Source organism: Diprion similis, chromosome 1 (assembly GCF_021155765.1).
Source record: "Diprion similis isolate iyDipSimi1 chromosome 1, iyDipSimi1.1, whole genome shotgun sequence".
Lineage (NCBI taxonomy): Eukaryota > Metazoa > Arthropoda > Insecta > Hymenoptera > Diprionidae > Diprion > Diprion similis.
The window spans coordinates 2,263-137,692 of record NC_060105.1 but is presented as its reverse complement, the minus strand read 5'-3'; the positions used below and the strand labels follow the sequence as shown (position 1 = coordinate 137,692).

At 43.0% G+C, this 135,430-nt stretch overlaps 4 protein-coding genes across 9 annotated transcripts; 3 read left to right on the top strand and 1 right to left on the bottom strand.

Annotated features, from left to right (window-relative positions):
- Positions 1-25,726: 25,726 nt before the first annotated feature.
- Positions 25,727-71,024, top strand: LOC124410039 (ankyrin-3-like). 4 transcript variants are annotated; one of them, XM_046888154.1, is made up of 29 exons: positions 25,727-25,883; positions 26,040-26,092; positions 28,894-28,995; positions 30,129-30,261; positions 30,448-30,611; positions 30,730-30,885; positions 32,205-32,333; positions 34,136-34,333; positions 34,662-34,958; positions 36,577-36,774; positions 37,474-37,620; positions 40,383-40,532; positions 41,147-41,287; positions 42,097-42,252; positions 42,361-42,657; positions 43,332-43,515; positions 43,849-43,968; positions 44,026-44,113; positions 44,247-44,264; positions 45,728-45,952; positions 47,189-47,334; positions 48,516-48,724; positions 51,811-52,015; positions 52,599-52,788; positions 54,095-54,233; positions 54,911-55,199; positions 55,929-56,087; positions 59,731-67,950; positions 70,817-71,024. In XM_046888154.1, exons 2-28 carry the CDS (start codon positions 26,042-26,044, stop codon positions 67,917-67,919), a joined length of 12,480 nt encoding a protein of 4,159 aa, XP_046744110.1. In that variant the 5' UTR covers positions 25,727-25,883; positions 26,040-26,041; the 3' UTR covers positions 67,920-67,950; positions 70,817-71,024. The 4 variants fall into 4 exon arrangements, 3 of the variants coding, with proteins under 3 accessions (XP_046744110.1, XP_046744127.1, XP_046744118.1); XM_046888162.1 differs by lacking the exons at positions 25,727-25,883; positions 26,040-26,092 and adding an exon at positions 27,812-28,117; XR_006929564.1 differs by lacking the exons at positions 52,599-52,788; positions 54,095-54,233; positions 54,911-55,199; ... (1 more) ...; positions 59,731-67,950; positions 70,817-71,024 and adding an exon at positions 48,787-48,951 and having other exon boundaries at positions 51,811-51,929.
- On the top strand, positions 57,219-59,031 carry LOC124410064. Its single transcript, XM_046888182.1, has one exon. It carries the CDS (start codon positions 57,315-57,317, stop codon positions 58,446-58,448), a length of 1,134 nt encoding a protein of 377 aa, XP_046744138.1. The 5' UTR covers positions 57,219-57,314; the 3' UTR covers positions 58,449-59,031.
- A 3,451-nt stretch (positions 71,025-74,475) lies between the features above and the next one.
- On the top strand, positions 74,476-87,440 carry LOC124413295. The gene is given in 27 exon segments (XM_046893836.1): positions 74,476-74,611; positions 74,727-74,848; positions 75,029-75,160; positions 75,449-75,580; positions 75,668-75,781; positions 75,859-76,043; positions 77,463-77,589; positions 77,812-77,933; positions 78,331-78,463; positions 78,553-78,738; positions 79,724-79,815; positions 79,992-80,067; positions 80,245-80,366; positions 81,262-81,380; positions 81,504-81,671; positions 81,827-81,927; positions 82,016-82,753; positions 83,374-83,780; positions 83,875-84,009; positions 84,101-84,254; positions 84,571-85,256; positions 85,625-85,702; positions 85,790-85,911; positions 86,239-86,343; positions 86,401-86,451; positions 86,757-86,960; positions 86,963-87,440. Coding segments are annotated over 27 exon segments (4,779 nt in total). The 5' UTR covers positions 74,476-74,598; the 3' UTR covers positions 87,118-87,440.
- A 119-nt stretch (positions 87,441-87,559) lies between these two features.
- On the bottom strand, positions 87,560-90,723 carry LOC124413126 (lysine-specific demethylase 8). Of its 3 annotated transcripts, none has more exons than XM_046893711.1 (7): positions 90,481-90,723; positions 90,230-90,377; positions 90,050-90,152; positions 89,553-89,723; positions 89,252-89,472; positions 88,313-88,468; positions 87,560-88,114 (listed from the first exon to the last, which is right to left on the bottom strand). In XM_046893711.1, exons 1-7 carry the CDS (start codon positions 90,621-90,623, stop codon positions 87,857-87,859), a joined length of 1,200 nt encoding a protein of 399 aa, XP_046749667.1. In that variant the 5' UTR covers positions 90,624-90,723; the 3' UTR covers positions 87,560-87,856. The 3 variants fall into 3 exon arrangements, with proteins under 3 accessions (XP_046749667.1, XP_046749496.1, XP_046749584.1); XM_046893540.1 differs by having other exon boundaries at positions 89,969-90,152; positions 90,481-90,719; XM_046893628.1 differs by having other exon boundaries at positions 89,969-90,152; positions 90,437-90,645.
- Positions 90,724-135,430: the final 44,707 nt, after the last annotated feature.

The following is a 135,430-nucleotide window of genomic DNA, read 5'->3' as shown; positions in this document are numbered from 1 at the left end:
CGGATCAAAAGTTACAGCCGAAAAACTGAAGATTTTCATCGTCATTTCTCTGCTGTTGATCCTACGCTTTTTTTAATGTGTTTTTTGAGTTCCTGGGGTTCCGATTAGCCACGAAACGGTCATACAATTCAATTCGAGAACCAGAGATTTTCGGCTTCAAAAATCGCAAAAAAAGTCAGGCTAACCCCTTTGGATTTTTGGCGACAATTTCGACGACTCTGAAAAGTGTTGCAATTAATTCTTTAGGGCACTATTCCGACGTAATTTTGCGAGAGAAATCGATTGAGCGCAGTCCCAATACGCTGCGAGCAACGGATCAAAAGTTACAGCCAAAAAACTGAAGATTTTCATCGTCATTTCTGTGCTGTTGGTCCTACGCTTTTTTAAATGTGTTTTTCGAGTTCCTGGGGTTCCAATTAGCCACGAAACGGTCATACAAATCAATTCGAGAACCAGAAATTTTTGGCTCCAAAAATCGCAAAAAAAGTAAGGCTAACCCCTTTGGATTTTCGGCGAAAATTTCGACGACTCTGAGAAGTGTTGCAATTAATTCTTTAGGTTACTATTCCGACGTAATTTTGCGAGAGAAATCGATTGAGCGCAGTCCCAATACGCTGCGAGCAACGGATCAAAAGTTACAGCCAAAAAACTGAAGATTTCCATCGACATTTCTCTGCTGTTGGTCCTACGCTTTTTTTAATGTGTTTTTTCAGTTTCTGAGGTTCCAATTAGCCAAGAAACGGTCATACAAATCAATTCGAGAACCAGAAATTTTCGGCTCCAAAAATCGCAAAAAAAGTAAGGCTAACCCCTTTGGATTTTTGGCGAAAATTTCGACGACTCTGAAAAGTGCTGCAATTATTTCTTTGGGGCATCATTCCGACGTAACTTTGCGAGAGAAATCGATTGAGCGCAGTCCCCATACGCTGCGAGCAACGGATCGAAAGTTACAGCCAAAAAACTGAAGATTTTCATCGTCATTTCTCTGCTGTTGGTCCTACGCTTTTTTTAATGTGGTTTTTGAGTTCCTGGGGTTCCAAAAAGCCTAGAAACGGTCAGACAAATCAACTCGAGAACCAGAAATTTCGGGCTCTAAAAATCGCAAAAAAAGTAAGGCTAACCCCTTTGGATTTTTGGCGAAAATTTCGACGACTCTGCAAAAGTGTAGCAATTATTTCTTCAGGGCACTATTCCGACGTAATTTTGCGAGAGAAAACGATTGAGGGCAGTCCCAATACGCTGCGAGCAACGGATCAAAAGTTACAGCCAAAAAACTGAAGATTTTCATCGTCATTTCTCTGCTGCTGGTCCTACGCTTTTTTTAATGTGTTTTTTGAGTTCCTGGGGTTCCAATTGGCCAAGAAACGGTCATACAAATCAATTCGAGAACCAGAAATTTCCGGCCCCAAAAATCGCAAAAAAAGTAAGGCTAACCCCTTTGGATTTTTGGCGAAAATTTCGACGACTCTGAAAAGTGTTGCAATTGATTCTTGAGGGCACTATTCCGACGTAATTTCGCGAAAGAAATCGATTGAGCGCAGTCCCAATACGCTGCGAGCAACGGATCAGAAGTTACAGCCAAAAAACTGAAGATTTTCATCGTCATTTCTGTGCTGTTGGTCCTACGCTTTTTTTAATGTGTTTTTTGAGTTCCTGGGGTTCCAATTAGCCAAGAAACGGTCATACAAATCAATTCGAGAACCAGAAATTTTCGGCCCCAAAAATCGCAAAAAAAGTAAGGCTAACCCCTTTGGATTTTCGGCGAAAATTTCGACGACTCTGAAAAGTGTTGCAATTGATTCTTGAGGGCACTATTCCGACGTAATTTTGCGAAAGAAATCGATTGAGCGCAGTCCCAATACGCTGCGAGCAACGGATCAGAAGTTACAGCCAAAAAACTGAAGATTTTCATCGTCATTTCTGTGCTGTTGGTCCTACGCTTTTTTTAATGTGTTTTTCGAGTTCCTGAGGTTCGAATTAGCCACGAAACGGTCATACAAATCAACTCGAGAACCAGGAATTTTCGGCTCCAAAAATCGCAAAAAAAGTAAGGCTAACCCCTTTGGATTTTTGGCAAAAATTTCGACGACTCTGAAAAGTGTTGCAATTAATTCTTAAGGGCACTATTCCGACGTAATTTTGCGAGAGAAATCGATTGAGCGCAGTCCCAATACGCTGCGAGCAACGGATCAAAAGTTACAGCCAAAAAACTGAAGATTTTCATCATTTCTCTGCTGTTGGTCCTACGCTTTTTTTAATGTGTTTTTTGAGTTCCTCGGGTTCCAATTAGCCTAGAAACGGTCATACAAATCAATTCGAGAACCAGAAATTTTCGGCTCCAAAAATCGCGAAAAAAGTAAGGCTAACCCCTTTGGATTTTTAGCGAAAATTTCGACGACTCTGAAAAGTGCTGCAATTAATTCTTTGGGGAATCATTCCGAGGCAATTTTGCGAGAGGAATCGATTGAGCGCAGTCCCAATACGCTGCGAGCAACGGATCGAAAGTTACAGCCAAAAAACTGAAGATTTTCATCGTCATTTCTGTGCTGTTGGTCCTACGCTTTTTCAAATGTGTTTTTCGGGTTCCTGGGGTTCCAATTAGCCACGAAACGGTCATACAAAATGATTCGAGAACCAGAAATTTTCGGCTCCAAAAATCGCAAAAAAAGTAAGGCTAACCCCGTTGGATTTTTGGCGAAAATTCCGACGACTCTGAGAAGTGTTGCAAATAACTCTTGAGGGCACTATTCCGACGTAATTTTGCGAGAGAAATCGATTGAGCGCAGTCCCGATACGCTGCGATCAACGGATCAAAAGTTACAGCCAAAAAACTGAAGATTTTCATCGTCATTTCTCTGCTGTTGATCCCACGCTTTTTTTAATGTGTTTTTTGAGTTCCTGGGGTTCCAATTAGCCACGAAACGGTCATACAATTCAATTCGAGAACCAGAAATTTTCGGCTCCAACAATCGCAAAAAAAGTAAGGCTAACCCCTTTGGATTTTTGGCGAAAATTTCGACGACTCTGAAAAGTGTTGCAATTAATTCTTTAGGGCACTATTCCGACGTAATTTTGCGAGAGAAATCGATTAAGCGCAGTCCCAATACGCTGCGAGCAACGGATCAAAAGTTACAGTCAAAAAACTGAAGATTTTCATCGTCATTTCTCTGCTGTTGGTCCTACGCTTTTTTCAATGTGTTTTTTGAGTTCCTGAGGTTCGAATTAGCCACGAAACGGTCATACAAATCAACTCGAGAACCAGGAATTTTCGGCTCCAAAAATCGCAAAAAAAGTAAGGCTAACCCCTTTGGATTTTTGGCGAAAATTTCGACGACTCTGAGAAGTGTTGCAATTGATTCTTGAGGGCACCATTCCGACGTAATTTTGCGAGAGAAATCGATTGAGCGCAGTCCCAATACGCTGCGAGCAACGGTTCAAGAGTTACAGCCAAAAAACCGAAGATTTTCATCGACATTTCTCTGCTGTTGGTCCTACGCTTTTTTTAATGTGTTTTTCGAGTTCCTGAGGTTCGAATTAGCCACGAAACGGTCATACAAATCAACTCGAGAACCAGGAATTTTCGGCTCCAAAAATCGCAAAAAAAGTAAGGCTAACCCCTTTGGATTTTTGGCGAAAATTTCGACGACTCTGAAAAGTGTTGCAATTAATTCTTAAGGGCACTATTCCGACGTAATTTTGCGAGAGAAATCGATTGAGCGCAGTCCCAATACGCTGCGAGCAACGGATCAAAAGTTACAGCCAAAAAACTGAAGATTTTCATCATTTCTCTGCTGTTGGTCCTACGCTTTTTTTAATGTGTTTTTTGAGTTTCTGGGGTTCCAATTAGCCAAGATACGGTCATACAAATCAATTCGAGAACCAGAAATTTTCGGCTCCAAAAATCGCAAAAAAAGTAAGGCTAACCCCTTTGGATTTTTGGCGAAAATTTCGACGACTCTGAAAAGTGTTGCAATTAATTCTTTAGGGCACTATTCCGACGTAATTTTGCGAGAGAAATCGATTGAGCGCAGTCCCAATACGCTGCGAGCAACGGATCAAAAGTTACAGCCAAAAAACAGAAGATTTCCGTCGTCATTTCTCTGCTGTTGGTCCTACGCTTTTTTTAATGTGTTTTTTGAGTTCCTGGGGTTCCAATTAGCCACGAAACGGTCATACAAATCAATTCGAGGACCAGAACTTTTCGGCTCCAAAAATCGCAAAAAAAGTAAGGCTAACCCCTTTGGATTTTCGGCGAAAATTTCGACGACTCTGAAAAGTGCTGCAATTAATTCTTTGGGGCATCATTCCGACGTAACTTTGCGAGAGAAATCGATTGAGCGCAGTCCCAATACGCTGCGAGCAACGGATCGAAAGTTGCAGCCAAAAAACTGAAGATTTTCATCGTCATTTCTCTGCTGTTGGTCCTACGCTTTTTTTAATGTGGTTTTTGAGTTCCTGGGGTTCCAATAAGCCTAGAAACGGTCAGACAAATCAACTCGAGAACCAGAAATTTCGGGCTCTAAAAATCGCAAAAAAAGTAAGGCTAACCCCTTTGGATTTTTGGCGAAAATTTCGACGACTCTGCAAAAGTGTTGCAATTATTTCTTCAGGGCACTATTCCGACGTAATTTTGCGAGAGAAAACGATTGAGGGCAGTCCCAATACGCTGCGAGCAACGGATCAAAAGTTACAGCCAAAAAACTGAAGATTTTCATCGTCATTTCTCTGCTGCTGGTCCTACGCTTTTTTTAATGTGTTTTTTGAGTTCCTGGGGTTCCAATTGGCCAAGAAACGGTCATACAAATCAATTCGAGAACCAGAAATTTTCGGCCCCAAAAATCGCAAAAAAAGTAAGGCTAACCCCTTTGGATTTTTGGCGAAAATTTCGACGACTCTGAAAAGTGTTGCAATTGATTCTTGAGGGCACTATTCCGACGTAATTTCGCGAAAGAAATCGATTGAGCGCAGTCCCAATACGCTGCGAGCAACGGATCAGAAGTTACAGCCAAAAAACTGAAGATTTTCATCGTCATTTCTGTGCTGTTGGTCCTACGCTTTTTTTAATGTGTTTTTTGAGTTCCTGGGGTTCCAATTAGCCAAGAAACGGTCATACAAATCAATTCGAGAACCAGAAATTTTCGGCCCCAAAAATCGCAAAAAAAGTAAGGCTAACCCCTTTGGATTTTCGGCGAAAATTTCGACGACTCTGAAAAGTGTTGCAATTGATTCTTGAGGGCACTATTCCGACGTAATTTTGCGAAAGAAATCGATTGAGCGCAGTCCCAATACGCTGCGAGCAACGGATCAGAAGTTACAGCCAAAAAACTGAAGATTTTCATCGTCATTTCTGTGCTGTTGGTCCTACGCTTTTTTTAATGTGTTTTTCGAGTTCCTGAGGTTCGAATTAGCCACGAAACGGTCATACAAATCAACTCGAGAACCAGGAATTTTCGGCTCCAAAAATCGCAAAAAAAGTAAGGCTAACCCCTTTGGATTTTTGGCAAAAATTTCGACGACTCTGAAAAGTGTTGCAATTAATTCTTAAGGGCACTATTCCGACGTAATTTTGCGAGAGAAATCGATTGAGCGCAGTCCCAATACGCTGCGAGCAACGGATCAAAAGTTACAGCCAAAAAACTGAAGATTTTCATCATTTCTCTGCTGTTGGTCCTACGCTTTTTTTAATGTGTTTTTTGAGTTCCTGGGGTTCCAATTAGCCTAGAAACGGTCATACAAATCAATTCGAGAACCAGAAATTTTCGGCTCCAAAAATCGCGAAAAAAGTAAGGCTAACCCCTTTGGATTTTTGTCGAAAATTTCGACGACTCTGAAAAGTGCTGCAATTAATTCTTTGGGGAATCATTCCGAGGCAATTTTGCGAGAGGAATCGATTGAGCGCAGTCCCAATACGCTGCGAGCAACGGATCGAAAGTTACAGCCAAAAAACTGAAGATTTTCATCGTCATTTCTGTGCTGTTGGTCCTACGCTTTTTTAAATGTGTTTTTCGAGTTTTTGGGGTTCCAATTAGCCACGAAACGGTCATACAAAATGATTCGAGAACCAGAAATTCTCGGCTCCAACAATCGCAAAAAAAGTAAGGCTAACCCCGTTGGATTTTTGGCGAAAATTCCGACGACTCTAGAAAGTGTTGCAAATAACTCTTGAGGGCACTATTCCGACGTAATTTTGCGAGAGAAATCGATTGAGCGCAGTCCCGATACGCTGCGATCAACGGATCAAAAGTTACAGCCAAAAAACTGAAGATTTTCATCGTCATTTCTCTGCTGTTGATCCTACGCTTTTTTTAATGTGTTTTTTGAGTTCCTGGGGTTCCAATTAGCCACGAAACGGTCATACAATTCAATTCGAGAACCAGAAATTTTCGGCTCCAAAAATCGCAAAAAAAGTAAGGCTAACCCCTTTGGATTTTTGGCGAAAATTTCGACGACTCTGAAAAGTGTTGCAATTAATTCTTCAGGGCACTATTCCGACGTAATTTTGCGAGAGAAATCGATTAAGCGCAGTCCCAATACGCTGCGAGCAACGGATCAAAAGTTACAGTCAAAAAACTGAAGATTTTCATCGTCATTTCTCTGCTGTTGGTCCTACGCTTTTTTCAATGTGTTTTTTGAGTTCCTGAGGTTCGAATTAGCCACGAAACGGTCATACAAATCAACTCGAGAACCAGGAATTTTCGGCTCCAAAAATCGCAAAAAAAGTAAGGCTAACCCCTTTGGATTTTTGGCGAAAATTTCGACGACTCTGAGAAGTGTTGCAATTGATTCTTGAGGGCACCATTCCGACGTAATTTTGCGAGAGAAATCGATTGAGCGCAGTCCCAATACGCTGCGAGCAACGGTTCAAGAGTTACAGCCAAAAAACCGAAGATTTTCATCGACATTTCTCTGCTGTTGGTCCTACGCTTTTTTTAATGTGTTTTTCGAGTTCCTGAGGTTCGAATTAGCCACGAAACGGTCATACAAATCAACTCGAGAACCAGGAATTTTCGGCTCCAAAAATCGCAAAAAAAGTAAGGCTAACCCCTTTGGATTTTTGGCGAAAATTTCGACGACTCTGAAAAGTGTTGCAATTAATTCTTAAGGGCACTATTCCGACGTAATTTTGCGAGAGAAATCGATTGAGCGCAGTCCCAATACGCTGCGAGCAACGGATCAAAAGTTACAGCCAAAAAACTGAAGATTTTCATCATTTCTCTGCTGTTGGTCCTACGCTTTTTTTAATGTGTTTTTTGAGTTTCTGGGGTTCCAATTAGCCAAGATACGGTCATACAAATCAATTCGAGAACCAGAAATTTTCGGCTCCAAAAATCGCAAAAAAAGTAAGGCTAACCCCTTTGGATTTTTGGCGAAAATTTCGACGACTCTGAAAAGTGTTGCAATTAATTCTTTCGGGCACTATTCCGACGTAATTTTGCGAGAGAAATCGATTGAGCGCAGTCCCAATACGCTGCGAGCAACGGATCGAAAGTTACAGCCAAAAAACAGAAGATTTCCGTCGTCATTTCTCTGCTGTTGGTCCTACGCTTTTTTTAATGTGTTTTTTGAGTTCCTGGGGTTCCAATTAGCCACGAAACGGTCATACAAATCAATTCGAGGACCAGAACTTTTCGGCTCCAAAAATCGCAAAAAAAGTAAGGCTAACCCCTTTGGATTTTCGGCGAAAATTTCGACGACTCTGAAAAGTGCTGCAATTAATTCTTTGGGGCATCATTCCGACGTAACTTTGCGAGAGAAATCGATTGAGCGCAGTCCCAATACGCTGCGAGCAACGGATCGAAAGTTACAGCCAAAAAACTGAAGATTTTCATCGTCATTTCTCTGCTGTTGGTCCTACGCTTTTTTTAATGTGGTTTTTGAGTTCCTGGGGTTCCAATAAGCCTAGAAACGGTCAGACAAATCAACTCGAGAACCAGAAATTTCGGGCTCTAAAAATCGCAAAAAAAGTAAGGCTAACCCCTTTGGATTTTTGGCGAAAATTTCGACGACTCTGCAAAAGTGTTGCAATTATTTCTTCAGGGCACTATTCCGACGTAATTTTGCGAGAGAAAACGATTGAGGGCAGTCCCAATACGCTGCGAGCAACGGATCAAAAGTTACAGCCAAAAAACTGAAGATTTTCATCGTCATTTCTCTGCTGCTGGTCCTACGCTTTTTTTGATGTGTTTTTTGAGTTCCTGGGGTTCCAATTGGCCAAGAAACGGTCATACAAATCAATTCGAGAACCAGAAATTTTCGGCCCCAAAAATCGCAAAAAAAGTAAGGCTAACCCCTTTGGATTTTTGGCGAAAATTTCGACGACTCTGAAAAGTGTTGCAATTGATTCTTGAGGGCACTATTCCGACGTAATTTCGCGAAAGAAATCGATTGAGCGCAGTCCCAATACGCTGCGAGCAACGGATCAGAAGTTACAGCCAAAAAACTGAAGATTTTCATCGTCATTTCTGTGCTGTTGGTCCTACGCTTTTTTTAATGTGTTTTTTGAGTTCCTGGGGTTCCAATTAGCCAAGAAACGGTCATACAAATCAATTCGAGAACCAGAAATTTTCGGCCCCAAAAATCGCAAAAAAAGTAAGGCTAACCCCTTTGGATTTTCGGCGAAAATTTCGACGACTCTGAAAAGTGTTGCAATTGATTCTTGAGGGCACTATTCCGACGTAATTTTGCGAAAGAAATCGATTGAGCGCAGTCCCAATACGCTGCGAGCAACGGATCAGAAGTTACAGCCAAAAAACTGAAGATTTTCATCGTCATTTCTGTGCTGTTGGTCCTACGCTTTTTTTAATGTGTTTTTCGAGTTCCTGAGGTTCGAATTAGCCACGAAACGGTCATACAAATCAACTCGAGAACCAGGAATTTTCGGCTCCAAAAATCGCAAAAAAAGTAAGGCTAACCCCTTTGGATTTTTGGCAAAAATTTCGACGACTCTGAAAAGTGTTGCAATTAATTCTTAAGGGCACTATTCCGACGTAATTTTGCGAGAGAAATCGATTGAGCGCAGTCCCAATACGCTGCGAGCAACGGATCAAAAGTTACAGCCAAAAAACTGAAGATTTTCATCATTTCTCTGCTGTTGGTCCTACGCTTTTTTTAATGTGTTTTTTGAGTTCCTGGGGTTCCAATTAGCCTAGAAACGGTCATACAAATCAATTCGAGAACCAGAAATTTTCGGCTCCAAAAATCGCGAAAAAAGTAAGGCTAACCCCTTTGGATTTTTGTCGAAAATTTCGACGACTCTGAAAAGTGCTGCAATTAATTCTTTGGGGAATCATTCCGAGGCAATTTTGCGAGAGGAATCGATTGAGCGCAGTCCCAATACGCTGCGAGCAACGGATCGAAAGTTACAGCCAAAAAACTGAAGATTTTCATCGTCATTTCTGTGCTGTTGGTCCTACGCTTTTTTAAATGTGTTTTTCGAGTTTTTGGGGTTCCAATTAGCCACGAAACGGTCATACAAAATGATTCGAGAACCAGAAATTTTCGGCTCCAACAATCGCAAAAAAAGTAAGGCTAACCCCGTTGGATTTTTGGCGAAAATTCCGACGACTCTAGAAAGTGTTGCAAATAACTCTTGAGGGCACTATTCCGACGTAATTTTGCGAGAGAAATCGATTGAGCGCAGTCCCGATACGCTGCGATCAACGGATCAAAAGTTACAGCCAAAAAACTGAAGATTTTCATCGTCATTTCTCTGCTGTTGATCCTACGCTTTTTTTAATGTGTTTTTTGAGTTCCTGGGGTTCCAATTAGCCACGAAACGGTCATACAATTCAATTCGAGAACCAGAAATTTTCGGCTCCAAAAATCGCAAAAAAAGTAAGGCTAACCCCTTTGGATTTTTGGCGAAAATTTCGACGACTCTGAAAAGTGTTGCAATTAATTCTTTAGGGCACTATTCCGACGTAATTTTGCGAGAGAAATCGATTAAGCGCAGTCCCAATACGCTGCGAGCAACGGATCAAAAGTTACAGTCAAAAAACTGAAGATTTTCATCGTCATTTCTCTGCTGTTGGTCCTACGCTTTTTTCAATGTGTTTTTTGAGTTCCTGAGGTTCGAATTAGCCACGAAACGGTCATACAAATCAACTCGAGAACCAGGAATTTTCGGCTCCAAAAATCGCAAAAAAAGTAAGGCTAACCCCTTTGGATTTTTGGCGAAAATTTCGACGACTCTGAGAAGTGTTGCAATTGATTCTTGAGGGCACTATTCCGACGTAATTTCGCGAAAGAAATCGATTGAGCGCAGTCCCAATACGCTGCGAGCAACGGATCAGAAGTTACAGCCAAAAAACTGAAGATTTTCATCGTCATTTCTGTGCTGTTGGTCCTACGCTTTTTTTAATGTGTTTTTTGAGTTCCTGGGGTTCCAATTAGCCAAGAAACGGTCATACAAATCAATTCGAGAACCAGAAATTTTCGGCCCCAAAAATCGCAAAAAAAGTAAGGCTAACCCCTTTGGATTTTTGGCGAAAATTTCGACGACTCTGAAAAGTGTTGCAATTGATTCTTGAGGGCACTATTCCGACGTAATTTTGCGAAAGAAATCGATTGAGCGCAGTCCCAATACGCTGCGAGCAACGGATCAGAAGTTACAGCCAAAAAACTGAAGATTTTCATCGTCATTTCTGTGCTGTTGGTCCTACGCTTTTTTGAATGTGTTTTTTGAGTTCCTGGGGTTCCAATTAGCCACGAAACGGTTATACAAATCAATTCGAGAACCAGAAATTTTCGGCTCCAAAAATCGCAAAAAAAGTAAGGCTAACCCCTTTGGATTTTTGGCGAAAATTCCGACGACTCTGAAAAGTGTTGCAATTAATTCTTCAGGGCACTATTCCGACGTAATTTTGCGAGAGAAATCGATTGAGCGCAGTCCCAATACGCTGCGATCAACGGATCAAAAGTTACAGCCAAAAAACTGAAGATTTTCATCGTCATTTCTGTGCTGTCGGTCCTACCCTTTTTTTAATGTGTTTTTCGAGTTCCTGGGGTTCCAATTAGCCACGAAACGGTCATACAAATCAATTCGAGAACCAGAAATTTTCGGCTCCAAAAATCGCAAAAAAAGTAAGGCTAACCCCTTTGGATTTTTGGCGAAAATTCCGACGACTCTGAAAAGTGTTGCAAATAATTCTAAAGGGCACTATTCCGACGTAATTTCGCGAGAGAAATCGATTGAGCGCAGTCCCAATACGCTGCGATCAACGGATCAAAAGTTACAGCCAAAAAACTGAAAATTTTCATCGTCATTTCTCTGCTGTTGGTCCTACGCTTTTTTGAATGTGTTTTTTGAGTTCCTGGAGTTCCAATTAGCCACGAAACGGTCATACATTTCAATTCGAGAACCAGAAATTTTCGGCTCCAAAAATCGCAAAAAAAGTAAGGCTAACCCCTTTGGATTTTTGGCGAAAATTTCGACGACTCTGAAAAGTGTTGCAATTAATTCTTTAGGGCACTATTCTGACGTAATTTTGCGAGAGAAATCGATTGAGCGCAGTCCCAATACGCTGCGAGCAACGGATCGAAAGTTACAGCCAAAAAACTGAAGATTTTCATCGTCATTTCTGTGCTGTTGGTCCTACGCTTTTTTTAATGTGTTTTTCGAGTTCCTGGGGTTCCAATTAGCCACGAAACGGTCATACAAATCAATTCGAGAACCAGAAATTTTCGGCTCCAAAAATCGCAAAAAAAGTAAGGCTAACCCCTTTGGATTTTTGGCGAAAATTCCGACGACTCTGAAAAGTGTTGCAGATAATTCTCAAGGGCACTATTCCGACGTAATTTTGCGAGAGAAATCGATTGAGCGCAGTCCCAATACGCTGCGATCAACGGATCAAAAGTTACAGCCAAAAAACTGAAAATTTTCATCGTCATTTCTCTGCTGTTGGTCCTACGCTTTTTTGAATGTGTTTTTTGAGTTCCTGGAGTTCCAATTAGCCACGAAACGGTCATACATTTCAATTCGAGAACCAGAAATTTTCGGCTCCAAAAATCGCAAAAAAAGTAAGGCTAACCCCTTTGGATTTTTGGCGAAAATTTTCGCGACACTGAAAAGTGTTGCAATTAACTCTTTAGGGCACTATTCCGACGTAATTTTGCTAGAGAAATCGATTGAGCGCAGTCCTAATACGCTGCGAGCAACGGATCAAAAGTTCCAGCCAAAAAACTGAAGATTTTCATCGTCATTTCTCTGCTGTTGGTCCTACGCTTTTTTTAATGTGTTTTTTGAGTTCCTGGGGTACCAATTAGCCACGAAACGGTCATACAATTCAATTCGAGAACCAGAAATTTTCGGCTCCAAAAATCGCAAAAAAAGTAAGGCTAACCCCTTTGGATTTTTGGCGAAAATTCCGACGACTCTGAAAAGTGTTGCAAATAATTCTCAAGGGCACTATTCCGACGTAATTTTGCGAGAAAAATCGATTGAGCGCAGTCCCAATACGCTGCGATCAACGGATCAAAAGTTACAGCCAAAAAACTGAAAATTTTCATCGTCATTTCTCTGCTGTTGGTCCTACGCTTTTTTGAATGTGTTTTTTGAGTTCCTGGAGTTCCAATTAGCCACGAAACGGTCATACATTTCAATTCGAGAACCAGAAATTTTCGGCTCCAAAAATCGCAAAAAAAGTAAGGCTAACCCCTTTGGATTTTTGGCGAAAATTTTGACGACACTGAAAAGTGTTGCAATTAATTCTTTAGGGCACTATTCCGACGTAATTTTGCGAAAGAAATCGATTGAGCGCAGTCCCAATACGCTGCGAGCAACGGATCAGAAGTTACAGCCAAAAAACTGAAGATTTTCATCGTCATTTCTGTGCTGTTGGTCCTACGCTTTTTTGAATGTGTTTTTTGAGTTCCTGGGGTTCCAATTAGCCACGAAACGGTCATACAAATCAATTCGAGAACCAGAAATTTTCGGCTCCAAAAATCGCAAAAAAAGTAAGGCCAACCCCTTTGGATTTTTGGCGAAAATTCCGACGACTCTGAAAAGTGTTGCAATTAATTCTTCAGGGCACTATTGCGACGTAATTTTTCGAGAGAAATCGATTGAGCGCAGTCCCAATACGCTGCGATCAACGGATCAAAAGTTACAGCCAAAAAACTGAAGATTTTCATCGTCATTTCTGTGCTGTCGGTCCTACCCTTTTTTTAATGTGTTTTTCGAGTTCCTGGGGTTCCAATGAGCCACGAAACGGTCATACAAATCAATTCGAGAACCAGAAATTTTCAGCTCCAAAAATCGCAAAAAAAGTAAGGCTAACCCCTTTGGATTTTTGGCGAAAATTCCGACGACTCTGAAAAGTGTTGCAAATAATTCTCAAGGGCACTATTCCGACGTAATTTTGCGAGAGAAATCGATTGAGCGCAGTCCCAATACGCTGCGATCAACGGATCAAAAGTTACAGCCAAAAAACTGAAAATTTTCATCGTCATTTCTCTGCTGTTGGTCCTACGCTTTTTTGAATGTGTTTTTTGAGTTCCTGGAGTTCCAATTAGCCACGGAACGGTCATACATTTCAATTCGAGAACCAGAAATTTTCGGCTCCAAAAATCGCAAAAAAAGTAAGGCTAACCCCTTTGGATTTTTGGCGAAAATTTTGACGACACTGGAAAGTGTTGCAATTAACTCTTTAGGGCACTATTCCGACGTAATTTTGCTAGAGAAATCGATTGAGCGCAGTCCTCATACGCTGCGAGCAACGGATCAAAAGTTACAGCCAAAAAACTGAAGATTTTCATCGTCATTTCTCTGCTGTTGGTCCTACGCTTTTTTTAATGTGTTTTTTGAGTTCCTGGGGTTCCAATTAGCCACGAAACGGTCATACAATTCAATTCGAGAACCAGAAATTTTCGGCTCCAAAAATCGCAAAAAAAGTAAGGCTAACCCCTTTGGATTTTTGGCGAAAATTTTGACGACTCTGAAAAGTGTTGCAATTAATTCTTAAGAGCACTATTCCGACGTAATTTTGCGAGAGAAATCGATTGAGCGCAGTCCCAATACGCTGCGATCAACGGATCAAAAGTTACAGCCAAAAAACTGAAGATTTTCATCGTCATTTCTCTGCTGTTGGTCCTACGCTTTTTTTAATGTGTTTTTTGAGTTCCTGGGGTTCCAATTAGCCACGAAACGGTCATACAATTCAATTCGAGAACCAGAAATTTTCGGCTCCAAAAATCGCAAAAAAAGTAAGGCTGACCCCTTTGGATTTTTGGCGAAAATTTTGACGACTCTGAAAAGTGTTGCAATTAATTCTTTAGGGCACTCTTCCGACGTAATTTTGCGAAAGAAATCGATTGAGCGCAGTCCCAATACGCTGCGAGCAACGGATCAGAAGTTACAGCCAAAAAACTGAAGATTTTCATCGTCATTTCTGTGCTGTTGGTCCTACGCTTTTTTGAATGTGTTTTTTGAGTTCCTGGGGTTCCAATTAGCCACGAAACGGTCATACAAATCAATTCGAGTAGCAGAAATTTTCGGCTCCAAAAATCGCAAAAAAAGTAAGGCTAACCCCTTTGGATTTTTGGCGAAAATTCCGACGACTCTGAAAAGTGTTGCAATTAATTCTTAAGGGCACTATTCCGACGTAATTTTGCGAGAGAAATCGATTGAGCGCAGTCCCAATACGCTGCGAGCAACGGATCAAAAGTTACAGCCAAAAAACTGAAGATTTCCATCGTCATTTCTCTGCTGTTGGTCCTACGTTTTTTTTAATGTGTTTTTTCAGTTCCTGAGGTTCCAATTAGCTAAGAAACGGTAATACAAATCAATTCGAGAACCAGAAACTTTCGGCTCCAAAAATCGCAAAAAAAGTAAGGCTAACCCCTTTGGATTTTTGGCGAAAATTTCGACGACTCTGAAAAGTGCTGCAATTAATTCTTTGGGGCATCATTCCGACGTAATTTTGCGAGAGAAATCGATTGGGCGCAGTCCCAATACGCGGCGAGCAACGGATCGAAAGTTACAGCCAAAAAACTGAAGATTTTCATCGTCATTTCTCTGCTGTTGGTCCTACGCTTTTTTTAATGTGTTTTTCGAGTTCCTGGGGTTCCAGGTAGCCACAAAACGGTCATACAATTCAATTCGAGAACCAGAAATTTTCGGCTCCAACAATCGCAAAAAAAGTAAGGCTAACCCCTTTGGATTTTTGGCGAAAATTTCGACGACTCTGAAAAGTGTTGCAATTAATTCTTCAGGGCACTATTCCGACGTAATTTTGCGAGAGAAATCGATTGAGCGCAGTCCCAATACGCTGCGAGCAACGGATCAGAAGTTACAGCCAAAAAACTGAAGATTTTCATCGTCATTTCTGTGCTGTTGGTCCTACGCTTTTTTGAATGTGTTTTTTGAGTTCCTGGGGTTCCAATTAGCCACGAAACGGTTATACAAATCAATTCGAGAACCAGAAATTTTCGGCTCCAAAAATCGCAAAAAAAGTAAGGCTAACCCCTTTGGATTTTTGGCGAAAATTCCGACGACTCTGAAAAGTGTTGCAATTGATTCTTCAGGGCACTATTCCGACGAAATTTTGCGAGAGAAATCGATTGAGCGCAGTCCCAATACGCTGCGATCAACGGATCAAAAGTTACAGCCAAAAAACTGAAGATTTTCATCGTCATTTCTGTGCTGTCGGTCCTACCCTTTTTTTAATGTGTTTTTCGAGTTCCTGGGGTTCCAATTAGCTACGAAACGGTCATACAAATCAATTCGAGAACCAGAAATTTTCGGCTCCAAAAATCGCAAAAAAAGTAAGGCTAACCCCTTTGGATTTTTGGCGAAAATTCCGACGACTCTGAAAAGTGTTGCAAATAATTCTCAAGGGCACTATTCCGACGTAATTTCGCGAGAGAAATCGATTGAGCGCAGTCCCAATACGCTGCGATCAACGGATCAAAAGTTACAGCCAAAAAACTGAAAATTTTCATCGTCATTTCTCTGCTGTTGGTCCTACGCTTTTTTGAATGTGTTTTTTGAGTTCCTGGAGTTCCAATTAGCCACGAAACGGTCATACATTTCAATTCGAGAACCAGAAATTTTCGGCTCCAAAAATCGCAAAAAAAGTAAGGCTAACCCCTTTGGATTTTTGGCGAAAATTTCGACGACTCTGAAAAGTGTTGCAATTAATTCTTTAGGGCACTATTCTGACGTAATTTTGCGACAGAAATCGATTGAGCGCAGTCCCAATACGCTGCGAGCAACGGATCGAAAGTTACAGCCAAAAAACTGAAGATTTTCATCGTCATTTCTGTGCTGTTGGTCCTACGCTTTTTTTAATGTGTTTTTCGAGTTCCTGGGGTTCCAATTAGCCACGAAACGGTCATACAAATCAATTCGAGAACCAGAAATTTTCGGCTCCAAAAATCGCAAAAAAAGTAAGGCTAACCCCTTTGGATTTTTGGCGAAAATTCCGACGACTCTGAAAAGTGTTGCAAATAATTCTCAAGGGCACTATTCCGACGTAATTTTGCGAGAGAAATCGATTGAGCGCAGTCCCAATACGCTGCGATCAACGGATCAAAAGTTACAGCCAAAAAACTGAAAATTTTCATCGTCATTTCTCTGCTGTTGGTATTACGCTTATTTGAATGTGTTTTTTGAGTTCCTGGAGTTCCAATTGGCCACGAAACGGTCATACATTTCAATTCGAGAACCAGAAATTTTCGGCTCCAAAAATCGCAAAAAAAGTAAGGCTAACCCCTTTGGATTTTTGGCGAAAATTTTGACGACTCTGAAAAGTGTTGCAATTAACTCTTTAGGGCACTATTCCGACGTAATTTTGCTAGAGAAATCGATTGAGCGCAGTCCTAATACGCTGCGAGCAACGGATCAAAAGTTACAGCCAAAAAACTGAAGATTTTCATCGTCATTTCTCTGCTGTTGGTCCTACGCTTTTTTTAATGTGTTTTTTGAGTTCCTGGAGTTCCAATTAGCCACGAAACGGTCATACATTTCAATTCGAGAACCAGAAATTTTCGGCTCGAAAATCGCAAAAAAAGTAAGGCTAACCCCTTTGGATTTTTGGCGAAAATTTTGACGACACTGAAAAGTGTTGCAATTAATTCTTTAGGGCACTATTCCGACGTAATTTTGCGAAAGAAATCGATTGAGCGCAGTCCCAATACGCTGCGAGCAACGGATCAGAAGTTACAGCCAAAAAACTGAAGATTTTCATCGTCATTTCTGTGCTGTTGGTCCTACGCTTTTTTGAATGTGTTTTTTGAGTTCCTGGGGTTCCAATTAGCCACGAAACGGTCATACAAATCAATTCGAGAACCAGAAATTTTCGGCTCCAAAAATCGCAAAAAAAGTAAGGCTAACCCCTTTGGATTTTTGGCGAAAATTCCGACGACTCTGAAAAGTGTTGCAATTAATTCTTCAGGGCACTATTCCGACGTAATTTTGCGAGAGAAATCGATTGAGCGCAGTCCCAATACGCTGCGATCAACGGATCAAAAGTTACAGCCAAAAAACTGAAGATTTTCATCGTCATTTCTGTGCTGTCGGTCCTACCCTTTTTTTAATGTGTTTTTCGAGTTCCTGGGGTTCCAATGAGCCACGAAACGGTCATACAAATCAATTCGAGAACCAGAAACTTTCAGCTCCAAAAATCGCAAAAAAAGTAAGGCTAACCCCTTTGGATTTTTGGCGAAAATTCCGACGACTCTGAAAAGTGTTGCAAATAATTCTCAAGGGCACTATTCCGACGTAATTTTGCGAGAGAAATCGATTGAGCGCAGTCCCAATACGCTGCGATCAACGGATCAAAAGTTACAGCCAAAAAACTGAAAATTTTCATCGTCATTTCTCTGCTGTTGGTCCTACGCTTTTTTGAATGTGTTTTTTGAGTTCCTGGAGTTCCAATTAGCCACGAAACGGTCATACATTTCAATTCGAAAACCAGAAATTTTCGGCTCCAAAAATCGCAAAAAAAGTAAGGCTAACCCCTTTGGATTTTTGGCGAAAATTTTGACGACACTGAAAAGTGTTGCAATTAACTCTTTAGGGCACTATTCCGACGTAATTTTGCTAGAGAAATCGATTGAGCGCAGTCCTAATACGCTGCGAGCAACGGATCAAAAGTTACAGCCAAAAAACTGAAGATTTTCATCGTCATTTCTCTGCTGTTGGTCCTACGCTTTTTTTAATGTGTTTTTTGAGTTCCTGGGGTTCCAATTAGCCACGAAACGGTCATACAATTCAATTCGAGAACCAGAAATTTTCGGCTCCAAAAATCGCAAAAAAAGTAAGGCTAACCCCTTTGGATTTTTGGCGAAAATTTTGACGACTCTGAAAAGTGTTGCAATTAATTCTTAAGAGCACTATTCCGACGTAATTTTGCGAGAGAAATCGATTGAGCGCAGTCCCAATACGCTGCGATCAACGGATCAAAAGTTACAGCCAAAAAACTGAAGATTTTCATCGTCATTTCTCTGCTGTTGGTCCTACGCTTTTTTTAATGTGTTTTTTGAGTTCCTGGGGTTCCAATTAGCCACGAAACGGTCATACAATTCAATTCGAGAACCAGAAATTTTCGGCTCCAAAAATCGCAAAAAAAGTAAGGCTGACCCCTTTGGATTTTTGGCGAAAATTTTGACGACTCTGAAAAGTGTTGCAATTAATTCTTTAGGGCACTCTTCCGACGTAATTTTGCGAAAGAAATCGATTGAGCGCAGTCCCAATACGCTGCGAGCAACGGATCAGAAGTTACAGCCAAAAAACTGAAGATTTTCATCGTCATTTCTGTGCTGTTGGTCCTACGCTTTTTTGAATGTGTTTTTTGAGTTCCTGGAGTTCCAATTAGCCACGAAACGGTCATACAAATCAATTCGAGTACCAGAAATTTTTGGCTCCAAAAATCGCAAAAAAAGTAAGGCTAACCCCTTTGGATTTTTGGCGAAAATTCCGACGACTCTGAAAAGTGTTGCAATTAATTCTTAAGGGCACTATTTCGACGTAATTTTGCGAGAGAAATCAATTGAGCGCAGTCCCAATACGCTGCGATCAACGGATCAAAAGTTACAGCCAAAAAACTGAAGATTTTCATCGTCATTTCTCTGCTGTTGGTCCTACGCTTTTTCTGATGTGTTTTTTGAGTTCCTGGGGTTCCAATTAGTCACGAAACGGTCATACAATTCAATTCGAGAACCAGAAATTTTCGGCTCCAAAAATCGCAAAAAAAGTAAGGCTAACCCCTTTGGATTTTTGGTGAAAATTTTGACGACTCTGAAAAGTGTTGCAATTAATACTTTAGGGCACTATTCCGACGTAATTTTGCGAGAGAAATCGATTGAGCGCAGTCCCGATACGCTGCGATCAACGGATCAAAAGTTACAGCCGAAAAACTGAAGATTTTCATCGTCATTTCTCTGCTGTTGATCCTACGCTTTTTTTAATGTGTTTTTTGAGTTCCTGGGGTTCCGATTAGCCACGAAACGGTCATACAAATCAATTCGAGAACCAGAGATTTTCGGCTCCAAAAATCGCAAAAAAAGTAAGGCTAACCCCTTTGGATTTTTGGCGAAAATTTCGACGACTCTGAAAAGTGTTGCAATTAATTCTTTAGGGCACTATTTCGACGTAATTCTGCGAGAGAAATCGATTGAGCGCAGTCCCAATACGCTGCGAGCAACGGATCAAAAGTTACAGCCAAAAAACTGAAGATTTCCATCGTCATTTCTCTGCTGTTGGTCCTACGCTTTTTTTAATGTGTTTTTTGAGTTCCTGGGGTTCCAATTAGCCACAAAACGGTCATACAAATCAATTCGAGAACCAGAAATTTTCGGCTCCAAAAATCGCAAAAAAAGTAAGGCTAACCCCTTTGGATTTTTGGCGAAAATTCCGACGACTCTGAAAAGTGTTGCAATTAATTCTTAAGGGCACTATTCCGACGTAATTTTGCGAGAGAAATCGATTGAGCGCAGTCCCAATACGCTGCGATCAACGGATCAAAAGTTACAGCCAAAAAACTAAAGATTTTCATCGTCATTTCTCTGCTGTTGGTCCTACGCTTTTTTTGATGTGTTTTTTGAGTTCCTGGGGTTCCAATTAGCCACGAAACGGTCATACAATTCAATTCGAGAACCAGAAATTTTCGGCTCCAAAAATCGCAAAAAAAGTAAGGCTAACCCCTTTGGATTTTTGGCGAAAATTTTGACGACTCTGAAAAGTGTTGCAATTAATTCTTTAGGGCACTATTCCGACGTAATTTTGCGAGAGAAATCGATTGAGCGCAGTCCCAATACGCTACGAGCAACGGATCAGAAGTTACAGCCAAAAAACTGAAGATTTTCATCGTCATTTCTGTGCTGTTGGTCCTACGCTTTTTTGAATGTGTTTTTTGAGTTCCTGGGGTTCCAATTAGCCACAAAACGGTCATACAAATCAATTCGAGAACCAGAAATTTTCGGCTCCAAAAATCGCAAAAAAAGTAAGGCTAACCCCTTCGGATTTTTGGCGAAAATTCCGACGACTCTGAAAAGTGTTGCAATTAATTCTTTAGGGCACTATTCCGACGTAATTTTGCTAGAGAAATCGATTGAGCGCAGTCCTAATACGCTGCGAGCAACGGATCAAAAGTTACAGCCAAAAAACTGAAGATTTTCTAGGTCATTTCTCTGCTGTCGGTCCTACTCTTTTTTTAATGTGTTTTTTCAGTTCCTGGGGTTCCAATTAGCCAAGAAACGGTCATACAAATCAATTCGAGAACCAGAAATTTTCGGCTCCAAAAATCGCAAAAAAAAGTAAGGCTAACCCCTTTGGATTTTTGGCGAAAATTTTAACGATTCTGAAAAGTGCTGCGATTAATTCTCCGAGGCTCTATTCCGACGTCATTTTGCAAGAGGAATCAATTGAGCGCAGTCACAATACGCTGCGAGCAACGCATCAGAAGTTACAGCCAAAAAACTGAAGATTTTCATCGTCGTTTCTCTGCTATTGGTCCGACGCTCTTTTCCATGAGTTTTTTGAGTTCCTGGGGGTCGAATGACTCTAGAGATGATCGTACGAATCGATTTCAAGACAAAAAATTTTCGGCTTCGAAAATGAGCAAAAAAGTAAGGCTTACCCCTTTGGATTTTTGGCGAAAATTTCGACGATTCTGAAAAGTGCTGCGATTAATTCTTTGAGGCACTATCCCGACGTAATTTTGCGAGAGGAATCGATTGAGCGCAGTCCCAATACTCTGCGAGCAACGCATCAAAAGTTACAGCCGAACAACTAAAGATTTTCATGGTCATTTCTCTGCTATTGGTCCGACGCTCTTTTCCATGAGTTTTTTGAGTTCCTGGGGGTCGAATTACTCTAGAGATGGTCGTACGAATCGATTTCGAGGCAAAAAATTTTCGGCTTCGAAAATGAACAAAAATGTAAGGCTTACCCCTTTGGATTTTTGGCGAAAATTTCGACGATTCTAAAAAGTGCTGCGATTAATTCTTTGAGGCACTATCCCGACGTAATTTTGCGAGAGGAATCGATTGAGCGCAGTCCCAATACTCTGCGAGCAACGCATCAAAAGTTACAGCGGAAAAACTGAAGATTTCCATCGTCATTTCTCTGCTGTTGGTCCGACGCTCTTTTCCATGTGTTTTTTGAGTTTCTGGGGGTCAAATTACTCCAGACATGGTCGTACGAATCGATTCCGGGACGAGAAATTCTTGGCTCCGAAAATGAGCAAAAAAGTAAGGCTTACCCCTTTGGATTTTTGGCGAAAATTTCAACGATTCTGAAAAGTGCTGCGATCAATTCTTCGAGGCACTATTCCGACGTAATTTTGCGCAAGGAATCGATTGAGCGCAGTTACAATACGCTGCGAGCAACGCAGCAAAAGTTACAGCCGAAAAACTGAAGATTTTCATCGTCATTTCTTTGCTGTAGGTCCGACGCTCTTTTTCATGTGTTTTTTGAGTTCCTGGGGGTCGAATTACTCTAGAGATGGTCGTACGAATCGATTTCGAGGCAAAAAATTTTCGGCTTCGAAAATGAACAAAAATGTAAGGCTTACCCCTTTGGATTTGAGGAGAAAATTTCGACGATTCTAAAAAGTGCTGCGATTAATTCTTTGAGGCACTATCCCGACGTAATTCTGCGAGAGGAATCGATTGAGCGCAGCCCCAATACTCTGCGAGCAACGCATTAAAAGTTACAGCGGAAAAACTGAAGATTTCCATCGTCATTTCTCTGCTTTTGGTCCGACGCTCTTTTCCATGTGTTTTTTGAGTTTCTGGGGGTCAAATTACTCCAGACATGGTCGTACGAATCGATTCCGGGACGAGAAATTCTTGGCTCCGAAAATGAGCAAAAAAGTAAGGCTTACCCCTTTGGATTTTTGGCGAAAATTTCGACGATTCTGAAAAGTGCTGCGAATAATTTTTTAAGGTACTATTTCGACGTAATTCTGCGAGAGGAATCGATTGAGGGCAGTCCCAATACGCTGCGAGCAACGCATTAAAAGTTGCAGCCAAAAAACTGAAGATTTTCATCGTCATTTCTCTGCTATTGGTCCGACGCTCTTTTTCATGTGATTTTCGAGTTTCTCAGGGTCGAATTACTTTAGAGATGGTCGTACGAATCGATTCCGAGACGAGAAATCTTCGGCTCAAAAATGAGCAAAAAAGTAACGCTTACCCCTTCGGATTTTTGGCGAAAATTTTGACTATTCTGAAAAGTGCTGCGAATAATCCTTCGAGGCACTATTCCGACCTAATTTTGCGAGAGGAATCGATTGAGGGCAGTCCCAATACGCTGCGAGCAACGCATCGAAAGTTACAGCCGAAAAACTAAAAAATTTTATCGTCATTTCTTTGCTGTAGGTCCGACGCTCTTTTCCATGTGTTTTTTGAGTTCCTGGGTGTCGAATTACTCTAGAGATGGTCGTACGAATCGATTCCGAGAAGAGAAATATTCGTTTTTGAAAATGAGCAAAAAAGTAAGGCTTACCCCTTTGAATTTCTGGTGAACATTTCGACGATTCTGAAAAGTGCTGCGATTAATTCTTTGAGGCACTATCCCGACGTAATTTTGCGAGAGGAATCGATGGAGCGCAGTCTTAAGGTGCCGCTGATGTGACTTGAAAATATCAAATCGTGACGTCATAAATACGTGCAGCGCCTCTGCACGTTGAACGGTGAACTAAGGACGCTGATTCCATTGGCTTGTTCTGTTAGATCGAACCAATGATGTCAGTTACAGATCGGAACATACTTCTTGTGGACCATAAACGGGCTGTTGTCACATGAAAAACGCGTATACGAATCGAGCTATGTTTACAAAGAAATATCTGATAGTATAAATTTTCCCGGATAACGTGTATGCTTTTGTCCGTGTGAATCTCCCTGGCGAGGGTGAAAGAAATTGTGGAACAGTGCAATCAGTGAATATTCAATATGCGGTAGCTCCGATCGGCCATGTTTGTTGTCGCGTGATTTTATTCACTTCATCATTCTTTATTATAAACATTATCAGCGATTTGCCTGAGCAGTGACTGAGATTCACACGTACACTATTATTCAAGCTACGATTTAAAATATTTTCGAGTAAGATTCATACTCTCGTTATCGCAGGATTCGTATAGGCGTTTTTACCCAATTTCCCCGCTTCTGACGTCACGAAATATATATATGACATGCCAGGTCAGCGGGGCCTTAATACGCTACGAGCAACGCGTTACAAGTTACATTCATGAAACGGAACATTTTCCTCATATTTTTCTGCTGTGGTTTTTTCTATGTCATCACACTGCTTCTGGGCCTCACGCTTGTGTTGTCGCGGACCTTGAATTTGCTGGGGTCTAATTAGTTCAGGAAGCGTCCCAAAATCGATCGTGAGGTTAAATATTCCTGACCTTTAAAAAAGTAAGGCCAATTTACTCTGATCTTTGGCAAAACTTTTGCTGATTGGAAAAATGTAGCGATCAATTCTTCGACACACATCATCCAAGTTTTCTTGCTAACGGATTGTACTGCGCAGTGAACTTACTGCGAACGATAGATTGACGGAAATGGCTGAAAAACAGTAAATTTGCACCAAATTGTTTTGGAGGTGGGGAAGGGAAATAATGAATTCATAACCAGAAAGTTTTGTTTCAGTACAGTTTCAGTATATTTATTACGCCTCAATCCCAGTACAAGTGTTCGCATGTCAGTGTATAATACATGTGTTCACCAATAACAAAGTCCATAACAAACAATAAAAAATGTTCGAACATTATACAATGAAGCCGACTATTATCTCAGGATGCAGGAGCACTATGCATGTTATCTTAAGCAACATACGAAAAGTAGTATGTGAGATAGCAATTGATGAAGTTTGCCATTATATACTAGGTTCAGCACTGTGTACAGGTGCAACGCACTACTGCAGGATACTATATGTATACCACTGTATTATCACATGAAACACAAATTAGAATAAATAAATAACTTTCCGTGTATTTTCTTTTTATTTTTTGAAAGGTTGGTCCGTCGCTATTATTATGTATTTTCTGCTCTGCTTATGGTCCGATCTGTCAAGAAAGAGTCATACAAAATCGATTTCGAGACAAAATATTCATCGTTCAAATTTGAATCGATGTTGAAAATTTTCACGATTTCACAAATGCTTGGATTTATTTTCTAACGCACTATGTCGACGTAATTTTGCGAGCGAAACCGATTGTACGCAATCGAATTTCACTCCGAGCAACGGGTCTTGAGATGCAACAGAAAAACGAAACATTTCCTTTACAATTAACATTACTGAATGGGGCTGAAGAATATATTGCCCTAAATGAATTATTTCACTGCATTATTAACCTGCGTACATGTGATGGTGTCATCAAATCTCGTCATCTTTACATACCGATCGTTTACCGATTTGAGTTGAGCGACACGCATGGTGCATCTTGACGATGAATTCATCTCGTTCATTTCCGGTTACGGAGAGCTCTATGAGGCTAGCAGTCCTCAAACATATTTAGCCCTCTCTAGACTTATTGGGCCCCGAACAATCAGGATGCCAAAAACGACATCTAGAACGTCGTAGGACGAATAGAATCATTTTCACATAATTCATCACGAACAAATTCGTTTCAAGCATGAACGTCATGGATCGGATAAACTATGAACACGCACATCGATGTGTTGTTTTTTTTATTACGTACAAGTTAATTCATATTCAATTCAATCGGGTAATAATTATTTTATTTCATATTGCGTGTATAAAGGTTTTCGCTTATGTTACTTAAATGTACACTGAAATCCAGTTTTCGCAACGCCTTATTGCGATAAAATGAATGTCGGACTTCGATGCTGGTTGCGTGTCAGCAGGCGATAAGGAGGGGAAAGAGCACGGAACGAGTCTCAAATGTGGTGTAATTTGTTTGCCTGACTGCCCGCAGTCAGGCGCTCACTTTTGTACAGCGCTGGTTGAAACTTACCATTGCAAATAAATTCAGGCGCATAAAGATTTGCGAGGTATTGAATACAAAACCTGTGAAATCCAGTAAATAGGTGTTCGCACTTACAGCAGCAGCAGCAGCAAATCACTGTTTGTTGGATGCACGATATTGTCCCTAATATTTATATATATTATACATTATATGTACAAAAAGAGTCACGAATAACTTTAAATCCGTTGCACCGTTAGCCGTATAATTTCCGTCAAAGAAAGAATCTGTTGTTCAGAAACATGGATCGTGTTTCGTCGTCATTTTGTCCGTCCGTTAAATCATCGTCGTGGCAATCATCAGAATTCGAGCGCAGAATAAGTTGACCGACGGTTCACAAGTCTATAAATAAGCAATGTTAGATGTGCAATCGCCTCTACCACGGCCGCACTGGCGTCGTCGCGACACGGAGCTCACGACTCGTATAAACTACTTCACGCTGTTGCTTAGGTAAGCGGTCGAATATTAAGAAAAATAAAAAATAATAAGTATTGATGTATAATGCAATACATGCTGTACATTCTTATGATATTATAGTAGTATTCAATTATTTGTAACACTGGCCAGGTGTAATCTGATTGTGAGTGCAGTTTAATTATTATTTAGAAATGACGAGAGAGCTGCACATGATTCCGCGCATCCCGATGAAGCTACAAGAGGTAAGATGATATTACGTAGTCACTGAGCTGCCAAAGTGATAGTAAACATACGCGTTGTATAAACATAAAAATATAAATTGCAAAGCCATACCCCGTATAAATTTCTGTTATTTTTATGAACGTGCACCGCTTCGTCAGAAAGGAGGCAACCAATAGCTAGTTCCTTGGATCCCTTCCAGCTAACCGAGTTGAGTGTCTATTCTCAGATAAGACTATATATTATACTTTAACGAGCTGTTGTACTTCTTGAAGTTATGCCGATGTCCCTATTCTTCGAAAACTAAATATTACGTACCGGACAATGATGTCGATAATTTGTCACATTTGACACACGGTTACTTTGACAAGAATAAAATATTTTTTATTTCCGACTCACTCGTAATTGCCACTTTATTGACCTGAAAATTGGGACAAAGGTATCATATAATTGCCTCATATTTTTATCATTTACGGGTAAATACGATTACGGTTCTTATTTCCCGCAAAGTTAGAATTCTCCGCTTTTGAACATGGGACCCACTTGTGAAGTCAATAAAGTCGCTACGTTACAGTTAAGTCGGGAATAAAGGTCTGCGTGTAACATGTTGGGAATAAAAGCCGATTATTCCCTCGGATGATTGCTGCCCCCGCTTCGATCATCCAGTAAACTCACCCCCGAGAATAATCTTCTACTTTATTCCCTTGTCACATGATGTACTACATTTTGCCACAATTGAAACTTCTGCGTAGAGTGATGCAGTTTGGATGAAACAGAAAGAAATTTATTCGCACTGATGAAAGTTTTATCTGATTCTACGCAATTTCGTAAGATAATGAGGGAAATACACTAAAGCTAAGTACAAAATGAAAAGCCAAAGCGTAACGGCACAAGTATTATGTCAATATTCCTCGGACTCCTTTGGCAATACAAATCGAGAATTATTATCATCACTTTGTTTATTACGATAATGATATTATCCACAATTATATTGTCACTGCTTACACCGATCAGTGCAAAGGTAATTCTAGGCTGAAAGTCAATCGTATAATATTTAATTTTCGGCAGCGTAATTGGAGTTGTGGTGAACTTGCCGATGAGTAAAGTTCTCTGGACCTGGTGTAATTAGTTATAGGGTGGGCACGAGACGAACTGCTACGGAAGAAGTGATCATCTCGAATACGATGATTAAAGCGAATCGTCTTGTTGGCTGGAAGACATACCTATAATTCAAGCGATAGTGACGAATTTCAACAACATCAGGGGGTATATAGGTATGTAACGGTATAAAGCTTATACCGGCACGGTGCGGCGCGGCGCGGCGCAGCGCGGCACGTACCTACCTTGTCTTTGCCAGCTGCGCAACTGTTATTGATCGCCAGAGTCAACGCATTTTAACGATGCCTTACGTATACGACGGGTTCCATATGTATACTTACAAAACGCACAAAAATAGATATATACTTCACATTGGTGCATCGCACTATGACGGGATTTTCGCCGACATTGCCGTCACTCTTAGTCGTTTTGCCGTAATTGTTGCATGTGCGTAACTGCATTCACTGTACGAATATTCTGTATTCTCGAACCTGCATCAAGAACCCCTGTAAAAAAGAACATGTATGCTTTGCGCGGTAACTGGCTAGTAGGTAACAGCCGCATTACGACTGGAATGCTTATACTGTATTCTGCAGGCTGTACGAGCCGGAGTGCAGTGCATTGACGCCAGTAAGGGATAAAATTTCGTTCGTGACACTGCAGCTTCCAACCATGTAGCTTCATTCAAAAGAACCCTGTACGTACGGTTATCATCCCCTAGGTTTGCGCTTAATCGTTGAGGGACGCGTCTGCGCTGTTCTTCGATCCGTCGAGGCGGGTGGACGGGCGGCCCCACCTATTCTCATCGAGTATATCACTTGCAGAGTGTATTGCGCTAGTACCGTAAAATTTCTCGGATAATAGTGTAGGAAGAGGAAAGGCGGGACATCCGTCGATCTGCGAGCAGACACACCGGAGCCGAGATCATGGTCACGGATAACACGAATCAGGTGATTCAGCGGTTCGGTACATTAATACTATAGGTGTACTTGATTTCTTACCGGGATGGGAATGGAGAATACCTACAAGGGTGTTGGCAGAATCGAATAGTCGTCGATCGTATCAAAATCAAATTCATCCTTAACTCTATTCTTTCTTTGTAAAACTGGTGCACCGCGCAATATGTGTAGGTATACATATGATGATTCGCAGAACTAAGCATGGCACGGCTGTAACAATATATTGAAATTTTCGATTCTGACACTCCCTCCATTGTATATCTACAGTCGCAAATATACCTACCTATGATATTATTATTCCTTTGGTAGTATAATTTTTGAATTCATTATCACACTTACTAATTGCTTTTTATTTACTCATCACCTTTAATTGTATTTCGGCACAGATCGGTTTTTTTTCTGCATATATTGCGAGTGAAAGCGATTGCTTTTCACAATTTCTCTACTACTCCCATTCCGCAACGCGAATACGTCCCTGGGGTAGCGCAATACGCCAGATGCGTGTGCAGTGTAATACATACTTTGTCGAGCTAGTTTGATCCAACCATGCAACAACGATTTCTTCCATGCATACGGGGCGATGCATGAGAAAACATGTCAGGTGTCAGTGACAGCATCAAACCCGATGGGTGTACCCTGCATGTACACATGATGCAGGCACGTACGGCGAGTCTTCTTCGAGGATATTTCTAAACAGTATAACTACCCATAGATCTGTACTGATTCTCTTAATAACAACTACACATAATCTTTGATATATCTTTCAGGCTGATGATACGACGGCGCTCCTGCGGGCAGCTCGATCTGGCAATCTGGAAAAAGTAGTCGAATATCTGGATGGAGATTTGGACATCAACACAGCTAATTCGGTAACATGCGCCGATTATCCGCTAACGTCCCTTCCCCCATCATCCATCGTTTTCCTATCGTTGTATAACGTATAGTAGTTAATATGTGCAGGATACAAACATCAAGGATAAGACTAATTACTCATAAGCTTAGAATTTTTAACTCCCAGAATGGATTTCGAATATACATATAATAGAGATTGATCGGACATTGTTCGTAGATAAAACATACCTTCCAGTGAAACGGTGAAGTTGTTTTTTCTTAACCCTGTGATTACTAAAGCTGAAATTAAGCTTTAACAGCTGGTTACAATTTATCTTCTCTTTGAAGCACATACATTTAAACCTCCTCTTTTGTACTGGAAGCGCATAGCGTGGTTGAACCTCAATCGCAATATTTTCTAAATTTTGTCAATAAGATGGACCTCACGTCGAGTGATAGCCACTGAAAGGTTATAGATTGGGATAAAATGCGGGATAGAATAAAATAGAATGTGATCAAGATGTATACAGTGTATCAAGTACCAAGTAGTTCAAGGGTACAAAGCTGACAATGCTAGTATACTAAAAGTGAATTGTGACGTTCAAATGCAGGCACGTCGGCTGTCACAAGTATGTGTAAATATTAAACAAGTTAAGAGAAGATGCGTAATGCGCTGTTGAGAATGTACGGGAAATACGGTGTAGGTCGACTTTAAGGAGAGAGACGTTATATAATGGGATTTACGGAGGGCCAACTTCCCGGGGACTTGATCTAAAAGCTGCATGTGTCTGGGATAACTGCGAAGTAGAACTTTTAGGTACCTATAATGGGTGTATAAGCATTCTGAGTACAGCTTGACGATTCTCGACATTTCGGGCTTTAATCAGCTGTCGGAAAAAGAAGTGGCGTACGTTGTGTATGGATAGAACGAAATTGACGCGCGTGCGGTAAAATGATATTGTGATGAACTGGTAAAGCCGGCCCTCGACGATAACCGTGAGGTCAAACTATAATATACATGCGTCAGGTAGCACAGGGCATATATAGGGCATTCCATATTTTTTTTAAAACCTGCCCTGTATAAATATACATACCTATATACCTGGTATGTATACCTATCAGTATGTAAAGTATGTACTATATACTATGGAAAATATTAATGGTTTCACAGAACGGATTGAATGCATTGCACTTGGCATCAAAGGATGGGCACGTGGAGATTGTGACAGAACTTCTGAAGCGTGGTGCTCGTGTCGATGCTGCAACAAAGAAAGGAAACACTGCTCTTCACATAGCTTCGTTAGGTAAAGTGATTCGTTACGTATATACGTACGATACTTGAATATTTTTCAATGCGACATCCAAGGAACGAGTCGTCTGAATACGGAGAGTGGTGACTCTCTCTACTCTGCGCTACATAGGTTATACTGTATGTTATTTATTGCCAGTCGGTTGTTATTACGTAATTTTTACTTGTCATATCGTTATAGCCGGTCAAGTGGAAATAGTGAATATCCTTCTACAGCACGGGTCGACCGTAAACATACAGTCTCAAAATGGCTTCACACCGCTTTACATGGCAGCCCAAGAAAACCACGATCAAGTTGTCAAGATACTACTTTGTAACGGGGCCAATCAAAGCTTAGCGACTGAGGTACGAGAATTTGATTGTATAAAGAAAAAAAATTTGATTATTATAGACAACGCATACCCATGTATGTTTGTATGTACTTAATTATAACAGATTAGTATATCACACTTATGTACAATAGGATGGATTCACACCACTTGCCGTGGCGATGCAGCAGGGTCACGATAAGGTTGTCAGCGTATTACTGGAGAACGATTCTAAGGGTAAAGTTCGACTACCCGCGCTTCATATAGCGGCTAAAAAGGATGATTGCAAGGCTGCAGATTTGTTATTACAGGTAAGTCATGGATGTTATATTACGAGGATCCAGGGAGATACTCTATGCGTGCCCTATTATAATATCATTGGCCTGCACAAGGGCGGGCCGCATCACCGAAACCTCATTCTCGTGGTATAAAATTTATACCGTTGACTAAAGGGATAAAAAAAAAGAAGAAGCAAGAAAGTGCAACAGCCCAATTGCCGAGGCATTTGGTCTGTTAACCATTGTCACCGCGACATGTTATTTGTTTTTGGGCAGTCGGGATTCACTCAACTGTTGCGATTATAGTCATTCCTAGCCAGGTGTAGGGCGTTGGTCAATAACACAGGCACATAAAAAACGTGTTTCTATGCCTGTGCATTTTCGTGCATGCTGAATCCAAATTCGGGATCAGGCTTGCTCCATTACTTCCATATTTTGTGTAGTCCTATCTGAAACATTCATTCGCTTGCGTCGCGTAGTGCAAAATTTTCCGATGCGCAAGCAGAGTGGAATACCCCACATATAACTCGAAGTATAATACATATATGTATATGTATATTGGGGTGTGCGACACAATTTTTTTTTTTGTGCTCCATCGATGGAAACGTATATTTGGATAAAAAAAAAATCCCTCAAAATTTTAGCTTGATATAAAAATATTTACTACCGACTCAATCGATATGTAGGTAGATTTTTTTTTATTCCATTATCGTAAAACATTACTTTCAATAGAAAAAAACAGTCCCTCAAAATTTTAGCTCGATATGAAAATATTCAGAATTGTCTCAATCGATATAGGTAAAGGTCGGTATTCCCGATCTGCTTATTATATTAACGAATATTATACACCTCTAGATGAGGCATTACGACAATGACTGGCAAAAGGTGGTAATATAAAAAATAAAGAGTGTGTGGGTTTGTAATTCAAATTTCGAACTATAATATATATGTGTGTGTGTGTGTGTGTACATACCACCGTACATATACATATAGCGTATATATATATATAACGCCGGATTCAGATTCAGCGTGTCTAACAATAAAAGCATATAACTGTGGTGGCTCAGTCCGCCGGAGACGACATTTTTTTTTTGGTGCCTGTATAATTGACAAAAAAGAAACTCTATGTAATAAATTCTTGGTAACTTTTCTGGATTCAGCAACATCAGTTTACTTTCTGCTCTCAATATTTTTTCTCATTTTTCAAGAAAACTCAACCCCACTTCTCTGTAATCACAGCTTCGCATATCTGTAACGGTACGAAATCAGCAAAGTATTTCACAGGGTCAACTAAATAATTAATTTTTGTTTACTCTAACTCAACATTAATGTATTCACATAAATACCCGCAGAACGATCACAAACCAGACGTCACTTCAAAGAGTGGGTTCACACCTTTGCACATTGCAGCGCATTACAGTAACGAAGAAATCGCAGGTCTATTAATAAAAAGAGGAGCAGATGTGAATTACTTAGCGAAGGTAATACAATTATACTTCTGAATATACTTGTAGACCTGTACTACATTATACACGTAGGGACAAATCTTTAGTAGCACATCTGTTACGGGAAATAATAATGAAATTATTCTCAGTAAGATATGTGTATGTAACAATGCACATGTAACATACACCTTATGATATTGAATACATATACCTGGTATAGTGGGTTAGGTTGTGATCATGGGTGAGCCATAGGTACTCTATGCGTACAAGCAGGTCGGATATACTAATTGTGCCACCCCCTCCGTTTTTGGGCGAAAAAATGTTCAACTTTGAAACGCTGTGACTATGCATCAATTGCAAGTAGAACGTTGATTCAAAAATCATTTTAAAGCTGAAAATCTTGGCGTCAAGCTTTATTCGCCAGATTTAGATTATACACATTATTTCTCGAGTAATCCTATCTTTAATTCACTCGTGTAGAATTTGTAAAGTGAAAATTCGAATTTGCGTACTCACATACAATGAATAGTTTTTTTTTAGGGTTTCAAAGTAACTAATTTATGGCTTAGATTTTTCCGTTCGAAATGCTTTTTTAAAAATTCTGTTTGCGTTTTTTTCCCATCAATTATCCAACGTTAAGGGAGAAAAAAAAATCATGTCCGAAAAACTTTGATCTTAAGTAACAAATGAAAAAATTCTCTTTGTCTCGAGTTTATCTTTGGTATTAAAGGATATAGGAAAAATTTAAAAGAGGATTTCACAGGGAAATCTGTATTCTTCAAGACGATAACACCGCAAAACATGATCGTCATTTTTACAGAATCTGTATTGCGGTAAAGTTTAAATTTCAATCACCGAATTCTAAGGTAAATTTTTGGAAAGTTGTCCGATGTATCAGTCACGTCGCGCCTAATTTTGTATTAAAGATTCAGAATGGCGCTGGAGTGTATGAGCGTGTAAAAATAAATGAGTGTGAGTGCCATTTAGATGTTCAATCTCCTTTATTTTAAATATCTAAACGATTATTTTTTCATTTGTTACATAGGATAAAAGTTTTTCGGACACGGTTTCTTCTGAAATTGAATAACCTCACGAAAAAATCGCAGACAAAATTGAAAAAAGCATTTCGAAGGGGAAAGTCCAAGCTACAAAATGGTTATTTTGAAAATCCGAAACAAAACAACTGTTCATCGCGTATCATCACGCAAAGTTGAAGATTCACTTTACAAATTTGACATTAGTGGTTGAAAGATAGAATTAGTAGAGTCAAAATGCGTATAGATTAAATCTAGAGAATGGAGCTTAATACATATAAGGACGTAGAGGCTTGTAGGTCGAAATAATGGTAGGTCGATGAAAATTGTACAGATTATTCTCACTTTTATTTTAAACACCGTTGTAATATTTGGAAACGATTGTCTGACCCATACCAAAGTTATTGTGTTTCTAATTTTTCGTGAGTTTACATTGATTCTTGTGGGAAACTGCCAGACCCAATATAAAATCACGAAATATGAAAAGTAAAGTAAGTCCGGTATCATTAGGTCGATCGCTTTCTTCACTCTACACACGTGATTAAAATCAAAGTAGAATCATGTAGTAATTTTCATTAGCCTGGCACGATTTGGGACTACACACCTGTAGATCCTTAAGGCTAAGATTTTAGGCTTTCAAATCTTCTTATCTTCAATGTTCAACTTGCAATTTATGCAAAGTTACAGCGTCTCAAAGTTGAACTTTTTTCGGCCAAAAACGCGTGGGTTCGTTTAATTTTTCCACGAGTGTATTATTAATATGCAACAACAAGTATACAACGTCAATGATGTATTTGTCTACAGCACAACATCAGTCCGCTTCACGTCGCTGCCAAATGGGGAAAGATCAATATGGTGAAATTATTGTTGGAAAACGCAGCTACGATAGACGCCAAGACACGAGATGGCTTGACGCCGTTACACTGTGCAGCAAGATCGGGGCACGATCAAGTCGTTGCAGTTCTTCTTGAAAATTCAGCACCGATCAGTGCACGAACCAAGGTGATTGGGACGCTCCGATACTGTGTTTGATTCAAGGATTGTACGCCTTTAACCAGCCTGCATTCCATTATACGAGTATTCGTATACCTATTAAAAATGGGATCTCCGCGTGAATTACTATGAAGACACGCGTTTTCACCTGACAATAATAAGAACCCAAGCAGGTCTGCCTGACAAATGCCTTTACCGTCTTGTTGAGGATTCAAAAAATTTTCCACTCGATACTTAATCGTTAATGTGGCGACCTAACATCAAACTCCCGCTCTTATAAGTATCACATGTGGATATAAGTTGTTGACGTTATACTATAGGTAATATGTATTACTAGAATGGTTTGGCGCCCCTACACATGGCTTCGCAAGGGGATCACGTGGACGCCGCGAGGGTCCTCCTGTATCACCGGGCACCGGTGGACGAGGTTACCATAGATTATTTGACGTCTTTGCACGTAGCGGCCCACTGTGGCCACGTGCGGGTCGCTAAGCTCCTCCTAGACCGCAGGGCTGATCCGAACGCTCGGGCTTTGAATGGGTTCACTCCCCTTCATATCGCCTGCAAGAAGAACCGTATAAAAGTGGTTGAGCTCCTCATCAAGCACGGGGCCTCCATCGAATCTACTACCGAGGTAAACAACTTCTAGTTATACTGTACTATACATATATACTGTAGTATATGTGCATCGATACCGCGTGAAAAGTAATTTCCGGGAGCATATTATACATACCTATTGCGATGCGCGTTAAACGAAATATTGCGGATGCTGCCGCCAAGGACCGGTGATTCAATGTTATACAACGGCGTCACTCATCCGAAGGCCTGTCTGCAAAATGAGGATAGTAAAGTACAAGTGAAATTTCTTTATCACGCATATTTGACAGAGGTATTAATGGGATAACGGTAATTATTTTCCCATTTGATATATTTGCATACATTTTTCCTTACCTCCAATTGGTCCTAAATCTGAAAATCTTCGATTTTTTAGGACACTCGTGACGAATTTGAACTCGAAAGTTTCAGAGTTCAGAATCGCGGATCCAATACTTATAGTGGTCGAAAATTTAAGAAATTTCTTGATTCGGCTGTAGATCGGTACGCAAGGGTCTGTGAGAAACTGGATTGCCTGTCTAAATCCGAAATTCAAAAATTCGGAATAGTGGATTCGAAGAGTTGGTTATTCCGAATTTTTAAATATGGATTTCAGAATTGTCATCAGTAATTTCAGAAAACCCCTGGTAACAGTTTCATTGAAATAAAATAACTTCTTGCATTTCCGTCCAGTGGATTGGTGCTGCGATTTTGAATTCCCAAATTTAGAATTCATATTCGGAATTGGCGACGTCAAAATCCCCCTAGCTTCTGTGTTTTTAGTCACACGGAGGTGGGGATCAATATATGATAATAAAATAAATATTACGCCTTTGTTGCATCATAGCTTGGTCAATATAGTGTATGCGCGCTATAGCAATTATACTTTACTGTCCTTATTTTTCATGCACAACACCGCTATGAAGTTACTACATCTCGTCGTCTAGCACTACCAACAGCCGAACTGATTACGTCAGGTACAGTGAATTTCCCACTCACCTAGATGGTTCTGCGAACAGCATGTACGACGTACTTTTGGTGCCTCGATCACTTACGCTAAATTTAGTCGATTTTCGTATTACAAAATGACAGCTCCCTACGGGGGCTTTGCACGAAATGAGGGAGTTCGCAGAAAGCCGTGAAATTTCCACCCAATTAGTACTGGCAACAGCTACGGCTCTTGGTGCTTAAATTGCTCCCGTTACAGTCAGAGACGAGGTTATTGCACAAAATTACCCGCTACTGCTTGTCCAGAGCATTGCTAATAAGTACGATTAATATGCCAATCAGTAATCAGACATATAATGATTTCCAGTGTAAGAGGTACACCCAAGTAAGGTCAAATCTGACCACCCTCGTTTCAATCGGTCACAAACGAGGTTGGCAACGTCAGCCTCTAACCAGTGCTGTGGCGACACGTGGAGTCTCATCGTGTGGTAAACGTCGACTTATTACTGTCCTGCTAAAATTATGAAGGTCAGATTCGACGTTATTCGGTTGTACAACTTATAACTATTATAAATACTATGGGATCTGATCACATCGATTTCGCTATAACATACCATTGTAACGAATCATAATATCGTGCAGAGAAAGCCACGTGGGCACAGCTACCTATATGCCATCATTCAATTTCTTACAATTTTTCTGTTTTCCAGTCCGGATTGACGCCTTTGCACGTGGCCAGTTTTATGGGGTGTATGAATATCGTCATATTCCTACTGCAGCACGAAGCGAATCCTGATGTCCCAACAGTGCGAGGCGAAACACCGTTACATCTTGCGGCTAGAGCTAACCAGACTGACATTATACGAATTTTGCTAAGAAATGGCGCCAAAGTTGACGCCCGCGCCAGGGTAAGATATGTTATATTATAGAGAGGCTCGTTTCGATCTCCTCGGACTAGTATTGGCAAATTGTATACCTAATTACATCCAGTCTCAAGGGCAAGTGGTAGAAAAGTAACGTGCACTTGACCCGTTACAATGGAAACGAACCAATTTCGGCACTTATTACAGCTGATGCAGATTTCTTTTTATTCCGATGCCTTTTTTTCATTCAACCATCCCCGCCAGTGGTGATCAACGGTAAGCTGGTCGTACCTAATTTTCATGTAGGCAGGTCCTGTTACAGGTACGATTATTGGATACACCGTTACTTCAATTAATTACAAGATCGGGAGTGGAGTATCGAATTGAAACTAATTGCTCTCGGCGTTGTGTTTGCCCTCTTACTCTGTGTAAAAAAAAATGCTTAGCTCCAAAGTCATTTCTTCGGAAAATAATCGGTTAGTGAGACTGAATGCGTTCATTGGCGAGTAGAAAAAAATACTTAAAAATCATCTTATTTTTATAAACATCGCGTGCGTATTGGGACTTTTGAGGTGCTGATTGGAAAGAAATGAAGTATACCACGCGCGATAGTAAATTGCAGTATACATATTACGTTGGTTCCACATTATTTGAAGTGCATATTCATTTGTCGGCGTAGATACAGGCTTGGATTATTATAGAATTAGGCGAATTATATACGGGTGTCTCCCGATGTTGATACAGGAGCAACAAACGCCGTTGCATGTGGCGTCTCGACTTGGGAACGTGGACATCGTCATGCTTCTCCTGCAGCACGGGGCCGCCGTGGATACAGCGACCAAGGACATGTACACAGCATTGCATATCGCGGCTAAGGAGGGACAGGAGGAGGTAACGTACAAGGAGATTTCCAAATTAGCCGACTATATCAACGCACATAATAATACCTATCTCTTCTGGACACGGCACCAAGAATATTTAATTTAATTTCATTTCATTTCGTTTCGTTTATATCAGAATTCGTCTCGTCCGCCGCAGACGATATGAGCTTATAGTTTTAATTTTATATATGTATATATACATACCTATTTATCCCTCATATAATCGGCATGTACGGACCCCACCCTACCCCATAATGCACACATTTACGCACTCTATTTCTCTCTTTCGTTCTCATATATCATATTTCCATCTTCGTATATTTTGTCGTTGATAGTTGAATAAATATATGATTTGTTTGTGTATTCGCAACTCTTTATTTGCTACCCTTTTCAATATTGAGATGGACTAGAACCGCAGAGCCTTGAGGGAGAAGCGTAATCTTTAGTTAAAGAAATGGTTTTCAACGCTACTAGATTGGCGTGCAGCCAATATGCACTGTATCGCTGTACCCGGATTCCGATCGAGACGGCAATGCGTTGCTCAGAAGTAGGTATACAGGTGTACGAAAAGAAAAAAAGTTATTGAATCAACCGAGCCAGTTATTTGAACCATGCGGTTGATTTTATTGAAAATTTATTAGTTCCAAACAATATTTAGTTGTGTCAAGTCAACGATTCGTTTGAAGAACGGGATACCTGCGGATAAATGCGTGCAATCGCGTCAATGAAATATTTTTTTTCGTCAAAGCATGCGTATTCAGCGGAATCAAAGAGCCTGCCCAAAAATTGCCCCATCTTGGGTCCCGCGCCGATTTTTTCAAAACAAGGGCCTCTGGACCCGATACGCATGATTGGTCCGAATGATATACTGAATAGATATATACCAAATTTCAGCTGAAAATATTAAAAATGGTCAAAATTATTCACTTTCAAAGAAAGAAATTACTCAAAAATAATTAGTTATAAGCTAAGTATGCGAGGAAATCGTAACAAAATTCATTTTTGCTTCTTATTGATAGCGAACAGTGGCAATATGGCTGAGGAAAATTACATTCCACCTATGCTCAAATGCGTAAAAATTTTGCTGCGCCCGACGGGTCGGCTCTCTTAATCGTTGTTTCCGACTTTTGTTCACCCTATTTTTGGCAATTGAATAATGTCCAGAATATCCGAAAATTAGAAACCGATAGAGAGAATATATAATGTGTACGTCCAGGTTGGATTCTCTGATGTAACGAAGGAGAAAAATATTATATACGCCGGAATTGATACGTTGCCAGACTTGACTTTCGTAAGTTCATTCTGTACATCGTATTTCAGGTTATTTCGTGCAAAAGCCCGATAGACACTTATATGGTAGGTTCTCAGAGAAAGAATGAGCCGCAAAATCGTGACTGTTTGAATATGTAGTTAAGCGGCAAATTTATAGTGCCCGTGATTTTCGGTTGGGCTGCTTACCGTGACAGACAACTATAGTATAATAGTCCTCTATGGGTCCTTTGCACGAGATGACCTGCAAATAATTTTTCCTTTCGTCTCAGACGGTGGTTATCTCTTGCGGTTACGAAATCTGAAGTAAAATCGGCACCTGTAATTCGATTATTTCCTTACCACGATTACCAATTTTTACCATCAATCACAATCGTCAATTGATTATGTTCAGTTCTATCGTGTTATATACAATAGTTGGTCACGATATTGTAACTTTCGGGAAAGTTACGGAATAAAAAGGCGGGCTCGTGAACGATAAAGAACGGACCCAAAAGGCACGGCAAAATAAAGCTATAGGGAAAAGGCTTTTATCCAGCTATACGTGCTTTAGAAACAATATTTTTTTCTACAATAATGTTGATTGGCGCAGCAACCTTATTCATTTTATGACATAAGAAGTCTTACATGTCTTTTGTCTGTGATGACTACCGGATCATTTGAAAGGGAGGTAAAACGGGTGATTTGATGTTTCACCATTTGTAACAGTATGAAAATATCTGTCGTGAAAATGGGTTCTCTGAATAAGTACCAAAGGGGACGCATATACCGAATGCCGATCAGGGGTGGGAAAGGATTGAGTGGTCGAATCGAAGCAAGACCGAAGGATTCCTAAATTGAGCTGGTTATTTTCACAAATTGATTCTAATGGAATAGTAATGCATGAAAAATTCCTCATTATAAGGCACTGCCGCTTCGAAATGAATCCAGCCTTGATTGTCTCCAACCTGAAATTAAACAATATTTATACAGCGTGTCTGGCGAACAAACGATAGTTTGTTAATCCTACGACAAAGTAAAGTTGAATTAACCGAACCGACGTCATGCCTATGCCCGGGCCGTGCAAAGAGGGCCTTAATATCACACAGTTTGGAATCTCTTTCTAACTCGTTGTCATTATTTGACAATTTTTACGAAACGGCTATTTTCTATTCAAACTCCTACTTTGCGGTATCCGCTAACCACAGTAATAATACAGAAGTCTACTGTAATTATTGAAAATGGAATGTTTCATATCGTGGGTAAAGTTAATACATGCATGTAGCATTTGATGGTAGACATAGTAGTCATAGGCATAGTGAATAGATACACAGGTGCTATAGTTTGTGTGTGATAAATACATATATGCCTGATACAGTGCAAACGGGCGTTGCACCGTCTGTAGTAATAATATTTATCGCATACACTGTGTTACATGTAGGTACAACTATGACACTCTTGGGATGGGCGCCTTATTATCCTGTATTCAGCAGTTCGCATTACTTACTGTACCTACGTTTACAGGTTGCGGCAATACTTGTAGAAAACAATGCATCGATAAAGGCTACTACAAAAAACGGCTTTACTCCTCTGCATATCGCCGCAAAGTACGGAAACATGAGCGTGGCGAAAATTCTCCTGCAAAAGGGGAACGTGTTAGATGCAAGAGGAAAGGTGAGTCATTGAATTATTCAGCTAGGTATACTGCACGGTGCTTACTGAACTTTAAGAAATCGCAATTGCGGTTGACTGTGGTTTCCTTCTTTTATGCGAACAATTTTATGCAATAAAATGGCTAATGGAAGTTCCTTCCTATCATTATATGTACATATATGTAGTTACATTATAGCGTGTCTATAAATGGCATAAGGTCGTAATCGCCGAAATTGCAATTTTAATGGCAAAGGAGCAGATGATTGTTTTTTTTTTCACCGTCGCTTTGAAAACGATCAAAATGTATTATTCAATCGAAAAATAATGTGTTTGAAAATATACTACAGGCAAAATTTATATATTTCATAATAGTTACGTGACCTAGCTGTATATACAGACGTAGAATTTTGAATTAAAATTGAACAATGCAAGTCACACTTTGGTCTCTTTTGATCCACGTCCTTAGTATACTTACATCTTCGCAAATCTGTACGTACAATCCACACTACAAGACACGCATGTATACAAAATACGGTTTATTATACATACATCTGTAGATATAAGCATATACCAATAATGATGCCTGTGCCTTGTATGTAACTTACATATAATAAGGTATGACGATGCATTGTTAGAATGAGATAACGGCTCTGCATATGGCCTGCCACTACGATCATCCTGGCGTGGCAGGCCTTCTACTGGAGAAGGGAGCCTCGCCCTGTGTCACATCTCAGAACGGTCATACACCCTTACACGTTGCAGCTCGTAAGAATCAGGTGAGTGCCGTGTCATTAGGCATCACATGGATAAGAAATATGGGCATTTTTCCTTAAGTGAATGAATAAGATCTCTGATATTTTTCTAAGTTCGCACCTTGACGGTCCACTGAAATTTGCAGGACTTTTTTGCCAAACGTTAACGCGAATCGTTCAATTTTTGTTGAAATACTTGCAGTCCACACTTCCGACGTGCCGTCTGCAATAATTGATCGCCACTTCGTTGGTATTGCAGGTGCTAGCTGGCCAACATCTTGTTTTTTGGCCTATTGTAGAAAAAAAATCTGTAGCGCTTCGAAAATTTTGATTCGGATATCTTCTATTAATCTAACGTATTATAAGGTGCAAATACCGTGTGATTACCAAGCTTCTATATACCTCCTATGATTCAAGTGAAAAATATTGATCAATTTTTCCACATTAAACAGATTGATTTTCACATTCGAATTTTCTTTTTTTCTTTCACATTTACATTGAGGAATGATCGGGAAGTGAAGAAGAAGGGTTCGAATAACGCTGAGTATAATTGACAAAACATAATATTGAAATTAGTGACAAAGCGTATGGTTGGAAAGAGCGAAGAAGTGTAGGTATAGTTCGGTAGGCAAGTGAGAAGTGGCTTGAAATGATCACGGCGAAACTTTCGGCTTATCGTAGCGGTCCAATACAAATTAACAATTGTTTGAGACTTAATTATTCTCAATTATTTATAGTTTGAAAATTTGAACGATAACATCCAAACATAACGTAACCATTATCAGACCTAGGCCAAACTGTTCGTTGCTGTGATAAGAAATTTACAACCACAGATGGAGATTGCCTCGGCTCTGCTTGAACGAGGAGCAGACCCGAATGCGGAGTCTAAAGCTGGATTCACACCGCTGCATATGAGTGCACAGAAGGGACATCACGACATCACTAACTTACTTATCGAACACGGAGCCGATCCGAATCACAAGGCTAAGGTAAGAGGGTACTGCCGTTACTTTTCGCACCCTTCGCTGCGTATGCGCATACGATTAATGCTTATGCTTGTGCGATCGTGAAGAGGGTATAAAAAATTGTGTTGACAGAATGGCCTGACTGCTCTGCATCTGTGCGCCCAGGAAGATTTTGTTAGAGTAGCGTCGACACTTTCGAAGAATGGAGCAAGCGTCGAAAGTCGAACGGAGACAGGGTACCGGCCTATACACGTGGCTGCGCATTTTGGAAACTCATCAATGGTGCGATTTCTTTTGAAGCAAAACGCAGAGGTCGACGTTAAAACTAATCAGGATTACACGCCGCTGCACCAAGCTGCCCAGCAGGGGCACGCTCACGTAGCCTCGGCTCTTCTCGACGGAAACGCATCGCATAATGCTCGCACAAAAGTAAGTGCAGTCACTGTTAAGGCGCTATAGAGCTGACGGGATCCTTTGCAAATTTTAGATTTTATCATTGCCTACCGGAATGCTGTGTACAGTAAAAAGTGAGATCGTAAATTAGGTCCGACAACTAGTACACATCGAATCTCGGCACGGTGCGGTGGCATCGTTTTAACAATAATGTTCGTTTATTCTCCGGGTGTGGAAGCCAGGTCAAAATTATACTTATGATTTTTATCACGAAACGTCACAATTCTATCTCACTAGCAAGAACGCGCGGAATTCTCATTGTTCATTTTTTATTTTCACTCAAAAGCCACTGCATATCCAACATCCAAGTTTGAAATGCATTAAATTTTATCGATTTTATTAATCTATTCTCGGCATCCAAAAATTGATTTTCACTGTTGTTTTCATATCCAATTTCACGTGATCACATGCGAAAATCTAGCCAATCACATCCGCGGAAAAGTGGCTTCGCGCCCGTGATGTTTCAATATTCGATATAATGCATCTTTTTATGCACGAAATATATGACAAACTGGAATAACATACGAACAGCACCGACAGTTGCAATATGGCTTGTTCGAGATAATCGACCCCTTCCGTAATGTCAAATTATTAGCGCCAGTATAACTGACCCTGAAATTTTTCAATTACCACTAAATCTCATTTCCAAGGATGGCTTAACGGCGCTCAACATTGCTCAAAAACTGGGATACATATCCGTCATGGAGGTGCTGAAGGGCTTGACGTACGACAATTTGGCCCCTTGTAATAAAAATTGGGAAGACAAGTACAAGGTTGTGGCGCCGGAAAGCTTGCAGGAAGCTAGTTTCATGTCCGACTCGGATGACGAAGGAGGTCTGTACACCTACCCTCCGTATTTAGTACAATCGCCTACATTACACGCCGATCTTTTATCATAATAATCCGCACGATCTGCCGCCAATTGAACACTATATGTACAGCACGGTTCAAAAGGGCCTCTGCAACAATTTTGATTTAATATCATGTATGGATTATACATATTCTATACTATACCTATACGAAAAATGGTCTTCTCATGAAGATATACTTGTTAAATCCATCCCCGACCCAGCACGTGCACCTCTGCATCATACCATACATTATACACCAATAAAACATAGGTGCCCTCGGACGCGTGTATGCTTTAAACGATTGCTTCATCGTCAGGTTCCGACACCTTAATCAGCGAGCAGCCATACCGATATTTAACAGCAGATCTAATGAAAAGCCTCCGGGATGACTCGTTGCCTATCGACGTTACGAGAGACGATCCCATTCACAGACAAGGTAATATAAAATCGTCGAGCTGATTCGCATGTGAAATGACACAGGATTATGTTATAGTTTCGAAAGAAGACAGGCAAGACTTTGTACAGAGTAACAACTATTGCTCGGCTGAAAACTTTGAGATGCAGGATAGCACGACTCTGGGGTATGTGTTACTTACGTATACTCAGACTTTTTACAAGATCTCTTAATCCAAGTGCACCGTATCAGATATATACATCCTATTGTATAAAATTAATGTATTTCTTTTCCTCCGTTTCTTGCCATTTTCCCTCTAGAAGGATGAATCCAAGATCGTGAGTAATACTTGATAGTACATCATCAAAATTCTACCTTTATTCATCAACTAGCTTTTCTATCTATCACTTTGGTTTATACCTGATATTGTAAATTCGATGAGAGTGCGGGAGGGCGACGCAAACACTAATTGAAAATAAGCCAGGGACGTATTATTGAGGTGCAAATATTACGCGCTGTATCGTTCTAATAGACATGAACCAGCTTGGTCCGTCATATCTTATAATACCGTATAATGATGCCGTGTACGGTGAAACAATATTTTACGCCAAGGCTTTTCAATGAGTTTACCAATCCTGAACTAGGTAAAAATTGCTTCAGAAATCCTCTCCTATTCGGACTCTTACTGACGTCTGGTCAATTTCACCGGTTAATTCGGAGTTCAACTTGCCAATAGGAATTAGGAGGTTTGAACTGTCTCTTGTTTCATTGGGAGATGAATATCAAACACGAATTCCTCTGACCTGAAAAATTAGGTCAAACTGACTCACACCACTTGCACTCTCCAACATCTCATATACCGGTGCGTGATTACCCAATTTTCTAGTTTCACCGGCGCTTATTTCTTGCCCCAGGTTCATCAACGCCCATTGTTTGGCAGCAAGCATTACAATTACTTTTTCTAGAAAAATATGGCCAAAATCCGTATATGAAACATTTATGACCAAAAACTGACTGAAGCTCCGACGTATTTGATTTCACAAGACGCTTCGTGTTTTAATTTCATACCGAACAATGAGTCTTTGCTAAAGGCTATAAAAACAAGCAGGCATTCCAATTAACTATACAAATAGCTTGCCGCAGAAAGAAATTCTGGTACCATCAACAGAAAAAACGCACCATTTGTTAATGCACATATAAGTTAGGGGGCGTCCATTAATTACGTGAGGTATTTTTGAGAATTTTGTTACCCCCCCTCCCCCCGTGGTAAGATGTTGTAAGATTTTTCTCGACCCCCTCCCTCCTTCCCCAATCTCACGTGAGATTTTTCAAAATTTGTATTTTGGGTATAAAAGCGTTGAATTTATAAAAAAAAAACACACACAATTTGCTTAATTATTCTTATTTAAGACTAGCAAAGACTAGTATTTGAGAATATTGCTGTAATCTTAAATCACAGTGATAAAATTAGCTTTTAATTTAACTTATATTTCACGCAGTTTCACACCGTTTTCTGCTAAAAAAAAATTACGTGATATTTGCCAAGACCCCCCCCCCCCCCTCTCCCCCAAGTGAGATTCAGTATGATTCGGCTCGACCCCCCCCTCCCCCCCCCCCTCCCCTGAACACCTCACGTAATTAGTGTACGCTCCCTTGCTATACGTGTTATACGAATAGCTATTCCTTTCTTGTTTATTATTTTTTTTCCATAATACCAAATATTTTGGTATTTTTAGATTATGATTATCCCCTATAAATAGCCCCTCGTACCCACGAAGGCAACGGTGAACAATAATTCCAGATTCTTGGTGAGTTTCCTGGTCGATGCGAGGGGTGGGACGATGCGAGGGTGCAGGCACAGCGGTGTACGTATCGTTGTACCGCCAAGGAGAGCAACGATGCCCATAAGAGTGACGTGTAGATTGGTCAAGGTCACCAAAACAACGAGCCCTCCACCGCTTATGGAAGGCGAGGCGCTGGCTACGCGCATAGTTGAGATGGGACCGGTCGGTGCGACATTTCTGGGGTATGTAAATGTACATACTAGAGTGGTCCTTATTTGGGGTGTTTTCGAATTTTACTGCAGACAAGGCGGAAAAAGTTTGCAAATAAATCAATAAAAAAGTACGCGACACCAGGAGCCTGTAGGCCAACCCTAAGTACTCCCGCCAAGGCCATGAATTTTCCCATGTTATTTCAATGGGAATTTGGACTTGCTGCACTATTTTTTTCGCCCCCGCCTAAATGGTATTTTGAAAAATCTGAAACTTGGCATATGTCTTTCCTACATTCATAGATATTCTACAAAAAATTGGGCGATTTACAACGATGAAATTAACAAAGTACCAGCGCATCAAAGTTGTGTCTTAAAGTGAAAAATCACCATTTAACGAAATAAATCGATCAATAAATAATATTAAACAATTAGATATATACTTACATGAGTTTTCACGAATCGTTTGAACTATAGAATTGTTATATTAAACATTTCGTTAAAGTAATTATCACGAGACGCATCATTTTTTTCGAACTTACAATTGTATTTTTATTTACAAAGCTTGGATCAAACAACTATGGTACATTGTACCATATAACAATTCTATAGTTCAAACGATTCGTGAAAACTCATGTAAGTATATATCTAATTGTTTAATATTATTTATTGATCCATTTATTTCGTTAAATGGTGATTTTTCACTTTAAGACACAACTTTGATGCGCTGGTACTTTGTTAATTTCATCGTTGTAAATCGCCCAATTTTTTGTAGAATATCTATGAATGTAGGATTAAGACATATGCCAAGTTTCAGATTTTTCAAAATACCATTTAGGCCGGGGCGAAAAAAATAGTGCAGTAAGTCCAAATTCCCATAGAAATAACATGGGAAAATTCATGGCCTTGGCGGGAGTACTTAGGGTTGGCCTACAGGCTCCCGGTTTCGCGTACTTTTTTATTGATTTATTTGGAAACCTTTTCCGCCTTGTCCGCAGGAAAATTCGAAAACACCCCAAATAAGGACCACCCTAGTACATACATTATGCGGATTGTGATACATGTAAACTCGTTCTACCTGCGAGTCACAGAGTATTACAGGGGAGAGAGGTCTTTCGTTTTTGAAATTGTTCCAATTGTTTTCGCCGACTGAAAGCGTTGCAATTGAGTGTCTGCTTTCTTGTATATGATCCGGCATCTCCAATGATGACTGCCAATTAGGAACTCACAGGGAAAACAGATAAAAATTAATGTGATCGTCCGTTCCAGGCCTGTATTGATCGACGTCCCTCATTTTGCCTCAGTACGAGGTAAGGACCGAGAGATAATAATTCTACGGAGCGAAAACGGGGAAACTTGGAAGGAGCACGACAATGCTTTGGATAACGACGACACCCTAGCTGGTACACCCCACGGTAATATTTTGTACCCAAATGATACACCTAATAGTCTACACTTGGTATACATACATTTACGGACCTATAAGGATCCACTCTTCGCGCGGGACTTTATTCAATAAATGAGGTGTGTTCGGCAAGAGAATTGGCTGCTCAACGAGGTCAGCGATCAAGTCTAGAATCAGTACTTTTTGAGGACTTGTCTTATTCATATATTCGGAGTGTGTCCCACCGGCTTTGGATGCATTTTTATTTGTAATTGTGTTGGATTTTTGGGGTGCCAATTGCAGATAGCGATAAATGAGTGTGCAGGAAAGCAAATTATTCGGGGATCAACAATTCATAACTATCTCAAGATTATGTGACTTGGTTCATTTAAAATGGATATAAAGTATGCAGACAGTTGAATTGTCCAAAACTTTAACGTTCATGGATTATTGGAGCCTCCGACTCGTGTTATTGTCGGTAATATATTGTCACAACGCTCGTCTTTTCTCAGAATCTTTTTTCCAACCTGAACAAATTTTTCAGGGGGTGCCACGCTGGAAAATCACTATTTATTAATTTCTGAAAATGTGACTCGAATCTTAATTCTGGTATTTAAAACATTCGCCGAGTTTCGAGAGCGTGTATCTCAGCAGCAAATAAAGATTTTTCAGATTTTCAAACGCCTCATGAAAGATTCATTCTCCTAGTTTCAAGAAACGTAAAGTTTTCGGAAATCGGTCAACGCGTTCGGATTTTATTCACGTTTCGAATCGGTCCCATTTTTCGGCCCACTGTGTATATTGCAATACATCTGTATTTGCTCGCATCTCCAGTACCGAAAATCATGAAAATGGATCTAAACAGAAGATGATATCTTCAGTTACAAACTTACAAGTATAATTTTGATTGAAGATATACATACGAGGCGTATGAACTATATAGTGAATGCATTCAAGTCTTAAATCGGAAGACTGAAACTTTTTATCCATTACTACAACTAAGGTAAAAATCATCCACTGCAGTGTGAGAAAACGAAATAATTACAGGTTCATGGTGGGTGACATCACCCCTTGAGCTAGAGTACCGAATACAGTTGATCGGTTGTCAATGAAATAATGTCGATTTTCTCTCGCTACAGCATACATGGTTTTACAGATTCGTTACAATTGCTATCCTACTCGGAATAACAATAACATACATGTATACCCTAGATCCCCAGATGAGCGGTTCATATTCGGGACGAATAACTCGGATTATAACAACAGACTTCCCGCAGTACTTTGCCATAATTACGCGGATAAAGCAGGAAGTACATGGAATCGGTTCTGAGGGTGGAATACTTATATCGAGCGTTGTGAACCACGTACAAGCAGTCTTCCCGCCTGGTGCATTGACAAAGAAAATCAAAGTTGGCTTGCAGGTGAGGATCCAGTTATGCTGCACAAGGTTATTTAATACATTTTTGGCCTCAATGAAAATCAGGGTGACCTGAACTGCATCTCGGTTTACAATCAGAGCATACCCATATCAGCGAGCATCGCTTATAACAAGCAGGCTTGAGCTGCATCGATTTATGCACTTCCACCTAACGATATTTCTATTCGTTCAGCCTTGTAAAAAAGCACTGCTAGTATAATATATGCTATTTTAGGTATTATCTGCGTCACTCTGACAAAACAAAACGAAATACATCAACGTTTCGGTTTGGCGAGAGTTTCGCGATAGTTAGGGCCTTCTTTAACGAGGCCAAAGTCTGTATAACTTGTCTATATTCGATATTAGTGTAGCGTACAAGATGACCACGTCATTGGCTACGTTTCTCCTGTTGGGCCGTCATTTCGGTTTATGACAATACTTGCAGCTTTAAATTTATATGTGATACCAGGAGTCAGCCTCTGTGGTGTAGGTATAACTCTTATAACTCTGCGGCAGTCAAAGTTGACGAATTGAACATTTCAATTAAACTATCGCAATCTTATTCTTCTCCCTCGTCGACACTTCTTATCCAACTGAATACCTATCCAATAGTTGTGATTCATAACTCGACTCGAATCCCAAACTGTTATATACTGAATGCATTTTGTGCTACTCAATTTGCGAACCATAGCTACAAAGTAATTTTTACCTATAATCGTGAGTATTCGAGGAAATGAAAGATTTCGAGGCTAGGCACGGGCGCGCTCTCTCATCGAACCTACCCGAATACACTGCTGGCCTCGGACTGTTTTATTTCTTCAAATACTCACGGTATATATGGGGCATTCCATACCAAAACGATCAAGATTCTACGGTGAGGTCTCAGATTTTTGAGATTATTTTTTGTATGAAAGTACATGACAAAAAACTCATTCGGTAATTTTTTCAGAATTTTTTGACCCAGCGTATCTGAGTTATGATTTAAAAACTCGAAAAAAAGACCCCACTTTCTAAAATCTGAAAAAATTCTGAAAAATCTTATAAGACATAACAACATTTTTGACGCTTATTAGAAGAAGCATCGTTGCTAGGCAAATTCGTTGACACTTTCAGAACTCAGAACAATACGCATCAATTAAAAAAAAACAAATTCGTTAACAATCTAACGGTTTCGCAAATACAATATAATCCTCTTTCGCTCGTATACAATATCTCGGCACGGTCGCCTGTCGCTGCTTGACGGCGGTAGTTACGCTCGGCAACAACGGCACGGGCGCACACACTCACTCACAGATTCTCTCTCTCTCTTCCACACTCACGATTTTTCAAAATTCTTTTCTCATATCCGCATTATATTTTTGGCATTCTCTTCCTTCTAAAGTTACATCCTCGCCATCGCTTGAGTCATTTAAGAGTCGGCTTTTCAGTCACCTTTTCACGCTAGAAGCGTCAGTCTCAGCTAGTTTTAAGTAATGATTAAGACTGCTATGTTATTCTACTTTACTCTATAATACTCAGTAAAAACTAGTTTTGAGAATACTTTGTAAAATTAATAATATTACTGCCTGTATCCACATTTGCCTCAAGGAAATATCCAAGGCATAAATAAATTTATCAATTCAATTCAATTCACGTACTTTGTACGCTGCCGGGAAGCGGCACGGTACTCGATCTTTTACAAATTGTACGTTACAATAAACGGCAGAAAATCACCGAATGAACAACCAGAGCATCTAATAGTAATTATAAAATAAGAATAGCCAATAAGATCAACAATATAATCAAATAGAAAAGCTTAGCTACCACGAGGCTCGCGGGCTTTCACACAAAATGGCCGACCAAAGCCGGCCGGCAACCTGTCGCAAACGGAAAAATGGCCTGAGGCCGTTGAGAATCTATAGCCAGCGAGATTCGGGGTAACGGCAGCCTACCTTTTTACGGCAAACAGCTCCGGCTCCACAACAATGACGGCACAGATCTTTCCGCAAATCGAGACGCGAACAATCAGTAAAGAAGTAACACAGAATAAAGCCAAATAAGCCAAGAAAACTCAAGACAGCGTGAAAATCAGATACGGAGCAAACTGGTTCACAGCGCAAGGGAGAGTTATTATCTATGACTAGCTACACGCGTAGTGCAAGAGAGAGTGAGGTGGCCGCCAGCCCTCGACGATCGCGATCCCGCGGAGGCGCTACGTTTGGGGGGGGGGGGGGGGGGGGGGGGGGTGATAGGCAGATTTTGGCGAGAGACCGGCGGGAGCCTAGGCAGCCGGTCTGTTCGCCGCGCTGTGCTGCGGGTTGCGAGGGTGGTCAGCTCGACGGCGGAAGCGTCCTTTCGGCAGCGGAGGGCCCAGGGGGAGGCTGAGTCCGGTTGTTTTGGGGTGCCGGGTGGCAAGGCCGGGCTTAGCAGGGACTCAGGTGGAGGCAACTCGACCCCTGGGCGGCAGCAGCATGTCTCTGGCGGCATCGATGTTCTGGCAAGCAACAGCGCGACTACTGGGTCCGGGGCTTCGAACTCCGCGCCGGTCGTCGAGTGGTCCCTCCGATTTCCCGCGACGGCGGCGGCAGTGGCGGCGGCCGTGGCGGTCACCTCAGAGAATTTGACGGGGGAATAACAAAAGCATTTGCAATAATACATAAATCTTAAAGCTAACTCTGGTTGTTCATTGGCGGCACGGTAGGACTCTCCCCTGCTCTCTAAGAGCGATTTACGCGGCCGCCTGGGAGTAGAGGTGCGGGTCGGTGACGGGCTGGTAGACTCGCCACGTCACAATATATATATATATACTAACTCAAAAACTGTTGCTTTAAAAAAAATTGTCGAGAAAAATTTAAGTCTTATTTTTTCACAAGGAATCCGTCAGTGCCCGGTGGTCCCCGAGTACTGAATCACCCTGTATCTATATATATATAGATTTTACAAATGTAAGCCTAAATCACAAATCGTATGCCGCTCGACTACTTGCTGCAGCACTTTAATTTATTGCGTGTAGGACATTACACGGGTATGGGTATACTTGAGCACGATGTATTAGGATCGAGTGCGGGGGATCGAGATGGGGGATAATTGATGCTCTTTCTGGTTTTGCAGGCCCATATCATACCATACGAGCTGACCGCTAAACTTTTGGGAAACTGCGTCGCGGTTTCTCCAGTAATCACGATCGAGCCGAGGAGACGGAAGTTTCACAAACCGATAACTCTCACCATTCCGACCCCTCAGGCCGCCAATAAGGGAATGATTAATCAATATGGCGGAGGAACCCCCACATTGCGCCTGCTTTGCAGCATCGCAGGTATAATGTGCGCGACTAATTGTAATTATTGTCGAATGAATCGACGGAGAATGCATGCGTACTTGAAACGAAATATTTGCATTGTGTGTTGATGTTTTGGCGATATTTTTACGCTTACATATGTACATGGTAACATGCACAGAGATGTGGCTCTACCCGAGTACTTTGAAAACATAGAAAAGTCAAGTTATTGTGTCGAATTTCTGAATAAATTGACAACTGAAAACTTCTATATATTTCCAAGTAATACAGTTCGAGAAAACGGCCTACTTACGCGGGTCTCAGGTTTCAATTCAGAACTCGGATATGAGTGAGGTACATAAAGCAATTGAAATAAATGGGGTATAATTTGTAGAGCAACAATACAACTCTTTGGTTCAACGTTTTTTTTTTTTTTTTTTGCTCTTACTAAAGGTATCCGCAAAATAACAGTTTCGGATTTGGAAAACTTAGGAATGTCAAAAAATTTCACAAACCAAAATTATTGACAGCCCAGCTGCTGCAACAATTGACAATACTCTGATGATTGAAAAGATAACGGTATATTACACGTCTACTACATACATATAAATATAACTTTAAGGTGGGACCAGCGATGCTCAGTGGGAGGATGTGACAGGGTCGACACCGTTGACCTTCATGAACGATCGAGTGTCATTTACAACTACAGTCTCCGCGAGGTTTTGGCTCATGGATTGTAGGAACATCGGAGAGGTGCCGAAAATGGCGACAGAACTCTACAGAGAGTCGTTGTTTGTTCCCTTCGTCACGAAGTAAGAATCCACACGGACTGGAATTATAACCGATGTCATTATACATATACGTACACCCAAGCCAAATTGGTTACTTTCGAATCCTGACCATCATTCCTTCAATTTTTTCCGGTAATCTTCGAATTGCTGTTCGTTCATGTTTCAGCTGGAAGACTTGCACTTCCTTTCGACCGTACTTAAGCCTAGGACCCTACACGTGGGTACCCCTAATCCCGCATAATTTCTACGGCCTGCCAAAATCACTTTTGTTGCTTTGATCAATCAAATTTTTCACGGTGCAAAATGCATATTAGGTTTTTCTTACATATACAATTCTATTCTTTACTCTTACAGCTTTCGAATAAAAAAAAAACCATCTGCGACAAGTAGTCTATTAGCAGCGTTGATTTGAAGTTCTGGGGTTCACGTAACCCCTGTGTAGGTCATTTGTTTCGTACAAATAGTGTAGGGCCCTAGGGCTGAAACTTTCAAGAGTATTATAGGTGCAATTAGACAGCGGTAATTTTAATCAGGTAGACAGGGGTGAAATAAATTTTTTTTCGTCATTTTAAATGACGTTCAAAAACTTGATATTTCGTGTGCCAAACGTGTGGTATTTGTAACGTGGCATTTATCGAGCTAGTCGAGTAACGGTCTGCAAGGGGTTTCGGCAGCCAAATATATTATATATATAATATATATTTTTTTCTCTTAAAAAAATCAAAACATTTGCACCTCAACTTTTTCAGCTAATCCAATTCATGCATCATAAGGATTTGAGAGGAACAAGTGAAATAATTTGAGTTGTTTTAGATTTGAGTCGATAGCACTAAAACAGATTACAGATCAGATTCGAGATGGCGGTAGGGCTTACAATTGGTACTGGTCGAGTTTGCACAGAAAGCCAGTGATCTGGAAGCGCACTTAGCTTAAATACACCTCGAGTATTTGGCTCTGGGTGCGTTGAGGCCGCCCGCCGTGCTGATTAGGCATTAGCTTCATCAAATACTAACGGCACAGATCTTATACCTATACCTAGACACCTATCGCCCATCGGAAAATGGATTTAGATAATTCATTCGGAAGCATTGACAGCACAAGTAATAATAAAAACGAAATACGAGCAATGTCATATACAAGCTTGCGGTCGATTATGACTTATTTATTTTCAATTTTCTCAAGTGCCATTCTTGTCCAAAGTATAATTTTTGCCGCCATCGCTCCAGTCCTTTAGCACTCGGCAAGTTTTCAAATTATACCGTATGTACCGATATACATGCGCAATTCAACTTGCGAAATTGACTAATTATGACGTATTTATGTCTAGCTTCGTCATTTATTCGAAACGAATGGATCTGCTTGAGGCTACGTTGAGAATATTGTGTATGACCGATGGCAAAGAAGGACTGCATACCTTGGAGAGACAGGAGGAATTTCTTGAGATTGTAAAAAGCCGAGACGTAGAGGTAATTGATCACAAGTTTTTTTTCAAATTCGGTGTACACGGTACGATTATAAATCATCAAGCTTATAATCGGGTAAATGAGTTGTGTAGAAAAATGCTTGAGATGAAAAGCTTAGGATTTCGAGGTTGATATGACATGATACACTGTCAAAAATTTTCGCAATTGGCCTCGAATCAAAACGAACGAGAAAATGGAATTGCGTACAGAAATTTTGCCAAAGATTCGAAGATCTCAGAATTTGTCGCACCTTGTTCACTTGTTGTAGGGGAAGTCGGGGGGCGTATAAGTGGACTACTTATTTTTGCACCGAATAATATTAAATCTTGACTTTCTTGACTGAACTGCCTTTAAAAGGCTAAAATTTAAAATAATCAACAGTCAGAGCCGAGTAGCAGTCATTTGAAATTAAATAAAATTAACCGGTTCTTCAACGAAGCGTTGTTTGGTTTTGCCACGATTGTCAAAAGCCCGCTTCACCAAGGCAAATTCAGAATAGCTTTGCCAACTTGTTTTGATCCTGCATGGAAGTAGATTATAACTTTATAAGAGAACCGGGGGGGCTAGCGGTACTGGAATGTGCACAGTGAATGCAGGATTTAAATGCTAAATAATGAATGCTAAGCGTCGTGTAATGTTTATTCATCTGCAACAGGAATGATAAGACGTTAACGTTCCAGGCGCTCGACGGCAAAGATTTTTACATAGAGTTCAGCGGTAACCTAACACCGGTAACGAAATCTGGGGTGCAACTACGGTTCACGTTCAGGGCTTTCCGTCAAAACAGACTATCCTTTCACGCGAAGGTCAAGGATCCGCTGCTAGATCCGGTTGCAAGGATGTTGTTCATGCGTGAGCCTAAGGTTGCCAAAGGCGAGCCGTCGCAGCAGCCTATTTGTATATTAAATATCGTACTACCGGAACTACTTGGAAAGAAAAAGGTTGAACTCAGGTTTGACAAGGAAAGTGGTGAGTTGAACACTTTTAGCCTAGCTATAATTTTTCGCTACTGGTTGCCAGTATTGGTGTAGGTTATACCGCTGATAGGAGCCCACATGGCGCGGTAGCGGTAATGGGAGAGGGATGGAGGCACTGGCGATAAATGTAGCTATAAGAATGAATGCTATTTCATGTTTTGAAGGACTACTGTATTGTGGAATCCCAATGCTTCAAAATTTCATGGGGTTGGATTTCATAACTTGAGCTCAAATGGAGATCTCTTAAATCTAAACGGAGGTATTTTTCTGAGTGAAGACCTTATGCGACACAGCACCACTCGATACGGCATTGTTCGCCTCAGGCCTTATTAAAAATGGCGGTAACCTGCACGATTATTATCCGACACAGAGTTATTCAACAGTTGATATAATGCTGTGGCGATTGAACTCCGTGTCGAATCACATTCTTGTGCAATAAGTCCATCTCGAATAATACCCCCGTAGCACACTAAAAGTACGTAGCATACTAAAATACATACTGTATGTTTTTCGAAACATTTAACAGCATCTGGAAAAAAAGCCAATTTTCTCAGACGCTCTTTACAGCTACTTTTATCGGTTTGTCAGTCCTCGTACGTAATGCTTGCACGAAGCCCGTCGCGTGACCGTGTATGATGGCAATGAAATATAATATCGATATATAATAAACAATGGGTGATAGTACTGATACCAAATGGAAGATTATGAAAAATTGTTGTAGATATCGAGGACTCAAACATCATTTGTCAGAAAATTGACTCCTACGCGTCTGAATACGAAGCAGAAGGCAAAGAAAAATCCGACTATCCGAAGGCCGTAGTCGCATCTCCTTTGCACGAAGTGAAATCGGTCCGCGGCAAGCATGACGATGATCAAAGAGGTATGTCTGTAAAATAATCGTTTAATAACACGCCTTTGTGTATTATATGTTGTATAAGGTATGCTAACAGGCCTTTGTATATTTACGTTTACGGCGCCTGATACCGTAATTGTACTGACTGCGGTACTGTGCGCAGCTGTACACCCGGCTATCAATCATGTGAGCTAAATTTTGGCGTTCCTTGACTTCTCAATTTAAGATCACACCACGTCCATCCAATTGTTTGTTTTCCGCCGAAGGATGTTACATCATTTAGAGAAAACCCGTTATCCCGCGTCCATAGAAATGTATATGTATAGGTATACCTGCGGAGGTGGATTTTACAAATAGCTACCACGAAGTGAGTAAGAGTAACGACGCGAATAATCTGGAAGATTGAGAACGTAAATATCATCTACTATACGGATGTATTACTTGGCACATACCTATGCAGTATAATGACATTAGCTAATCCGGAGGCCCCAGCTGTAAGTTTAGCTTTATGATAATTCGCTTTATGTATTCTACAGGCGACAATTCATGGAAAATTTTATTGTCAATGTACAGTATGTCTAAAGAATAACAATAATTAATTCAAACTTTTCGTATATCCGTTCGTATATATCTATGTTCATAAATAAAGTTGTGGTTTAGTGTCGTGTGCCGGTTGTTTCAGCGGCCAATAGTTTAATATGTATATGTATACTTTCGATAGAGACTGGATGAACGAAAAATATAAGGAATATCGTATTCTATGACCGCACTAATGAAGTTATCGGTATTTGCATTATTTGACCGTGAATGAGATAATTGAGTTACAGCCCGAGTATAATCTATGGCTTCTATAATCTAATTAAAACTTAACAGAATGAGACTAGATCATGGCAGTATCATGCATATAACTTCAGTACGGCAAGAGCCGTCATTTGAATGCGACATCGCGTGTGCCCCAGTAGGCAAAATTGATATTCAACACCAGGAACGTACACCCATACGACAGCTTAGTGCTCAACGTATTGACGTGCATCGTCAAATGATTGAACGCGTGTACATAGTACTGAATATTGGCATTGTTTAAACAAACGTTTATACAATATACGTGCAATACTGCAATAATATAAGATAGATAGCATCATCGCACTTGGATAACTTGTAAGGTCGCTGAGGAAGCGCTGTGGATACTGAAAAAAAAGTCTTGGAACTGAGGACACGCTCTACGATCGCGCATACACGTAGACACCTAGTACAATGGATGGCTTCACGAAGGCACCCTCGGCTCGTCAAGAGGCCGAAGCATGTGAATCGAAAATTTGCGGGATCACGGTAAGTCCTGCATGTATTTCGACGAACACAAAGAGCGACAATTTTGCTACGGAGACCGCGGATTTATTCAACGCAAAAAATACTGGGGATATGTCGTATCTCCTGCCCGCGAAACCAAAGCTGAAGAAATCGACGGGCGGCCCGGCGGGAAAACCGAAACGCAAGTCACGAACAGCCCGCAGGCGATTAAACGCTCTGACGAACAATTCCTCGCTACACTTCTCTGATACAGACTCCGAAGGTGAGTTGATATTGTTGAATCCACGTTCCGTTATCGTCGTACCGGCGACAGATCTGCAGGAAATGTGCACCCACATCGACATGCCAAATCCGACCATTTCCGTAACGACGGATGAAATCGATTGTCATAAGACAAACACCCGGGATATTGATTTACGTGAACTTAAACTATCGACCCCCAACCAAAGCAGAAGGCAGAGTTTTGTGGAGATTTTGACCGACTGCGATGACATATACAGCAGTGAACCTGAGCTGTCGCAAAATGATGAAGACACCGTGGACGCCAATAAAGATATACTGAAGGTAATCAACAGCTCTGGACACCTACGTGAAACTGATTGTGAGGATTTATCGGACGACGGTGACGACTGCGAGGAGGATTTCTCTGGACGGCCGATTTACGTGCCGATTAGAACCGACATATTCGCTGACTTGAACGGCGAGAGGATAACAACCAAGGAGGGTGACGGCCCATTTTCAATTGAAGTCAGGAACCAGTTGTCTGTTGACGAGAGCGCCACCGAACCTATCACTGATGGTGACCGCGACTACGGAGATGACTTTAAACCTCCGCCGGTGATTACGGCTACGGGTACAGATAGCGAAGACATGGACGCATCCGATGAAGAGGACGCGGTTATCGGTACTCGTCAGACATTCGACGAAATATTCCAAGATATCGATATTGCGACAACGTCGCAGATTGTTGTTAGGAGCTTGAACATGATTGACGAAGCTCGTCAACGTCTGGGCGTCAACAAGCCTGCGATTTACGACGGTGCCACCGATGGGCATACTGACGTCGAGGATATTGAGTGATGTATAGCGCTCCATGGCGCGCGTAAAGCTGCAGAACATGATATTCACTTAGGGAACAAGTCGACTGTAATTATTGGGCTAAACGAGATCGTAAATTATGCCAATGAGTAGTGTACCTTCACATTATGTTACATTATATTATTATATACCGACAATTTTTCTTGGAAGGACCTGCTGAACAATAATTGCTACTCGTATAATTTATAAGTGTAGCCAATTTCGTAAAGTCTTGTCGGTCTTGTTGTGACATTTTGTCAAGCGGTCGATTCTAAGGAATTTGTTCTTGACAGTTGTCAATGAAGGCTTATGCTTCAGGCTGTAAGCACAGATGTCAGCCAATCACAATTAAGCAAGTTGATCGCACGCGCTACGAGCAGGTTCTTCCAAGAAAAATCTCTGGGTATGTATGTGCATTAACAATTTATGTTGTATGGTACGCAAAGTATCCGTCTGGCAATATATGAGAGATCCAACGGACAAGAGTATATCTAACATAAATACATACATACAGTAGCGCTCAAAACTATTTTGATAAATATAGTAATTAGGTTAGTTATAAAAAAATATGAAGTGTAAAATTAAATAATATCTTTTATTGAAAGAAATTCGATGTTCTGCAAAATTGCAGAAAATTAACGCTCGTTCGCTACCGAAAAAAGTTGTAACGAAGAAAAATAAGGAAAATAATGCATGAAAATAATAACGAATTTTCTATTGTCAAAATACTTTTGAGCGCCACTGTATATGTAGGTGTATATGTATATACATATATATATATATGGTAAAATGGCGAAGGATGACAATAGGTGCGGTATACATTGCCGAAATCATCTTCAGTTCAGAAACAACTATGCAAGTCTCCATCTTTATGCTGTGTATGTAAAGCGGCGCGTTCCTATATTTTGACCCCATTCACATGTAAAATAATACCTGCACGTGCATGTCAAGAAAAGTATTGAATCCAGGTATAATATAGACGCAGACTTGCAATGTATAATATAAAATTATCCGGCGTATGCGTAGATATAGTATTATTATAGACGGTCGACATACGTTGGAATGGTGTACCTTTAACCTTTACATGCATATAAGTATACTCCAATCTTGAAAGGTTTATCATTACACTTGCCAAGCCCCATTATCACATGTTTGGTTGCCAACATCATTTTATTGATTAATGTTACAGTCTAATATATATATACAGGGGTATACATTTTGTATAACTCTGTATGGGTTGGTAATTAAAAAAAAGTAATACGAGGATATTTCTTGGTTGTTCTAGATGCCGTCAATATCACAGAATTCTTTGCTCAAAATGCGGCTTGCCCCCTAGAAACCGTAGATGCTAGTTACCTTAATAAAGTAGACGCCGGTAAAAGAAGCGATGATGCCCCGTCCGATGTTGAAAAACAAACTTACTCCGAGAAGCTGAAGTTCTGGGAGGAGATTGGTAAGCAGAGAAGCATCAGCAGCATGGACCTATCGGACTTGGAAGTTCCACAAAATAACGTGGACTTAGCAACAGAAGACATTAGTGGTCAGCTTACGAAGAGTGGCTCTTTGTTGATACAAGAGAAAGAAGAATTAATTGAGGAGATAGTGGAGGGTGATGGGATGGAGGGCGAAGAACGGAAAAATTCCATTGATATACCGGATATTTCCGAGTGTTCCGTAGCTGAAAAGGCCCATTACTTCGAAGAGCAGATTCAGAGGGAATTAATGACACCCGCGAAGACTACATTGTGTTCAAAGGCACAGGTTGATCTTGACGCGATAAACAAAGCAAGGGCGGCAAAAAGGGAGAAACAGCAGTTGGACGTCAAGATTTCTCACAAAGGCTTAATCGGTGTACGTCAGGGAGACGAGGAACACGCCAGCGTAGTGCCAAGTAAGACTGATAACATTATAATAAACGTTGCCAATAACATGTGTAACGCGGCAAAAGAATGTAGTGAATCAGCGGTGGTGGATCTGCATGGCGTTCAAAGCTTGGAACCCGTAAACTCAAAAACAACACCATTTACCTCGTCGAACGATGAACAGATGCAGCGCGGAAAGCCGATAAAAACGTTACGTGAAGACGTCAATTCAAAATTAGATTACGGAGCTGATGACGGACGAGTAGAACAAATTCTTGCAAGTGATGACGTTGTAAAAGAATTATTGTCCAGTAGCAGATGTAACAATTTAGTATCATTAAATGACATATCGCACGTATCACCACGTATGGCCAATACATCACCCACCTCAGTGATTACAATCTGTCAGGAGTTTCTCGTGGGTGAGAGACAACACGCGTCACGTCAACTGTGGAAAGACATCGATGAGGCTGTCGGCAAGGCTGATTCAGTCGCGGACCAGATACAGTTGAAATTGGTAGAACGCAGTGAGGCGGATGCAAATCATTTGAATCTCGAGCACCGCGATGTCGTTGAGAGATCACTGGGTGATGAAACCATCCCCGAGCAGTACGCCGACAAAGAAGCGTCTAGCACACACATTGAAAATATTGAGCACAGAACGGCAGAGATTGCATTAGAAACTGGTTCAGATGTAAGTATGCAACCATCGGAGGAACAAGACACGAAATCTATTCGGATCAACAAGGAATGCCAACCTGCATTACCGGCAAATGATCGTGATAAAGGAAAACAAATTGAGAGAATTTGTGTATCTATTCTGGACGTCGGTGCCGACGAAGCGTCGAATCAGCTGAAGTTGACTGACGAATTTCAATCGGAAGAAGCCAATAGATCGGTAATCACAGAAACGAGTAGACAGTCCGAAGGACTGGCACGGCAATGTGAAACGAAGGCATGTCACGAATTTTCAGATAGTGAAATCACCAGTGAAGATGTGCCAGCGATATCTGGGGATCAAAGGAATTCGGTTAAAATTAACACGACGAAGAAGGAATGTGACTCACGAATCCCGAAACACGTTGGTTTGACGAAGATGGAACATGAGACACAACCAGTGAAACGCAAAGACAATGCGGGAAGTCGAATTCCCGTTGCCAGCGATCAACAAATCACATCAGTGCTACAACCGGAGCTCAAGGCAGGGCCGAGGACCTCTCACCGTAAAGTTATCGCGGGTATCGCCAATGGAAAAGAATCGGAATCGCGTATACCAAGACGCACTGCTGAAGCATCAAAGACAGAAACAGATGAAAGATTCGTACATCGATACAGGACCGAGTATGAGGCTCACACCGAGGCCATAGAAAGTCCTAAAGAAAGTTTCCCAGCAGCTGCATTGAATATGACCGATTCATCCAAGATAGTAACGACGAAGGATACTCAGGCAAGCCAGGTGTCTCACAGAGTCGTCGAGTCGCTCAGGGCCGAGGAAACGATGCGTCTTTCTGTCAGCAAGTCTACTGACGAAATTTCCCTGACGGACGTTACGATTGAGTCGAAGAAGTTTAAGGACCATACTTTCGGAGCCGATTCGACGAAGGCGTCTTACTTGAGTGAAAACATATCTGATAATGTCATGGCAGAATTTACGTCGATAAAGTCAACTGCCGATCATAGGACGTCAGCAACATCGCGAGAGAAAGGAACCATCTCTCCGGAAATGTCTGCTATCACGGCAATGGCACTTATTACTGCCACACAGGAGGAATTAGTAGAAGAAAAGACAAACGGAAGAATGAAGTCAACATTGGCAAAAAAGACGCCGACGCAAAGTGTGGAAGAAATCTATCGCAATAACGAAGAATTGGAGATGACATTGAAACGGGAAATGTCTGTGAAACTGCTTGACAATGGTAAGTCATTTATAGCTGAAGGGTCAGCCAGCACGACAATCTCTGACAGTATGCAACAAGAGAAAGTCAAATTACTTGAGGATGAACATGGTTTTCTTATAGACGCAACAAACATCAGCAGTTTCGGGGAAACTACGGCTCACGCAAGTGTCAGAATATGCACAGATTTTTCAGCTGTGAAGGTGGAGCAAAAGTCAGAACGTACTGCCACGACTTTTGATGCAGACAATTCATTTGCGCAAGGAGCGTTGTCAAGTCGTACTGCAGTAATCGATAACGTAGCCAGTAGAGAATCAGAAAAAATTGGAATCGATGTTGATGATGAAGTAATAGTACTAGCCAAATCTCGTGATTGCGAAACAATCAATGAACCGACAGCGGAGGTGGAAACCTTTCATAACGACGATGGTATCTTAACGAAGGAATCCGAAGTTCGAAGAATCGCCGAAACGATAATTCGATCTATAGAAACGGAAATAGAAAGCACGTCAATTCTTGCAGAGAACATAGTGTTTCAAAGCGTTGGAGAAGTGGAAGACTATTCATCTCAGGAACAACTGACCAACGCGAAATTAAATCACTACAAACTTGGCAGGGAATCGAAACAGGAGAGCATTAGTATAACCGAGGAACTGACGAGAGACGAGGAGTCTTCGCCGGGATCTCGTAATAGAGAAGGGAGCCTCCCTTCTGAAACCTCGGGGGGGAGGTGGTTTCATGAACAAGATATGACGATAAGTCCTAGCACCGCGTCAGATCACACGGAGGCGGAAGACTCTATAGAGATCGATTCGAATGGGTTGGGAAATAGACGAAAACTAGGTTTACCTGAGTGTCATTTGGAAGAAATGCAGCAGCAAGCAGTGGCAAATATTCTCGATCAGGACGGTCGAGCCATAGCCTTTTCGCGGAAAGAATCATTCGACGATCTGGCGACGTGGGACACGGCAACCTTGAGAATGTCGGGCGCTCGGGTATTGGAGATAATGGAACCTACAGATGTAGAAGTAAATGTTACGGGAGAATCGATTTTGTGGAAAACAAACGAGGCCGCCCACGAGCGTTGCGTGGCTAGCCACAGTCCCACAACAGTGCAGGATGATTCAGGGGCTAGTACTCTCGCAAGTACTTCACGTGGCAAGCTTTGCGGCGAACGAGCTGGAACTATCGGTTCAAATACACTTTTTAAGCAGTCAAACTTGACCGATGATCCGATCGTTGACGACTACGTGAGAAACAACTACGGGATGGGGTTTGATCCCAAGATCAATGACGCTGAAGCTCGTAGTCAGACCTCGATATTGCCAAAACTGCGAATACAAAATCTGGATATAAAACCTGTAAATTGGATGATTGGAGATGAGAAAATTGAAATATCCGAGTCGTTGCAGCCTTCTGAGGCATTCAACCAGGAGCTGGAAGAGTACGAGTCAGTGGTGAAGCAGTTCAGCCTTGAAGGGATGAAGAACGAAAATGTGATACTACCAATTGATCAGAATCAAGAACGCCCCTTCGCGTGCGAGGATGTGAACATGAATGATGGGACCCCAATAAAGCTAGGTCAAAAGGAAACTCCAAAGACCAAGTTTACAGTTATCCCAGTAAGCGATAAGCAATTGGAGAGTGAACTCGTTGAAAATAATTTGGATATTAGTTGTCAAGAGCTGATGGAAACATTGCAAAAAGAATTTGACGCCAAGACTCCCACGGAACACTTTGCCATGGAAACGTCCAAAGTCGAATCACCGACTGACAAAGAAGTAGGATATAACCCGGTGAAACTGGTGAATGACGATTACAGTACCCAAAAACATACCTTGAAAAAATCAGGCAAGCAGACTAGTCCGGTGACAGGCACAGGTGCGAATGAAACAGGTTACTTTGAGATGACGAAATTTCAATCACCGATGCAACTGGCCGAAGAAAGAAAGGAGGAAACAGTTGGGATGAAAGGAGAAATCGACGGTAAATACGAATATGATACTGCCTTAGGGTGGTGTGGAACTGACAATAGGACAGAGAAAACTTTAACGGGGGACGCGTCGGGAAGTACCGAAAAAAGCATGGAATCAGTTGAGTGTACAGTGTCCTCGGGCAATGAGAGAATTCAACATGTCCTGGGCTTGCCCCAAGATGATGACGTCACCACGGTAGGTGGCGGCATATTCGACAGTCAACCAACGCTCGATCACCGCACAACGGCTGACCACGACGCCGGTACCATAACAAAAACGAGAAGGGACTTACAAGTGACGAATATTAATCTGAGTGCAAGGTATGCCATCACGGTGTTGGATCAGGTAGTGAAAAAAGAAATTGCAGAAGTCAAAGAATCTTTGGAAGCAGCAAAACAGGATTTAATTGACGAATTGAGCGAGAATAGCAAAATGGTTTTTCACATAAAAGACTCGCCTTCGGAGTTTCAATTCAAACTTGAGTCGGAATCGATACCGAATGAATTACCTTTCCTGTACAAAGCACCGTCCGCAAACGATCAGCCAAACAAACACGATGGTACAGAAAACACGGGGGCAGCTTCACCAGTCGCAAAGTTACGAAGCACTGGTGCTGATGTGAAGGTAGATGTTGACAAGAAACTTGAATTAGTTAGCAGGGAGCTACGAAAAGACAGTGGTGCAATCACAAAGGAGACAGATGAAGGTGATTTTAAATCAGAGTCCAAGAAAGAGATCGAGATCCTGAAACGCGAGACTGTTATCGATGCAAAAGTTGAGAAACCACCCACCACTGATTTAAGTGGAAATGGTAACTGCTCGGTTCCGATCCCCATCGATACATCTGTACCCGCCACCGCTGCAGACCCCGGCCCCGTCTCCGTCCCCGTCCCCGTCACAGCTCCTGTACCAGCCAGCAGATCGAGTTCAGACGTAGAGACCATAGACAACAGCTTCTTGATGTGCCCCCCTCAGCCAGCACCAAGGAGAAGACATAAACCGGAGAGAGCACTGAAAAAGATCAGATCAGACAGTGAAACCGACATCGGTTCCAGTTCTGGTGAGAGTAACTATCACTCATGTGACTATGAAATAGGAAGTGGCAGCAGGCCAAGTTCCTCGGACATTGAGGCAATGCAATCGGGAATACTCTCGGGAACCGCATCGGAATACGAGACAGCCTTGATGTCGGTTGAAAATTCATCGGCGTCAAAACCCACCTCACAAGATTACCACACCGCAATCAGCTCATTGAGTTCGAGGGAATCCATAAAATCTCTTTATTCGGAGAGTTCTGGACATTTGGCGAGTATCGAAAGTTCTAGCGAGCTTTCGGAAACACTAGTGCCTTCGGAGAGCGACTTGGACCGAGACGATTTCGACGAAAGCGTTGATCATGTTCTTGAAACCGACGGAGTTAGCGTTGGTGCAACAATCGTGTTGAAAGCTTCTCACGCGCCTGACAACGATAATGTATTACCAGCGCCAAGTGATGCCGCCTGCAATATCGTGGAAACGAACGTGTCAGCTGTCGCGACATCCCGTATGAAAAGATCCTCCGAAATGATATTTCACCAAGACGACGAGTCTTGTGAGAAGATCGGCTCAGTCGTGATGGATACTTGTGAACATCAATATTCCAATAGCAAAAATGTATTACATAATAAATCCATCGACAACGCAACGTCCACGACATTGATTGTTGAGAGTGAATTTGTTGGAGATGGCGATATGCAATCTGTCGACATTACGACGTCTCGCGTAGACGAAGATGGCATCCAAAGTGTCTGTACTCAGGTTACCTCCCGGGATAAGGGGGTGTCAGCCAATAATACATCCAGCCGTTTGGCAGAGTCAGAGTCTGTTATCGTCGAGAATTGGATGGCAACGAACGCCGGCGGTTCCAGCAGTATCGTTCAGTCAAACACAATGGACGTTAGAGCAGAGGAAGGAGCTACGGTAACCGATGCCGAAATCGAATTCACGGGATTCGAGCAGAGGCCGGACTTGTCATTGATACAACAGGCCAGTGTGTCCACATCCACAGCATCTGGAATATCATTAGAAACGGTCATCGACAATACAGAGAAACAAGAGCGCCGTTCCCCCGATAGCGATTCGTTCGAGTTAGTCGACAAGCCAGACATTATCGATGACTTTGTCGTTATAGAAGAGGTGGGCCGAGAAGCGGAGGAATTCGACGCCGAGGGAAAAAGTATCCACATAAGTAGTATGAGTATAGTGTCCGCAAATGTCAAAACTTACGACAGGGAGGTAGAGAACTTGATTACGAACACCAAGCGCGAAGATCACTCGCAACCGACGAGCCAGCTGCAAGTTAGAAATAACGAATTGTTTGACTTCGAATCAGAGGACAGCCCGCCCCAGGTATCAAACGAGGAGCATTTATACTCCCAATCGTATTCGGATGACGAGCAGTACGAAGGCGGAAAGAAATGGGTGGAGATGCAGTTTCAGACAGATGCCCGTGGTTACGAGATCGACTACGATCGTGGCCCGCTGGAGGACATAAAAGAGGAGGAGATAACCGACTTCGAGGCGGGTAGCAGCCGTTTTGGAAGCTTGGGAAGTCACAAGGAATCGGTTGGAAGCATCGGTAGCGCACGTGGGAGTCTGGGAAGCACGCCTGAGTATGATGTACTAGCGGGAAGAAAATACTTTACCAAGCCGTCCGAGCATGATAATTTATCACTGAGCTCCTTGCAAGAATTCGAGAGCCTCGAGAATGCCGTGGCAATGGAAAATTCGAAAAAGTTCCATTGCGGCTCTCAGGATTCAATAAACAATGGTAGTCTACCCAGGCGTTATCTCGCCGGTCGGTCAGGTCACGGTGATGATGTATCACTGTCCTCGTTGAAGGATTTCGAAGGATTGGAGACAGCCTGCCGTGAGGCCCACATGATTGAGCTGCGAGCCAGGGAGGAAGAGGATCTTCTTGACCATGAAAGTCCCGAAAATCGATATAAGCTGGAAGGTCTAGCAAGAGCGAAGGCAGAATCGAGTACCCCGGCATCTTTTAATCCCAGCACGTCGGGTTCCGACGATTACGAGAAGCGTATCAGAGAGATCGACGAGATTATTCGGATTGCACAATCGAACGTGGAGAAATTTGACCGTCAAGATGACACGGCGGAAGATATTTCACAGATTGATATCACCGAGACAGACTCTAGGGGCCCCGGTGTTAACATAGGCCCAGGACAAAGCAAGCTAATCGAAGCGGCCGATAATTTTTGTGCGATCGGGCTAAACGAAGGCCAGTCCCGTGTGGTGCAGGTACAACCGAAAGATCAAGACATTATGGAAACTAGTACGGATTCGTTGGAATGTGATGATAACGCCGTTGACAAGAGATGCGATCCTCTTTGTAGGAGTTCGGATTCCTTGGAAATGAAAACAAACTTGGACTTACCGTCTCTGAGCTCGGATTCCCTCAACAACACCCGTGACCCGCGAGAATTGCAGCCGCCGAGTTGTACCTTTGATCAATTTGATAATTCCTGCAGGCGGATATCCTCCGACTCATTGGAAATACCTTCCTCGGAACATCAGGAGGGTAATATTGTGCAGGATAAGAGCCACGAAGCGAGCTGCGATAACCGAAATTATTCCGAAAGAAGTGATACTGACAATTCCTCTGTCAGGCGCGTTGCCTCGACCGAAGCGGCAAGCTTAGCGAATACGAGCTTGAAATGTGATCTGCCCAACGACGGGACATAAAAGATGATGTCGGGTGTATAAATATTGATAGGTACGTAAGCTGATTCAAATTTTGTTTATCCGTAACAGTCACAACTGTATCACAACACAGTAACAACACAACAAGTCGGAAGCTTGTCGACGTCCCTCGTTCCCCGTGCACTTGTCGAGTGATAGAATTCACGAATTCGATTGGTTCGCTTTAAAAAAAATCTTGATAAATCGTAATTACAAACGTAAAATACCAGGGTACATACTGAGCGTGATCGTTGTCTCTCAGAATAGTTTTCTATGCAAGTTATTCAAAATGGTGTATAAGGTATGGTTAAGGCGAAATTCACCCTTTAAGTCAATCAAAGAAGTTATGGAACCCCTCCAAACAAATACCACTCTGACGTACTTACCGTAATTGTAAACACGAATACAACGCTGTGAATTATTGTATCATTCTATGCGTAACTTAGCGTACGCTAAGCTTTTCCCATTCTCGACACACGAGGCAACTCTGTCTGTACATACATATTTCCATACATGTTTATTAATCCCGACCAGACCTGCATTTGGTATATAACGACGTGTAGGGACGTGGTCTGAAAACCTGTGATGTATATCGTTTTTCGCCGTGAGGTAATTATTTCCTACAGGATATTCACGTACACCTATTACAACTATGTGCAACGTTTATTAACCAAGAGAGAATTGAAAGTACAAACTTGAAACGTGGCTCAGAGTTTGCGTGGGACTCACCGCATTCGCGATTAGTTATAATATGTGAAATAATCAAAAGCAGTATCAGTGTGCACCTTTCTGTAAGATAACAAAACTAGTTTCACATCCAGTGTTTTAACGGCTCGTTCAAACTCCCACTATAGTCAGAGTAACCAATCCAACTGACAAACAAATATGTGCACTGACGTTTTTAGTGTGCTTACATTAGCTTCTGGGTGACCCATTCGTTGAATAATTGCCCCAAAATGTGTATAATACCCGTGTATCGCGTGTACTGAGTATATAGAACATCTTTTTTTTATGCAGTGGGCGGAAAATACCTATTTCACGCCGTCTTTTGTAGGTGTATAATGCCGGTTTCATGCCTTGCCGGAGGGGGGGGGGGGAGGGGGGGGGGTACAATGAAAATATCCGGAAATCATCCTTATTAAGTAAAATACGCAACTTAAGGGTAATACTATGCAAAACTACGCTTCGCATTGTGTATCCCGCCACTCTTGCACAAGCGAAAGATCAAGATTGTGTCCTTTTTCGTTGCACATATCAACGCTCGAGCGAGCGCTCCTAAGCATCAACGAAAAAACACCATGGCGGTCGCGCGCTTTTGCACCCCCGCCAGGGGCTCTGCCCCTAGACTCCCTCCTGTCCCTCAGCCTCACTCCGAGCCAATGCCTTCCTCCAGTATCGTTACTGTGTTATTTGGTTTTATGAAATTGCGTTTATTTTTTTAAACCAATCCATGCAATTTTGTGAGGCATTTGCCACCCACTACATCAAAAACTAATTTTTCCAACTCGAGCGTTGGATCGACGCACTTGTTACAAAATGTACTATTAACACAAGCCACTCCAATTGACTCATAAACATAGATTGCGAAGTTGCAGATGTATGATAAGATAAGATTGATTATTATAATTCCTTTTTCGACTGTAGAAAACAATTGGAAGACATGAGCCCTGAAATTCTGTTCAATAATCAGTCTGTATTCATGAGGGAAACAGTACAATAAAAAATATCATGTTGCCTGGCGAAGTTTATTTCATGTGATTCTTCTTGCTTACGATTTTGCTTAAGAAGGGCTACTGTCCAAAAGCGTGTTCATACTTATACAATTTTGTCCAAATGCAGTATCATTACAGCTTTATTGTTCAACTCTTTGAAGTACACTGACCAGTGATCAAGAAGATACTCAAGATTTACCTCACAAATTTTCGTCATTTTGTGATGTGTTATAGTATATAGTTAATGATGAATCCTTATAGGATCCTTATAGGATTCATCATTAGACATGTGGAAATGTATTGTTTTCCATGCTAATTCGGCCGTTCAAGGGGTACAAGTCATCCCCCAAGTTGAACTCCCAAAAATTAGTACCTTACAGGATTCATCGGTAATGAAATAAAAGTTTTAGATAAAACCGCTCAAACATTATTTATTGTTAAAAGACGTTAATATGCGCAGAATTTTTATCTTCAGTGGTTGAACCCCTTGTATTTTCTGGGGCCAACTTCATGAGAGATTTCGACCCCTGAAATAGTCAGATTAGCACGTGAAAAAAGTAATCAACGTTTCCGATATACTACGACGTATTACAAAAGGAAGGGAATCGGCGTTATACACTTTGGGTACTTTTCTCGCGAGAAAAAAAAAAATTCTTGATTCCACGAAATGTTGTTTTTTGCGGGTGAGAAAAAATATACGGTGTTGATGTGAATAATTTTTTGTTTAGGCAAAGAAAGATCTGATGGGATAAAATCGACAGTATAAACAAACCAGTTTTGCCGCCATCCGCAAACAAATTTATTCGTTTGGTCCAAACCATTCTTTTTCTCAACAAACCAAGTAAAAGACCGAACCTCGAAAATATCACTAGCTACCATTAAAAGATGTATTCAAATTAGTATTGACTGTTGCCCAGATTATAAATCAAGATGTGCAAATCAGAGCAATAGTCCAAGAATTTTAAAAACTCAACTTTGTCATTTTTAACGAATGATTAATATCGGAAAATTTTTACTTTTTTGTACGAGTAATTATACGGGTATACACATAATGGGGAATTTTTCAACGCATACTTAAATCACAACCGTCACGTCTATAAATTGAGGCCCCATTGTACCTATGTACCTTATACATATGTTGCTTGATCTAATAATCCTTAAGAAGCTTTACAAATACTTTCCTTTCAGGTAATGGACTAAATGAAAACGTATTGCTCAGGATTCATCGTTACCATGCGAACTAATAATAAGCGAAGAGTTGAGAAAAGATCTACGTTTGATCATTTTTGCTTTTAGTTCACCCAGCATATATGATCGAAAAATAAACGTCAAAGATAACTTATGTGCATAGTTATGCTTATGCCCTTTATCATACTTTCAGGTAAACACACGTGAACTCGGGACACGTCCGTACAGAAAACAAAATATTATTTTGTAAAAAACATCTGCTTAGGTGTTTTGATATCACATCTATTCAATTTATCATATTGTGCTAGAACATTTCTTTACTATCACTCTTCTTTCTTTATTATCACTCAAGTGTATTTATTTGACATGATAGACGTAGTATACATATAGGGGTGAATGGGGCACGACGGACCCCCCAACGAAAGTTCCATAAAAAGAATTTTTTTTTTTTAAGTTTTTTGACAAATAAAATTTTAGATCAAAGTCATTTGTTCCGGAACATAAATTTTTTTGTCACACATATTGATAGATAATCAGTGATGTATTTAATAAAAGTAGAATTAAAGGATGGAAAGTTGATCAAAAAAATAAATTTGAACATTTTTGAAGGGGGACCGTCGTGCCCTGGCTCCCCTATATGTGCGTGCGTGCGTGTACGTGTGTGTGTGTGTGCGCGCGCGCGCATACGTGCACACATACAACCCCCCCCCCCCCCCCCCCCCCGCACACGCACGCATGCGGAACACATAAACGTACATATATACATACATATATATATATATATATATATATATATATATATATATATATATATATGCATAAGAATATATATCGTGCATGTATGAGCTGTAATCAGTGTAAGGATTGCGTACGTACTCTTATGTATAAATAATTAGTAATTATGTTCGCAAAATGTACATCTTTGGTTGCATTTTCATGTTTGTATTAAAGTCGTATTCACACGTTTTTCAACTTGTAATATATTCTCAACGGTTTATTAAAATTATACCATGTTTTTTAAACTTTAAAATTCTGTAACCAACATCTGAGTAAGAATTGAAATATTTTTCCATTTCGCTGTCTATCCTTCTAACCCTTGTTAATTATACTTACGTGGTGGGATCACACTAATTCAGGTACATAATATTTTTTCGCATCGTAATTTATGGATTAAACTGAGTGAATAGAGATCAATTATCTTTCGAATGTATCATCAAAACGCGTTGTTCGTAGTGTAGGAAGTACATATATGCTGTTTATAAATATGTTCAACGAGAGCATTATGTGTCGTATTTGATGATTCGTTGCTGGTAAAATCAGAAATAATATTACTTAAATACTGAACTCCTATTACTATATCTTGTTGTTCATCGTACGAGATGATGAATTTACCAAATAATTGCTTACTATCTGTAAAAACGAAAAAATCGAAGGACCTCAGAAATTTTATACTAATATTGGCGTGTCCTATATAGTATATTTTGTGACGTCAGATTATCATGAAGAAGTGGGGAGTACTCATCAGGCGGGTAAAGCAATAAGGCAAGCGTGGAGGTATACTTAATTGTAATACAAGCTACATATTTTCCCCGTCAAGTCACCGATTACAGTGAGAGGTTGGTCGCCCGCTGCTGTTTTCTCTTTCTAATGAGGGCTTCAGCTTGGTGTACGAATCGCGCAGTCTGTCTCTATGAGTATGTTTCAGAAACGGAGAAATTTCCTCGTCGAACTGTGCGAGAATGGAGGTATAAAATACCTGACAAGGAAAATTTTTAAATCGTAGCTTAAATAAAACTGTACGTTCCTATCTCAGTTATTGCTAACGCAGATCGCTGATAATGTTTATTATGAATAATGACAAAATAAATAAAGTCACGTCACATCCAACATGGCTAATCTGAACTACCGACTTGTTGAATATTCACCGCTTCTACGATTTCAGAACGTTCAGGACTTATGTTACTTACGACAGGGAGATAGAGACGTATAATAGCGCACACGTAATCCGGGAAGACATATTCCATCGGTTAGTTTTCCGTAAATATAGCACGATTCGATGAGGAAATTTTTTGGTGACACAAGCCCGTTTGTGACGTTGAACGGCACTCCACGAAAATTTTCGAATGCTAGACAATAGAAACAATCGCGAAGACACAGTTGGACGCAGATTAGTTTGTGTCGCTAATTACCGATTAAGTATTAAAATCCACTGGACAATTTGATTCAATCGCTTGTTCAGATAAAACGGGTCAGATTTTTGTGATAGTTTAATAGTTACGGATACTTAACTTTTGAAACGTTGGACTCTGCTGTAGGGATCTGCACTGTAGAGAGGTTGCTTCGTCGGGGTGTGGCTTCATTACAATAAAGACACGAAAAGGAGTAGAAGTTTTTATACTCTTAGTTTTACTAAAAATCAAAGAGCCATTGTTTTTCAGTCCCCACGATTTTTCTCTAGCCGCACAGCTGTAACATCCGACCGGAACGTCCGTATGTTTTATTCATGAAGCATGAAGTAAGAGGGAACTATAAAGGCCAGGGACTGCGATACCTCCAAAAACGTAAATACAAATTATCCGACATGAATTATAGAATCCCTTCCAAAACGCCGTATTGTAGGCAACGCCCCCAAGTTTGGAGGTAACGTAGACCTCTATTGCAGAACCAGGTGCATTTTAATGCTTGATCGGTAATTGGCGACCCGAACTACAGATGTGCGTCGTGTGCGTCTAATTGTATTTTCACGACAGTTTCTAGAGTCTAACAGTCGGAAATCCTCGTGGGCACGGACTTATTAACTCGAGAGTTGACTCGAGAGATTTTGTGTACGCCGCAACGTGAGTCAACTCGGTGTTTCTGAGTGCCGCGAGTTGCTAAGACTTTAGTCGACTGTAGTTAAGGCCCCGCTGACCTGGCATGTCATATATATATTTCGTGACGTCAGAAGCGGGGAAATTGGGTGAAAACGCCTATACGAATCCTGCGATAACGAGAGTATGAATCTTACTCGGAAATATTTTAAATCGTAGCTTGAATAATAGTGTACGTGTGAATCTCAGTCACTGCTCAGGCAAATCGCTGATAATGTTTATAATAAAGAATGATGAAGTGAATAAAATCACGCGACAACAAACATGGCCGATCGGAGCTACCGCATGTTGAATATTCACTGATTGCACTGTTCCACAATTTCTTTCACCCTCGCCAGGGAGATTCACACGTACAAAAGCACACACGTTATCCGGGAAAACTTGTACTATCAGTTATTTTTTTGTAAACATGGCTTGATTCGTATAGGCGTTTTTTATGTGACAGCAGCCCGTTTATGGTCCACAAGAAGTATGTTCCGATCTGTAACTGCCATCATTGGTTGGATCTAACAGAACAAGCCAATGAAATCAGCGGCCTTAGTTCACCGTTCAACGTTCAGAGGCGCTGCACGTATTTATGACGTCACGATTTGATATTTTCAAGTCACTTCAGCGGCACCTTAAATCGAGTAAACTTTCAGAACGCACGCCAGGGTAATGATCTAACTTTACAATTTGCCCGCAAACATTTTCATTGACGTCATAGTGTTTTGGAACACAAAATTTCGGGGAAATGTCAAATCTTTGTGTAAAAGACCAGATCGCATGTATCGGCAGCCACGATCGCAGAGGATTCGCCTAAGTTTGATCCGTACGGGGTGTGTCGATAGTTTTTCTGATGGACTACGTATATTTATTGATAAAACGTTCGACACTCCCGCATAGACATATAATATAAATATTGGCACGAGCATGAATTGCAAAGGTTAGTCACGTCAATAATTTGGTTAGACAAGCTCGGCTTTCTTCGTTTTGTGTAGTTTCAAGTAGTCTGTTTAGCTATCTATGTACGGTAAAGTTAAGCACATTTTCTGCAACAGGATTGAATATTGTTGGACAGCACCCCGTAAGCAAGGGAAAAGCCTACAGTGAGATTGCAAAGCTGCTAGAATCTGGTGCAAAATATGATTGTGATGATTTCGTACAATTTGAAGCGGACCAAGTAAGTGCCGATCAACATTTTTTTCTCCACTTTCTGGCCTCGCAAGATTCTCAATGAGCATGTCGGCAAAATACAATCCATTGGGAACTTCCGGTTTTATTCGATTGCTTGGCTCTTGAGTACATTCATTCACCTTTCATTGATTTATCCTCACCATCTAAAGTATGTTTACACTTTCAGTTTATTTCCGACCAATTCTGTATGACTTGTCCGAAAAAGAAACGAGTCAAAGAGACAATCAAAGGACTTGCCGAATCAGTAGCTTTCCAAGAGCAGGTGGGATTTGAATTCTGCTTTCCTCCTCACTTGACAGTCAAGCGAATTTTCACACATTTCTTTCTACCGAAGTGTTCCAATAAAATTTTTTCCTTCCTATCGTTTCCTTTGCTGGATATTTGCCAGGAATTTACAAGTCAGGTTATGCTGTTCTTAGTCGTACACGTACAAATTTCTCGACATCGCATGTGTTCTGTCCAATCTTTTTGGATAATCTGCTATTTATTATGTGCATGGATACTATAATTAAACTGACCATTTGGACATAAAACTATCCCGAATTTGATCAACATTCATGCGTCATGATTTCTCAATTTCTCTTAGGGTCATCATTATTACAAACAAAACTTTGGCACAATGGAAGATGCCAATCATAAAATATCGAACATATTACAGGACACAATGGCAAAACAATCAAGCATTGGCATAGCTAATTTCTTAAAAGTCGAGCCAGAGGTGATTTTGAATACGGGTATTCCTTTGCTCATTTAACCAACGCAGATGTTCTTAGTTATTTAATATTATGATTTATAATACTGTCAGGAAATCGACTCTCTATTGTACCAAGGTTATGAAGCTTACCGCCTTGGGAATTACGGATTAGCATCTACTAAGTATAGAACAGCCTGGGAGATTATCAACCATGCCAACGTAAAGGTAATTTGCATTTCACCATCCTAATCATGAGCTAGTATACTGTAATTCATTCAACTTTTTATATTCCACATACCAAGGTGCGAACCAGATGCATCAATGAGGACATCATTTGTTATATGTTGTGCGTGACTCTGCTGGAAACAGACCAACTCAACAACCTGTCAGAAGCTGTGGAATTGCTAATTTCTCTTGAGAAACGTAGCTCACATGTGCTACCAGCTGTGTATTTTGCTCTAAGTAAGGCTCACCATAAAAATTACAGGTATTGATTGCTTGGTATTCACTTTTTTTCCTGAGGTATACAACACGAGGATTTATCATTTGTAATTTTTAGTTTTTCATAATTTACCAACTGGCTTTATGCTTTGGTTTAGCAGTTCATAATTTATCTTTCTTATTCCCTGCTCAGTTGATACTTTTGGTCAACTTTTGCTCAATCCCTTTACCAATCACCTTGTTGAATTAATGCTTCTCTATTTTTGGATATACTTTTTGTAAACTAACAATTGCTTGTCTTTTGTCTATAAAGTAGGTAGCAGATATACCTCCTGAGGTGAATTCTGATCGTTTCAAGGCTGCCAGTTTCGTCTGCTGCCATAGCAGATGTGCCTTGAATCGGTCAGAATCTATCTTGAGAAGTATATACTTGAGCCTATTTGACTCAATTCTCTCACAGTTAAATATATGGCTCTTTATTTCCCACTACATTTCGCTTTTGAATCAGTTATCTAAACGAATTCTACATACTACCTTCGCACATTCACCAAGTGCAACCATTGCAAAATGACGTTACTTTATCTATTTTTCCAAGAGACACTGTCTTGCCACGTACTTATTAAATGTTTGCTTTGTTCAATCTCTCTTGGAACTGTGCTTTTTGGTGCATGTAAAAAAACAGGATCTTGCAAAGTGCACACTAAAATGCCAATTTCTTATACTCGTTTCACGTGCACGATAGGTGAAGTTTCAATGGTACTAGGATAAAAAAAAATCGTGCTCTTGCACAATGCTGATGAAAGGCAATTTCACTCGTGTGATCAGCTACTTCTTGCTCTTGATACACAATGCACTCCTCTATTCCTCTATTTTGCTGAAAAACGTGGTAAATAATACAAACTATCATTGGTACTCACTGTTAACCCTTTCGTCACGGGTGCCGACTATAGTCGGTGTCTGCGAGACGACCTGTGTGTACGGGTACCGACTATAGTTTGCGTTTGCAAAACGACATATGTGTACGGGTGCAGACTATAATAGGCATTCGTGTGACGCGTGTGTAAGGGTGTAGACTATAATAGGTGCTCGCGAGACATACAAAACAATCAAAAAGTGGCATTGAAAGACGTAAGTCCAAACATTGAAGGCTACCGACGTGCAAAAGCCACACTTCGCGACACGGTGGCCTGTTCAGTGGCGTCACTCCAGCGGAGCGAGCTGCCGTAAGGAAAGGGTTAATACGCACTGAATCGAATAAAAATCTGGGATCAAATAACATTATTCGTTAATATTCCAAATCACCAAAATTCAAATGATTGCTCTAATTTGACCTACATATGTCTCAAATGCAAATAAGATTTGAAATCAGGTGAACAGGTGGTGGTCATATCCTAGATATCTTTCATGCTCAAAAGCATTAATAAATCAAAAAACTTTTGATAATTATTTACTAATCTGTCACCAGGTTTGCCTTGGCGCTGAAAACAATTGAAGAAGGGTTTGCTTTCCTCCGCAGTGGCGTTAAATTGCCATTACACACAATACCAGGATCAAATATTGTTCTCCAGGAATCTACTAGAGACGGGCTATCGGTATGCTACATTTAAGATTTCTCTATCTGGTGCTATTCATACAGTATTCCAAGATTTTTCATAAACTTGAAACTTGACGGAAGTACCTCTAATTACGACTCGACATTTTTACTTCTGCTGCACTACTGAAAAATGCTGATTCAGCAACAGGCGAGTGGATAGAAAGCTAAATCTGAAACGCTCACTCACTTGTTAAAACATTGTTTGGACGTTGTAACATAGGTTTCTCTGGCTGAAATGAAAGAGGAATGTTCAAAGTGGCATCCTCCAGACGCAGTGTGCTGTCTGGGTGAATGTGTTTCCAGTTCACCATTCTACAGCCCTAATCGAAATATATATTTCAGGTAACGATCATTATTTATCTGTCATCGTCATAACAAGAGTGTACGGGGTTCGCCAAATGGAATCGACTGGCTGATTTCCCTTACATCCCTCGATTTTTCTGCTATTTTATATGATTCAATGCATATGAGTGAGCCATCTTCGTTTCTCCATAACTACATATGCACAAGAGAGACAAATACGGCTCCCCGATCTTTCTCATCTCTATATTCATTCGATGCTTTCGGCGCTGCCTCACCTCCTCTATCTTAATATCTCTATGGGAAAGCGCCATATATATTGAACATATCTATTTTTACGCCCTGATTTGTTTTAAATTGAAATTCAAACAGACTCTGGAGACATATTTGGTTTGTGTCCTCTGTAAACCATCACTTTCCAATAATTTTTCCTCTTCAGTGATCCTGCATTCAATGGAATGGTTGTTGTAACATGCAGCAATAACAGAAACCCTTGTACAATCAAGTTTCATCAAGCCTGTTGGAAGTTAAAAAAAGATCAACTATCTGCTGTAGAAAAATTATCTGACAAGGTAGTACTAACCGTTTATAATTTGGTACAGTAGCAGTATTTCCGTACTGAGTATTTACCAGTGTACTGAGCTGTATTAAAATTACACAGGACATCATTGGCTACGAATGTTTCACACCAAACTGCGAGTATGGTCAAGGTGAGCACAGCTTGATAACCAAGATAGAGGTTTACGGAGAAAACGGTAAATTGAAAACGTGTATCGAGCCACCTGCAAATCCTGTAGTCTGGGTGAAGCGACGCTATCCGTCCAAAGGCGCTGTACCTAGACAGTTGGTAAGTTTTGGTACATAAGTGTTTGTATAATGTGAGTGTGTTTTTCATGTACAAAGTACCTGTTTCTATGAGGGTAAAGCGAGTTTGCGAATGCGCATTCGCCGAGTACTGAAAAGAACACTCATAAGTCGTAGGAGTTAAAAATGGTCCCTTCCGCAGTGCGCATATGCGTTTTCGCGTAGAAATTTGATATTACGCTAGCCGAACCTCAACTTCGTGCTCCGTGAAAAGATATGTAAGATACTCTTGTTATATAAAGAATCGTGTGCACATGGAGGCAACGGTCTTTTCGCTTCGCGTATTTGTAACATTCGCCTTTGGCTCGTATGCGTGATCATTTACAACTCATAATTCAAACTTACCCTTAGCCCGAAAAGACCAGGTTTGCCTCCCTGTTACTCAATATACTATTGTTGCTAATTTGCGGCTATGAAAATACAATATGGTAGATACAGTACAAGTATAAGGATCAAGTTTGTCGATACATCTAAATCAGTCTAGCTTTTGACAAATACTACTAGTTGGCCAAATTCCCCCAATCTTCATGTGGCCTCTACCGAACATATGTCACCAACACCTGCCAAATGTTAACGAGCAACCGTTACCTGTAACTTCCAAACAAAGTGTATCGTACAGTTTTTCCACACTTTTTTCTACTATAACTTGTAACTAAGTAAGGATCAACTGTTCAATCGATTAGTGTGGCCATGTTCGATGTTCAATAAGATTTACCCAGAATGAATTCCTGATGTTGTGCATTCTGACACCTTTTCAAACGGTTGATACAAGGTCAAGTCAGGCAGAATTCGACTTTACAGTTGTCCATCCAATAGTTTTTGTGCTATCAGACTACATGATATGTTAACTTAATATTCACGATTCCACATTTGTGTCAGGTGTTGCGACTGAAGTTATATAAGGTTAGCTGGTATATTCTTACTAATTGAACATGTATCACTTGCAATGTTTTCATCTGATAATCTAGGATAAACCAAAGCGATACACAGAGAAGATACGGCGGCCTGGTACAATCACGGTACCCCGACCCATCTCTAAAGAAGCGACTGGTGAAGATTGGTAAGGCTTGTTCTAAAATTTGAAATTACTGCAATTAAGTGTAGCTATACATGGTATTTGAAACAACCGATATGATATTTGCTCAATTTTACTTTTTCAATAACCATTCTCATCGTGATTCGTTGTTATGTAGTACAAATCAGCGATATTGACAGTGAAGTTATCATTCCTTTCAGTGATAAGAAAGCATGGAGATTGGTTCAATTATCAAAGTTGAGAAGGAATAATTTTGGAATAGAAAGAGACTGTGAAGTAAGTATGAAACTTGGATCTTGGAACGTAAAAATTGTTATATAAAAAACTATCATTTTCTGTGTATCATTTTACAATCTATTGTTGCGGCAGCTAGAATTTATTGTACAGGTTTGTAATCTTTTTTAGACGAGTTTGGAATTAGTATTGATGTTACAAAAATAACGTGTGTTACAGTGGCGACCAGATGCGGCAATGTACGGAAATCCTCAGATGGCGGAAATTGGCGATTTTTTGGGAGGTCCAATTTTTGAAAATGACTGCTCGGAAATAGCTACTGTTAAGACGTTCATATTCACGTGAGTAAGAGATAATATCGTTCATCGACCAAATATGGTCTCACCCAAACACAAATGTCATTTCCGAATTGAAATTTATCCACAAATAAATGAACAGTTTGGAAATAGAAGTAAGGGAAAAAAACCCGCAAGAACTCATATTCTTTCTAACTAGAATTCTACTGAATTTTCACCAGAGGCCATGAAACGCCTTGAAAAGTTGATGGCGCCCCAGTGTGTGCAGATTTTCTCAGTGAAGAGTGAATCGATGAGACCGACACACAAAACTGACAAATGACAAAATCAACACACAGTAGTTCCCTGAAAGCGAGCGCATACGTTCTGCTTAAATTCGATTTGATATACGAGGTGCCTCAGAAGTTCCTTTTGCCGGGTGTACCGCGACTGCCACACCCATTTTTTTTTTTTTTTTTTTTTTTTTCTTCTTCTAATGTTCCGCATAAGGGTGTTGCAATCAACATCATTACCGGATATTTGATGACTTTCCTGAGCTACTTGTCAATTTTCATAGTGAGATCACCGCCAGCTCACACTGGGGTATTAGAATTATCATTGTCTAAAAAAATATCAATGTATTTATAATTGTATTGGATTGACCATTACTTCAATAGCATAGTTAGACCTGTAAAATATCGCCGAATCGGACGTTCCTTTCATACCGTTTAATGTTGCCTCTGTATCATTGATATAAATATTATCTGCCTTCAAAACATCTCCAGGTTATCAAACCAAAGTTCCACCTACCACGTCTGTCTTGGTGTTGCAAAAGCAATTGGGTTTTAATGGTCATCACATTCACGGCTGTTGGCAATCCATAGCCCTTGCTGTTATACCTTGTACCTATAAATTAATTTCAACGAAACTCGTACTATAATATTTTCGATTAACTTTTCAGATATTTTTACGAGTTCATCAAAGAAAACGGTTGTGTTAAGAAGCGAGAGGTTTCACGGAAATGGGAAGAGGATAAATTCGTATTCGATAATTACAGCAACTTGTTGAATAACGATACAGGTGAACAGATTAGTTTTCTATGTCATGTAGCGATATTCGCGCAGACGTAATACATTGGTCTACTATGTAGATTGGTTTTTTTCACCTCGATTCACTTACCATTGATTATTCTTATATTTGCAGATATTAACGACTTTCTACTACAATCGTACAAGCTTGTCTCCCTGGGAGACTACATTGGTATTGCCGAAAATTTACCGGAATTATTCGCAGTAGTTCAGAGTGAAGTTTGCGACTGCCTTAAATTTCTGCTAGCCGACCAGCCCCGCTCCCGAACAGCAACAATACAAGGTTCGAGACTCTTATTGTACATGTATCGGAGTCATTGCAAAGCCTGTGCAAAGTGATGATTTCAAGCAACGATACTTATCACGAAATTATCGAGCCAGATCTCACTTTGGCTCTATGGTTTTAACAATCGATAATGTTATTTTCATGATTATCAGATGACGTCTTTAATTTGATAATCAGTGGTTACGAGGAGAAGCAGAACAGAGCCCAGACAATTTCCCAAGGTTCTGATACAAATACAGATACGGATAAAACGGCCAGTGTAAATGCAATTTGCTATATAACAATGATTATATCGAAACTTGTTCGTATCCGCCTCAATTTGCAATGGTGCATATTTTCAGGTGATTGAGACATCTGCTTCTGCGGTTATCGCCGATTCCCACAAGATTCCCGAGACTACGTGCGAAGACCATACCGTATATGAGACTTCTTTTGATTTTCGAGAGGCAGATAAAAGTATAGAAGTTCATAATTGTCAACAATCACGAGATGATGACACTCCTCGGATGTTAACATTTCCCGAAATCTCATCACCTACCAATTCGACATGTTCAAATGATGTTGCGAATGTGGTCATCAATACCAATACCAATAGCATTGAGAGCAATCACAGGTCTATAACTGAGAACTCTGCAGACCTGGGATCAGTCCTTGGTATGGATCATTGTCGTGAAATGGTGCCAAACATGAATCTTGGTGATAAGATTGAAAACGAGCTGAATAGCGTCCCAAAAGATTGCGAGTCAGCATTGAATAATTGTCCAGATGACGCAGTCAGGCTAATCAATAACTCCGTTAAGGATACATCGCATGACATTTGTAATCCCTCTGAAGAACCTCAATCAATTTATTCTGTAAACAGAGATTCCACAGTAGATCCCGTCGTTTGCAAAATAACCCTTGGACAGGACACGCTTGAGAGCTCCGCATTTTCCGATTTTGACACGAACTATTCCCATCGGGAAATGGAAGTTCCATTTGACGGTACATCTTGCAAATTGACACATATTCACAATGGCTGCAGTTTTCATTTGGATAAGGCCATACATAAAGGCGCCTGTACGGATGGAACCAATACGGTAGGTGCAGAATTTGCTTATAAACTTTTTGAAGATCGGCTAGACATATCAGCAGCCGTGATGATTAATTATAGAAATTAAAAAAGTTAACACCCTTGGCATCCAATGTAAACTCACTTTGTGCTTCATTCATTGTGAATTTTATTACTAATCATATCGATTACATATGCCGTTAAAATCAATTAGGCAACATGTGTTAAAATTATTAATATCAGGAAGGAATGTAAACTAAGAGACAGCCCCAACTATGATGTTGAAATAGGCAGCATTGCTATGTAAAATGAGACTTTGAAACATTTCGCCTCGCTCAAATAAGGTGTGGAAATAATTAGTTACGTACACTTATTTCAAATGATAGTATTTTCAAAATTAGTAAGAGATAGGAGCTAGCAACAAGACGTGTAGCCTTGAACTTGTTTATTGTTGTAAGAGTGTACCGAACTGGTACTTGAAATTATCACAAAAGCTGAGATGCCCCTTGTTCGAATGAAGTTTGGTAAAAATCATCTTGAATCAATTTTTGATTAATCTTGTCAATAACGCCAAATTTTAACACTGCCAGCATATATTGTATCTCATTTTGTATACACCCTAATCTGCATTGATTTACGTTCGCCCAGAGAGTTGAGAATCTGGAAAGAGAACTGACCGAATACAAAATGATATCTCATGCGAGTATGTCTGAGCTTATAAAGGATTCACACAGACTCGAGGCCCAATGCTCAAAGCTTGAATCAGAAAAGTCACAAATTATGGAGAAGGTCCGAGAATGTCAGCTTGGTTTACAGCGTTGCAGCGAAGATAATGTAACTTTGAAGCTGAAGAATACCGAGTTGATGCACAAGTATGACAAATTATTTGAAGAAAAAACCGAGATCGAACACAACTTTAACGTGCTTCTCAGAGAAAAATCTGCCATTGAAAATCGCTTGGAGGCGCTTGAAAGGGAGAAGAACAAGGCGGACAAGAAGTTCCTAAAGTACGATTTACATCAGACAGATAATACCAAGGCGGATCTTAATCCAATGTAAGCATTACAATATTTGAATGCATTCTCAAAAATATTGCAATGCAAACCATTCTATTGCTTCATATTTACACGACTCGATCAAATATTTCAGGGACAACCGCCTCAAAATACAAACTCATTTGGAACAACAACAGATTTTGGAAGCTCTGAAGCGATCCAACCAACTAAAATCAAGACTCAGTTCTTTGGACAACGAATTCTTGATGAACAATTTTATACTTGAGAAGTGGGTTGGAGATATTCTGAGTAATACTTGTCTGTTCCAAGTACTTTCACACTCTCGATGATTCGTACTCAATCATTTATTCGCATTTCAGAGCGGTCGAGAAATGTAACGATCATATACACATGCTGAAGGAGGTGGGTAAATTTTTTGAAATGCTAATCAAACAGCAATTCCCAATGACAGAGGCTCAAGAGGCATGGTACAAAATGCATAGCTATCTTCAGCATACAGCGTTGGCTCACAAGGTCAGGTTGGAACCGATTCTTTACCTTGATGTCATTACTTTGAATTCATTATTGTTGTTGCGGTGCCAAGTGCGAGTTTCGCTTTGCTCAACATTCTCTATGCATGCGTCAATTTGCAAGTCTACTCTTGTATAGCATTTATTCTGAATTACGATTTTCCGTAATTGCAATCGCGTCATGAATATTCTTATGAACCGTGTGTTACACTCGCGGTATGTTTCACCAGACTATTATAGATGTGGCCTATAGGTTTAGTCACATGGCAGAACCAACAATTTCATTCAAGAAGCATAAGAATTATGTAACATTTTTACAGGAAAAATACTTGGAGGTAAAAGAATTACTGGAATCAGACAAACCGATCGAAAACTTGGAAGATACCAAACTATCTCTGAATATTGTATTCCCACAACCGCTCAATCTGGCAGAGGTATACTACAAGAATCAAGCTAAGTTCAGGCATTATCCAATGTCCTTCGTGCAAAGTCAGTGGACCATGCCAGGTGCCCGTTACGAGGACCCCGGTTACTTTCGCCCACCTCCAAGGGCACCTTACCAGGGTGCGTACACACAAGTAAGAGGAAACGGAGTGCATGGGAATATGCTTTACAAACCCGTGGCGATGGACAATCAGGGTCCACAAATACAAAGTAATTTCTCAAGCCTGACAACTTATGGCGCCACTGAAAAAAAGTTGCATTTGGAACCACGCTTCTTCTCTACAAATGAGAATGACCAGTTAGGTCAGAGAAGTGTAAGCAATGAATTCCACAGTGCCGAATTTCAAAGGCAACGAGATATTAAAGAATGTCAAACATCGTTACCTATAGGCCGTACCGAACCAACTGCATCTCTAAAGCCTTCAAACAATGAAACTAAATGTGAAGATTTTACGTTCCACAGTGCTAGAAAACAAAATTATATAGATTCGAGCGAGGGTCGTTCTACGAAGGCGAACAGTATGAAATCACCAGGGAACCCGTTACAGACCTTGGGCAACAGGTAGGTCTGACTAATAATCCGTACTGTACAGGAAATCTCTGGTGAAAGGGCAACACCCAAGCCACGCGTGCACCTTTAATGCCAACACACACACAACCTTGGCATGAACCGAGCGTGGAGGACGAATCCTGCGAACAAAAACTAGTTCATTTGTCCACGCTGGCAGTGTGCGCGTGGCTTGGAGATTGCCCTCGCACCAGAGATTCCTTACAGATAATTTGCAATTGTACAGGAAAATTACTTGCTGACCTCGAAAAATTACAGGCTGTCGCTACGGCCTATTCAAAATATTCCGGTAGAGCGATACTGCAAGTTAATATTTTCACAACAAATTCTAATACCGGAAATTTTTCCAATACTTTTTCTAGACAATCGATCGCACCGAAAAAAATTGGAATGGATCTGCTGGTCCACGAACTGGAAAGAAAATTTGTAGGAGTCCCAGAGTATGTTACAACTTAGATATTTATTATTTTTATTAGTTTTCATTGTTAGACGTTCATTGTTACTCATTTTATCAATCTTTCATCCAGATTTGATTTACTGGAAAGCTTACAAGATTTGCGCAGATCACACAGTGACACACTATCCGGAATGCGCATAGATGACATTTTACGAGAATCGGAACAATTTGTTATGCAACGCCAGGAGAAACGTAAGTATGAATTTATGAACACGCCAAAAGATTATGTTTCAAGAATTTGCTCGGGTTTGAGGTACTTAATAAAATGGCGACCATACCTTTGTTAATTGGGATGACAAGACTTGATGTATTTTATACCTCAGACACGTCAATACCTCAAGGTAATCTTTGTGGTTCGAATTTGATATCCTTCTAGTTGCTTTGTCCAACAATATATCGCAAAATAAGACACAGGTCGGAACGAGTAGTGCGTAAATTCTGTGGTACTCCACAGCTCCTTTTTGCTTATGATAGTATTGTTATATGTTATAAGTAGATATGCAATTCTAACAATTCTAGATGTGGTTCTATATTCGCAATCCAAGCAAACCTTGTCGTCGGAACGACCTATTCTATCCTCAAATAAATCTAACCAGTGGAAGGTCCCGTCGTCGACACCCTTAGGTAAAATTTCAATCCATACATGTGAAACAATTCATATATCATGAATATATGTTTTAGGAAAGCAAAAAAAAATTGAAAGCATTAAGCGGGGGCAAGCCAATGAACTGGGTAAAATATTTTTATTTCTCTATACTTTCTGCTAGTTTGATGTCAAAAATGACCAAATCACGCTGTTAACGTAAACAGTATGAGTTTGTTAACAGCGTCTAGAGCGAACCCGAGTATGCTATGAACGCTAGTTGTAATTTAGAACGTTCGACGGACCTGGCGCTTGACGATTCACATCTCAGGATACACAAGCCACGCACAAACTGCTGACTGTGAAAAAAGTAGTGTTGCAACAGTTAAACAGTGTCATAGCTGCTCACGTTGGTCTACTTCAGTCTCACCTTTGTCTATCATTTGAATTCCAGTTAATTATACGGCCAAGGTAATAACATCGACGGAAAAACCAAGCTGGAAAACCATACCATCGGAATTTCCTGTTTGGAAAAAAGATCATGAAGATTCCGAATGTGTGATATGTTTTGATCTCATAAATTCAAGTGACAAGGAAGCCCCTGTGTACAACTTGCCTTGTCAGCATTCCTTCCATAGTAACGTGAGTTTCGGTTTGTTTTCATCACAAGGTTACAAAAGTGTAGCTTATCCGCATGTAGCTCTGTACGATTTTTGTTACAGTGCATACGGAAATGGTTGTGCATTAAGAGCGTATGCCCTATATGTCAGAAACACTGCACTATGGACGAAGAATATCCCCCACTGCCTTCATAAAGTTTTAAATCCACGAACAATATACAGGTATAATTGTTTGACAGGTATTAATCCATAAGTTATAATAAAACAGGTATATCTCACATACTAGCCAACAATTGTAACATTCCAAACATGAAACGTGTTCCATAAACAAAACTCAAACTGCTAACTTGTGTGACTCGTATTACGTGAGGGATGACCCATCAATTATACCTCATATCATTCTACTTTGACCTTGGAATTCGATAGTTCTTTGCCCAATGTTGACAATTCTCTAATTCTTCAAGTTGCGGTATACAAATTAATGGTGAGGTCCGCACCCGGATATTAATGCGTGCAAAGTTGTGTCGATTTATGGTTTCTGAAATGACTCGACAATGACATTTAGATTAGGATCAAATCTTGGAATAACGAACTGTCGCAAAGAAAAATATCTGCTTTAATATACTAATTCTTTCTATAAAAATACTGTATTCAATCACTGAGAATATTCTTAGTCAGCAGACTGCTGTGACGATCACTTGGGACACTGAACTCAATTGTCCGTAGTAATAAATACCACTGTTACAAACGAATATATCGAATGATATTCCTTGGTTTACATTGGGAGAGATTTGTAGGATCTTTATTATAATTAAAACAATGCATTCAACAATTCGTCTTTTGTCCCCTGATTGGAAGAAATTTTATATACATGGCTAGGATCCAGTTATTGAAAATTTAAAACTGAACAACGCATCTATACAATCGTTATATGTCAATCCCACCAGAAACTTACGGAGAAACTTTGGGACAATGCAGTGACGTAATGCCACCACCCTGGTGGAATAAACAACATCTCACCGGGTCCCAAAGCGCACGTTATGCCGTTAGCCTTCTCGAATTTGGGCCACTTTTTAAAGTCCGGTCTTGTAGGGTCCACACAAGCTGTATTGGTCAGGAGTTTAGTTTCATAGGGATATAAATTGGGAGTTTCCCTAGGGTGGAACAGTATGACTTCTTTATGCCCAAATACCTTACAGAGAAACAAAGCAAGATTAGGTGAATCCATAATATATACAAACCTCTGTATTTTCAATTAGCATAACGGCAATGAAGCGACGAGTGTAGCGAACAAGTCATTTTGACAGCAATCCCTAACGAAACTAAGTACTAGTTTCAAGTTCATTCGTGGGGTATGAAAATGAATAAAGTGACGAATTTCGAAACGTACCTGACAAAGGAGATTATTTTTCGGGTCAAAGTGCAATGGCGAGATTGTGCCTTTTGGCCCTAGCCATGCGTTAATATCCGGTGGTGTAGCATCGCCCCCACTATCAGTGAAGTTACAGTAGTCCGGTACAGCGATGTCGTCCATCAACTCTGGTATCTGAAATTTTGAATCTTGCATAGATTTGAGTTTAAATTTTTAGACTCTTACTGAAAAAATCACAGGCTTGTATGTGGACTAGGGTGATTTTTTTTGAACGACTAAGACAGATCGTTCAATTCTGCGTAAATTGCGAATAAGACCAATGTGATATCATAAAATTCTGCTGAGTTGGAGAGATTTGAAAAAAAAAACGCTTCAATTCACGTGTATTTTATGTGGGGAATCTTCTCACGCCCTGGGCGAGCACTCGACATTAAGGGCTATAACTTTTAGGGAATTTTTTGTTCGACATATCGAACAAAATTTTTGATGGGACTGAAAAAAAAAAAATGTCGTTCAAAAACAATCATCCCAATGTGGGTGGACATTGTCTTTAAATAAAGCTTTGGTGAAGATACATTTAGAAGCTGAGTACATAATATCCAGTTACCATTCATTGGCTAAAATTTTTTAGGCCATCATTATTCTCTGAATTAGACCTATCACGATCATAAAATTTTGGTAAAAACAAACTGTGATGCAACGCTTACATTTAGTGTGTCCATTAATCAGGTATGAGCATGGAAAGTAATCGACTGTAATTAGGCTAAACAGTACAGCGAACGATAGCAAATTTCCAAACAATCTCAGAAACAAATGGTACTACATCAATCTCATTACTTAATCAGTGTGCTTAGGTTCAATCGATCCGGTAAGAAATATGTATCGTTGTTCCGATAGGATTCGATAGCTGTCACATTGTCAAGTAAACAAATAGATAAACACGTATATTTTACAAACTTGATTGAATAATTCGTGCTGTGCTAGGTATCCCAGTTTTTGCGATGTATCAGGTGTTACATATGATTCAATGAATTCTGAGAAAGTGAGCAAACACTGAGTCCAATCTTCTGCAGTGTAATGAGAACCGATTTCAATTGGTACAGTTCTTACTCCGGCAACTTTTAGTAAATATTTAGGATCTCTCCAAAGTTCCATGGCTTTCCAGTGTTCCATGCACCCTAATGAAGCATATATGGCTGTCAGTACAGTGCGAGTTTGACGCCTATGTGAATTGATATCAGAAGAAAGAAAAATGTACCTTCCAAAACAGCGGGTATCTTCGGTTGAAAAATATCCCTATAAAAAGCCTCCATAGACGGCTGATGGTAATGAACAACAGGAGCAAGCCCTGGAAGCTCACTCCTTGGAAGAGAACTGCAGCCGAATGTCATCAGATTTTCAACCTTCAAACACTTCTTGTCTTTTAGCTCTGAAATCAATTCATGTTCACCAGATGAACCCAAAAAGGGTGAACTGGGATTGTTGTACATAATTATTTTTTATATCTGTTAACTCTTTGGTTCTCCAACTTTGTTGGTAACTAAGAAACTTAGAGTTCCCTTTTATTCTACTTTACTAGCAAAGGGATAAAACTTTGTCGGGACACTTTTATACAGATTACGTAAGTGACATCATCGTAACATATAGTGACTAAGGCCAACATCCCTGTCGTACCATTTATCAGCGAGTTCAGTTTGCAAGCAACGGTGGTGAGTAACTCTGGATCAGATACAGTCGGAGCTCCTAGTAGTATACCTTTATCAATTTGCAGTATGATGTCTTCCAATACTTTCAGTTGCGTGATTTGTGACTTTATCGGCGTATCCTTGCACTTGTGTTGCATTAACAATAACACCGACTAAATGAGAGATAAATATATGATATCAAATAAATGAATTAGGAAAAGAATCTCCAACACAAATCAGTCATTCGTACCTTGACAATAGTACAAAACGTGTAACAATATTTGTAATGGATCGATACTTCCTTCCAGTAACCAGAGTTGAGCGATTCCCAAGTGCGATCGAGACAAGCTTCCAGGGTCACTATTGCATCTTGTAACCATTTGTATGTTAGAATAATCCTTGAGGTGAGAAGGAACAGAAGTCTGGTATTAGGAAATGACGCAAGTACAGGATGAAACTGAAGATGCATTGAAATTGATGGTAAGTATCCATTATATTTACTTGGTACAACTCATAGAAGCCCATAGTTTTCCACAGATCGGTGTCAAGTGTACCCTGATTTCAAGTGGGCTATTGCTTTCAATATCAATCAAAAGAGCCTCAGATAATAGGAAATCCTTTGCAAACAGCCAAGTAATATCCATAGTGAACTATTCTTACGGATAAAGATTAGGAGATATTAAAACAATACAATAGTCGTTAAATGAGAAAGCTATATTTAATTATTGGTAAATGTTTCAAGGATACAAATAGTAGTTCAAGTACTTTCACCTTAGTATAACAAAGCTGGCCAAATAATACATGTCTTTGCAGTCAATGGCAACGTTTGACTCGATAGAAACCGTTAACAAATATTCCTCGTACTTTTGTAAGAAACATTAATTTGTAGAAAAAAAAAAACTACAATGCACAGTGGTACACAAGTTTCCGTTCCGTTGCAAAAAATTAAATCAGGTCTTTAGAGCCCATCCAAGGGGATAGAAGGGCAGGGGAAAGGTGGCAAGTGTCGTCGTCGTAACAGTATAATAGCTAAGTAGGATTGGTAAACCTTCCGGTTACAGCAAATATCAAATAATTAATAATCTATCGCGCCTCCTTCCAAATTCCTAGCTTTGAATCACTGATCGTGTCTGTATCACGGTCTTATACCTACAGTTGTGGAAACGAAGCCTCACTTCAATGAGGCCGTGTGTTTCCGCTAAATGCGAGCTCCATATACGTTTAGCCCCTCATTAACATTAGAATGATATGATTTTTCTTTATAAACAATTGTTGGTCGTTTGACGGTGTTTGAAAGTGACGTCCCGACACTGATCCCTTTCTGGACGTTTTGTCCATGCGTTTGACAGACAGTATTAGTCAGTCCATGGTGTAAGGAACGGCACTCCACGAGAATTTTCGCATATTAGACACTGGAAACTGTTGTGACGTCGGAGCGGCACTCCACGAAAATTCCCCAAAGCTGCCACTAGAGATGATCGCGGATGTTTAGCTAGACTTCACATCAGTAGTTGTGGCTCGCCAATATCGATTAATCACTGAAGTGAAATAGACAACTTGATCGAATTCGCGTAATTCGGTATTGAGGCGCCGTTGAACTGACTTGAAAATATCAAATCGTGACGTCATAAGTACGTGCAGCGCGTCTGAATATTAAACGTGAAATAACACCGCTGATTTCATTGGCTTGTTCTGTTAGATCCAACCAATGATATCAGTTACAGATCGAGACATACTTCTTGTGGGCCGTAAACGGGCTGCTGTCACATGAAAATCGCCGTTACGAATCGTGCCATATTTACAGAAAAATAACTAATAGTATAAGTTTTCCCGAAAAAAGTGAGTGCTTTTGTACGTGGCTAACTGTCAGGCGAGAGTTAAAGAAATTGTGAAACAGTGCAATCAGTGAATATTCAACATGCGGTAGCTCCGATCGGCCATGTTTGTTGTGGGGTGATTTTATTCACTTCATTATTCTTTATTATGAACATTATCAGCGATTTGCATGACCAGTGACTCAGCTAGCCACGTACACTTTTATTCAAGCTTCAATTTGAAAATTTTACGAGTAAGATTCGTGCTTCCGTTCTCGCAGGATTCGTAATGGCGTTTCACCCAATTACCCCGCTTCTGACGGCACGAAATATATATATGACATACCAGGTCAGCGGGGCCTTAACGAGAAACTATTACACAAAGCATACATGTGTGATCCCACCATTCTCTAGACTGTCTCCTGTTCGGTGCCTACCGGATCAGGCACCTACATGAGTACTTGTCACCAACCTACGGTTGAGCGGTTTTTTTTTTTTTTTTTTTTTTTTCCTGTTCCATTTGTGATACAAAATTGATTTTTGCACCGTACATGAACACCAAAGGACAACCACGGCGTCAAGTAGCGTGGCCTCGGTATCGTTCTGTGAGAGGCACGGTCGAAGAACCGTACACACACACTGAAAGGTCGAGCCAGGTGTCGGGCATGTGGTCTCGACGTTCTCCGGTCGAGAAGACGGTCAATGCCCCGTACGCACAACAAGGGGTAAGCCAAGCGGTAGGTACTCTAGTCTGGAAGCTTTCCGAGCAGAGCGCTGCTGCGCTACAATCTCGCTTGAGACCAGTTAGTTCCAAGCGCCCGCGCTGTGCCCGCGTGGCGCTGTAAGCGCGTGGCGTGCGGCTGGTTGGGTGGGGGAAAAGCGAGCACGAGTAGTGAGCAACCAAGTTCGGAGCGAGGAGCCCGGCAAGCGGGTGCGTTGTCGTCACGAGAGAATCGGTTCGCTTTCCGCCGCATATGTCACAGTAAAAAAACCGCGAAAGGTGACCGTGGCACCAAAAAAAGTCAGAATAAGCTCGGTTATCCCACGACAGTGACACTCTTTAGGCTAATTGATCCAAAATCGCCCTAAAAAGTTTCAAAACATCCGGAAGACAAATCCAGCCACCGCGGTAAGGGAATGTCCTTCAAAGCTTCGAGTCGGAACGCAGGGCTCAAAGGATATGAACTACAGTCGGAATAAAGCCAACTTGAATGTGTATAGTGTGTGGTGAGTTCTGCTTTCCGAAACGCTAACACACAGGTGGGTGCAAAGAACGGCTGGGAAGGCCGTGGCTCGCGTATGTTTGGTACAAGTTCGGATATCCGTGACAGTGACCCATAGGAGGTTGGATAAAGTTCAGGGACTCCACCAACCCAGCTGTGGTTGAGGCACAACACGAACGTAAGTACGAAAACCAATAATGTGTTAACGGCAGGCAAAAGTTGGCATCAGGAAAGCCTTTTCGGAACAATTGCATCATGATGTTAAAATCATGATAGCTTTCCCAAAATAGTCGCAGCCAAGAGTTAAAAATCATTGAGGTCAGTCCGCGTCAAATCACAATCACGTCGGTCATGATAACTAAAGAGTTATCACCTTCGGTGGACGAAAACATTAGTCGGTCAGGTTTAGGTCAGGTTTAGGTCGGGTTTAGGTCGGGTTTAGGTCGGGTTTAGGTCGGGTTTAGGTCGGGTTTAGGTCGGGTTTAGGTCGGGTTTAGGTCGGGTTTAGGTCGGGTTTAGGTCGGGTTTAGGTCGGGTTTAGGTCGGGTTTAGGTCGGGTTTAGGTCGGGTTTAGGTCGGGTTTAGGTCGGGTTTAGGTCAGGTTTAGGTCAGGTTTAGGTCAGGTTTAGGTCAGGTTTAGGTCAGGTTTAGGTCAGGTTTAGGTCAGGTTTAGGTCAGGTTTAGGTCAGGTTTAGGTCAGGTTTAGGTCAGGTTTAGGTCAGGTTTAGGTCAGGTTTAGGTCAGGTTTAGGTCAGGTTTAGGTCAGGTTTAGGTCAGGTTTAGGTCAGGTTTAGGTCAGGTTTAGGTCAGGTTTAGGTCAGGTTTAGGTCAGGTTTAGGTCAGGTTTAGGTCAGGTTTAGGTCAGGTTTAGGTCAGGTTTAGGTCAGGTTTAGGTCAGGTTTAGGTCAGGTTTAGGTCAGGTTTAGGTCAGGTTTAGGTCAGGTTTAGGTCAGGTTTAGGTCAGGTTTAGGTCAGGTTTAGGTCAGGTTTAGGTCAGGTTTAGGTCAGGTTTAGGTCAGGTTTAGGTCAGGTTTAGGTCAGGTTTAGGTCAGGTTTAGGTCAGGTTTAGGTCAGGTTTAGGTCAGGTTTAGGTCAGGTTTAGGTCAGGTTTAGGTCAGGTTTAGGTCAGGTTTAGGTCAGGTTTAGGTCAGGTTTAGGTCAGGTTTAGGTCAGGTTTAGGTCAGGTTTAGGTCAGGTTTAGGTCAGGTTTAGGTCAGGTTTAGGTCAGGTTTAGGTCAGGTTTAGGTCAGGTTTAGGTCAGGTTTAGGTCAGGTTTAGGTCAGGTTTAGGTCAGGTTTAGGTCAGGTTTAGGTCAGGTTTAGGTCAGGTTTAGGTCAGGTTTAGGTCAGGTTTAGGTCAGGTTTAGGTCAGGTTTAGGTCAGGTTTAGGTCAGGTTTAGGTCAGGTTTAGGTCAGGTTAGGTCAGGTTAGGTCAGGTTAGGTCAGGTTAGGTCAGGTTCCCCACGAGGCTGTTTCCTTGTCGTGGTGTGGGGCTTAAGCCTTTCCGTGCCGATCCTGTGGAGCAATGCTGGCGAGGTTCAACCAAGCTAGTCTGGCCCACGGGGGAGCGGGGGGTGACTGAACGACAGCCAAAAGTGTGAATGAGTGCGTGCATGGCGGTGAGTGAAAGAGACGCGGTCGTGCCTTCGGCGGATATTCCTCGGAGACTAACCAAGGAAGGAGTAGTAGCCGACTGACCGGGGCCGAAAGTGAAGTTTGTACCTTTACCGGGCTGCGGTGGCGCACGGCCACGGGCCCAAAGTGGGAAAACCGCTCCTCGAAGCTGCTGGAGCCTAGCCGGGGGTTGAACCTGGGGGCGCGGGCGTGTGTGTGGAGGATTACTTGGTCCGTATTTCCTCATACCCGAAGTCCGGTAGGGTAAATCCGGCAAAGTCTGAACCGGCCGGTGGCCTAACCTGTTTCGGATTAGCAGGGGAATCCACGGTCGGAGGACCGAATGTGTCAGGGACAGGGGGGATCGCATGGATAGGACCGACCAACCGACAAGCCGACAGCGGCTTCCATGCGAAGGGGGTTAGGGTAACTTCAGGCGGGGATAGATGCTACACCGAGGTGTAGCTGCCATGATGGCCGAACCGTCTTAAGCTTAACAATACAATAATATGGATTCTAAAACAAAACTAAACGCAGGAGAAAAGCAGTTGGAGGAGTTCGCTGGAGATCCCTTTGCAAGAAGGGATAGCATCGGGAGGTCACCGCCGTCAACACCAACGGCGGAGCTGGTCTCCTTCGCTGAAGCGATAGCCCCGAGGGCCATGCCGAGTAAGGGAGCAATCCCAAAAGCAAGGTCGGAGGGAAAGATTAACTGGGGTGGGCCGTTCGCAGGAATGGCGATGACCCTCAGCCTAGGGAGGGCGTCCGAGAAGTCCCCGGCCTCTGCGGGAGGCGATGAAGCAAAGAAGGCAAGGGATGCAGTGACCGCCCTTGCTAAAGCGATCGAAGAGATGAACCGCTTCACCAGGGAGCACAAAAACGCTCACGCCTCCCTGAAAGAAGGTCTCAGCAAGGCTGCTCTGCTGATGAGGCAGGTGGAGCGAGGGTGGTGCTGGGCGGAGAAGGAGCTCAGCGGTCTCAGGGGTTCCGGCGAACGAGCGACGGCGTCGACGTCCACGCAGACGGAGGCGCAACCACGCACGGCTGAGCGGGAAGATGCCCTCCCGCGATCGGACCAAGAAATGGACGGCCTGATCGGCGGGGCAAAGAGGAAGCAGACCTCCCCGTGCGCTAGCGCGACCGAAAAGCGCCCGTGCCCAGAGGCAGGTTCGATGGAGGCAGGGGCTGCGAGGGCGGCCAATTTCACCCAAGCGGAGGAAGGCTGGACGGTAGCGGCTAAGAGGGTCCGGCCCAAGAAGAAGAAGCGTGGGGCTACCGAACCCCCGACGCAGCTGCAAAAGCCGCAACAGCAGCAGCAGCGGCAGGCACAACAACAGAGGGGCCAGCAGGGTGCGCTGAAGATCGGCGGCCGGCGGCAGGTAAGGCCGGACGCGGTCCTTATTAAGACGAGCGGGAGTGCCAACTATGCCGAGGTCCTCCGATCCATCAAGCGGCAGGTGGACCCTGAAAAAACCGGGGCCCAGATCGCTGCGGTGAAGAAGACCAGGGGTGGCGACGTCCTGCTCGAGCTGAAGCGGGGCAGCAGCGGCGTCCAGGCTCTTAGGGACGCTGTGGCGGGGGCACTGGGGCAAGGCAACAAGGTTGCAGCACTTGAGCCCATGCTCACTGTGGAGATCAGAGACCTCGACGATGTCACTGAGGCTGGCGAGGTGAAGGTGGCGCTTGCCAGCATACTACAAGCCGAACTCGCCGGGGACGTGAAGATGAGGAGGGGCTACAATGGGACCCAAGTCGCATTGATACGGCTCCCGGAGCGAACGGCCAGAAGGATCCTAGCGGTAGGCAAGGTCAAGGTAGGCTGGTGTGTCTGTAGGATACGAGAACGAGTGACCGTTGACAAGTGCTTCCGGTGCCAAGGCTACGGACACCGGAGCGGGGAGTGCGTGGGCGTCGACTGCTCGAGCGCCTGCAGAAGATGCGGTAAGGCGGGCCACAAGGAGAAGGACTGCCAGGCCAGCCCAAGCTGCATGCTCTGCAGCAGGAACAACTGGAGAGCCGACCACTTCACTGGGAGTGGGAGATGCAGGGCCTTCAGGGAAGAGCTGTCGAAGGCAAAGGTGAAGTATAACAGGGCAACGGCCCTGGAGACCAGGAGGACTGGTGACAGGGAAGGGGCTGGACAGGAAGCGGCGCTCCTGTCTCCCAGCAACCGCGAGGTGGAGTTCCGAAGGAGGGTCGGATCCGTGTGGGCACAATGCCTCGCGTGATGGATAGCCCCGGACGTAGCGGGATGCCAGGCGCACGCATACTCCAGGTCAACCTGAACAGGAGTCGAGCCGCCCAGGACCTCCTCGCGCAGACCGCGGCGGCTTTGGGGACAAGCATCCTGCTGGTATCCGAGCCTAGCAGCGCGGGCAAGGCAGGACTGTGGATGCTCGACCGTAAGGGGGATGCGGCGATCGCAGTAACGCGGAACTTCACCGGCAACATAACACCGGGGGAAAGAGGTGAAGGCTTCGTATGGGCTGAAATTAACCAGACCTATGTTTTCAGCTGTTACTTTTCGCCCAACGCGAGGACCGAGGACTTTGAGAGGCAACTCGACGAGCTGGAGGTGCAGGCCAGAGCAGCGGGTCATAGAATCCTCATAGCGGGCGACTTCAACGCGAAGTCACCTTTGTGGGGGTCTGAGAGATGGGACGACAGGGGCCGAATCGTGGCGGACTTCCTAGCCAGGCTTGATCTCACCCCAATCAACACAGGGAAAGCTCCGACCTGGAGGAGAGCGGCCACTGGCTCGAAGTCGGTCATTGACATCACGGTCGGCAGCCCTAGCGTGGCAGCCGAAATGCGCGGATGGAAGGTCTTGGAGGAAGAGAGCTTGAGCGACCACAGCTACATCTACATGGAGTGGGCGCTCAGCTCGGGCAACCGGACGCAGCGAGGAAGTGAAGGCGATATAGGGACAACAGGCTGGGTCACCAGGAAGCTGGACAAGGCGGCCATGGTGACCTGCCTCGCCGAGGAGAAGCGGAAACGCGGGAGCCGACCAACAGACATCGGCGATTCGGAAGTCGACGTGCTGATGAATACCATCACTAGGGCATGCGACGCAGGTATGCCAAGAAGGAAGCCCCCTCGAGGCAAGCCCGCAGCGCACTGGTGGACCGATCGGATCGCCCAGCTCCGACGGGAATGCGTAAGCGCCAGGAGAAGGGCTCAGCGCACACGAGCTAAAAGCGGGGACACGGAGGCCAGCATGGCAGCTTATCGGACGGCGAAGCGGGACCTCAGAAACGAGATCAAAGCCAGCAAAGCCAGGTGCTGGGAGGAGCTCTTGCAGGCGGTTGATGAGGACCCGTGGGGGCTGCCGTACAAACTGGTCACCAAGAAGCTGGGAGTGCTTCGGCAGCCGGACGACCCCCTGACCGTGGAAAACATATTAACCGAGTTGTTCCCGGTCCACAGGCAGACGGAGAGGAGCACCCTCGGGACGGCCGTAGCTGGCCCCCATCCCGAGCCCTTCACCTTGACGGAGCTGTACCACGCAGCTAGGAGGATCAGCGGAGGCAAGGCACCTGGCCCCGACGGCGTGCCTGGGGAAGCCCTGGCAGTGGTCGCGGAGAACTACCCGGAGGCACTGCTCAGGGCGTTCAACGAGTGCCTACAGCAGGGGATTTTTCACCCGAGGTGGAGGAGGCAGAGGCTGGTCCTGCTACCGAAGGGACAGGCCAAAGAGGGAGGCGGGCTAAAATACCGGCCCATCAGTCTGATCGATGTGACGGGGAAGCTGCTTGAGAGGCTTCTGCATGCCAGGTTGGAGGCCGCCCTCGACGCGTCTGGGGGCTTAGCTGACAACCAGTACGGCTTCCGAAGGGGCAGGTCCACGATCCACGCCATCGACGAGGTCGTTGACATCGCGAGGAAAGCTAACGAGCGTAAAGGTCGCTTCGCTACCCCCTGCTTGATGGTGCTTTTGGACGTCAAAAACGCCTTCAATGCAGTGGGGCACCAAGTCATACTGGACGCGCTGGAAAGGAGGAACGGCATGCCGGCGTACCTCGTCGGGATGGTCGGGAGCTACCTGGAAGACAGGCTGCTTCTGTACCGTACCAGCGAGGGAGAAAAAACCCGTCGGCTTTCAGCGGGTGTGCCGCAGGGATCGGTCCTCGGGCCGCTGCTGTGGAACGTGGCGTACGACGACCTCCTCCGCATGAAAATGCCGGATGGAGTGACCACCGTGGGCTTCGCAGACGACGTGGCGCTGGTGGTGACGGCGAGGACGACTGGCCTCCTGGAGGCCAAGACCACGGAAGCAGTCAACAGTGCCTGGGCATGGCTGACTGAGAGAGGACTGGACCTAGCGGAAAAGAAGACGGAGATAGTGGTGCTCACGCGCCGGAACACGCTGAAGGTCAACCCTATTCCGGTCAAGGGGCACGAGGTCGCGCCCACGGGTAGCGCCAAATACCTTGGAGTGACCATCGATGCTAGGCTGAACTTCGCCGAGCACGTGCAGCAGGCTGCCAGCAAGGCAATGGGTGTAGCCGCGGCCATCGGAAGGCTTATGCCCAACATCGGGGGCCCGGCTAGCGGTAGAAGAAGGCTCCTCGCGAGCGTCACCTACTCCGTTGCGCTGTACGGAGCTCCGGTGTGGGCCGACGCCGTGAGCGTCCAAAGGAACAGGAGCAGACTGGAGGCTACGGGAAGGGCCTGCGCCCTCCGGGTGGTGTCAGCGTACCGCACGGTCTCAACGCCAGCCGTAATGGTGCTGGCAACGCTGATACCGCTCCACCTCCTGGCGGCAGAGCGGAAAAGGATAGCGGACGCGGAGGCCGGAGGCGCAATACGCAACAGGCCCGCCAGAAACAGACTCAGGCGCGAGGAACGGAAACGTACACTCGAGGAATGGGACAAGGAGTGGAGCGAGGAGGACAAAGGGGCCTGGACGAGGACTGCGATACCCTCGGTAATACCCTGGGTGGACCGGAAACATGGCCAAATGGACTTCCACCTCACCCAGGGGCTGACAGGCCATGGATGCTTCGGGGCGTACCTCAAGCGCATCGGCAAGGAGGGCACGGCGAAATGCCATCACTGTGACGAGGCCTCAGACGACGCTAACCACACCTGGTTTGTATGCGAGGCCTGGAATACGCAAAGGGAGGAAATGTGGAGGATCATGGGACGCGCCGAGAGCATCCAGGACCTGGTAAGGGCGATGCTTGAAGGCTCAGAAAAGTGGAAAGCAGCGGCTGACTTCGCCAGTGCAGTGCTGCGCGCAAAGGAGGAGGCCGAAAGAAGGAGAAGAAGTGAACGACGCGCCACAGCGTAAACAGGTAAGAGGTGGCGGGATTCATATTCTTTTATTGACCGACTGGTGGAGGTGACAAAGGTGATGGTGTTGGCGAGCGAAGGGGTGCACGGGACACTTAGTGCAAAGTCACCCTTGAGCCGCCCTAAGCTTGCTTTGTAAAACAATATGACAAATGCAGTGCAATAGTAGTGTAGTGTAGATAGGGCTAACTTAAGGTGCACGCAGGTGGTGGAAAGACAGGTCACTTGTAAAAAGTCGGCCCAGCGCCGAGCATGCTAGGTTAAGGACGAGTCTGAGTGACGAACTAAAAAGAGTGCGAGCGGGGCAGAGGACATTGGACGGTACGCGCGTGATCCTGCCCACGCCGAGTGACGTATGATGGGAAGGGAGGGCTGACTGAGGCGTGACTGTCGGGTTAAGATGGCTCACGCCACGCTGAGGAAGGCGGAGAGAGGCCACGAAGAACTGGCCGGCCACAGGGGCGAAGCGAAGTAATGCGAAAGCGGTTCCACTTCGCCCTGGGCGAGGGCGGCGGCGGAGGGGTTTTAGCCGGTAAAAATCCGGCACTATCCGAGGACAACCAGAACATCCGGATGTCTTTTGAAGATTTCCTCGTCGCCGCCAAAACAAAAAAAAAAAAAAAAAAAAAAAAAAAAAAAAAAAGGTTAGGTCAGGTTAGGTCAGGTTAGGTCAGGTTAGGTCAGGTTAGGTTAGGTTAGGTTAGGTTAGGTTAGGTTAGGTTAGGTTAGGTTAGGTTAGGTTAGGTTAGGTTAGGTTAGGTTAGGTTAGGTTAGGTTAGGTTAGGTTAGGTTAGGTTAGGTTAGGTTAGGTTAGGTTATAGCCATGACCACCGGTCGACTTCCGGTTTTTGAGTGAACTTTTTCGGATTTTTTCCGCTCTTTCCAATGCCGCTAATTATTCCAAAATCTACCGGGCCGTTTTTGAGATTTTGAGGGGGGGGGGGGCAAAAATGGGGGGGGGCGAGGGGGGGTGGGTGGGTCGGGTGCAGGATCCCCCCGCCCGTTATGTCCCCCACGGCCCCCTCCCCCCTCCCCCATTTGACCCCCCCCGGGGGGGGTGGGGGGGGAACGGTTGCTGGACCTATTTGGTCCTGGCATGAACTTTTCAGCCCTTGATTTATCGAAAAAAATGAGCCCCTAACCAACCCTCTCCGTAGCTTGGTTCAAAAGATAGGCGTTTTTCGAAAAATATCACCCACCTAACCTGACCCGACCCAACTCAAAAAGTGATGGTCGGACGCATAAAAGTTCTGCGCACCCGTTTCCGATGTCAGACTGACACCCCCCCTCAAAACCCCCCCCGCGGGGGGCGTGGGGGGGGAACCGTCGCTGGACCTAATTGGTCCAGACATGAACTTGGTAGAGCTTGATTTATCGAACAAAACGAGCCCTCAACGAACCCTCTCCGTAGAACGGTTCAGGAGATATGAATTTTTGAAAATTATTTTGCACCTAACCTAACCTATGTCGGAAACAACGGAAATTTTCTAAGTTTTTTTTCGAAATTTTCGTCACACAGAAACTTGTTTTTTAGGCGTTTCAAACGATTCTGAGCCGATCTGTACCTATTTCGCGGGAACTTTTTTTTTTTTTTTTGAACGCACAACCCCAAAAACTTTGAAATTTTTCGAATTTTGAAAAAAAAAAATGTTACCCAGAGACTTGTTTTCTACGCGTTTCGAACGATTCTGAGCCGATCTGTACCTATTTGGCGGATACTTTTTTTTTTTTTTTTTGAACGCACGACCCAAAAAACTTTGAAATTTATCGAATTTCGAAAAAAAAATTAGTCACCCAGAGACTTGTTTTCTGGGCGTTTTGGACGATTCTGAGCCGATCGGTACCTATTTGTCGGGAACTTTTTTTTTTTTTTTTCCTAATTCCACCGCCCAACTCAAAAACTTCAAAATCGCCCCGGAAAATTCCGAAAAAATTCCAGTGAACCAGTGCGGTCATCGCGGTGAAAAAACCTCCTTAGAAGCATGTCGCTAAATCTCACGGTTCGGATTTTACAGCCGGCGTTTCCGCTTTCCCGGCGACCGACTTCCGATTCGACACCACCATCGCGTTTAGATGGCCATAATCAAGCGGGGACCCGCGGTAATTCAAATTTCAAGTCGATCGGATCGATTTCAGAAAAGTTAGGACAAGTTCGGCCCTCCGAGACATTGGATTCCGGACGGTTGGAATATGTTCGGCTTCCGGATTCTACGGCGACCGAGAGGTTAGGAAGGGTTCGGCTCCCCGAAACCACAACACACACGGGGGTACGAACAACGCGAAAGGTGGTCGCGGCACCCGGAAGGTTGGAATAAGTTCGGCTTCCGGATTCTACGGCGGCCGAGAGGTTAGGAAGGGTTCGGCTCCCCGAAACCACAACACACACGGGGGTACGAACAACGCGAAAGGTGGTCGCGGATCCCGGAAGGTTGGAATAAGTTCGGCTTCCGGATTCTACGGCGGCCGAGAGGTTAGGAAGGGTTCGGCTCCCCGAAACCACAATGCACATCTATAGTTCCAAAACCGTACACTTTTCGGGGGTACTTGATATCAAGTTTTTTGACCGCGACAGCTTGCACAATTTTTCAGAATTTTCTCAGATTTTTTCACTGATATTTTGAAATTTTTGGAACAGGTACAAAAATAAAAAAAACGTCTTCGAAAGTTACCCTGGGTCGTCTCAGAATGGCCCGAAACGCCTAGAAAACACTTCTCCCCGTGACGAAAATTTCGAAAAAAACTTTGAAAATTTCCGACGCTCCAGAGTAGGTTAGGTTAGGTTAGGTTAGGTTAGGTTAGGTTAGGTTAGGTTAGGTTAGGTTAGGTTAGGTTAGGTTAGGTTAGGTTAGGTTAGGTTAGGTTAGGTTAGGTTAGGTTAGGTTAGGTTAGGTTATAGCCATGACCACCGGTCGACTTCCGGTTTTTGAGTGAACTTTTTCGGATTTTTTCCGCTCTTTCCAATGCCGCTAATTATTCCAAAATCTACCGGGCCGTTTTTGAGATTTTGAGGGGGGGGGGGGGCAAAAATGGGGGGGGGCGAGGGGGGGTGGGTGGGTCGGGTGCAGGATCCCCCCGCCCGTTATGTCCCCCACGGCCCCCTCCCCCCTCCCCCATTTGACCCCCCCGGGGGGGGTGGGGGGGGAACGGTTGCTGGACCTATTTGGTCCTGGCATGAACTTTTCAGCCCTTGATTTATCGAAAAAAATGAGCCCCTAACCAACCCTCTCCGTAGCTTGGTTCAAAAGATAGGCGTTTTTCGAAAAATATCACCCACCTAACCTGACCCGACCCAACTCAAAAAGTGATGGTCGGACGCATAAAAGTTCTGCGCACCCGTTTCCGATGTCAGACTGACACCCCCCCTCAAAACCCCCCCCGCGGGGGGCGTGGGGGGGGAACCGTCGCTGGACCTAATTGGTCCAGACATGAACTTGGTAGAGCTTGATTTATCGAACAAAACGAGCCCTCAACGAACCCTCTCCGTAGAACGGTTCAGGAGATATGAATTTTTGAAAATTATTTTGCACCTAACCTAACCTATGTCGGAAACAACGGAAATTTTCTAAGTTTTTTTTCGAAATTTTCGTCACACAGAAACTTGTTTTTTAGGCGTTTCAAACGATTCTGAGCCGATCTGTACCTATTTCGCGGGAACTTTTTTTTTTTTTTTTGAACGCACAACCCCAAAAACTTTGAAATTTTTCGAATTTTGAAAAAAAAAAATGTTACCCAGAGACTTGTTTTCTACGCGTTTCGAACGATTCTGAGCCGATCTGTACCTATTTGGCGGATACTTTTTTTTTTTTTTTTTGAACGCACGACCCAAAAAACTTTGAAATTTATCGAATTTCGAAAAAAAAATTAGTCACCCAGAGACTTGTTTTCTGGGCGTTTTGGACGATTCTGAGCCGATCGGTACCTATTTGTCGGGAACTTTTTTTTTTTTTTTTCCTAATTCCACCGCCCAACTCAAAAACTTCAAAATCGCCCCGGAAAATTCCGAAAAAATTCCAGTGAACCAGTGCGGTCATCGCGGTGAAAAAACCTCCTCAGAAGCATGTCGCTAAATCTCACGGTTCGGATTTTACAGCCGGCGTTTCCGCTTTCCCGGCGACCGACTTCCGATTCGACACCACCATCGCGTTTAGATGGCCATAATCAAGCGGGGACCCGCGGTAATTCAAATTTCAAGTCGATCGGATCGATTTCAGAAAAGTTAGGACAAGTTCGGCCCTCCGAGACATTGGATTCCGGACGGTTGGAATATGTTCGGCTTCCGGATTCTACGGCGACCGAGAGGTTAGGAAGGGTTCGGCTCCCCGAAACCACAACACACACGGGGGTACGAACAACGCGAAAGGTGGTCGCGGCACCCGGAAGGTTGGAATAAGTTCGGCTTCCGGATTCTACGGCGGCCGAGAGGTTAGGAAGGGTTCGGCTCCCCGAAACCACAACACACACGGGGGTACGAACAACGCGAAAGGTGGTCGCGGATCCCGGAAGGTTGGAATAAGTTCGGCTTCCGGATTCTACGGCGGCCGAGAGGTTAGGAAGGGTTCGGCTCCCCGAAACCACAATGCACATCTATAGTTCCAAAACCGTACACTTTTCGGGGGTACTTGATATCAAGTTTTTTGACCGCGACAGCTTGCACAATTTTTCAGAATTTTCTCAGATTTTTTCACTGATATTTTGAAATTTTTGGAACAGGTACAAAAATAAAAAAAACGTCTTCGAAAGTTACCCTGGGTCGTCTCAGAATGGCCCGAAACGCCTAGAAAACACTTCTCCCCGTGACGAAAATTTCGAAAAAAACTTTGAAAATTTCCGACGCTCCAGAGTAGGTTAGGTTAGGTTAGGTTAGGTTAGGTTAGGTTAGGTTAGGTTAGGTTAGGTTAGGTTAGGTTAGGTTAGGTTAGGTTAGGTTAGGTTAGGTTAGGTTAGGTTAGGTTAGGTTAGGTTAGGTTAGGTTAGGTTAGGTTAGGTTATAGCCATGACCACCGGTCGACTTCCGGTTTTTGAGTGAACTTTTTCGGATTTTTTCCGCTCTTTCCAATGCCGCTAATTATTCCAAAATCTACCGGGCCGTTTTTGAGATTTTGAGGGGGGGGGGGGGCAAAAATGGGGGGGGGCGAGGGGGGGTGGGTGGGTCGGGTGCAGGATCCCCCCGCCCGTTATGTCCCCCACGGCCCCCTCCCCCCTCCCCCATTTGACCCCCCCGGGGGGGGTGGGGGGGGAACGGTTGCTGGACCTATTTGGTCCTGGCATGAACTTTTCAGCCCTTGATTTATCGAAAAAAATGAGCCCCTAACCAACCCTCTCCGTAGCTTGGTTCAAAAGATAGGCGTTTTTCGAAAAATATCACCCACCTAACCTGACCCGACCCAACTCAAAAAGTGATGGTCGGACGCATAAAAGTTCTGCGCACCCGTTTCCGATGTCAGACTGACACCCCCCCTCAAAACCCCCCCCGCGGGGGGCGTGGGGGGGGAACCGTCGCTGGACCTAATTGGTCCAGACATGAACTTGGTAGAGCTTGATTTATCGAACAAAACGAGCCCTCAACGAACCCTCTCCGTAGAACGGTTCAGGAGATATGAATTTTTGAAAATTATTTTGCACCTAACCTAACCTATGTCGGAAACAACGGAAATTTTCTAAGTTTTTTTTCGAAATTTTCGTCACACAGAAACTTGTTTTTTAGGCGTTTCAAACGATTCTGAGCCGATCTGTACCTATTTCGCGGGAACTTTTTTTTTTTTTTTTGAACGCACAACCCCAAAAACTTTGAAATTTTTCGAATTTTGAAAAAAAAAAATGTTACCCAGAGACTTGTTTTCTACGCGTTTCGAACGATTCTGAGCCGATCTGTACCTATTTGGCGGATACTTTTTTTTTTTTTTTTTGAACGCACGACCCAAAAAACTTTGAAATTTATCGAATTTCGAAAAAAAAATTAGTCACCCAGAGACTTGTTTTCTGGGCGTTTTGGACGATTCTGAGCCGATCGGTACCTATTTGTCGGGAACTTTTTTTTTTTTTTTTCCTAATTCCACCGCCCAACTCAAAAACTTCAAAATCGCCCCGGAAAATTCCGAAAAAATTCCAGTGAACCAGTGCGGTCATCGCGGTGAAAAAACCTCCTCAGAAGCATGTCGCTAAATCTCACGGTTCGGATTTTACAGCCGGCGTTTCCGCTTTCCCGGCGACCGACTTCCGATTCGACACCACCATCGCGTTTAGATGGCCATAATCAAGCGGGGACCCGCGGTAATTCAAATTTCAAGTCGATCGGATCGATTTCAGAAAAGTTAGGACAAGTTCGGCCCTCCGAGACATTGGATTCCGGACGGTTGGAATATGTTCGGCTTCCGGATTCTACGGCGACCGAGAGGTTAGGAAGGGTTCGGCTCCCCGAAACCACAACACACACGGGGGTACGAACAACGCGAAAGGTGGTCGCGGCACCCGGAAGGTTGGAATAAGTTCGGCTTCCGGATTCTACGGCGGCCGAGAGGTTAGGAAGGGTTCGGCTCCCCGAAACCACAACACACACGGGGGTACGAACAACGCGAAAGGTGGTCGCGGATCCCGGAAGGTTGGAATAAGTTCGGCTTCCGGATTCTACGGCGGCCGAGAGGTTAGGAAGGGTTCGGCTCCCCGAAACCACAATGCACATCTATAGTTCCAAAACCGTACACTTTTCGGGGGTACTTGATATCAAGTTTTTTGACCGCGACAGCTTGCACAATTTTTCAGAATTTTCTCAGATTTTTTCACTGATATTTTGAAATTTTTGGAACAGGTACAAAAATAAAAAAAACGTCTTCGAAAGTTACCCTGGGTCGTCTCAGAATGGCCCGAAACGCCTAGAAAACACTTCTCCCCGTGACGAAAATTTCGAAAAAAACTTTGAAAATTTCCGACGCTCCAGAGTAGGTTAGGTTAGGTTAGGTTAGGTTAGGTTAGGTTAGGTTAGGTTAGGTTAGGTTAGGTTAGGTTAGGTTAGGTTAGGTTAGGTTAGGTTAGGTTAGGTTAGGTTAGGTTAGGTTAGGTTAGGTTAGGTTAGGTTAGGTTAGGTTATAGCCATGACCACCGGTCGACTTCCGGTTTTTGAGTGAACTTTTTCGGATTTTTTCCGCTCTTTCCAATGCCGCTAATTATTCCAAAATCTACCGGGCCGTTTTTGAGATTTTGAGGGGGGGGGGGGCAAAAATGGGGGGGGGCGAGGGGGGGTGGGTGGGTCGGGTGCAGGATCCCCCCGCCCGTTATGTCCCCCACGGCCCCCTCCCCCCTCCCCCATTTGACCCCCCCGGGGGGGGTGGGGGGGGAACGGTTGCTGGACCTATTTGGTCCTGGCATGAACTTTTCAGCCCTTGATTTATCGAAAAAAATGAGCCCCTAACCAACCCTCTCCGTAGCTTGGTTCAAAAGATAGGCGTTTTTCGAAAAATATCACCCACCTAACCTGACCCGACCCAACTCAAAAAGTGATGGTCGGACGCATAAAAGTTCTGCGCACCCGTTTCCGATGTCAGACTGACACCCCCCCTCAAAACCCCCCCCGCGGGGGGCGTGGGGGGGGAACCGTCGCTGGACCTAATTGGTCCAGACATGAACTTGGTAGAGCTTGATTTATCGAACAAAACGAGCCCTCAACGAACCCTCTCCGTAGAACGGTTCAGGAGATATGAATTTTTGAAAATTATTTTGCACCTAACCTAACCTATGTCGGAAACAACGGAAATTTTCTAAGTTTTTTTTCGAAATTTTCGTCACACAGAAACTTGTTTTTTAGGCGTTTCAAACGATTCTGAGCCGATCTGTACCTATTTCGCGGGAACTTTTTTTTTTTTTTTTGAACGCACAACCCCAAAAACTTTGAAATTTTTCGAATTTTGAAAAAAAAAAATGTTACCCAGAGACTTGTTTTCTACGCGTTTCGAACGATTCTGAGCCGATCTGTACCTATTTGGCGGATACTTTTTTTTTTTTTTTTTGAACGCACGACCCAAAAAACTTTGAAATTTATCGAATTTCGAAAAAAAAATTAGTCACCCAGAGACTTGTTTTCTGGGCGTTTTGGACGATTCTGAGCCGATCGGTACCTATTTGTCGGGAACTTTTTTTTTTTTTTTTCCTAATTCCACCGCCCAACTCAAAAACTTCAAAATCGCCCCGGAAAATTCCGAAAAAATTCCAGTGAACCAGTGCGGTCATCGCGGTGAAAAAACCTCCTCAGAAGCATGTCGCTAAATCTCACGGTTCGGATTTTACAGCCGGCGTTTCCGCTTTCCCGGCGACCGACTTCCGATTCGACACCACCATCGCGTTTAGATGGCCATAATCAAGCGGGGACCCGCGGTAATTCAAATTTCAAGTCGATCGGATCGATTTCAGAAAAGTTAGGACAAGTTCGGCCCTCCGAGACATTGGATTCCGGACGGTTGGAATATGTTCGGCTTCCGGATTCTACGGCGACCGAGAGGTTAGGAAGGGTTCGGCTCCCCGAAACCACAACACACACGGGGGTACGAACAACGCGAAAGGTGGTCGCGGCACCCGGAAGGTTGGAATAAGTTCGGCTTCCGGATTCTACGGCGGCCGAGAGGTTAGGAAGGGTTCGGCTCCCCGAAACCACAACACACACGGGGGTACGAACAACGCGAAAGGTGGTCGCGGATCCCGGAAGGTTGGAATAAGTTCGGCTTCCGGATTCTACGGCGGCCGAGAGGTTAGGAAGGGTTCGGCTCCCCGAAACCACAATGCACATCTATAGTTCCAAAACCGTACACTTTTCGGGGGTACTTGATATCAAGTTTTTTGACCGCGACAGCTTGCACAATTTTTCAGAATTTTCTCAGATTTTTTCACTGATATTTTGAAATTTTTGGAACAGGTACAAAAATAAAAAAAACGTCTTCGAAAGTTACCCTGGGTCGTCTCAGAATGGCCCGAAACGCCTAGAAAACACTTCTCCCCGTGACGAAAATTTCGAAAAAAACTTTGAAAATTTCCGACGCTCCAGAGTAGGTTAGGTTAGGTTAGGTTAGGTTAGGTTAGGTTAGGTTAGGTTAGGTTAGGTTAGGTTAGGTTAGGTTAGGTTAGGTTAGGTTAGGTTAGGTTAGGTTAGGTTAGGTTAGGTTAGGTTAGGTTAGGTTAGGTTAGGTTAGGTTATAGCCATGACCACCGGTCGACTTCCGGTTTTTGAGTGAACTTTTTCGGATTTTTTCCGCTCTTTCCAATGCCGCTAATTATTCCAAAATCTACCGGGCCGTTTTTGAGATTTTGAGGGGGGGGGGGGGCAAAAATGGGGGGGGGCGAGGGGGGGTGGGTGGGTCGGGTGCAGGATCCCCCCGCCCGTTATGTCCCCCACGGCCCCCTCCCCCCTCCCCCATTTGACCCCCCCGGGGGGGGTGGGGGGGGGAACGGTTGCTGGACCTATTTGGTCCTGGCATGAACTTTTCAGCCCTTGATTTATCGAAAAAAATGAGCCCCTAACCAACCCTCTCCGTAGCTTGGTTCAAAAGATAGGCGTTTTTCGAAAAATATCACCCACCTAACCTGACCCGACCCAACTCAAAAAGTGATGGTCGGACGCATAAAAGTTCTGCGCACCCGTTTCCGATGTCAGACTGACACCCCCCCTCAAAACCCCCCCCGCGGGGGGCGTGGGGGGGGAACCGTCGCTGGACCTAATTGGTCCAGACATGAACTTGGTAGAGCTTGATTTATCGAACAAAACGAGCCCTCAACGAACCCTCTCCGTAGAACGGTTCAGGAGATATGAATTTTTGAAAATTATTTTGCACCTAACCTAACCTATGTCGGAAACAACGGAAATTTTCTAAGTTTTTTTTCGAAATTTTCGTCACACAGAAACTTGTTTTTTAGGCGTTTCAAACGATTCTGAGCCGATCTGTACCTATTTCGCGGGAACTTTTTTTTTTTTTTTTGAACGCACAACCCCAAAAACTTTGAAATTTTTCGAATTTTGAAAAAAAAAAATGTTACCCAGAGACTTGTTTTCTACGCGTTTCGAACGATTCTGAGCCGATCTGTACCTATTTGGCGGATACTTTTTTTTTTTTTTTTTGAACGCACGACCCAAAAAACTTTGAAATTTATCGAATTTCGAAAAAAAAATTAGTCACCCAGAGACTTGTTTTCTGGGCGTTTTGGACGATTCTGAGCCGATCGGTACCTATTTGTCGGGAACTTTTTTTTTTTTTTTTCCTAATTCCACCGCCCAACTCAAAAACTTCAAAATCGCCCCGGAAAATTCCGAAAAAATTCCAGTGAACCAGTGCGGTCATCGCGGTGAAAAAACCTCCTCAGAAGCATGTCGCTAAATCTCACGGTTCGGATTTTACAGCCGGCGTTTCCGCTTTCCCGGCGACCGACTTCCGATTCGACACCACCATCGCGTTTAGATGGCCATAATCAAGCGGGGACCCGCGGTAATTCAAATTTCAAGTCGATCGGATCGATTTCAGAAAAGTTAGGACAAGTTCGGCCCTCCGAGACATTGGATTCCGGACGGTTGGAATATGTTCGGCTTCCGGATTCTACGGCGACCGAGAGGTTAGGAAGGGTTCGGCTCCCCGAAACCACAACACACACGGGGGTACGAACAACGCGAAAGGTGGTCGCGGCACCCGGAAGGTTGGAATAAGTTCGGCTTCCGGATTCTACGGCGGCCGAGAGGTTAGGAAGGGTTCGGCTCCCCGAAACCACAACACACACGGGGGTACGAACAACGCGAAAGGTGGTCGCGGATCCCGGAAGGTTGGAATAAGTTCGGCTTCCGGATTCTACGGCGGCCGAGAGGTTAGGAAGGGTTCGGCTCCCCGAAACCACAATGCACATCTATAGTTCCAAAACCGTACACTTTTCGGGGGTACTTGATATCAAGTTTTTTGACCGCGACAGCTTGCACAATTTTTCAGAATTTTCTCAGATTTTTTCACTGATATTTTGAAATTTTTGGAACAGGTACAAAAATAAAAAAAACGTCTTCGAAAGTTACCCTGGGTCGTCTCAGAATGGCCCGAAACGCCTAGAAAACACTTCTCCCCGTGACGAAAATTTCGAAAAAAACTTTGAAAATTTCCGACGCTCCAGAGTAGGTTAGGTTAGGTTAGGTTAGGTTAGGTTAGGTTAGGTTAGGTTAGGTTAGGTTAGGTTAGGTTAGGTTAGGTTAGGTTAGGTTAGGTTAGGTTAGGTTAGGTTAGGTTAGGTTAGGTTAGGTTAGGTTAGGTTAGGTTAGGTTATAGCCATGACCACCGGTCGACTTCCGGTTTTTGAGTGAACTTTTTCGGATTTTTTCCGCTCTTTCCAATGCCGCTAATTATTCCAAAATCTACCGGGCCGTTTTTGAGATTTTGAGGGGGGGGGGGGCAAAAATGGGGGGGGGCGAGGGGGGGTGGGTGGGTCGGGTGCAGGATCCCCCCGCCCGTTATGTCCCCCACGGCCCCCTCCCCCCTCCCCCATTTGACCCCCCCGGGGGGGGTGGGGGGGGAACGGTTGCTGGACCTATTTGGTCCTGGCATGAACTTTTCAGCCCTTGATTTATCGAAAAAAATGAGCCCCTAACCAACCCTCTCCGTAGCTTGGTTCAAAAGATAGGCGTTTTTCGAAAAATATCACCCACCTAACCTGACCCGACCCAACTCAAAAAGTGATGGTCGGACGCATAAAAGTTCTGCGCACCCGTTTCCGATGTCAGACTGACACCCCCCCTCAAAACCCCCCCCGCGGGGGGCGTGGGGGGGGAACCGTCGCTGGACCTAATTGGTCCAGACATGAACTTGGTAGAGCTTGATTTATCGAACAAAACGAGCCCTCAACGAACCCTCTCCGTAGAACGGTTCAGGAGATATGAATTTTTGAAAATTATTTTGCACCTAACCTAACCTATGTCGGAAACAACGGAAATTTTCTAAGTTTTTTTTCGAAATTTTCGTCACACAGAAACTTGTTTTTTAGGCGTTTCAAACGATTCTGAGCCGATCTGTACCTATTTCGCGGGAACTTTTTTTTTTTTTTTTGAACGCACAACCCCAAAAACTTTGAAATTTTTCGAATTTTGAAAAAAAAAAATGTTACCCAGAGACTTGTTTTCTACGCGTTTCGAACGATTCTGAGCCGATCTGTACCTATTTGGCGGATACTTTTTTTTTTTTTTTTTGAACGCACGACCCAAAAAACTTTGAAATTTATCGAATTTCGAAAAAAAAATTAGTCACCCAGAGACTTGTTTTCTGGGCGTTTTGGACGATTCTGAGCCGATCGGTACCTATTTGTCGGGAACTTTTTTTTTTTTTTTTCCTAATTCCACCGCCCAACTCAAAAACTTCAAAATCGCCCCGGAAAATTCCGAAAAAATTCCAGTGAACCAGTGCGGTCATCGCGGTGAAAAAACCTCCTCAGAAGCATGTCGCTAAATCTCACGGTTCGGATTTTACAGCCGGCGTTTCCGCTTTCCCGGCGACCGACTTCCGATTCGACACCACCATCGCGTTTAGATGGCCATAATCAAGCGGGGACCCGCGGTAATTCAAATTTCAAGTCGATCGGATCGATTTCAGAAAAGTTAGGACAAGTTCGGCCCTCCGAGACATTGGATTCCGGACGGTTGGAATATGTTCGGCTTCCGGATTCTACGGCGACCGAGAGGTTAGGAAGGGTTCGGCTCCCCGAAACCACAACACACACGGGGGTACGAACAACGCGAAAGGTGGTCGCGGCACCCGGAAGGTTGGAATAAGTTCGGCTTCCGGATTCTACGGCGGCCGAGAGGTTAGGAAGGGTTCGGCTCCCCGAAACCACAACACACACGGGGGTACGAACAACGCGAAAGGTGGTCGCGGATCCCGGAAGGTTGGAATGAGTTCGGCTTCCGGATTCTACGGCGGCCGAGAGGTTAGGAAGGGTTCGGCTCCCCGAAACCACAATGCACATCTATAGTTCCAAAACCGTACACTTTTCGGGGGTACTTGATATCAAGTTTTTTGACCGCGACAGCTTGCACAATTTTTCAGAATTTTCTCAGATTTTTTCACTGATATTTTGAAATTTTTGGAACAGGTACAAAAATAAAAAAAACGTCTTCGAAAGTTACCCTGGGTCGTCTCAGAATGGCCCGAAACGCCTAGAAAACACTTCTCCCCGTGACGAAAATTTCGAAAAAAACTTTGAAAATTTCCGACGCTCCAGAGTAGGTTAGGTTAGGTTAGGTTAGGTTAGGTTAGGTTAGGTTAGGTTAGGTTAGGTTAGGTTAGGTTAGGTTAGGTTAGGTTAGGTTAGGTTAGGTTAGGTTAGGTTAGGTTAGGTTAGGTTAGGTTAGGTTAGGTTAGGTTAGGTTAGGTTAGGTTAGGTTAGGTTAGGTTAGGTTAGGTTAGGTTAGGTTAGGTTAGGTTAGGTTAGGTTAGGTTAGGTTAGGTTAGGTTAGGTTAGGTTAGGTTAGGTTAGGTTAGGTTATAGCCATGACCACCGGTCGACTTCCGGTTTTTGAGTGAACTTTTTCGGATTTTTTCCGCTCTTTCCAATGCCGCTAATTATTCCAAAATCTACCGGGCCGTTTTTGAGATTTTGAGGGGGGGGGGGGGCAAAAATGGGGGGGGGCGAGGGGGGGTGGGTGGGTCGGGTGCAGGATCCCCCCGCCCGTTATGTCCCCCACGGCCCCCTCCCCCCTCCCCCATTTGACCCCCCCGGGGGGGGTGGGGGGGGAACGGTTGCTGGACCTATTTGGTCCTGGCATGAACTTTTCAGCCCTTGATTTATCGAAAAAAATGAGCCCCTAACCAACCCTCTCCGTAGCTTGGTTCAAAAGATAGGCGTTTTTCGAAAAATATCACCCACCTAACCTGACCCGACCCAACTCAAAAAGTGATGGTCGGACGCATAAAAGTTCTGCGCACCCGTTTCCGATGTCAGACTGACACCCCCCCTCAAAACCCCCCCCGCGGGGGGCGTGGGGGGGGAACCGTCGCTGGACCTAATTGGTCCAGACATGAACTTGGTAGAGCTTGATTTATCGAACAAAACGAGCCCTCAACGAACCCTCTCCGTAGAACGGTTCAGGAGATATGAATTTTTGAAAATTATTTTGCACCTAACCTAACCTATGTCGGAAACAACGGAAATTTTCTAAGTTTTTTTTCGAAATTTTCGTCACACAGAAACTTGTTTTTTAGGCGTTTCAAACGATTCTGAGCCGATCTGTACCTATTTCGCGGGAACTTTTTTTTTTTTTTTTGAACGCACAACCCCAAAAACTTTGAAATTTTTCGAATTTTGAAAAAAAAAAATGTTACCCAGAGACTTGTTTTCTACGCGTTTCGAACGATTCTGAGCCGATCTGTACCTATTTGGCGGATACTTTTTTTTTTTTTTTTTGAACGCACGACCCAAAAAACTTTGAAATTTATCGAATTTCGAAAAAAAAATTAGTCACCCAGAGACTTGTTTTCTGGGCGTTTTGGACGATTCTGAGCCGATCGGTACCTATTTGTCGGGAACTTTTTTTTTTTTTTTTCCTAATTCCACCGCCCAACTCAAAAACTTCAAAATCGCCCCGGAAAATTCCGAAAAAATTCCAGTGAACCAGTGCGGTCATCGCGGTGAAAAAACCTCCTCAGAAGCATGTCGCTAAATCTCACGGTTCGGATTTTACAGCCGGCGTTTCCGCTTTCCCGGCGACCGACTTCCGATTCGACACCACCATCGCGTTTAGATGGCCATAATCAAGCGGGGACCCGCGGTAATTCAAATTTCAAGTCGATCGGATCGATTTCAGAAAAGTTAGGACAAGTTCGGCCCTCCGAGACATTGGATTCCGGACGGTTGGAATATGTTCGGCTTCCGGATTCTACGGCGACCGAGAGGTTAGGAAGGGTTCGGCTCCCCGAAACCACAACACACACGGGGGTACGAACAACGCGAAAGGTGGTCGCGGCACCCGGAAGGTTGGAATAAGTTCGGCTTCCGGATTCTACGGCGGCCGAGAGGTTAGGAAGGGTTCGGCTCCCCGAAACCACAACACACACGGGGGTACGAACAACGCGAAAGGTGGTCGCGGATCCCGGAAGGTTGGAATAAGTTCGGCTTCCGGATTCTACGGCGGCCGAGAGGTTAGGAAGGGTTCGGCTCCCCGAAACCACAATGCACATCTATAGTTCCAAAACCGTACACTTTTCGGGGGTACTTGATATCAAGTTTTTTGACCGCGACAGCTTGCACAATTTTTCAGAATTTTCTCAGATTTTTTCACTGATATTTTGAAATTTTTGGAACAGGTACAAAAATAAAAAAAACGTCTTCGAAAGTTACCCTGGGTCGTCTCAGAATGGCCCGAAACGCCTAGAAAACACTTCTCCCCGTGACGAAAATTTCGAAAAAAACTTTGAAAATTTCCGACGCTCCAGAGTAGGTTAGGTTAGGTTAGGTTAGGTTAGGTTAGGTTAGGTTAGGTTAGGTTAGGTTAGGTTAGGTTAGGTTAGGTTAGGTTAGGTTAGGTTAGGTTAGGTTAGGTTAGGTTAGGTTAGGTTATAGCCATGACCACCGGTCGACTTCCGGTTTTTGAGTGAACTTTTTCGGATTTTTTCCGCTCTTTCCAATGCCGCTAATTATTCCAAAATCTACCGGGCCGTTTTTGAGATTTTGAGGGGGGGGGGGGGCAAAAATGGGGGGGGGCGAGGGGGGGTGGGTGGGTCGGGTGCAGGATCCCCCCGCCCGTTATGTCCCCCACGGCCCCCTCCCCCCTCCCCCATTTGACCCCCCCGGGGGGGGTGGGGGGGGGAACGGTTGCTGGACCTATTTGGTCCTGGCATGAACTTTTCAGCCCTTGATTTATCGAAAAAAATGAGCCCCTAACCAACCCTCTCCGTAGCTTGGTTCAAAAGATAGGCGTTTTTCGAAAAATATCACCCACCTAACCTGACCCGACCCAACTCAAAAAGTGATGGTCGGACGCATAAAAGTTCTGCGCACCCGTTTCCGATGTCAGACTGACACCCCCCCTCAAAACCCCCCCCGCGGGGGGCGTGGGGGGGGAACCGTCGCTGGACCTAATTGGTCCAGACATGAACTTGGTAGAGCTTGATTTATCGAACAAAACGAGCCCTCAACGAACCCTCTCCGTAGAACGGTTCAGGAGATATGAATTTTTGAAAATTATTTTGCACCTAACCTAACCTATGTCGGAAACAACGGAAATTTTCTAAGTTTTTTTTCGAAATTTTCGTCACACAGAAACTTGTTTTTTAGGCGTTTCAAACGATTCTGAGCCGATCTGTACCTATTTCGCGGGAACTTTTTTTTTTTTTTTTGAACGCACAACCCCAAAAACTTTGAAATTTTTCGAATTTTGAAAAAAAAAAATGTTACCCAGAGACTTGTTTTCTACGCGTTTCGAACGATTCTGAGCCGATCTGTACCTATTTGGCGGATACTTTTTTTTTTTTTTTTTGAACGCACGACCCAAAAAACTTTGAAATTTATCGAATTTCGAAAAAAAAATTAGTCACCCAGAGACTTGTTTTCTGGGCGTTTTGGACGATTCTGAGCCGATCGGTACCTATTTGTCGGGAACTTTTTTTTTTTTTTTTCCTAATTCCACCGCCCAACTCAAAAACTTCAAAATCGCCCCGGAAAATTCCGAAAAAATTCCAGTGAACCAGTGCGGTCATCGCGGTGAAAAAACCTCCTCAGAAGCATGTCGCTAAATCTCACGGTTCGGATTTTACAGCCGGCGTTTCCGCTTTCCCGGCGACCGACTTCCGATTCGACACCACCATCGCGTTTAGATGGCCATAATCAAGCGGGGACCCGCGGTAATTCAAATTTCAAGTCGATCGGATCGATTTCAGAAAAGTTAGGACAAGTTCGGCCCTCCGAGACATTGGATTCCGGACGGTTGGAATATGTTCGGCTTCCGGATTCTACGGCGACCGAGAGGTTAGGAAGGGTTCGGCTCCCCGAAACCACAACACACACGGGGGTACGAACAACGCGAAAGGTGGTCGCGGCACCCGGAAGGTTGGAATAAGTTCGGCTTCCGGATTCTACGGCGGCCGAGAGGTTAGGAAGGGTTCGGCTCCCCGAAACCACAACACACACGGGGGTACGAACAACGCGAAAGGTGGTCGCGGATCCCGGAAGGTTGGAATAAGTTCGGCTTCCGGATTCTACGGCGGCCGAGAGGTTAGGAAGGGTTCGGCTCCCCGAAACCACAATGCACATCTATAGTTCCAAAACCGTACACTTTTCGGGGGTACTTGATATCAAGTTTTTTGACCGCGACAGCTTGCACAATTTTTCAGAATTTTCTCAGATTTTTTCACTGATATTTTGAAATCTTTGGAACAGGTACAAAAATAAAAAAAACGTCTTCGAAAGTTACCCTGGGTCGTCTCAGAATGGCCCGAAACGCCTAGAAAACACTTCTCCCCGTGACGAAAATTTCGAAAAAAACTTTGAAAATTTCCGACGCTCCAGAGTAGGTTAGGTTAGGTTAGGTTAGGTTAGGTTAGGTTAGGTTAGGTTAGGTTAGGTTAGGTTAGGTTAGGTTAGGTTAGGTTAGGTTAGGTTAGGTTAGGTTAGGTTAGGTTAGGTTAGGTTAGGTTAGGTTAGGTTAGGTTAGGTTAGGTTAGGTTAGGTTAGGTTAGGTTAGGTTAGGTTAGGTTAGGTTAGGTTAGGTTAGGTTAGGTTAGGTTAGGTTAGGTTAGGTTAGGTTAGGTTAGGTTAGGTTATAGCCATGACCACCGGTCGACTTCCGGTTTTTGAGTGAACTTTTTCGGATTTTTTCCGCTCTTTCCAATGCCGCTAATTATTCCAAAATCTACCGGGCCGTTTTTGAGATTTTGAGGGGGGGGGGGGCAAAAATGGGGGGGGGCGAGGGGGGGTGGGTGGGTCGGGTGCAGGATCCCCCCGCCCGTTATGTCCCCCACGGCCCCCTCCCCCCTCCCCCATTTGACCCCCCCCGGGGGGGGTGGGGGGGGGAACGGTTGCTGGACCTATTTGGTCCTGGCATGAACTTTTCAGCCCTTGATTTATCGAAAAAAATGAGCCCCTAACCAACCCTCTCCGTAGCTTGGTTCAAAAGATAGGCGTTTTTCGAAAAATATCACCCACCTAACCTGACCCGACCCAACTCAAAAAGTGATGGTCGGACGCATAAAAGTTCTGCGCACCCGTTTCCGATGTCAGACTGACACCCCCCCTCAAAACCCCCCCCGCGGGGGGCGTGGGGGGGGAACCGTCGCTGGACCTAATTGGTCCAGACATGAACTTGGTAGAGCTTGATTTATCGAACAAAACGAGCCCTCAACGAACCCTCTCCGTAGAACGGTTCAGGAGATATGAATTTTTGAAAATTATTTTGCACCTAACCTAACCTATGTCGGAAACAACGGAAATTTTCTAAGTTTTTTTTCGAAATTTTCGTCACACAGAAACTTGTTTTTTAGGCGTTTCAAACGATTCTGAGCCGATCTGTACCTATTTCGCGGGAACTTTTTTTTTTTTTTTTGAACGCACAACCCCAAAAACTTTGAAATTTTTCGAATTTTGAAAAAAAAAAATGTTACCCAGAGACTTGTTTTCTACGCGTTTCGAACGATTCTGAGCCGATCTGTACCTATTTGGCGGATACTTTTTTTTTTTTTTTTTGAACGCACGACCCAAAAAACTTTGAAATTTATCGAATTTCGAAAAAAAAATTAGTCACCCAGAGACTTGTTTTCTGGGCGTTTTGGACGATTCTGAGCCGATCGGTACCTATTTGTCGGGAACTTTTTTTTTTTTTTTTCCTAATTCCACCGCCCAACTCAAAAACTTCAAAATCGCCCCGGAAAATTCCGAAAAAATTCCAGTGAACCAGTGCGGTCATCGCGGTGAAAAAACCTCCTCAGAAGCATGTCGCTAAATCTCACGGTTCGGATTTTACAGCCGGCGTTTCCGCTTTCCCGGCGACCGACTTCCGATTCGACACCACCATCGCGTTTAGATGGCCATAATCAAGCGGGGACCCGCGGTAATTCAAATTTCAAGTCGATCGGATCGATTTCAGAAAAGTTAGGACAAGTTCGGCCCTCCGAGACATTGGATTCCGGACGGTTGGAATATGTTCGGCTTCCGGATTCTACGGCGACCGAGAGGTTAGGAAGGGTTCGGCTCCCCGAAACCACAACACACACGGGGGTACGAACAACGCGAAAGGTGGTCGCGGCACCCGGAAGGTTGGAATAAGTTCGGCTTCCGGATTCTACGGCGGCCGAGAGGTTAGGAAGGGTTCGGCTCCCCGAAACCACAACACACACGGGGGTACGAACAACGCGAAAGGTGGTCGCGGATCCCGGAAGGTTGGAATAAGTTCGGCTTCCGGATTCTACGGCGGCCGAGAGGTTAGGAAGGGTTCGGCTCCCCGAAACCACAATGCACATCTATAGTTCCAAAACCGTACACTTTTCGGGGGTACTTGATATCAAGTTTTTTGACCGCGACAGCTTGCACAATTTTTCAGAATTTTCTCAGATTTTTTCACTGATATTTTGAAATTTTTGGAACAGGTACAAAAATAAAAAAAACGTCTTCGAAAGTTACCCTGGGTCGTCTCAGAATGGCCCGAAACGCCTAGAAAACACTTCTCCCCGTGACGAAAATTTCGAAAAAAACTTTGAAAATTTCCGACGCTCCAGAGTAGGTTAGGTTAGGTTAGGTTAGGTTAGGTTAGGTTAGGTTAGGTTAGGTTAGGTTAGGTTAGGTTAGGTTAGGTTAGGTTAGGTTAGGTTAGGTTAGGTTAGGTTAGGTTAGGTTAGGTTAGGTTATAGCCATGACCACCGGTCGACTTCCGGTTTTTGAGTGAACTTTTTCGGATTTTTTCCGCTCTTTCCAATGCCGCTAATTATTCCAAAATCTACCGGGCCGTTTTTGAGATTTTGAGGGGGGGGGGGGGCAAAAATGGGGGGGGGCGAGGGGGGGTGGGTGGGTCGGGTGCAGGATCCCCCCGCCCGTTATGTCCCCCACGGCCCCCTCCCCCCTCCCCCATTTGACCCCCCCGGGGGGGGTGGGGGGGGAACGGTTGCTGGACCTATTTGGTCCTGGCATGAACTTTTCAGCCCTTGATTTATCGAAAAAAATGAGCCCCTAACCAACCCTCTCCGTAGCTTGGTTCAAAAGATAGGCGTTTTTCGAAAAATATCACCCACCTAACCTGACCCGACCCAACTCAAAAAGTGATGGTCGGACGCATAAAAGTTCTGCGCACCCGTTTCCGATGTCAGACTGACACCCCCCCTCAAAACCCCCCCCGCGGGGGGCGTGGGGGGGGAACCGTCGCTGGACCTAATTGGTCCAGACATGAACTTGGTAGAGCTTGATTTATCGAACAAAACGAGCCCTCAACGAACCCTCTCCGTAGAACGGTTCAGGAGATATGAATTTTTGAAAATTATTTTGCACCTAACCTAACCTATGTCGGAAACAACGGAAATTTTCTAAGTTTTTTTTCGAAATTTTCGTCACACAGAAACTTGTTTTTTAGGCGTTTCAAACGATTCTGAGCCGATCTGTACCTATTTCGCGGGAACTTTTTTTTTTTTTTTTGAACGCACAACCCCAAAAACTTTGAAATTTTTCGAATTTTGAAAAAAAAAAATGTTACCCAGAGACTTGTTTTCTACGCGTTTCGAACGATTCTGAGCCGATCTGTACCTATTTGGCGGATACTTTTTTTTTTTTTTTTTGAACGCACGACCCAAAAAACTTTGAAATTTATCGAATTTCGAAAAAAAAATTAGTCACCCAGAGACTTGTTTTCTGGGCGTTTTGGACGATTCTGAGCCGATCGGTACCTATTTGTCGGGAACTTTTTTTTTTTTTTTTCCTAATTCCACCGCCCAACTCAAAAACTTCAAAATCGCCCCGGAAAATTCCGAAAAAATTCCAGTGAACCAGTGCGGTCATCGCGGTGAAAAAACCTCCTCAGAAGCATGTCGCTAAATCTCACGGTTCGGATTTTACAGCCGGCGTTTCCGCTTTCCCGGCGACCGACTTCCGATTCGACACCACCATCGCGTTTAGATGGCCATAATCAAGCGGGGACCCGCGGTAATTCAAATTTCAAGTCGATCGGATCGATTTCAGAAAAGTTAGGACAAGTTCGGCCCTCCGAGACATTGGATTCCGGACGGTTGGAATATGTTCGGCTTCCGGATTCTACGGCGACCGAGAGGTTAGGAAGGGTTCGGCTCCCCGAAACCACAACACACACGGGGGTACGAACAACGCGAAAGGTGGTCGCGGCACCCGGAAGGTTGGAATAAGTTCGGCTTCCGGATTCTACGGCGGCCGAGAGGTTAGGAAGGGTTCGGCTCCCCGAAACCACAACACACACGGGGGTACGAACAACGCGAAAGGTGGTCGCGGATCCCGGAAGGTTGGAATAAGTTCGGCTTCCGGATTCTACGGCGGCCGAGAGGTTAGGAAGGGTTCGGCTCCCCGAAACCACAATGCACATCTATAGTTCCAAAACCGTACACTTTTCGGGGGTACTTGATATCAAGTTTTTTGACCGCGACAGCTTGCACAATTTTTCAGAATTTTCTCAGATTTTTTCACTGATATTTTGAAATTTTTGGAACAGGTACAAAAATAAAAAAAACGTCTTCGAAAGTTACCCTGGGTCGTCTCAGAATGGCCCGAAACGCCTAGAAAACACTTCTCCCCGTGACGAAAATTTCGAAAAAAACTTTGAAAATTTCCGACGCTCCAGAGTAGGTTAGGTTAGGTTAGGTTAGGTTAGGTTAGGTTAGGTTAGGTTAGGTTAGGTTAGGTTAGGTTAGGTTAGGTTAGGTTAGGTTAGGTTAGGTTAGGTTAGGTTAGGTTAGGTTAGGTTAGGTTAGGTTAGGTTAGGTTAGGTTATAGCCATGACCACCGGTCGACTTCCGGTTTTTGAGTGAACTTTTTCGGATTTTTTCCGCTCTTTCCAATGCCGCTAATTATTCCAAAATCTACCGGGCCGTTTTTGAGATTTTGAGGGGGGGGGGGGGCAAAAATGGGGGGGGGCGAGGGGGGGTGGGTGGGTCGGGTGCAGGATCCCCCCGCCCGTTATGTCCCCCACGGCCCCCTCCCCCCTCCCCCATTTGACCCCCCCGGGGGGGGTGGGGGGGGAACGGTTGCTGGACCTATTTGGTCCTGGCATGAACTTTTCAGCCCTTGATTTATCGAAAAAAATGAGCCCCTAACCAACCCTCTCCGTAGCTTGGTTCAAAAGATAGGCGTTTTTCGAAAAATATCACCCACCTAACCTGACCCGACCCAACTCAAAAAGTGATGGTCGGACGCATAAAAGTTCTGCGCACCCGTTTCCGATGTCAGACTGACACCCCCCCTCAAAACCCCCCCCGCGGGGGGCGTGGGGGGGGAACCGTCGCTGGACCTAATTGGTCCAGACATGAACTTGGTAGAGCTTGATTTATCGAACAAAACGAGCCCTCAACGAACCCTCTCCGTAGAACGGTTCAGGAGATATGAATTTTTGAAAATTATTTTGCACCTAACCTAACCTATGTCGGAAACAACGGAAATTTTCTAAGTTTTTTTTCGAAATTTTCGTCACACAGAAACTTGTTTTTTAGGCGTTTCAAACGATTCTGAGCCGATCTGTACCTATTTCGCGGGAACTTTTTTTTTTTTTTTTGAACGCACAACCCCAAAAACTTTGAAATTTTTCGAATTTTGAAAAAAAAAAATGTTACCCAGAGACTTGTTTTCTACGCGTTTCGAACGATTCTGAGCCGATCTGTACCTATTTGGCGGATACTTTTTTTTTTTTTTTTTGAACGCACGACCCAAAAAACTTTGAAATTTATCGAATTTCGAAAAAAAAATTAGTCACCCAGAGACTTGTTTTCTGGGCGTTTTGGACGATTCTGAGCCGATCGGTACCTATTTGTCGGGAACTTTTTTTTTTTTTTTTCCTAATTCCACCGCCCAACTCAAAAACTTCAAAATCGCCCCGGAAAATTCCGAAAAAATTCCAGTGAACCAGTGCGGTCATCGCGGTGAAAAAACCTCCTCAGAAGCATGTCGCTAAATCTCACGGTTCGGATTTTACAGCCGGCGTTTCCGCTTTCCCGGCGACCGACTTCCGATTCGACACCACCATCGCGTTTAGATGGCCATAATCAAGCGGGGACCCGCGGTAATTCAAATTTCAAGTCGATCGGATCGATTTCAGAAAAGTTAGGACAAGTTCGGCCCTCCGAGACATTGGATTCCGGACGGTTGGAATATGTTCGGCTTCCGGATTCTACGGCGACCGAGAGGTTAGGAAGGGTTCGGCTCCCCGAAACCACAACACACACGGGGGTACGAACAACGCGAAAGGTGGTCGCGGCACCCGGAAGGTTGGAATAAGTTCGGCTTCCGGATTCTACGGCGGCCGAGAGGTTAGGAAGGGTTCGGCTCCCCGAAACCACAACACACACGGGGGTACGAACAACGCGAAAGGTGGTCGCGGATCCCGGAAGGTTGGAATAAGTTCGGCTTCCGGATTCTACGGCGGCCGAGAGGTTAGGAAGGGTTCGGCTCCCCGAAACCACAATGCACATCTATAGTTCCAAAACCGTACACTTTTCGGGGGTACTTGATATCAAGTTTTTTGACCGCGACAGCTTGCACAATTTTTCAGAATTTTCTCAGATTTTTTCACTGATATTTTGAAATTTTTGGAACAGGTACAAAAATAAAAAAAACGTCTTCGAAAGTTACCCTGGGTCGTCTCAGAATGGCCCGAAACGCCTAGAAAACACTTCTCCCCGTGACGAAAATTTCGAAAAAAACTTTGAAAATTTCCGACGCTCCAGAGTAGGTTAGGTTAGGTTAGGTTAGGTTAGGTTAGGTTAGGTTAGGTTAGGTTAGGTTAGGTTAGGTTAGGTTAGGTTAGGTTAGGTTAGGTTAGGTTAGGTTAGGTTAGGTTAGGTTAGGTTAGGTTAGGTTAGGTTAGGTTAGGTTAGGTTATAGCCATGACCACCGGTCGACTTCCGGTTTTTGAGTGAACTTTTTCGGATTTTTTCCGCTCTTTCCAATGCCGCTAATTATTCCAAAATCTACCGGGCCGTTTTTGAGATTTTGAGGGGGGGGGGGGGCAAAAATGGGGGGGGGCGAGGGGGGGTGGGTGGGTCGGGTGCAGGATCCCCCCGCCCGTTATGTCCCCCACGGCCCCCTCCCCCCTCCCCCATTTGACCCCCCCGGGGGGGGTGGGGGGGGAACGGTTGCTGGACCTATTTGGTCCTGGCATGAACTTTTCAGCCCTTGATTTATCGAAAAAAATGAGCCCCTAACCAACCCTCTCCGTAGCTTGGTTCAAAAGATAGGCGTTTTTCGAAAAATATCACCCACCTAACCTGACCCGACCCAACTCAAAAAGTGATGGTCGGACGCATAAAAGTTCTGCGCACCCGTTTCCGATGTCAGACTGACACCCCCCCTCAAAACCCCCCCCGCGGGGGGCGTGGGGGGGGAACCGTCGCTGGACCTAATTGGTCCAGACATGAACTTGGTAGAGCTTGATTTATCGAACAAAACGAGCCCTCAACGAACCCTCTCCGTAGAACGGTTCAGGAGATATGAATTTTTGAAAATTATTTTGCACCTAACCTAACCTATGTCGGAAACAACGGAAATTTTCTAAGTTTTTTTTCGAAATTTTCGTCACACAGAAACTTGTTTTTTAGGCGTTTCAAACGATTCTGAGCCGATCTGTACCTATTTCGCGGGAACTTTTTTTTTTTTTTTTGAACGCACAACCCCAAAAACTTTGAAATTTTTCGAATTTTGAAAAAAAAAAATGTTACCCAGAGACTTGTTTTCTACGCGTTTCGAACGATTCTGAGCCGATCTGTACCTATTTGGCGGATACTTTTTTTTTTTTTTTTTGAACGCACGACCCAAAAAACTTTGAAATTTATCGAATTTCGAAAAAAAAATTAGTCACCCAGAGACTTGTTTTCTGGGCGTTTTGGACGATTCTGAGCCGATCGGTACCTATTTGTCGGGAACTTTTTTTTTTTTTTTTCCTAATTCCACCGCCCAACTCAAAAACTTCAAAATCGCCCCGGAAAATTCCGAAAAAATTCCAGTGAACCAGTGCGGTCATCGCGGTGAAAAAACCTCCTCAGAAGCATGTCGCTAAATCTCACGGTTCGGATTTTACAGCCGGCGTTTCCGCTTTCCCGGCGACCGACTTCCGATTCGACACCACCATCGCGTTTAGATGGCCATAATCAAGCGGGGACCCGCGGTAATTCAAATTTCAAGTCGATCGGATCGATTTCAGAAAAGTTAGGACAAGTTCGGCCCTCCGAGACATTGGATTCCGGACGGTTGGAATATGTTCGGCTTCCGGATTCTACGGCGACCGAGAGGTTAGGAAGGGTTCGGCTCCCCGAAACCACAACACACACGGGGGTACGAACAACGCGAAAGGTGGTCGCGGCACCCGGAAGGTTGGAATAAGTTCGGCTTCCGGATTCTACGGCGGCCGAGAGGTTAGGAAGGGTTCGGCTCCCCGAAACCACAACACACACGGGGGTACGAACAACGCGAAAGGTGGTCGCGGATCCCGGAAGGTTGGAATAAGTTCGGCTTCCGGATTCTACGGCGGCCGAGAGGTTAGGAAGGGTTCGGCTCCCCGAAACCACAATGCACATCTATAGTTCCAAAACCGTACACTTTTCGGGGGTACTTGATATCAAGTTTTTTGACCGCGACAGCTTGCACAATTTTTCAGAATTTTCTCAGATTTTTTCACTGATATTTTGAAATTTTTGGAACAGGTACAAAAATAAAAAAAACGTCTTCGAAAGTTACCCTGGGTCGTCTCAGAATGGCCCGAAACGCCTAGAAAACACTTCTCCCCGTGACGAAAATTTCGAAAAAAACTTTGAAAATTTCCGACGCTCCAGAGTAGGTTAGGTTAGGTTAGGTTAGGTTAGGTTAGGTTAGGTTAGGTTAGGTTAGGTTAGGTTAGGTTAGGTTAGGTTAGGTTAGGTTAGGTTAGGTTAGGTTAGGTTAGGTTAGGTTAGGTTAGGTTAGGTTAGGTTAGGTTAGGTTAGGTTAGGTTAGGTTAGGTTAGGTTAGGTTAGGTTAGGTTAGGTTAGGTTAGGTTAGGTTATAGCCGTTGCCATCGGTGGACTTTCGGTTTTTGAGTGAACTTTTTCGGATTTTTTCCGCTCTTTCCGATGCCGCTATTTATTCCAAAATCTATCGGGCCGTTTTTGAGATTTTGAGGGGGGGGGGGGGGCAAAAATGGGGGGGGGTGAGGGGGGGTGGGTGGGTCGGGTGCAGGATCCCCCCGCCCGTTATGTCCCCCACGGCCCCCTCCCCCCTCCCCCATTTGACCCCCCCCGGGGGGGGTGGGGGGGGGACGGTTGCTGGACCTATTTGGTCCTGGCATGAACTTTTCAGCCCTTGATTTATCGAAAAAAATGAGCCCCTAACCAACCCTCTCCGTAGATTGGTTCAAAAGATAGGCGTTTTTCGAAAAATATCACCCACCTAACCTGACCCGACCCAACTCAAAAAGTGATGGTCGGACGCATAAAAATTCTGCGCACCCGTTTCCGATGTCAGACTGACACCCCCCCTCAAAACCCCCCCCGCGGGGGGCGTGGGGGGGGGACCGTCGCTGGACCTAATTGGTCCAGACATGAACTTGGTAGAGCTTGATTTATCGAACAAAACGAGCCCTCAACGAACCCTCTCCGTAGAACCGTTCAGGAGATATGAATTTTTGAAAATTATTTTGCACCTAACCTAACCTATGTCGGAAACAACGGAAATTTTCTAAGTTTTTTTCCGAACTTTTCGTCACACAGAAACTTGTTTTTTAGGCGTTTCAAACGATTCTGAGCCGATCTGTACCTATTTCGCGGGAACTTTTTTTTTTTTTTTTGAACGCACAACCCCAAAAACTTTGAAATTTTTCGAATTTTCAAAAAAAAAAATGTTACCCAGAGACTTGTTTTCTACGCGTTTCGAACGATTCTGAGCCGATCTGTACCTATTTGGCGGGTACTTTTTTTTTTTTTTTTTGAACGCACGACCCAAAAAACTTTGAAATTTATCGAATTTCGAAAAAAAAATTAGTCACCCAGAGACTTGTTTTCTGGGCGTTTTGGACGATTCTGAGCCGATCGGTACCTATTTGTCGGGAACTTTTTTTTTTTTTTTCCTAATTCCACCGCCCAACTCAAAAACTTCAAAATCGCCCCGAAAAATTCCGAAAAAATTCCAGGGGACCAGTGCGGTCATCGCGGTGAAAAAACCTCCTCAGAAGCATGTCGCTAAATCTCACGGTTCGGATTTTACAGCCGGCGTTTCCGCTTTCCCGGCGACCGACTTCCGATTCGACACCACCATCGCGTTTAGATGGCCATAATCAAGCGGGGACCCGCGGTAATTCAAATTTCAAGTCGATCGGATCGATTTCAGAAAAGTTAGGACAAGTTCGGCCCTCCGAGACGTTGGATTCCGGACGGTTGGAATATGTTCGGCTTCCGGATTCTGCGGCGGCCGAGAGGTTAGGAAGGGTTCGGCTCCCCGAAACCACAACACACACGGGGGTACGAACAACGCGAAAGGTGGTCGCGGCACCCGGAAGGTTGGAATAAGTTCGGCTTCCGGATTCTACGGCGGCCGAGAGGTTAGGAAGGGTTCGGCTCCCCGAAACCACAACACACACGGGGGTACGAACAACGCGAAAGGTGGTCGCGGCACCCGGAAGGTTGGAATAAGTTCGGCTTCCGGATTCTACGGCGGCCGAGAGGTTAGGAAGGGTTCGGCTCCCCGAAACCACAATGCACATCTATAGTTCCAAAACCGTACACTTTTCAGGGGTACTTGTGATCAAGTTTTTTGACCGCGACAGCTTGCTTTTTTTTTCAGAATTTTCTGAGATTTTTTCACTGATATTTTGAAATTTTTGGAACAGGTACAAAAATAAAAAAAACGTCTTCGAAAGTTACCCTAGGTCGTCTCAGAATCGCCCGAAACGCCCAGAAAACACTTCTCCCCGTGACGAAAATTTCGAAAAAAACTTTGAAAATTTTCGGAGCCCCAGAGTAGGTTAGGTTAGGTTAGGTTAGGTTAGGTTAGGTTAGGTTAGGTTAGGTTAGGTTAGGTTAGGTTAGGTTAGGTTAGGTTAGGTTAGGTTAGGTTAGGTTAGGTTAGGTTAGGTTAGGTTAGGTTAGGTTAGGTTAGGTTAGGTTAGGTTAGGTTAGGTTAGGTTAGGTTAGGTTAGGTTAGGTTAGGTTAGGTTAGGTTAGGTTAGGTTAGGTTAGGTTAGGTTAGGTTAGGTTAGGTTAGGTTAGGTTAGGTTAGGTTAGGTTAGGTTAGGTTAGGTTAGGTTAGGTTAGGTTAGGTTAGGTTAGGTTAGGTTAGGTTAGGTTAGGTTAGGTTAGGTTAGGTTAGGTTAGGTTAGGTTAGGTTAGGTTAGGTTAGGTTAGGTTAGGTTAGGTTAGGTTAGGTTAGGTTAGGTTAGGTTAGGTTAGGTTAGGTTAGGTTAGGTTAGGTTAGGTTAGGTTAGGTTAGGTTAGGTTAGGTTAGGTTAGGTTAGGTTAGGTTAGGTTAGGTTAGGTTAGGTTAGGTTAGGTTAGGTTAGGTTAGGTTAGGTTAGGTTAGGTTAGGTTAGGTTAGGTTAGGTTAGGTTAGGTTAGGTTAGGTTAGGTTAGGTTAGGTTAGGTTAGGTTAGGTTAGGTTAGGTTAGGTTAGGTTAGGTTAGGTTAGGTTAGGTTAGGTTAGGTTAGGTTAGGTTAGGTTAGGTTAGGTTAGGTTAGGTTAGGTTAGGTTAGGTTAGGTTAGGTTAGGTTAGGTTAGGTTAGGTTAGGTTAGGTTAGGTTAGGTTAGGTTAGGTTAGGTTAGGTTAGGTTAGGTTAGGTTAGGTTAGGTTAGGTTAGGTTAGGTTAGGTTAGGTTAGGTTAGGTTAGGTTAGGTTAGGTTAGGTTAGGTTAGGTTAGGTTAGGTTAGGTTAGGTTAGGTTAGGTTAGGTTAGGTTAGGTTAGGTTAGGTTAGGTTAGGTTAGGTTAGGTTAGGTTAGGTTAGGTTAGGTTAGGTTAGGTTAGGTTAGGTTAGGTTAGGTTAGGTTAGGTTAGGTTAGGTTAGGTTAGGTTAGGTTAGGTTAGGTTAGGTTAGGTTAGGTTAGGTTAGGTTAGGTTAGGTTAGGTTAGGTTAGGTTAGGTTAGGTTAGGTTAGGTTAGGTTAGGTTAGGTTAGGTTAGGTTAGGTTAGGTTAGGTTAGGTTAGGTTAGGTTAGGTTAGGTTAGGTTAGGTTAGGTTAGGTTAGGTTAGGTTAGGTTAGGTTAGGTTAGGTTAGGTTAGGTTAGGTTAGGTTAGGTTAGGTTAGGTTAGGTTAGGTTAGGTTAGGTTAGGTTAGGTTAGGTTAGGTTAGGTTAGGTTAGGTTAGGTTAGGTTAGGTTAGGTTAGGTTAGGTTAGGTTAGGTTAGGTTAGGTTAGGTTAGGTTAGGTTAGGTTAGGTTAGGTTAGGTTAGGTTAGGTTAGGTTAGGTTAGGTTAGGTTAGGTTAGGTTAGGTTAGGTTAGGTTAGGTTAGGTTAGGTTAGGTTAGGTTAGGTTAGGTTAGGTTAGGTTAGGTTAGGTTAGGTTAGGTTAGGTTAGGTTAGGTTAGGTTAGGTTAGGTTAGGTTAGGTTAGGTTAGGTTAGGTTAGGTTAGGTTAGGTTAGGTTAGGTTAGGTTAGGTTAGGTTAGGTTAGGTTAGGTTAGGTTAGGTTAGGTTAGGTTAGGTTAGGTTAGGTTAGGTTAGGTTAGGTTAGGTTAGGTTAGGTTAGGTTAGGTTAGGTTAGGTTAGGTTAGGTTAGGTTAGGTTAGGTTAGGTTAGGTTAGGTTAGGTTAGGTTAGGTTAGGTTAGGTTAGGTTAGGTTAGGTTAGGTTAGGTTAGGTTAGGTTAGGTTAGGTTAGGTTAGGTTAGGTTAGGTTAGGTTAGGTTAGGTTAGGTTAGGTTAGGTTAGGTTAGGTTAGGTTAGGTTAGGTTAGGTTAGGTTAGGTTAGGTTAGGTTAGGTTAGGTTAGGTTAGGTTAGGTTAGGTTAGGTTAGGTTAGGTTAGGTTAGGTTAGGTTAGGTTAGGTTAGGTTAGGTTAGGTTAGGTTAGGTTAGGTTAGGTTAGGTTAGGTTAGGTTAGGTTAGGTTAGGTTAGGTTAGGTTAGGTTAGGTTAGGTTAGGTTAGGTTAGGTTAGGTTAGGTTAGGTTAGGTTAGGTTAGGTTAGGTTAGGTTAGGTTAGGTTAGGTTAGGTTAGGTTAGGTTAGGTTAGGTTAGGTTAGGTTAGGTTAGGTTAGGTTAGGTTAGGTTAGGTTAGGTTAGGTTAGGTTAGGTTAGGTTAGGTTAGGTTAGGTTAGGTTAGGTTAGGTTAGGTTAGGTTAGGTTAGGTTAGGTTAGGTTAGGTTAGGTTAGGTTAGGTTAGGTTAGGTTAGGTTAGGTTAGGTTAGGTTAGGTTAGGTTAGGTTAGGTTAGGTTAGGTTAGGTTAGGTTAGGTTAGGTTAGGTTAGGTTAGGTTAGGTTAGGTTAGGTTAGGTTAGGTTAGGTTAGGTTAGGTTAGGTTAGGTTAGGTTAGGTTAGGTTAGGTTAGGTTAGGTTAGGTTAGGTTAGGTTAGGTTAGGTTAGGTTAGGTTAGGTTAGGTTAGGTTAGGTTAGGTTAGGTTAGGTTAGGTTAGGTTAGGTTAGGTTAGGTTAGGTTAGGTTAGGTTAGGTTAGGTTAGGTTAGGTTAGGTTAGGTTAGGTTAGGTTAGGTTAGGTTAGGTTAGGTTAGGTTAGGTTAGGTTAGGTTAGGTTAGGTTAGGTTAGGTTAGGTTAGGTTAGGTTAGGTTAGGTTAGGTTAGGTTAGGTTAGGTTAGGTTAGGTTAGGTTAGGTTAGGTTAGGTTAGGTTAGGTTAGGTTAGGTTAGGTTAGGTTAGGTTAGGTTAGGTTAGGTTAGGTTAGGTTAGGTTAGGTTAGGTTAGGTTAGGTTAGGTTAGGTTAGGTTAGGTTAGGTTAGGTTAGGTTAGGTTAGGTTAGGTTAGGTTAGGTTAGGTTAGGTTAGGTTAGGTTAGGTTAGGTTAGGTTAGGTTAGGTTAGGTTAGGTTAGGTTAGGTTAGGTTAGGTTAGGTTAGGTTAGGTTAGGTTAGGTTAGGTTAGGTTAGGTTAGGTTAGGTTAGGTTAGGTTAGGTTAGGTTAGGTTAGGTTAGGTTAGGTTAGGTTAGGTTAGGTTAGGTTAGGTTAGGTTAGGTTAGGTTAGGTTAGGTTAGGTTAGGTTAGGTTAGGTTAGGTTAGGTTAGGTTAGGTTAGGTTAGGTTAGGTTAGGTTAGGTTAGGTTAGGTTAGGTTAGGTTAGGTTAGGTTAGGTTAGGTTAGGTTAGGTTAGGTTAGGTTAGGTTAGGTTAGGTTAGGTTAGGTTAGGTTAGGTTAGGTTAGGTTAGGTTAGGTTAGGTTAGGTTAGGTTAGGTTAGGTTAGGTTAGGTTAGGTTAGGTTAGGTTAGGTTAGGTTAGGTTAGGTTAGGTTAGGTTAGGTTAGGTTAGGTTAGGTTAGGTTAGGTTAGGTTAGGTTAGGTTAGGTTAGGTTAGGTTAGGTTAGGTTAGGTTAGGTTAGGTTAGGTTAGGTTAGGTTAGGTTAGGTTAGGTTAGGTTAGGTTAGGTTAGGTTAGGTTAGGTTAGGTTAGGTTAGGTTAGGTTAGGTTAGGTTAGGTTAGGTTAGGTTAGGTTAGGTTAGGTTAGGTTAGGTTAGGTTAGGTTAGGTTAGGTTAGGTTAGGTTAGGTTAGGTTAGGTTAGGTTAGGTTAGGTTAGGTTAGGTTAGGTTAGGTTAGGTTAGGTTAGGTTAGGTTAGGTTAGGTTAGGTTAGGTTAGGTTAGGTTAGGTTAGGTTAGGTTAGGTTAGGTTAGGTTAGGTTAGGTTAGGTTAGGTTAGGTTAGGTTAGGTTAGGTTAGGTTAGGTTAGGTTAGGTTAGGTTAGGTTAGGTTAGGTTAGGTTAGGTTAGGTTAGGTTAGGTTAGGTTAGGTTAGGTTAGGTTAGGTTAGGTTAGGTTAGGTTAGGTTAGGTTAGGTTAGGTTAGGTTAGGTTAGGTTAGGTTAGGTTAGGTTAGGTTAGGTTAGGTTAGGTTAGGTTAGGTTAGGTTAGGTTAGGTTAGGTTAGGTTAGGTTAGGTTAGGTTAGGTTAGGTTAGGTTAGGTTAGGTTAGGTTAGGTTAGGTTAGGTTAGGTTAGGTTAGGTTAGGTTAGGTTAGGTTAGGTTAGGTTAGGTTAGGTTAGGTTAGGTTAGGTTAGGTTAGGTTAGGTTAGGTTAGGTTAGGTTAGGTTAGGTTAGGTTAGGTTAGGTTAGGTTAGGTTAGGTTAGGTTAGGTTAGGTTAGGTTAGGTTAGGTTAGGTTAGGTTAGGTTAGGTTAGGTTAGGTTAGGTTAGGTTAGGTTAGGTTAGGTTAGGTTAGGTTAGGTTAGGTTAGGTTAGGTTAGGTTAGGTTAGGTTAGGTTAGGTTAGGTTAGGTTAGGTTAGGTTAGGTTAGGTTAGGTTAGGTTAGGTTAGGTTAGGTTAGGTTAGGTTAGGTTAGGTTAGGTTAGGTTAGGTTAGGTTAGGTTAGGTTAGGTTAGGTTAGGTTAGGTTAGGTTAGGTTAGGTTAGGTTAGGTTAGGTTAGGTTAGGTTAGGTTAGGTTAGGTTAGGTTAGGTTAGGTTAGGTTAGGTTAGGTTAGGTTAGGTTAGGTTAGGTTAGGTTAGGTTAGGTTAGGTTAGGTTAGGTTAGGTTAGGTTAGGTTAGGTTAGGTTAGGTTAGGTTAGGTTAGGTTAGGTTAGGTTAGGTTAGGTTAGGTTAGGTTAGGTTAGGTTAGGTTAGGTTAGGTTAGGTTAGGTTAGGTTAGGTTAGGTTAGGTTAGGTTAGGTTAGGTTAGGTTAGGTTAGGTTAGGTTAGGTTAGGTTAGGTTAGGTTAGGTTAGGTTAGGTTAGGTTAGGTTAGGTTAGGTTAGGTTAGGTTAGGTTAGGTTAGGTTAGGTTAGGTTAGGTTAGGTTAGGTTAGGTTAGGTTAGGTTAGGTTAGGTTAGGTTAGGTTAGGTTAGGTTAGGTTAGGTTAGGTTAGGTTAGGTTAGGTTAGGTTAGGTTAGGTTAGGTTAGGTTAGGTTAGGTTAGGTTAGGTTAGGTTAGGTTAGGTTAGGTTAGGTTAGGTTAGGTTAGGTTAGGTTAGGTTAGGTTAGGTTAGGTTAGGTTAGGTTAGGTTAGGTTAGGTTAGGTTAGGTTAGGTTAGGTTAGGTTAGGTTAGGTTAGGTTAGGTTAGGTTAGGTTAGGTTAGGTTAGGTTAGGTTAGGTTAGGTTAGGTTAGGTTAGGTTAGGTTAGGTTAGGTTAGGTTAGGTTAGGTTAGGTTAGGTTAGGTTAGGTTAGGTTAGGTTAGGTTAGGTTAGGTTAGGTTAGGTTAGGTTAGGTTAGGTTAGGTTAGGTTAGGTTAGGTTAGGTTAGGTTAGGTTAGGTTAGGTTAGGTTAGGTTAGGTTAGGTTAGGTTAGGTTAGGTTAGGTTAGGTTAGGTTAGGTTAGGTTAGGTTAGGTTAGGTTAGGTTAGGTTAGGTTAGGTTAGGTTAGGTTAGGTTAGGTTAGGTTAGGTTAGGTTAGGTTAGGTTAGGTTAGGTTAGGTTAGGTTAGGTTAGGTTAGGTTAGGTTAGGTTAGGTTAGGTTAGGTTAGGTTAGGTTAGGTTAGGTTAGGTTAGGTTAGGTTAGGTTAGGTTAGGTTAGGTTAGGTTAGGTTAGGTTAGGTTAGGTTAGGTTAGGTTAGGTTAGGTTAGGTTAGGTTAGGTTAGGTTAGGTTAGGTTAGGTTAGGTTAGGTTAGGTTAGGTTAGGTTAGGTTAGGTTAGGTTAGGTTAGGTTAGGTTAGGTTAGGTTAGGTTAGGTTAGGTTAGGTTAGGTTAGGTTAGGTTAGGTTAGGTTAGGTTAGGTTAGGTTAGGTTAGGTTAGGTTAGGTTAGGTTAGGTTAGGTTAGGTTAGGTTAGGTTAGGTTAGGTTAGGTTAGGTTAGGTTAGGTTAGGTTAGGTTAGGTTAGGTTAGGTTAGGTTAGGTTAGGTTAGGTTAGGTTAGGTTAGGTTAGGTTAGGTTAGGTTAGGTTAGGTTAGGTTAGGTTAGGTTAGGTTAGGTTAGGTTAGGTTAGGTTAGGTTAGGTTAGGTTAGGTTAGGTTAGGTTAGGTTAGGTTAGGTTAGGTTAGGTTAGGTTAGGTTAGGTTAGGTTAGGTTAGGTTAGGTTAGGTTAGGTTAGGTTAGGTTAGGTTAGGTTAGGTTAGGTTAGGTTAGGTTAGGTTAGGTTAGGTTAGGTTAGGTTAGGTTAGGTTAGGTTAGGTTAGGTTAGGTTAGGTTAGGTTAGGTTAGGTTAGGTTAGGTTAGGTTAGGTTAGGTTAGGTTAGGTTAGGTTAGGTTAGGTTAGGTTAGGTTAGGTTAGGTTAGGTTAGGTTAGGTTAGGTTAGGTTAGGTTAGGTTAGGTTAGGTTAGGTTAGGTTAGGTTAGGTTAGGTTAGGTTAGGTTAGGTTAGGTTAGGTTAGGTTAGGTTAGGTTAGGTTAGGTTAGGTTAGGTTAGGTTAGGTTAGGTTAGGTTAGGTTAGGTTAGGTTAGGTTAGGTTAGGTTAGGTTAGGTTAGGTTAGGTTAGGTTAGGTTAGGTTAGGTTAGGTTAGGTTAGGTTAGGTTAGGTTAGGTTAGGTTAGGTTAGGTTAGGTTAGGTTAGGTTAGGTTAGGTTAGGTTAGGTTAGGTTAGGTTAGGTTAGGTTAGGTTAGGTTAGGTTAGGTTAGGTTAGGTTAGGTTAGGTTAGGTTAGGTTAGGTTAGGTTAGGTTAGGTTAGGTTAGGTTAGGTTAGGTTAGGTTAGGTTAGGTTAGGTTAGGTTAGGTTAGGTTAGGTTAGGTTAGGTTAGGTTAGGTTAGGTTAGGTTAGGTTAGGTTAGGTTAGGTTAGGTTAGGTTAGGTTAGGTTAGGTTAGGTTAGGTTAGGTTAGGTTAGGTTAGGTTAGGTTAGGTTAGGTTAGGTTAGGTTAGGTTAGGTTAGGTTAGGTTAGGTTAGGTTAGGTTAGGTTAGGTTAGGTTAGGTTAGGTTAGGTTAGGTTAGGTTAGGTTAGGTTAGGTTAGGTTAGGTTAGGTTAGGTTAGGTTAGGTTAGGTTAGGTTAGGTTAGGTTAGGTTAGGTTAGGTTAGGTTAGGTTAGGTTAGGTTAGGTTAGGTTAGGTTAGGTTAGGTTAGGTTAGGTTAGGTTAGGTTAGGTTAGGTTAGGTTAGGTTAGGTTAGGTTAGGTTAGGTTAGGTTAGGTTAGGTTAGGTTAGGTTAGGTTAGGTTAGGTTAGGTTAGGTTAGGTTAGGTTAGGTTAGGTTAGGTTAGGTTAGGTTAGGTTAGGTTAGGTTAGGTTAGGTTAGGTTAGGTTAGGTTAGGTTAGGTTAGGTTAGGTTAGGTTAGGTTAGGTTAGGTTAGGTTAGGTTAGGTTAGGTTAGGTTAGGTTAGGTTAGGTTAGGTTAGGT

Coding starts and splice junctions, on each gene's coding strand:
- LOC124410064 (XM_046888182.1), top strand. CDS start 57,315: ATGGATGGCTTCACGAAGGCACCCTCGGCTCGTCAAGAGGCCGAAGCA.
- LOC124410039 (XM_046888154.1), top strand. CDS start 26,042: ATGACGAGAGAGCTGCACATGATTCCGCGCATCCCGATGAAGCTACAA. Junction 32,334..34,135: donor ATGTGAATTACTTAGCGAAG/GTAATACAATTA, acceptor ATTTGTCTACAG/CACAACATCAGTCCGCTTCA. Junction 34,334..34,661: donor CGATCAGTGCACGAACCAAG/GTGATTGGGACG, acceptor ATGTATTACTAG/AATGGTTTGGCGCCCCTACA.
- LOC124413126 (XM_046893540.1), bottom strand. CDS start 90,623: ATGGATATTACTTGGCTGTTTGCAAAGGATTTCCTATTATCTGAGGCT. Junction 90,153..90,229: donor CGTTTTGTACTATTGTCAAG/GTACGAATGACT, acceptor TCTCTCATTTAG/TCGGTGTTATTGTTAATGCA. Junction 89,724..89,968: donor ACTGAACTCGCTGATAAATG/GTACGACAGGGA, acceptor AATTGATTTCAG/AGCTAAAAGACAAGAAGTGT.